Source organism: Passer montanus, unplaced genomic scaffold, assembly GCF_014805655.1.
Source record: "Passer montanus isolate IOZ18808 unplaced genomic scaffold, ASM1480565v1 scaffold10, whole genome shotgun sequence".
NCBI classification, from domain to species: domain Eukaryota; kingdom Metazoa; phylum Chordata; class Aves; order Passeriformes; family Passeridae; genus Passer; species Passer montanus.
This window is the reverse complement of record NW_024356505.1, coordinates 29,264,921-29,409,099: the sequence shown is the minus strand read 5'-3', so window position 1 is coordinate 29,409,099 and position 144,179 is coordinate 29,264,921. Positions and strand designations below refer to the sequence as shown.

The 144,179-nt window shown below is 44.9% G+C and overlaps 1 protein-coding gene across 9 annotated transcripts; it reads right to left on the bottom strand.

Annotated features, from left to right (window-relative positions):
- Positions 1-35,645: 35,645 nt before the first annotated feature.
- On the bottom strand, positions 35,646-95,559 carry JCAD (junctional cadherin 5 associated). 9 transcript variants are annotated; one of them, XM_039704420.1, is made up of 5 exons: positions 55,136-55,336; positions 51,498-51,859; positions 44,747-45,190; positions 41,535-44,668; positions 35,646-37,530 (listed from the first exon to the last, which is right to left on the bottom strand). In XM_039704420.1, the coding sequence occupies exons 2-5, from the start codon at positions 51,797-51,799 to the stop codon at positions 37,496-37,498; spliced, it is 3,915 nt and encodes a 1,304-aa protein (XP_039560354.1). In that variant the 5' UTR covers positions 51,800-51,859; positions 55,136-55,336; the 3' UTR covers positions 35,646-37,495. The 9 variants fall into 9 exon arrangements, with proteins under 9 accessions (XP_039560354.1, XP_039560347.1, XP_039560375.1 ...); XM_039704413.1 differs by having other exon boundaries at positions 41,535-45,190; positions 55,136-55,323; XM_039704379.1 differs by lacking the exon at positions 35,646-37,530 and adding an exon at positions 59,762-59,935 and having other exon boundaries at positions 41,425-45,190; positions 55,136-55,198.
- Positions 95,560-144,179: the final 48,620 nt, after the last annotated feature.

Here is a 144,179-nt window from a genome sequence, read left to right as displayed (position 1 = left end):
GACAAGTTTATCAAGCCCTGGAGTTACCACTGTCACCATTAGGGAGCCTTGCACTTGACTGGAGCTGAAGATTGCAGGAATAAAGTTATCTCTACCCTCACCTCAAGGTTAAACTGTGGTAAATGACATTGTATTTGTTATTAATGTCTTATTTTGAATTGTTATGGTAGGAAGATAGGGGGTTTCTTTTCTTTTCTTAATTGCAAAAACTGGTCAAGGAAAGAGCCTGGAGTCAGACCTTGTGGGGTCCCTTCCCACATCAGTACAAAGCCACTTCATCCTGGCAAGCCACTCAGCTACTCCATCCTTCCCACACTGAAACTTATACACTCCATCAGCACATCTCGGCTCCTTCCTGAGCTCCCCACTGGGATTAGCTTCTCACATGCTTGCTCTCTTTTACTCTCCCTTCCAGTATATACAATTATTTGAATTTTCTAACAACACACACATGTCATTATATATTTAAAAGAGGTAACATCAAAGAAACAGTTTATACTGAGGGCAGAAGGTGATGAGGTATTTCCTGGGGAAGTTCATGCTACGGTCTTAGAGATGGAAGATTTTGTTGTTTTGGGGAGATAAATCTTTGGTAACCTCAGTGTTTTATGTAAGTTCATGTAATGTGTGATGCTCTTTAACCAGTGTTTAGTATGCAGTATGAGTTATTTGGCTGGGATTTGTATGGCAACAGTGACAGGAGAGCAGAACCCAGGCTGTAAATTTATGGTACACAAAAGTTTCTCAAGTTCCCACTTGAAAAGACAGAGTTCTTCAGCACAGCACAGACACCATTTGATACACCTGCCCTGAGGCTGAATCCACCTTCAGCAGCTTTTGCTGTCAGGCCAAAGATTGCTTCCCTTTGAGTTTGTGCAATAATTTAGTAATAACTAAGTACCAGTTAAAATGCTAACACAGTACAAATATTGCTGTTACTGAGTTTGAGACACAATTATTAAATTCACAGCTATGGATAGCTGGAATTGGAAGAAGATGTTCTGTGACTTTTGAGAGGCTGTAGAAGTGGCAAAAGAGAAGGCAGGAAAGATAGGAGAGATCCTGGACTTCAGCAAAGGTCTGGAGAGAAAGGAGTCACTTTGTTTGTACAGACTGCCAAGAGCCAGGACCTGACCAAGAGACACAGGATTAATGAACAGGCAGAGAAAGGGAGGTCAGGCTCAAAGCATGGAAATTTTTATGGAGAAAAGAGAGAGGCAGGAGTAAGTAGAACCCAAACTGATGCAATACTGAAGAAAAGAGCTCTCAAGCATTGTCCTATAAATTGACAGTTTCCAGGTACTTCCTTTATTACAGGATGAAGTTCATTTGTGAGGAGGGGCATGCAGAGATGTGCAGCCTGAGGTGGAGTGAGAGCATTCTAGCATCACAGCAGGGAGAGCTTTGTAACCCTGCAAGAAATTTCATATAAAAGGGCCATACAATACTCCCTTTCTTATTATTGCAAACAATAGGAGAGCTGTCCTGTATGCTCCCAACTGGCACTGTGAGGGACACACAAGGAAACCATGAAACAAAATAAGCACTAGAAGGAACCAGATGGAGCTGCCTTGTTAGAGAGCAAAAAGAAGGAGCCCTAAGAATAACACAGAGAAAAAGCACAAGGAAGCAGAAAGCCAGGAGGAGTTGGAGGCCACATCCAAACTGGGATGCAGACAGCTTGGAGAGCAAGGCAGGCAGAGCACTGGTAGCTGCCCTGTAGCTTAATGACTTATCACCAGTGCATCTGGGATATTTCAATTAAACTTATTTTTTCTGTGGGGGACCAAGGAACTGCTGGTCTGGATCACACTCACAACCAAAACCTCCTATGGAATGACAGCTAGGGACACAGAGGAAGGAGCATCAGAGTGGCTGACATAAGAGAAAAGATGTTGCAAGAAAAGGTTTCCCCAGGAGTGAGGTGGCATTCTGCCCTATGGCCTCAAAGTTGAGATCCATTCCACTGCTTAGCTCTGGAATGTAAGTGGTCATTACTTGTTTTCAAAGCAATACTTATTGGCTAGAAAAAATATCTTTGAAAATCTATTTTTGAAAATATCTTTAGTAGAGCATTCCCTCTAATTCCAAAGTATAGAAGCTACCAAGTATTTCTTCTGTGTCAGGAATTCTCGCTTTCTCCCTGGCTTCTCATCTCAAAGTTTCATTGCTTTAGCTGAAGAAAAAGCTATTTCAGTTAGCTGTAAGAAACATTTGAGATGATCCCTGACTGAGCCATAACCCAGCCCTGTTTCCACAGAACTTCATGCTAACTTTACAAGTAATGCTTTCCTTTTATTATTTAATTTTTTTTCTAGTAAGAAACACTCTTACATTTTATGCTGAAATTAAATTTTCTTGGAGATACTTTTCTAATGCTCTGCATGGAGATTTTTGATTCTTCTAATACTAAGGAAGATTTTAATCTGTAGTTATTATTTTTGTTTCATTTGGCATCTACATTTGGGAAAGAGCCAAGGGAGGAAGTGACAAATCCTGTACTTTATTATAATTTTAGTTTTCAAACAAAGGATAATCGGTTAGAAAAATATCTTTGAAAATCTATTTTTGAAAATATCTTTAGTAGAGCATTCCCTCTAATTCCAAAGTATAGAAGCTACCAAGTATTTCTTCTGTGTCAGGAATTCTCGCTTTCTCCCTGGCTTCTCATCTCAAAGTTTCATTGCTTTAGCTGAAGAAAAAGCTATTTCAGTTAGCTGTAAGAAACATTTGAGATGATCCCTGACTGAGCCATAACCCAGCCCTGTTTCCACAGAACTTCATGCTAACTTTACAAGTAATGCTTTCCTTTTATTATTTAATTTTTTTTCTAGTAAGAAACACTCTTACATTTTATGCTGAAATTAAATTTTCTTGGAGATACTTTTCTAATGCTCTGCATGGAGATTTTTGATTCTTCTAATACTAAGGAAGATTTTAATCTGTAGTTATTATTTTTGTTTCATTTGGCATCTACATTTGGGAAAGAGCCAAGGGAGGAAGTGACAAATCCATCAACCTAAGACAGGAAACACTGATTTCAGGGCTGTGCCTATCTCGTTAGAAGTTCCTTTTCCCTTTGGCTATTTTATATTAACATCCTTTCATGGGATAGTTTCTCCATTCACATCATTAAGATGTACCATCACAATCTTTATTCATCAAAAACTGACTGGAATAAGTCTAATCTTGCCCGTTATATTCCTCACCATGTTTACCATGACCCAAGACAGCAGACCTTCATGGGACGTGGGGACATGACTGTGGGTTAAACACAACACAGTAATACAGCCTTACCAAAAGAATGAATCATTTGTCCAATTGCTATTCTGCTTATAAACTATTTTGCCTGGAAGACACTAAGTCATTCACAAATACCACCTTGTCTGTGTATGTTTCTAATATATTTCTGTAGGATCTTTCCTCCTTTGCCTGAGGCACGGTGGAAACCAGCAGCAGTCACTCACTACAGCACCTTCCCATGAAAAACCTGTGTATTTAGCATTAGAGAAAGGGAAGTTTTCAGTTTGCTTTCCTTAGTAACAACTGTCATTGTCTTGAGATCCTTGTTACAGAAGAAAATCAAGTGAAAATAACAGCATTAAGTTATTAAGTTGTGCCTAGAAAAACAGAGACTCTTTGCCCTGAACGGAGACTGACAACACCAATAAAAACATTGCAAAACAATATAAATACTAGCGTGATTAAAAAGTCTCCATCTAAAGCAAACAAGTTAGGGCACACAGGAGTGCCACATCTAATAGCTGCTCTGAGTTACGCAATATCTGACATGTCTTACTAGGAGCTCTCACCATGTCCCAGGCAAAAGGCACTTTAGTCCCTAGTTACTGGTCCCAAGAGGGCTTGGTGCCTCTGGGTGTGTCCTCTGAGTCTTCCTGCTGCTTTGCAACACTGGCAGGGGAACCACAAGGCTGTGGGTGATCAGCAGCAAAGTCTGGAACAAGGCTGTCAGAAAGAAAAGGAAGATTAGGATGAGAGCTGCCTTGAACTAGAGCCAGCAGTCCAGCCATGGTACTTACGCAGTAAATAACAGTGGTGATAACTCTGCTCACCTTTCAGCACTTGCCCCTTTTAAACAATTCTGTAATATCTTGTGCCCTTACTATTAACAACGTATCATTGTGGGTGTTGACATTTAACCTGTTTGTCAACAGATCCATTTACATCTCATTTTGCTGGCACCCCATGCAAGAGGCAGTAAGTGAAGAGCATTTCAGCACAAGTGATGAAAGATGTCATTGCTGGTGCCCTTTTATGCTGCCTGCACTGCCATGAAGTATAGCAACCATTAGTAACAGGGATTTGAGTGTAATGTCTACTTTCACCCAGCAAGGTCAAAAATTTATGGTTCTGACCTTTTCTCTCTCCTCTGATGGTGGAGTGGGCTTGGGTCATGTTCACAAGAAATGACATAAAATCAAATGGAGTTGATGCAGATTCAATGTGAAGTGATGAGGAGAAAGGATTCCACCTTTCCCTGATAAAAATTACTTCAATACCTTTAATAATGAGGGCAATGAAGTTCCACAAGCTTTTCAAAAAAGGTTATAAGGGTGTTGAGTGTTTCAAAGGTGCGCACAAGACAAGGCAATTATTCCAAAGAGAGATCTACTTTTATTCTTATTCTCTAGTTTCTCACATGTGTTGCTCGAGGTCTCAAATATTTGTTTCAAGAAAAGCAAATGTTGTTATGGCATAAAGATCTGTGTTAATTAAACCAGCCTAACTCCTAAGTGCTGTGCTCTTAGCAGCCTATAAACCACTTTGATTTTGTTTGGGTTGGTCACTTCACACGCACAAGCTGATCTGTCCTATCCATGCTGACAAGGCTTGGACATTCAATGTACTCCTCATACTTTCCCCTCATTCTTATTTTTAAGGCCAACCAGAGCTGAACTATCCAGTTGAGTCACTTCTCAGCACCAGGGTCCTGTGACGTGCGCAGCTGCTGAACAGTCTCCAGCGCTCTCCTCTCACCCTGTCAGCAGCAGCTCAGCATGCAAGGAGCAGGAGTGCTGCTCACACCAGTGATGGGGGGCAACTGCCCAGCCTCGGGGAGGAAAGGGTATTTTAGGGACTGTTGGCTCCTCTCTCGCTAAGCATGGTGGACAAGAGTCACAGAGTTCAGCCAAGATCAGCCCTTCTAGTGCTTATGACTGGGGATTAGCTCGGCCCGCTGCAGACACAGCGGCTCAGTGAGAAACCAATTTCCAAATAACAAGTTGCCCTGCGGTCTCATTATCTGGAATGGGATTTTTCTTTTTTTTGCCCCCCTCTTCGGTGAGTTTTTTTCGTTGTTTTGTTTTTTGGTTTTTTTTCTGCAAAGAAGTTCAATGCCTGTCCAACTGCCTCAAACACACTTTATATGAGAGAGCTGCAGATTTCCTGAAAACTTTTTGTGCTGGTGGCTTTTTGGCTTTCTATCTGTAGATGCTCCCCCTGGCTGCAGTACCACAAGCTGAAGCAAAAATAGCCTTCCTTGAAGAGAATGTTTCCCAAACTTTCTGCTAAGGATTCATAACTTCATCAATTCCCTAAGTTTTAGATCTGAGTTTGGTACTTCTACCAGAAAATATAATGTCTATTTGGGTACAACCTATCTATTTTAATGGGCATACAAGCTGTCCCCACTGCCAGACAATCCAGCAAGCCCTGTTGTTTAACAGTGTCTTTGGAAATACCAAGTCATACGTAAGCTATGAAATAGTTTGTTATTGTTATATAAATATTTCTAACACATTTGAGCACTAAGCAATTAATACAAACACATTTTGTCTCCTGTTAACTGAATCCCTTGGTATTCCATGTTCCCTCTGCAGTTCTTGTAGTCTGACACGAGATACAATTTGTACCAGCCCGCGCAGGGCAAGGAAGCAAGAAATAAGTTAAATGTTGCATACATTTTCTTGCTGCCTGTTACTTCTACACAGAACTTTCTCCCTGCTGTGCAATTTCATTTCCAAATTTCCTCCCCAATACCACAGGATGCTGCAAGTGCTAACTAAAAGAAATGCAGGGTTAAACACAAAGAGAGGAAACAAATAGGCGTTAGCAAGGATAACAAGACAAATAGGAATAGCTGTTACAACAAGGGTTCTAATCCCAGCAAGACCACTAGGAAACAATATCGTATCCAGTAATGTTCCTTGTCAAATCTAATGGATTATATGTACCTCGGCTTCTCCTTATATAGATACTTCAAATTCACTTTGTAAAACCACGAGACAGATACACTAAACACCTACCACTGGCCATCCTTGTTGCAGCTCGTGACCTGCCTTGCATTCCGCTCTGAGCCTCTGTGTCCATACTCAGCCCTTCCTCTCTGGCCAGGCATGCAGAGGCATGGAAACCCTCCTAACTATGGGGCACATTCAGCTCTGCAGGTACATCCCCAGGACTGGCTCAGCAGCATGTTGTTTTTGTTGCTAAAGGTGGCCAACATTTTTCCAGGCAGTCTAACACCTCCGTGAAAACTGCATTTTTAGTGCCACTCAGTTTTCAGAGTGTTGGCTTTATACAGAACAAGTGGACTCCTAGAAACCATAAGAAACCAGAATCTTTTAAGTTTTGCAATTCTTAAATTTCCACTAGTTTGAGCTCCATGCTTCTCTTCCTTAGGGTCTCCCCCCAGCCTGCTGAGCCCCCCAGGCTTAGGGGACACTGACTCTGAGACACCATGTGAGGCTTAGTCTGGCATGGGAGCTGCACCCTGGCTTTGGAATGGGCCTGTGAGCTGATGCTGTGAAATTGAAGCTGCCACTTACCCCAATGCCTGGTTTTCATTGAAAGTAAGGATCAATTTTAGTTAGGTTTTTGGTGAATTTATTTTCCATGTAAAAAAATTAGTTTTTACATCATTATGTAGTTCTTTATTTGATTGCTGAATATCAGCATTGCAAACCTCACCACTACAGGAGCTGCAGGGCATTACCACTCATTTCAGAATGTGACACATTGCTCAGAAATACAATATTTAAAGCATGGGTTACCCCACTGAATATTTTATGCTTGGGGTTTTTTTTTCTTTTTTCTTAGCAATTAGAAAGTGCCCTTTGTTTGTGTTTCAACAGAATTATTGTGGTAGGACACGCTACCAAAAAAGGCAAGAAAAGAGCTTTCATGCCAGTCAAGGGTTCTCTTTTTAATTTTCTAGCAATGACAGAGTCACAAAATAGGACCATTTTGGAGGCAGGCAGTCTGGACTTTGGTTAATCAGGAATGAAAAAAAAAAAATCTACAAGTGATAACTTGCTTTTGTAACAAAGATTACCTCAAAGCCAGGAAACATTACGCAGTAAAGCTCTCCTTGTTTACATTTCAGAACAGTTGCTAAAATATTGCTTCTCTGTAGTTGAAAATAACCAGTGCATGTCTTCCTCTCCTGCTGTCCCCAGGATGGCTTCAACAACAGATCAGCTTCCCTGGCTGAGATCTGAGCTGCCATGCACGTTTGTCAGCGCTTTGTGCCCCTTTTGCTGTTGGTCTGGAAAGGTGGAAGAGCTGGGGGAAACCAGCTCCATCCCACTCTGCCAGCCACCACCAACAGAGCCCCCAGAGCAGACTATTTTCTCATCATTGCATGACTAATACAACCACAGGCACTTGAAGTGCATGGGAATTTTTCCAGCCAGTGTTCAGAGAAACCTTTCTTCTAGGGAGGGTCTTATGATATATGAAAATATTTTTTCCCTTTCAGTGAAGGGTTGGCTGGCACCATTGGTGCAACATGATGGGCCCCAAATCTGGCATCAGTGGAAAATTACTCTTCTTGAAACCTTCATATACCTTGAATTTCCCACCAAACAGGCTACATTGATGGCAGTCACAGTCCATGCATTTCTGCATTTTCTCAGGCATGCCCTCTAGTTAAGCTTAGCCAAAAATGGCAGAACTGATCATTTCAGGGCTGCTGCACAAGAACTCACAAGACAGACAGAAGCCTTGCTAGGCTGTGCAATACATCAATACATGCCACAGCACAATACCAGCAGCATGTGGTGGCAGCTTACAAGGTTGGAAAGAGCCATTTTAACTCTTGCACATGCTGACATTGCATTTTCAGGTCTTTCTCTGGTTAGCCAGGAGCCTGCAAGTCCCTGAGCAGGGTTAACCAGCTCCCTGCTGGGACCCTCATTAGGAACAGCTGAGGCATTGCTGTTTCTTCTGTGCCTCTTTTTACATCTGTTTCTATGTTTCTGAGAAGTCTTGCCAAGAACCCCCCAATTTATTTAGCTCTCACATCTGATTTGACTTGAAGCTTCTCAGCCCCTCACTCTTGGGTCTGGCCAGATCACTGGAGCAGAAGTCACAAGATTTCTTATAAAGAAAACAGCAGTAAAAAAAAGCTGATTAGACAAAACTGCTGAAAATCGTCAAGAATTAATTTACAGACTATATGTGATAGCTTCCTGGAATGGCATCCTTCCAGCTCCAGTGTTCCTATCACTCCAGTCAATGATGGGACAGATTAGGCACTGAATTCCTGACAGCTGATACATTGGAGCATTTATATTTATGAGAAATGTTGCAATTTGGTAGGCTTTGACCATTCCTTTGAACTTTGGAAGTTCATATTGCCTGGCAAGTTTGCACCTCAGTGAACAGCTTGGTGTCTACATGACCCCAGCAATGATACCTTTTATTTATAAATGTGACCCATGCGTGCCTCAACTACACGAGATTGATAAAATCCTATCCCAACCACTAAAACTGAACAGCAAATTAATTACTAACATAGTCTCAAAAGAGTTCTAAATAAAGGACACTGTGGTTGTCTTCAAGGGTGATATTTTAGGTATGAAACTCAGTTCATGTTGGAGATCCTCTGCTCTGAGGGGCCAGACAGGCTGCTGGCACACAGCCTTGCCAGCCCAGTGGGAATTCAGTTCTGCAAAAACCTCTGAATGATGCTACTAGCACCAGCCCACGGCTGATGTCTGCGAGCAGGGAGCACCACTGGCTAGTCTGTAAGACAAATATGTCAGTGAGCCTTACAGAAACACTGCTAAGTCTCCACAGGATAGAGTGGCAGTGTGTGGCTACAAACCCAGCTACTGGTTGGTAAAGACATGGGCCAAAATCAGGCTTTATGATTTCAAATAAGGGGGATTTGTATTTAAGCTATGAGGCCTAATTCCTGCAGACTTACTTTCTAACTAGCTCCACAATGTCCGGTCCAAGTTAAGGAAAAAAAGTATTTGATGAGTGAGGAAAAAACTGTCTTGTGTCTGACTCTCCAAGCTTTGAAGAATAACTTATGAAAGTTACAGTCAGTAACTGTTCAGATTGTAAACTGAACCTTTGCTTCAGTTTGTAAGTGGATCCCCGGTATTAAAATACAGATTTAGGACCAAACTTGCAAGAGAGGAGATTGTTTTGTTTGACTTGTTTCCTACAGAGGTCAAAGACAGGCAGTTATTTTTTTACCAATCTAAAAATGTCTCAAGTGATGGTTAAAATAGGAAAATACCCCAGGAGCGCTGACCTCTCTGCATAGGTGCAAACCTGTAATTGGGCTGGATTCCTACCGGAGCTCTGTGCGCTGCGGGCAGGTCAGCAGGGGGCAGGCGGGACACAAGGGCAGAGCGGGGCAGGAGAGGCTCCTCAGAGCCCCGCTCGGAGCCCATCTCTGCCCGCGGCTCTTCAAAGCCGGGACAGCCGCGGCTGGCACCTAAACCTGGGCCTCGTGCACCGATTTATTTTAGAAAGTCCAGGGCACAGTTACTGGGCAGCCTAAATATAGCTCTGCCAAAATGGAAAAACAATCTGGGCTCAGTCGAGCGCAATCAACACGCGTCCCCGGGACGGGCTGTCCAGCGCGGCGGCAGAGGGGGGACAGAGCCAGCCGGGTGTCCCCGGGGAACACAGCGACAGGTACATGCAGGAGTCTGCACAGCAAGCTGGCTTCGACCAGAGTAACGCCGTGAAGAAAAAAAAAAATTCTGTAGAGAAAGCAAGTGGTAATTACATGTTTTTAGAGCTCCCATTCTCCAAAAACTCTGAAACAAGATGTGGAGGAAATATGGTTTTTACTTGTGTAAGCAGTTCTTCGCCAAATGTCTTCTCTTTCCTCCCCCTTCACTACTTCTCGACAAATCCCTTTCTTTACTCGCACACAAACACGGCTGTTGCCATAGAAGTCTTCTTGACTGGGTTAAAAAGCGATTCAAGAGGATCACCCGGTGGCTGAACGGGCTTATGCTGGGAGCCAGGCAGCAGAAAGCAGGCTCTCTGCTGGCTGGGGCTGGGGGAGAGCCCCAGCTCTCCTCTCACAGCTTGCCAATCGTGGTCTCTGCTTTTGCTCAGAAAGTGAAGCTGAACAGGAAATTATTGTGCTGCGTGACACAGAGAAGTGCACTATGGAGCATTAGGAGGATTATGTTCATAAAATCTTATTTTACCACTTTAATAGTTAAAGCCTTTGGACTTGTTTTCTTAACATCATTTTCATTTTCTGCAGTTATTGATGTTTTAATGCTCTCCTCCTCCAAAGGAGAGGATCCCCTCCTCTTGCACTAATGCATAACCTCCATGCCTCCACAGCAGCCCCGGGCTGAGGGAAGGGAAGGCAAGTCCTGACACAGGCCAAGCATGTGGGAGAACCATCCCCTTGTGCCTCTTCCCTCCTGAGTCCATGGCAGAGCAGAGCAGGGGCACATGAGAGGCTTTGTGGGCCACAAAGAGCAGGTGGGGAGGCTTATAAAGTAAGGGGCTAAGTGAGCCCTTCCTCCAGTGGGTGCAAATGTGCTCTCACCTCCTTCATCTTTCAGAAATGGTCTGTAGCAAAGTGCTGGTGTTATAAGAGGCCGTGTGACACTGAGAGTGCAGTTTAAACCAGTTCATCCATTTCCAAGAGTAAGGCTAAAATAAAATACACACTGCTCAGCCCATTGTAAACATTAACAGCTTCCCTTGTAGGCTCTCTGATGAGCCTCCTCCAGCTACCCCTGTGCTACAGCAGTGGTTTGGCACTGCCATTAGACATATATGCCCTTCCAAGAACACTCCCCAAGTTAAGGGTTGTGGGATTCACATTCTCTGAACCTGAGAGAAGCAGTGAGAGAAGCAGAGAAAAGAATGGTCAAAGCAATTCTTCTCTCATTTTCTGCTCCTGTGTTTTGCCAAAGTAGAACACAATATGGAGATTGTTTACTCAAAGTGATGATGCTTTGTTTCCTTGGCTTATCAGGGCCAAGTGTGTGTCCAGACTGTCAGTCAGCAGACAGTCACAAGATTTTGTGGAGTTGACCAGTTGAGTGCTTGTTCAGTTTCAGTTTAGATGCAGTGTAATATGCAATATAGTATAATTAATTAGCCTTCTGATATTAATGGAGTCAGATGCATCACTCTTCCCAGACAAAGGCTAGCCTGCTTTTACAATAAAGGGTAACTCTTGCCTCAAGGAATTTAAACTTCTCACATGCTATATAGAGACAGAAGCTGCCCAGATCTTGAGGTGCCCCAGCAGTGAGCTTGCCCCACTGCTCTTTGCTGCTGTGTGGCACTGGCCCAGACATGTGCCACCAGAAGCCATGTTCCTGCTGCTGCAGGCACTGAGCAGCTGTGGGCTGCCTCATGGACACCCTGGGCCAGGAATAATAAAATTCAATAAAATTCAAATGTCCCTTTGCCAACAGAGCAGCAAGGGATAGGATTCAACATCCTGCCTTTAGCTGGAAGTAAAGGACAGAGAAATCAGTGGGGTCTGCCCAAAGGAGAAGGGAAGGATGATGAAGAGGAAGGAGCCGTGTCTGTTGGGGTGGATGGGATATCTGGAGAAGGCAGAGGACAGCCATATCCTCACCAGCTCTACTGGATACTGACAACTGGCTGCTGAGCTCCAGCTGTGGGGTCTGGGGTCTGAGTTCTGACCCTGCCCTGGCCACAGGACCCAAGGTCCTGGATTATCTTATGAGGAACAGGATGAAACTCACGTCTTGATTAGCTGTTGGCTAATTAAGCCACTGTACCCTGGGTGGGACAGAGGTCCTATAGGAGATGGAGCATCTGGCTGTGAAGGACGTGACACAAGGCAGCCCAGGAGAGTTGCACAGGGGTGGGTACTGGCCTCTCCTAGCCCAGGGGCTTAATTCGGTAGCTTCAATATTTAGTTGACATTATTTTTGTGTTATTTTAAAACACACCCTGAAGTTCAACACAAGCCACTGCCACAGGCCTGAAGCTGAAAGGCAAGACAGGGCTCATGGTGTATCCTGTGTGCATGTGGATCTAATTATCGAGGGGGCATTAACAAAATTATCTCTGCCAAGGTTTATAGAACTCCCAAGACATCATCTGAGAGAACTGTCTGACATTTTTAGAGTGTTAATGATATGGATTTTTCATATTTTTTTAGAGCTAAACATGTGGAATGCATACAATATATTTCTCCATCCTAATTAGCATTTTCATTGGCTTAACTGTGCCTGGCCCTAATAGTCCTAAGAGGCCCACTTGATTCCACACACCAGAAGGGCCCCACGGAAAACAGATACACAAAGACAATGCAATTATGCGGGATTTTAAGCAGCTTCCACTTAACCAGTGAGTGGTGTAACACTAATCTAAAAGCTTCAAGCAGCCTTTGAAGTAAAATTTTACTGCTGAGGGAGAGAGATAGAGAAGGAGAGAGAAGAAAAAGCCCAGAACAGACTGTGAAGTCTGGAGTTGCATAAAAACTGCTGATCAAACACTTTGATTAGTTGAGTGCCATGATTTGAACTGAAGGAGAGCTGAACCTCAGTTTGAAAGTTGTTTCCTTCCCAGATGCAAACTCAAAAGATCACCTATCTGCTTGGTATTTAATTTGCAATATTGACATGCCAAGCTGCTCCCACACACAGTAAATCAAGGCGCAAGGAGTTGAAGATAACTGCCAGCCCATACAGACAGTGACCTGCTTCATTTATTACCCAATGAAGTGTGTCCATTTTGCAAATAGAAATGACATTTTCCTTGCTTGGTGGCACTAAGTATCTTATTACAACAGGACTGTCAGGGTCAGAGACCTACTGATAGCTCAGGATAGAAGTGCCCAGTGCCTCATGGCTCTAATTCAGGGAAAGCCAGACTGATGCAGACATGGACACATATCTCTTTAAAGAACAGAACATACTGCAGTGCTGCCAGAAATTCTTAGATGCTATTTATCTCTGCAACAATGTGTCTGAAAGGGAAAAGAGTTTTGACACGCTGCCCATGCTAAAAGTGAAATGCTTTGCTGTCTTCTGGAAGCAAGCAGGGTAATCCTGGGGAGGTGCACCTTCCCAAGCTTGCTGAGATGCAGCAGAGCTGTCAAACCCAGCCTTTGCCTCTGTTAAGAAAGGCCAGAAGCTCAAGAGATGAAAAGCAGGAGATACCTGTTCCATCACCCACAGCAGCACTTCCCCAGGAGCAGCTGTTGAACAGCTAATCAAAAAAAGCAAGCACAGACTGGTCTAACACTTGAAACATGGTGTTGCCTTCATGTGTCACTGTCATCCATCCTTGCATACTCCAATGCCTGCAATCTTATTTTCATGTGGAGGGCTGGAAAAACTATTGCGTGTGAAGCTGAGCAGGGCATCATGTGATGAGGTAGCCCTGTAGTGTGGCACTGCCTTTCTCAGACCAGAAGCTTTGCACTGGATTTCAAAACACTCAGGACTGAGATTTTTGGGCTCTGTCTGAACTCTTGATCTGCTTGCAGTTTTGTTTTGTTTTGCTTAATTTAGATGTGGCAGTTAAGTTCTCTAAGTAACTGTGTGTACTGTGTGTGCAAAGTTAGTTGGTTTTACTTTTGCACATCTTTGCATGCTGCCGCCATAATTTTACAGAGACTGTAGTTATTCTGTGCAGAATAAGCTGGTTTTGATTGATACAATAATGCAGTGTAGGGGTGGACAATTTGGCCACCACATCTATGGAGAAGTGGATCTCCACAGCACAGGATGCACAGACATGGGATGGCAAGAGATGTGGCACAGGCAGGCACTGGTGATCCCACAGCTATAAATATCCCTCCCTTCAATAAAATTCAAGTAGAGTTAGTTCAATGAAGTGTGGAACTAGACAAACCTTGTTTTAGAGTAAAATAAGGAAAAGACAGTACCAAACATATGTAAAAGGCATTACATATAGTAAATTCCAGAGCACATGGAGCTGCAGACCAGTGCAGAAAGAGAAAGGTGTGGAAAAAGCAAGTTAGAAAACTTATGAAAACTACTCCAAGTGGATTCTAGATCAAGAAAGGACACACCAACCTGAACATCAGCCTGAACATCAGGATCCTCCTTACAAAACACTCTGGAAGCCCCTGACTCGCTGCAATGCCCCAGCCCTACCAGACTGAGACCACCCAACTCAGGGTATGGAGGAGCAACCTGACACCAGGAAAATGGGGAAAAATCAGGTGTGTGTGATAGAATTTTAACAGCACTGTTATTCTTTCTTTCTCTGTAACAATTAAATCTAGACTAGAAGTGATTTTCCAATTACTCTTAGGTTTCCGATAGTACATGGTGAGCTTCTCCTTCACCTGAAAATAAGATTTTTAACATAAGAATTTCTGGAATTAATTAAATGTGGTAACATTAAAATGACAGAGAGGCCATGGATAGGAAAGGGTCTGCTGACCTCTGACCTTCTGTGGGTTTGCTCTGGCTGTCACAATTCCCATGACTGAGATGTGGTATGGGGTGGCTTCTGGAGGTCAAACGAGGCATGGCTGGGAGCTGCACAGCACAGCATGTTCCCGGGTGAGAGAGAGCTATTTCAGCAGGGAGGGGCAAGCTTTCATCCACTATGAGGAATTCACTGCCTTTCCTAGGAAAGGGAATATGAATTTCCTCAGATCCCACTGAGGAAAAAAAAATCCTGGGACAGATGAACTGCAACATGCATTATTAGTGGTAAAATACAGAAAATCAGGCCAGAAAATGCTACAGTCAAATTGATTTGGAAGGACTAAGCTGGTTTCATGAGAGAGAGTCTAGGAGAGGATGGTATGTGTCTAATTTGTAACTTAACCCAGGCTGCAGTGATATGGAGACACTAGCTGTCAAACCCTTCATGGATGAATAGAAAACATTTAACATGGTTTAACAGGGCTTTTTGAATCAAGTGATCTTGAAGTTTGTTTTTCACAAGCTTTGCTGATAGTGTTTTCTTTATGGACCTTCTCCTGTGAAATTGTTGCCAAAACTCAGCAGGATGCAATTTCTTCTTCATGTACTCTGAGAATGTTCCCACTGCAGTTCTGTGGGGCTAATCTAGCAGGTATCTAGTCTTTAACAGTCTTTAATCAAGTCCCTATTTTTTCCCCTATAAAAGAGAAAAGGGGTATTTGCAGTTTCTGAGTTAAGGCACTTAGGAAATAGCAAGTGCAAAAACCCAGAGGCTTGGGAAATCTGGGGGCCAGTGTTTGATGCATTATCATGCAAACTGTATTGCATACAGCACTGACTCCAGGTTCTGTAATCACAGCTTTTATGAACTCCAGGAGTTGCAGTGTGCTTCGAAAACCTAGTTTATGGATAGACGTACCTGGATTCCGGATCGAAGTTAGCCTAACCAGCTCAGTGGAATTAAACATATGGATATCATCCAGCTTCAATAGAAGCACAAGTCTGTGCTTCAAATGTGCAAACATTTTTGAAGGCCATTGCCAGTTTTCCAATATCATATTTTTTAGTCTAATGCTCAGACCTATTCCACCTGCTTTACAGCTACACAGAAACTCCGGTCTTTGCTCCAAAAACTTTATTTTCTGTACATATGGATCTCATGCAAGCAAGTCTGATGCTAGAATTAATAGTCTACTAATCATGTTAGCTTTTACTTTTCAGCATATGCTGATACCATATTTCTTCAACCAAGTTATCTATAGCATGATGGATAATTTTGTCTGCTTCTAGTTTTCAAGTAATAACTGGGAACATTTTAGATTTAGCCAAAATAACCTGACATTATTCTATGGTTTTGTTCTTGGCATTGCTTTTGTGGTTCAAAAACATTCCCAGTGCCCAGCTTTCAAACTCTTAATACAGATTGGTTTGGGTATACCCAAACTTTCCAATCTCCATCATTATGTGTCAGCCTCACTCAAGGGATAGGATGGTTTCCCATTACTTGCTGCAGAGCCTGGACCTTCTGTGCTGCCAACCCAGCACCAGGGTTGCTTTCACAGTGTCCAACCTGTTGCCTTGTACAGGGGAAGGACAAAGAAAGCGGGAATATCCCTCACTGAGTCTTTCTGGGAAGCAGACTAACTGTAGGACCCACTGCACTGCTGAAGTGCCCTCCCAAAGCAGCTGTGTGGAGGAGGACAGGCACAGTGGCTCTCCTGTGCTGGCAGACAGAGGAGCTGGCACGTGCAGCATCTTGTGGCACTGTTGTGGTCCTTGCACGAGTTGGGCTGTGTGCTGTCAAAGGAAAGTGCTGTGGAATGTTTTGTGGTGGTATGTTCCCCCTCCCATCCTGGCAAGATAAGTCACAGAGCAGGGGGAGTTCATTAAGTTCCATGTTTGTTGATCCAAGCAAGACAGAATGAACTAAGACTGATTTTATTTGGCTGGAAAGGGCTGAACAGCAGCTAATATTAAACACCACTCATGTGAAGCAGGGACATTGGTACTGAAAGAATTATAATTTAATGTGAACAGTAATAAAGTGTTCATGAATAATACATTTTTAAATTATTACCTAGATATTGGCTGGCTGGAGCTCCAACCTTAGCCCATATTTCTCTGGCAGTATTTAACCTTGTCACTAATTTAGGGAATTAGAGGCACTTGAAATCCTAGCTGGAGGGGAAACATGGGTAGACTTCAAATACAACCTTTGTCCCATTCACTCACTGTTTTCCTTTTGCTCATATAAAGGAGAGTAACAGAAAAAAATGAAGTCTGTGAATGAAGTCCATAAAATTAAGTCTACGCTGAGTCTATGTGCTCTCCACACTTTGAGATGGGCTTCCACCAGCCCAGGCCATTCTGTGCCCATAGGAGTTCATCAGAAGGAGCTGTTTTCCTGTGGTGCTGCAAGTACCTACAGCAGCACTTCTGCACTTCATTGTGTCCAATGCAGCAGATAGCAAATTCAGCCCATCTCCTTTTAATTGTGAGAGTTTTGATTGGAATTCACATAGGAAACATCCCGCTAGCCAGAATTTTCCAGGCAATGGATGGAGGAGGCAGAAAACACTGTAACACATAGGCATATAAAGGGACACACTTCCCTTTTCCCATTGAAAGCACAAGTAGCTGTATCCATTTCCAACACCCCTAGCACTTTGCAGGTACCTTCTGCACAGCTGCTTCTTGCAGCACTGCACTTCTAACAAGTGCTTTAGTAACACTGTGCAGCTGCAGATATTTCTGAATAAAGTGGAGGTGTGGATTTGAAGTGTCAGTGTAGCTGCTAGTGGCAACTTCTTCCTCTTGCCTTGGAGCAAATTTCTCTTTATGGTTAGGGAACTTTTCACTTACCATAGGCTGTGAATGGGATCTTGCTGTGGAAAACATGATGTGATGTACACGCATCTCCCCACAGTCACTTGTTTGTATAGCTGTACCTTTAGAAATAAGAGCTGCAACCTGAGTAGAGTTTGAAAAGAGTCCTGCTGTTGCCCAAACAATGTTTTCAAAGCACTTTCAAACAGTGTGTCATGAGGGATTTGTAATTTGTTTTGCCATATAAACCGCTGTGGCACCCATTTCAGCCTGGGTCTGAAGCAGAGTTTGTGGTTAAAAACACTGTGCAGCTGTAATACAACAACAAAGCAGTTCCTCTGACTAATGCTGGCCACAGTCCTAGGGTCTTTTCTCTTGCTTTCTCAGCCACACCCTTCCCTGAAATCTCCTTCTGGGTTATGCAGCTGACCGCAAGTCCATGGGGTTAGTCTATAACGGCAAAATGATTTTCCAGACCAGAACATTTACAGTTTGATATCTAGATAAAGAGTGACTAATTTTTGACTCATGAGTAATGCCTGACCTTACTGATGTGCCCCCAGCTGGTTTTCAGAAATTGAACTATCAGGGGAAATGCTCATCCTCAAATTCCCAAGCGCCATAGATGTCATGTGGCTGTCACCAGAATGACAAATGTGCACCCACACATCCCTCCCCTACTGCACCCCAAAATGCAGGGGCCCTTCAGAAGCTGAAACATCTGCAGCCTTTCTCCTGAGCTTGGGTACACACACAGGTGACAGCTGTCACCTTTATTGCAGCAGCTGTACACACAGCTCCTGTACAGCCACCCCTCCCCTGCCAAAAAATGCTGTGCAGGACTATGCCTCAATTCAGGATTGAGGTAGGATTAAGCAGAACAGACATTTTGTGCAAGATGTATTCTGTTTTCATCACAATATTTTGAAAGTAACGGAATGCATGAGAATACATATTTGCTGCAACCCAATAAATTCCCTCTTTTTTTGTTTTAATAAGAAAACCACAAAGTCTGCACTAAATATTCCCCAAACTGAAGCTCCTGTACGTGCCAGGCAGAAACAGGCACAGAAACAAAGGCAATACAAAAGTTGGATCATTAATATTGTGCAGAAGCCCAGTTTCAGATGAATATGTTGGAAATGTTCATACTTTCAATATCTTTTCCTCCTTATGTAGGAAACCATGTAACTTCAGGAAAGAAGGTGGAACAACACATGGTAAAACATGGAAAAACTGCAGTAGTTCTCCTCACTGCTCAGAGATCTCCCTTTAGCAAACTTGCAGTCCACCTTGCAGTCCACAAGAGTGCCTATGTGCTGCAGTAGTTCTACTAGACCAGCATCACTTCAAGTGATGAAAATCCACAGGAACAGGTGTCTCTTGGCCAAGCATTCCAGTAAGTGAAATTTATTGTTTTAATATTCCCTTCTCTCATTTCTCAACCAAGGAATCTTCCATCACTAAATCAAGATGACCCAGACTGGTGCAGAAAGACAGGACAGGACAAGTGCAGACTTTCAAAAATTAAAATAGAGTCAAAGAGGTCCTCTGCCATACTGAGTTTTACGATGGTACCAAGAGAGTTACCCTGGGAGGCCAACAGAAGGAGGTAGCAAGAAAAGCTTATTACTGGTATCAATATGTGAAGAGTAGGTGACTGAGACAATCTGATCCCTCCACCCCAGTGTCTTCATCATCACATTGGTCAAAGATGATGGCAGGAGGGTTTGAGGGTGAACATTTGCTTTGTGCTTTGCCGCTTTCTCTGTTCCCAGGGCCAGAAAGGATAAGAGCATCACCTACTATGTGTCAGTCCACTGGCAATTCCCTAGTGCTAAAGAGAAAACTGGGCTTGGCAACACCCTGTGTCTTATGGATGGCCCAAACTTCCTCCCCAAGGGAGAGGATAGAAATAGCACCTTCATCCTTCCCACATCACCTGGCCATGTGGGAGTCACTAGATCTGCCCCTCCCTGTAAGTGGCCCAACCAGCTCCTACAGGATACCTGGAAGTGTTTTATTCCTGGTAATGCTGAAGGAGAGTAGCATCTTATGGTATGTAGTGCACAGAAAAAGGGTAAAAAAATGAACCAGAGGGTTTACAATGTAATTAAAGGGTTTAATTCTTTACATACACTGTAAAACTGAAAATCCAAGCTAGGTGCATTTGAAAACAAAGTAAACCAGATATATGCAAGCTGTTTCACACTAGACTAGGGGTATATTTATGTAGAAGACTGAACAAATAAATTAATGGATTTTTTTCTTATAATGCTAATACTCCCAAGAACACTGGAGATCCCAGCAAAGTCATCTGGAAGGGGATATAATGCAGTGCAGATGTGAAAGTGCTTGAAGGGAAAGAGGGAGCATCCAAGCCTTTCCCAAGACTCTCCTAACACCCTTGTGACAGTGATCTGCCTCAGTGTTGTTGTTGGCATGGCTCACTCAGCAGCCGCCACATCCCAGCTTCCTAATTGAAGCTACAGGCCCAATTCATTAAAAGAAGATTTACTGGTGTTAAGAGGGTTTTGTCATAGATTTTGTTTTCATAAATGGGGCTCTCTAGTGCATGTGATTTACAGAGGAAAGAAAAATCTGAATTATGGGGAGAATTGCATGTGAGCAAGGTTCTTGGAGTGAGAATAGTTTAGTACAGAAATGTGACACAGATCTGGAAGATAAAGAATTCAATCTCCCCTCTTACCTGCTGACATCCCAGGAGATGTCTCAGCAAGACAAAACCACACTGGGTTTGTTGTGGTGCTCTGCACACTACTCTGCTCATTCTGCTCTCCAGTGTGCTCCAGCAGCTCCAGGGGAGCTGGCAGGGAACAAGGGAGTGCCAGCTCCCACTGCTCACTGCCTCCCCAGTGTAGCTCTCCTGTCTCTGAGAACCACTCAGCTAAATGCTGAGGCCCTGTAGACATCTTCTACACTTGGAGTGACTTTCCAGCCAGACTGGCAAGTACAGCCCAGCAAGATTAGCCAGGGGAGCTGCAGCTCTAGTGCGTGTGGCTGTGGGATCCACAGTGCAAGAGATGTGTGTGACATCTGGGTACGACATAATAAATGATAATAGCAATTATAAATAATGGGATAATAAATAATAACAGCAATCAGGGACCTGGTCAGTGGGAGCAGCCAAGTCTTGAGCATGTCTCATCCTAAATGGGTGTCTAAAACAACAGGCTCTCCAATAAACCTCCTCTTTTCATTGCCTACCAAGGGAGCCAGGGTGCTGATTGGACCCAACTGAGGTGAAGTCCCTCCATGGCTCCTGATTCAAGCCTAATTGCAACCCTGCTGCTGCCCATGAGGCACAATGCAAACAGCACAGCTATGGACAGTGCTGTCCGTGTTGGCAGAAGCAATGCAACGACTCGATCCAGGTGAGGAAATCCTGAGGACAGACCAAAACTTTTTCAGTACACTTGCTTCTTCCCTCTCCCTTAAAAACAGTTTATGCCTATTGGCTTTTATATCTAGAGTGCAAAACAATTGAGTAAAAATTCCTGTCATTTCACTGAACCCTTTATATTTGTTATTAAAAGACAAGTAAATTATTTTATCCAAAAAAAAAGGTGGAAGTTTCTAATTTTTATGAGTTTTTTCTCTCAAAATTCATAAAAGGCTATAATGTGATTAACAAAGCTGTCTAATACAGCTTAGTATCAGACGTGTTGGAGCTGGTCAAAATTCATGACAGCCAGGAGTTAACAGACCTATAGACGTGAACAAGGGAAACTGTTATTTGTTTTGATTATGATGTGATGTTATAAGTATTTTGCTCTTGCAGATCTGATATGCTGCAGTGACCTACTTGTGACACACAGCTTCCCCAGAGGGTGTCCTGTATACAACCAAGCAATTTCCCTGGCCAGATCTTGTATGTACAAATGATTTTCTGGAAACATTCTTTCACATCTTTACTTAGGGATATCATATAGGCCAAAAAAGTTTGCTGGCTTTTTAATAAAAAGGAAGTGTGAAGTGAAGCATTTACTGCCTTTAAGTTGTTCATACTTGTCCAGGAATCAGGAGCTGTTTTCCAGAGGCCCTGCAGGTGTCCGAGTGCACATGGAATTTGATTCAATTGTTTATACCAAGGAGTAGATTTTTGAGGAACAATTGGAAACATTCACAGAAAAGGGAAATTTTTGACTTGTGCAGTGGGAGTGATCTTGCATAAAACCTGAAGTTAAATTTTACTTGCCCAGTGGGAGAGCAAGGTGCAAAACCACCCTTATGAGTCATGAATTCATTCAGCTAATTTCGTGGCTAAATAGTGCGTATTAGATATAGGTTGTTCTTAAATTGCTTTTGACCAGGGAGTTATCCACTAAGTAATTTTGATTAAGCAAAAGTGTTGTAAATAATCATAACTTGCTTGTAGTCAATTCACAAAGAAAAAAAAGTTAAACCATCCAAATATTATCTTTATTCCAAAAAGTTTATTCTGTTCTAATCACATGGCAACATTCAGGTATATCTAGTTAAACCCCACTGACAAACCATCATCAATAGAACACCAGGAAAATCAGCCTTGATGCTTCAAATCTGTGTTTTTCGTTTGCAAAGAAGAACCATGTAGTAGAGGGGGAAGAACCTGAATTTCAAATGCAAGCTGACTGGCAACAAGCAATTACCTTGGACAAACTCCATAGCAGTCATTCCAGGGATCTGATGACTGAAAACTGTAGTTTTAGGTCAATCATATTTCATAACCCAGTTTCAAGGCTGGGCTTTTTCTGTGTGGAACAGTAAAACCAGGAAGAGATTAAGAAGCCTGCCTAATAATTAGCATTCCAGCCTGTCAGAGTCATATTATGGCACGTAAAACTTCGATTAGATGAACAATACAAAGGTTGCCAAGATAAGGATTCAAAAGCCAGGCAATACCAGAAATAAGGTCATTATGCTCAGTTTCAGAACTGAATGATACAGCCATGTTATCCTTCTGGGAGAGTCATCACTCTCCTCCACAGAAAACACATGGTCTGTGTAATTAGCATGTCCATGAATGAAGATCCCATCTGTACTCACCAATATAAATCATGACAGCCGGAGCTTGCCAGAAAATTGATTTTTCTGTTTGACGTGTGTCTTTCCTGATTTTTCAGGATTTTTAATCCTGGCACCTCATCTGCCCAAAGTACAGCTACCACTGGCTTTCGGTGGTACCATCCACCTCTTCAAAGGCTGCTTGAATGAAGTGCCGTGCATCACCTGGGACAGAGGGACGAGGACAGTCCATCTTTTTGGGACACTACTGTCCTTTCTATCCTTGTCCTTCCTGGATGCAATATGTGCTTGCCTTCTGTTTGTGCTGAGAGAAGATGGACTCTGTAAGGTTCTAAAATCAGTCTAAATGTACCTTGAAAATTGCTCTTTTCTCTTGAAAAGGCTGTTCTTTTTCTCCATGCTGCACTATAGTCAGTTCTTTTGCCACATTGCAAGCCTTTTCCTAAGAATGGAAGAAGTGTCAGTCATCCCATCACCCATACAAGAAAGACCATTCAAGAATTTCAGGGCATGAAAAAACCAGCATTTTTTGATCCTTAACTTGGATTTGAAAGTAACTTAGGTTGGATATCATGGCAAATCTCCTGCTGAAACATTTTTAAAAGATTGTCAAAATCACAAACAGAAAGACTGGGGATTTATCAAAGAGAAAACTCTTAAACCCAAATAATGAGTAGACTTGCTAGATCTCTCCAAAATAGCACCTTATGTAAAACCCAAAAGCATTTTTCCACATAGGGTTCAAAGCTAATAAGCTAAGGACTGGCGTATTTCACAGACATAGGAGGACTGCAGAGAATGCTCTACATCTTCCTCTAGACATTCACTGAGATTAGACTGACACCAAGAGTTGTACTGAACTAAATCCACAGCCAAAAAGTGATAGAGTCTCTTGCTTAATGTGAGTAGCAAGTCTCTTCAGACTGAATTGCTAGATTTCTGTTCTACACTAACAATCTCCAGGACTGATTCACAAACCATAACTGATAATTTATTAAATTAAGGTGAAAACAAATACTCATATACATCACCTTCTTTCTTCCTACAGATAGCTTCTTCAGAATGTTACTGTTCATTTGCAGAAAGCCCTGTTTGGAAGAGAAAGGAAAAGCATTACTTTGACACTATCTGTATGAGCATTGTCTCTCTTTACCTATTTTTCTGAGGGCTAAAATGTGGGAACTGAAACAGGACCTCCAAAAAGTTCCTAATACCTAATGCTTGAATATTTTTTTTGGGTTTTTTGGCTTTATGCTCATGTCTATTGTTTTGAATTTAGTTTTCACTGATACATGTTTTCCCCTAAAGCCTCTTGTACTGCAGGAAAAAGAGCCCCTCAAAGCTGTGTTTGTGTAGATTTTAAAAACTGGCTACATGCTAAGCAATACACACAGCTGCAGTAAAGGGCACTAGGCTTTTGATCTTAAAAAGAAAAAAAAAATCTGAGTTTGAAGAACACTCATTTTATGCAAATAAATCTGTGCAGAAAAACAGTGTAAGAAAAATCCATGCCCTTTAGAGACCCGAGAAAGCAGCTGGCATGGCTCTGCAGGAAGCAGCCTGCAGGTGCTGGGAACTGGCCAGAGGGTCAGACTTGCAGCTGCTGGACTCAGACCTGGCCTTTAGTACAGTGGAGCAGGAAGATGTGCCTCAGGAAGCAGTAGTAGTCCCCGAAGAGGATTCACCCCTTCCTGGCTCCAGGCAAAAGGGGGCTGCTTGGCTCTTTCCATCACATGCAGATTTCTATCAAACTGGATTTTGTGTTTTTATTGTAAAAAAAAAAAAAACAAACAAAAAAAACACCAAAAACAAAACAAACAAAAAAACCCCCACACACCAAAAAACCCCCCAAAAACCCAAAAAAACCCAAATCTTAATTTGAGAAATATTTATTTGAAGGTTGTGTCTGGCAGACATTTCCTTCTAGGGCAGCCTGTGCTTTGGTTTTGGTCAGTCCAGCAAAAAATGTCAGACAAATGCTTCTGGAGACCTGCAGAGGAGAGACTGATGCATTAGTCATTTGAAACAATAGTAGCTTCTTTTTGCAGAACTTGCACCTTTTTCTGTTTCTTTGTTTTTTGGGGTTTTCTTCCCTGCTGTCATGACTGTGGATTTTGTCCCTCTTCAATGCCTTTCATATGAATATCCTACCTTATCAAAGGAAGTATTAGAAGCTGAGGGGAGAAGGGGAAACAAAAGAAGTGCAGTTGCCATGTTTCTTCCCATCCAGGTAGATCTGGATTACTTGCCCTTCATCTCCTTAGTTTGTAACTCCAAAGGGAACAGCATAGGTATAAAAATGTATGCCATGCCGTGTGACTTGCTGTGTGAATTCCAAGGGCTGTGTAACAAGGGCTGACACAGTGCAGACAATGTGATGGCACTGCCTGCCTTTTGTGTCACTACAGAAAAGGAGGTGGAGCAAGGCATTTGCACATCTCCCAGGAAAGAGAGGATGGGTAGACAGCTGGAAAAACAAACATTTTAAGAAAAACAGATGACAAACAACAGAGAACACAGTCATGAATATGTAGTGCTAGTGCAACATTTTCCTATCTTCAGATCTCAAAAAGCTTCACCACTTTATAAGATGGGAAGCACACAAAACCCATTGCCATGTCCACCAAATGTGTTTACATCAGAATCAAGGGTGAAAAATTACCTCCATGCTACTGCACTCTTGAAACATTCCTTTTTCTTTCTCCCAGCTCATGCTGTGACATGTTTCAATATAAATGTTCCTGTCCTCATAACTAAGGTTCACTGAGTTCAAAGGTTGGAGAAAATCTAAGTTAGACTTGGAATTGAGATGGATTTCAGGAAAAAATGGCATTGATTTGACAACAGCTCTTTCAAACTTCGACACAAAATGTGTAAGTGATGGGTGAGGTTAATAAGCAGATTAACAATTAATTATTCTATTCAGTGGGTGATCCCAGTCATCCTAGAACACAGCTCCCCATGAAAGAAATGCCAAGACACGGCTTTCCTCATCCAGCATGAAGCTAACATGCCTAATCCCTTCCCAGTTATTCTTCAGCCATCTCCACCCAATCAACAATGAAGAACAAAGCCAACCTCCATAGACTTTTTAGCCTTCAAGCTATTTTCCATACAAGTGTGAAATGTTAAATTTGCTGGGTCTGAAACCACAGGATTGGGATAGGGCAAGTCAGTTGTAGTATCAAAGTTAAATGGGATTATGAGTTACAAGTTTGTGACTGGAATATAGGATGGTTGGCACGAAAAGAGCTGTGGAGCTCTGGCTGCTAGGGTTTGGCAAGTGGGAAGAAACTGTGCTTAAAGCAATTTTGAAAACAGTGTCTTATTGCTCTTATTGCTTCCATTAAAACCACCACTGGAATAAACCCCATGCCTTTTGAAATATTCATTAAAAATAAAAGATTCTCCCTTGCCAAAAGAGTTCAGCAGCCTGAAGAATCTAAGTCCAACCTCATAATTTGGGTTTGTACCAGACAGAGAAGATTGTGGCTGCCATGCATTGACTTTTATTCCTTCTTATTAAGATTTCAGGGAATGTCTCTCTCTTTCCTTCTAAAAGAATCCTATTTTGTATTTAAAAAATTTAAATTCAGTAGGACTAGGAGAAAGTGTGTCTGAATAGACTATTAGTTGGTGTAGACTGAAGACTGATTACTGGCATTCCAGTTTAAAAAGAGGAAAGAATTAAAAACAGAGGGTTTTGGCCAGAGTGCAAGGGGTAAATGAGATCAAGCCAGGTATGACACCAAGGGCAGGGAAGGATGGCTGTGGGAGGGATGGCAAGTAGGATGCTCTTAAGGGGTTTACTGAAGAGTCAAATGTTGGTGATGTTGTTTTGGCCAGAATGACAGCAGAGGTGTTTTGTTCAGAACCAAGAGCACATGTCAGTGAAGCAGACACAGAAGTTTTCAAAGGTCACTGGTAGCTGGCGAATGTGGTGACACTGCTGAGTAATTTCGTTCATGTTGTGATCACTTCCTAATCCTGAGAAATCCTCTTACAGCGAAGTTGCATTCCCCCTGCCTTTGGGGAATCTGCTGAAGCAGAACTCACGTATCTCAGGGATGCTGAAAGGATAATCTGGTTGATGGCAGTAGATGGACTGGCCACCTAGAAGCACAACAGCAGGTGCTGTAAGGGTGCCTCTGCAGATCTGACCGGAGCTGCTGCAGTCGGGTACATCATCCCAGACAGGCTTATCCTAAGGAGAATTAAAATGGAAGTGGTTCAGCACAGGCATAATTGGTACCTGATGTAATTCTTGGAGTGATTTTGTGCAAGGCCAGGAGACAGACTTCAGTGATACTTTGTGGGTCCCTTACAACTCAGGGGATTCTATGACACATGCCTCACAGGTAAATCCAAGGAAGTGTGAGCTCGGTTGAAAGGTTTTCTGAATTTTTTGTCCCCATCCAGGTCTGCCAAACTATGCTTCTAACAGTATGTCACAGCTAGACCAACAAGCCGAAACACCTTACATACCTGGCCTCCCTATCCTCACCTCCCACCAGCTTTTTCTGCCCCTTGCTCAGGCTCCAGTTCAACAGGACTTGGACTCATCAAGTCCTACCTATCCCACCTGCCTGCCACCCTATCTCTGAATGCTGCCGCTGAACTTCCCTGCCTCAGCCTGTGTTCCTGCCAGCCGCCGCGCAGCCCGTGCCCGCTCGCTGAGGGTGTCCGGCCGGGCGCGGCCTCTCCCCGCGGCCATTTGCCGGCCCGCAGGTGGCGCTGCTGCGCCGGGCCCGCGGCCGGGCTGAGGCGGGCGCGCGCCGGTCGCCTTTTGCCTCGGACGAGAGCACCGATGTGAGCAAAACAAAAGCGAAATAAGTTTTAATGACGAAGAGCCTTTGGAGGAAAAGAAACACACACGTAGCCAGGCGCGGTGGCAGCCTTCCCCCCCACAGGAGCGGCCTCCCGGACGGCGCCGCCGGGTGTGGGAAGCACGGGCTTTTCCCCCGGGTTGTGGCTCAGGGTCGGGACACACCTGAGGAGGGGTCGGGGCAGCGGCGCATGACACGGGTGACACGAAGTTAGCACAGACACACATCATAGCCGTGACTTTTGTCTCTGCTAACGTGAGGAGGATGAAAGGTCCCTGAGGAGGACGTGGAGGAGATCTGCTGCTGCCTTCTCAGCACCGTGGCACCCGGCTGTCGGAGGGACAGTGCTCAGGGCGAAGGGGACACGCAAGCCAACAGCCGGGCTCGGGTGGGTTTGGGGCTGTGAGAGACCTGAGCTCAGCTGCAGCCATTCCAAGCAAGGAGCTCTCTGAAAGCAGCCTGATTTTTTACTATCTGCACATAATTGAGGTGCTTTTACCCCCACCCCAGCTCTATCTCTTTACATCACCACCCCACAGCTACTATGAACTTCTTCAGTTATTTATACCGTTCAAATTTACTGGCACTGCCTAAAAAAATCCTCAGGGCAGAGTTTTAGGAAATTGGTCAGAAATCTCAGAAACTGAGTCATTTGGGATGGGTTGAACTTTGCTTTTTTTTTCTCCAGCTGCCTGCTGTGTGTTTGTCAGATAGGGATTGAACTGAGGAAGGGTCTCGGAGTTCAAACGCCTTCCCTGCTGCAGCGAGGTGGAGCATGGCACAGGATGCAGCTTATCACAGATAGCAGCTGTGTGTATCAGGGGTCTCTGCTTCCCTCTCCCTTGCTGTGTGCTCGGCTCCCTGCCTCTCCCGTGCACGCTGTGTGAGAGGCTGGGGTAGGGGATGGATTTCAGACCCATTAACAACTTTCCAGACAGCTAAAGTCAGTGTCATGGGGCACATCCTGCTGATTCAGCAGCAGAGGGCAGTTCCTATCTCAGGGGAAAGGAGAATAAAAAAGAAATAAATCTGCTTTGCCTTATGAACCATGAGTTGCGCCTTTCAACTCTGTCTGGGTGAAATGTGGACTTAGATTACAAAACTATACTGCTTCACTTGCATAGCTAAAACAGTGTAATTTCTAAGCCGTTAACAAAACTGTGCAGATAAAAATGCAGTCCCAAGCATTTACCAACCACTGAAATTCATCTGGAATAGACACTCCATAGAGCCGTGTCCACACCAGGATTTGGTGGTTTGAAAGGTTGAGGGTTGGGGGGAATATTCAGGTACTCAGATCAAAACCATTAATAACTGCTTAAGGGGGTTTGCAAAGATAATTTCTGAAGGTTTGAAATCAATCCAGCATTGTTTTGTTATTCCCATTCCTCCCAAATACTCTTTCTAAATCTTAGCAATAACATTATCCCAGGATTATTAAAACACTAACGACATAGCCAATAATATTTTGATAATAAAACTGCAGTAATAGGCACAATGTTCTCAGTGAACATCCTCTTATTGCATGGGTTGACAAAATTCCTGAATTTTGTTTTTGAATTCTCTAGGAGAATAAAGGATGATTTTTACATAATAAATGTTTCTGTTTAAAATCTGTTCCAGGAACCTGGTGGCCTCTGTTTGACTGTGCTGAATCACCTCCCTGTTGTGCCTGTGACCCTTAGGGGCAGGGAAAAGGGCTCTGTATTTTTGGCACGGTGCTGATATCCTTCAGGGAACCGTTGGCTGAAGTGTCAGAATTGTATGAGCGCTGCATAGGTTAAGGAGGAGGTTGCAGGAACACGGAGGTGTGTCTGCACTGAAAGGGGAAAGGAGCTGGAGAGTAATGCAGAAGGCAAAAGGTTTGTGCATACATTTCAACCCCAGGCACTCAGGAGGAGGCTGAGAAGGGAAGGAAATAAGAAAAGCAGCATATCATGAACTGAAGAGAGCAGTGACATTTTACAGCAGCCGAAGATTCCCTTCACAGTGTTTGTACTCCTTTCATGTGGTGTTATCAGAGCTCTTTGGAAGAGTTTATTATCGTGTTCCCTCAGACAGCAAGCAGACAGCCATCCTGTGACCCACATCCTGAGTTTTACAGCCCTCCTTGTCCTGTGCCATCTGGGGTATTTATAGTGTGACCCACCACTGGGAGAGCAGAGGACTTCCTTTATACTCTAAACATTACGCTTCAATAATAACGAGAAAATGGGACAAATTACAAGCTTTCCTGCCCAAAAAATGTCATAACCCCCTGCCACTTCAAATGTCATGAGCTGGCCGGGTCACCACGCTCACGGCTCTGTGGGTTTCAGGGTACTGGTGTTGTTGTGACTATGCTGAAAGGCTGAAGGCTGTACCTGGGCAGTACATGGAAGGAAAATCTAAATACTCCGCAGACTAAATCACGTAGGGAAGGGTTAAGAGGAGAAGTTGAAGACCCCTGGTTAGGGCAACATCTGCCCACCCCTTCCTAAGGACTGGCTGTCAATGGCAAAGTGAGCTACAGCTGGCCTGTAAATACACTGCTCCAGAGCATAGTATAGCACCCCAAAGAGATTTTAGGGTTTTTGCCTTTTTTTTCCCCCCAGGAGTTTGCCTTTGTCTTAATTATTGTTACAATAAGTGATCTGCTTTTAAGGAATAAAAGGAAGGAGTTGGCTTCCTTCCTTTCTGCATCCTAATTATTGTTACAATAAGTGATCTGCTTTTAAGGAATAAAAGGAAGGAGTTTCTTTCTTTCTGCATCGTCTCCTGAGGTATCACACTTCTGCAGGCTGGTGCTAGCACCTCACTGCATAAATGGTGCAAAGGGATTCCCCAGGGGGCTGTTTTTCTTTCCCTCAAGAAAGGGACGATTTTGAGAGATAAAATAGCTTTAACTGAATGTGGTAGCATACCATTGTTGCCCAGAAAGGTCAAACAAAGGGGCTGTGAGAGGTCAGTGGGAGAGATAAAGAAGATGAGGTGTGTGTAGAGTAAGATAAGAGCTGAGGGTCTTATGTGATTATCAAGGGTCAGGCATGTGTGGGCTGGAGTGGCAAAGGGTGAGTGAGCTTGTGGCTCTCCAATTAGTGTGGGAGAGGGGGTGAAGGGAAGCTGTGCATCTGGGAGGGTTTTTGATTGACTTAGCAAGGAAACTTGTGAGTGAGAGCTGAGCAGACTCTGCTCACCCTTAGCCATGACTACACTTTCCCACTGATGTGCTTTGCAGGCCAGGGTGGGCCTGAGCACCGACAGATTTGCTTGGCAGGAGCACAGACTGTGTTGGCCAGCCCCAGTCCCTGTCTGGTGGCAGTGAGCAGAATGTGCCCCCTGAAGCATGCCATGAGAGTGCTGGCCAGGTGACATCCAAGAGCAAAAGTGAGAGATGGCTCCCTGCTGGATGGGATGGCATCAGCCTTGATACAGCAGAGAGGGTGGGTGGTAGCACGTGTAGAAAGGTCTCTGCTCTTATGCTTTCATCTTTCCTGTGGGGCTGGGTATGGGTTTCCCAACATATGGCCAGCCCCTTTCTTTGAAATGTTGGGTCTTAATGGAACAGGATATTTTGGACCCTGAGGACTTCTGCTTTTTCTAGCTAATAGCAAATGCACCCATTCTGTTGGGTATGGTATGTCGGCAAAAAGTAATGAAAAACATGCTTGGGTTGATTCAGGGATCAAAACTAAGGTAAAGAGTAGAAACAAAACCCCCAATATATCAGCAATGGAAAAGAACTGCAAGCATTTTCCTACCAGCAGAAAAAATGTAGGAAAATTGGTTTCTAGACTCAAATTGGGTGGAAAGTGCGATTATGCTGGACTAGAGATTTTTGTATATAAGCAGGTGGGGAAGGAGAGGGTATAGTGAGATCATGTTGGCTGGATGATGAAGAGGAGAGCAAAACTGCCACAATGATTTCTTCAGCCTCCCTAGATCTGTTGAGTCTTTTGTTCTACAGGTTTGTTGGTGACACATGAGAGTTACTGGGATGAATCCACTGCTTCTACACAGCAGTACATGTGAGTGTGACAGCAAGGTCTAACCTGCCCATGAGCCAGCGACAAAAGACAGAGCTGCACTTTCTAGCCATGAGCAACGTACAGTTTTGCCTGGAGGCGGGGGGGAAATTGTATTAACTTGATAACTTAGCTCTCTTGAAGTCCTATCAGCACAGATAGAGAACATGCCATTCTTTACTGCAACACAGCCAAAGTAAACTATCCCAGTGCCATATCAACTTTTGCAAAGGGAGGGGAAAATACTGACATGGAGTGGAAAATGCTCTGGCGGCTGTAGGTTTGGCCGGAGCACATGGCTGGTTGCCAGGCAGTAAAGGAGGAGCCCGCCCCTGCACAGAGGCAGAACACACCCTACAGGTAGCAAACAAACAGAACACAACCTGGAAATGAATGTCTGTGCTGAGACAGTGTGGATATGGAAAGAAATTCTTTAAAATAATAAAATAAAATATCTGTACCTCATTCTGTAGAGACCAGGTTTGGAAGTAGCAGACCCCTGGAGAATACTGCAGCCTTTTAACACTTCACCAATACATTTATCTTTCTTGAAGGCAGTGCAAGCATCAGAGCATGTGCTCCATTTTGCCTCATGATAACAACATTAACAACATCACTGAGTAGTGTACTCGTGCAAAATCTTTATTTGGAAAATGTTTTGTCTTGAATAAAAGCACTCCTCTGGTTTACTTTTATGCCCAGAAACAGTATTTGCATTGTGCAGGAAAAAAATACAAAAAAAATTCTTAAAACACATTCACTTTCTGATATCATATAAATAGTATTATAATTGCTTACATCTATTTCCTCTATTTTTATCCCACTAAATTTGCCTGTGGACTAGTGAGAGAAGAAAACCAAGGCAATGACATAGTATTAGTTTTGGAGAAAGGCCACAGTGTCTTAAAGTCAGTGTGGAGAATTATCTGTATTGTATAAGGACAAAGACACATGGATACTGATTCACTGTCTAGCACACATATCTCCTTGTTTTCCTTCCAGGTCAGGAATGGCTTTCAGAATGGTTCTGATTATTTTCTCTGCTGATCCAGAGCTCTAAGGAAAGCTGAGATTGTGGCTGTTAAGGGTAGAAAGTTCCTCCTTCATTTTATAATATGTATGTTATTGTGGTTTCTCTTGGCTGGGAAATTTCATTTCTATTTCTAATCTCAGCCATGTGTCGGTCAATTCTGATTTAAGTTCCCTTCACCCTCTCCCTGCTGTGTAGCTCTGCATGCCATATTGCAAGCATATTTTTCAGCATGGGTGGGTGGTAGCACTGTGGTTTGGGCTTTGCTATTGATATCGGGATTTCCCTTTTTCTTTGTTTGAATTTTTTTTTTCTTTGAAAACAGAATTGATGGTAAACAGGTTTCATTTAGTCCACGGGGGAGGGACAGTGAACATTTTCATGCAAATTTGAATAAGAAATCACAATTTTCCAATTTTTCTAATTAATTCAGTGATATATTCATCATCTCATGAAATCTTCAGCTTGAACCTTTATTTGGATTATGTAGAAGAATAGAAGTCTACATTTTGTAGACTCCATTTGTAATTAAAACCCACTCCAGTAAATTAGGACTCCAGTACTGTGGCTTATTGCCAGTGGAGGGAAATTAGGGGCTTGTTTGATCCGCAACCAAGAAAATACCAATGTCTTCCAAAAGGACAGCTTCACACAAAACATTCAAAAGTCTAACAAGCTGTCAGTTCTCTCCATTGCTTTTAGCACTGTTTTGTCTATCTTCTTGGAGCTGAAGGTTCCTGCCAAGTAAAGATTCATTTCTCACACATATTTGCCTATCAGATTTTGAAGCTGGACAAAAGCACTCACTTAGCAATTTCAAGAACTTTTATAATTTAAAATGCAAGAACATTTGATTTCTGCATTTCTCCCAATCACTCCACTGTTTATTTTTTTTCCTTTGAAAAGAGGCAGTGAAGAGCATATCAACATTTTAACCCAAAGAGAAGGTCAAGCACTATACAACTAATTTTCAGCTGGCTGTCCATGTGGCAAAGGCAATAGGATAGTGACTCTAGATATTTATATTGATTTGTGATACTAAACCGAAATATTTTGCAAAATTCCAATATTTATCCTTAAATAAGCTTTGATAGGACTGATTATTTTCTAAGGGTGAGAGGGTAATTCTGTGACTTTACCAATGTAAGCATTGTTGTCCTTCCTGTCTTCCCGGAGTCATTGGATGTTTCAGTACAAAGACTTGCTCCCCTCATCAGGAGATGAGTCAAGGAAACTTGATGGTTTTGATACATGATGGTGATTTCAATAAAGACAAACCTGTGGTATGAAACACAACAGCCCTTCTTATGCCTGCGGAAGGCTTCTTGAGTTAATATCTGATGAGTGATGCTTGCTCAGGTGCACTGTATCACTGGGCATTTCTGTCACCAGAGGTCTCAAGTCATTCAGAGGCATTTCCCTCCTTTGACTTCCCATCTCTCTTTTAGCTGTGGTGGTGGTGGCATTTCAAACACTGAAGAGCTCTGCTCAGACCGCACTTTGTCTACTTCCAGACGACTCTAAGCACGGAGGTTGGTGTGGGGCCCGCCAACAGCGATTCTTCAGGGAAACCAGCTTCCCGCCGGCGCTCGGGATGCGCAGGAGGGAGCGCGCTGCCCTCCCCGGATGGGCGGCCCCCGGGCAGAGCCCGCCCGGCCCCTGCTCCCCATCCCGTCCCGATCCCAGTCCCGCTCCCCATCCCAGTCCCGCTCCCCATCCCAGTCCCGCTCCCGGCCCGGCTCCCCATCCCAGTCCCGCTCCCCATCCCAGTCCCGCTCCCGGTCCGGCTCCCCATCCCAGTCCCGCTCCCCATCCCAGTCCCGCTCCCGGTCCGGCTCCCCATCCCGCTCCCCTGCCTCTGCCGCACCGGGAGAGGCCCCGTCCTGTCCCGTCCGCGGGGCTCGGGCCGTTCGGCAGCCCCGGAGTTCAGGGGTGGCTTCTCTTCCTCATATAGGATAGACTAGGAGCCTGGAATGTCGTGTTCGTTTTTATCTCCCTGCCACCAGCCGCTGTTACGGGTACCGGCCCCTCAGGATGTGACTGTCCGTTCTGGAATTCAACAGGGTAAAGGGAAGGAGATACCAGATCCTCTTTAGCCATCCAGGTCCCGAGTGTTCCCATTAAACATTTTTTTAAAATGTATGGACCAGTCAGGTTTGGGGTATTTTTTTGCATCAGTTTCTGAGAATGCTCATGAAACCAGAATCTTCCCCCAACCTCAGCTTCCTCAGCTATAGCAGCAGCATGAGCTGGATACACAGCACATTGTAAAAACATAATTTTCTTCCCCCTAGAAAAAAGGCAGAGTTCCTCTCTTTTCACTGTGCTTGCACTGCATGAAGCACTGGAAGCAGCCTGCTGCATCCTCCACCTCTGAGCCCACTCAGCCCTGAGCTCCTGCTGTTGCCACTACCAGTGACAGCTGTTGCCAAGACAGTTTTATGTACCCATTGAGACAGGCACTGGCAATCCCCATTTACTGGTTTTTAACCATGTCTAGCATAAAAGGAGCTCTCTGTTGACTTCAAACAAACAATAAGCTTCTGGAAAGGTGGTTCAGCTATGGTACAATACAGTCCATTCCAATAGCTGATCCATGGCATTGACACTATAGAAACACTGAGGCAAAATTGTTCAGAAAACTGTACCCTATGGATTTCTCACTTGTCTGTATCATAGTATCAAATGAAACCACTAATGTTGTTGGAGGAATACACCATTTCTAACAGAGTACTCACTGGTCAGTCACATACTACTGCAAAACAAAGCTTACCCACTTTTTAGGTTTTAATTTTTTGGTTTTGGCCAATAAAACTTTCTCTGCAATACTGTTGCCTTTTTTTTTAATGTGCTTTAGAAAAGTAATTACTTGAAATGACTGATGAAACAGACATATTAGAGAATCAATAAACCTATTCCTATCAGAAGGAAATGAAATGCTCAGAAAACTTCTGTTCCATGTAGACATAAACAGAAGGTAGTAGGAATGCTTATATGGGACAATTTACAGTTCTTCTGCAATCAAGATTAAATTAAAACTTTCAATTAATTGCTACACATCTCAGCTTGACTGGTTAGTGGGAAGATGAGAGTTGATGAAATTCTTTCAGAACTCTTTTTTATGGGCAGGATTCAGGTGGGGAGGCACCAGGGGAAAAACATGTTTTGTAGCTATTTACAAGTCCCTGGACGTCCTAGATGGTGATGAAGAGAGGTGATTATAGTAAGAGTGGTAGGAAGAGCTTGTCAACAACTATTGCTACACAGAATGTGCAAGAGTTAATAAAATAAATTATACACCACATTTTCTTTTCAAGCAAGCTTTAAATAGTCCATATGTAACAGAATCATGTGTTACAGACAAGAAACTCTTGCTGCCAAAACATAGGATGAGTGTTTTTCCCGATCGTTCTTTCCAAATTACAGACTTAGGAAAAAATATTTCAAGAAATTACAAGATTTTAAAAAATAAAATTATGCTAAAACTCAGAAAAGGCCAATAGAGTAGACTGGTGAAGTACATGAACAAGTAATCAGAAAAATATTAGTACACAGGTACTTACAAAAAACATACAGGAATGGACATAAAGGCTTTTAAGACAGATACTTAGCAGGCTAATTCAGGATCAAAGGGCAGAATGCATAGGCTTTATTATAAATTCTGTAATTCATGCATTTGTGTGTGCAGATAAAATATATTTAAAGCCATGTATTTAAATGCCATCAAAAAAACACCGAACTTCTCCCCAGCAACACCTGGTGACAGGGAAGAAGAACCCAGTTTTGCTTACTTTTGTGCACTGGCCTAATCCAAACTCATAATCTGTAAAAGGGAACAAAGTATAAGCAAGCAAGCAGGTATTTTATTAGAGCCACTCGGCAACACTGGGACAAAGACCCAAACCCACTTTTTGGTAATCAGCGTCCCTGGAATGGAATGGCAGCAGCACCGGCCCGAGAGTTCTCAGTGTGCTTCAGAAAGTGGCTCCAAGAAGAACGATCCAAGGGTTGAGTGGGAAAAATTAGAAATTAACCCTGTGGTAAATAGATAGATGGATAGATAGATAGATAGATAGATAGATAGATAGATGGCTTTTTTTCAGAGCAAAATAAGGTAGCACTACTGAGTAAGTGGCAATATGGTGTGTGCATTAAGATATACAAGTGAAATCTGCTTGGGGCACCTTCACTCAGAGGAATAAGTCTTCTTAAAATATAATTATAATTATAATAATAATAATAATACTTCTTTATACTTGCCACTTGTTAGCAATTGTTTACATCGTAGAAAAATAGATAGTATTCTGTAACAAGAAATATAGTTACTTTGTTAAAATGGGCTATTTTAAACCAGCTACTATTCTTTCATATAAAGAATTTAGCTACTATTCTTTCATATAAAGAAACAGCAAAACAAAAACAGGTAATACTGAGTGCAAAACAGCCAGTGGTATACTTTGCATTGGTTTGAAACATAGTTGCCAGCTACTATAATTACATGTTCTGTACACTGTACTACAAAAGTCTTCCATCTTTTGGAAGCTTTTGGGTTTTGTTTTTCTTCTTTATAGGTGGCAAGTAAGTATTTAATCCAAGTAAATTCAAACTCTGGAAGTCAGAGAGAATTTCACAATCAGTCTTTGCTACCATTCTTTCACATTCCTTCCCCCACACAGTGCAGCATCACTTTCTACTTATGGCCAAAAATCCCTTAAGTTAAACAAAGTTTAGAATGTAGATACTTAGAAGTTTAGCTTATAGATTCACATTCTTTCAAAAATAATTTCACAAATTTCCCACGTTTACATTTACACCAATGTAACACCTCACTTGATGCATTTCATTATCCTTGCTAAAGACTGAAATAAAATTCAGATGAAACCTCTTTGCCAATGGTAGGTATTGTCTTAAACACTACAAAGCCAGATGGTTCCAATGTAGAAGTCATTTTTCTCTGGTCTCCACAACAGTTTCAGACATGAATAGCTAATTCCTAGTGGCAGTGGTAAAGGCATTTTCAGTACACCATGAACATCACAAATGGAGACAATTCCAAATGTTAAAGAACAAAAACCAAACAAAAAGCACCCAGAAAAAAATCGGTGAAACATTCTTAGTAGAGCAGAAATTTCTCTATTCTCCTCTTCATTAATCTCACACCTTTTCAACTTTGGTGGGGTCATAGGTATCTGAAAAAAAAACCAAAGAAAACACTATTAATAATGTATTGTGAAATCTATTGAATATTTCCAGCTGTGGAAATGACACATATTTTCCCTAGTTTTTATTTTAAAAAAGAGAAGCTGATAAAGCTTGCCGCATGAAAGACACATATTGCATTCCTGACCCAAATTCTGTGTTTTTACCAGTATAATTCAGGAACAACTCTGATCAAATGCACGAAGATAGAATTTGGGAAGGCCTTGGGTAGGTAGGAACAAGCACACTGAATGCTAAGTGATTACTTCCAGTTTTCAGGTGTTTTGACAGGAAGAAAAAGACATAAGATTTGCTCCCCCTTGTACTGAACACTAAGGACCAGTAAATGCTTTAAGCATCCTAGCAGGGTGTGTAAGGCTGGCTGAAGGAGCGATTATGCCAGGCAGTCATCAGGGTCTTTTAATTTGATTGCATATCCTTCATTTCAGATTAATTCAACAGAAAACAGGAAAGCACAGCTGCATTGCATCACTATGGTTAGTCTGTCTTGCTTCAGTCTGCAAAACTGCAGCTCATGTTTCAGCCTTATTCACTAAAGCACTGGAATGGCTTGCTAACACTCTTCTTCACTTCCAGCCTCTCTCCTGCCAGTTCACAGGACATACCACAGGTTGGTTTTGCTTTTCCCAAGTCCCTGACAACACTCTTCTTTCAGATTTCTTAACTGGATTTATCCCACTGCTGGCCATGAAGTGAGCAGACATGAGCCTTTTTCTTCACCCTTGTCACTCTGGAACAGGATGGCAACAAAAAGGCTTTTCCCTGTGAGGTCTGCCTGCCCAGTGCCATCATGCAGACACCTGACTTGCCCTTGATGTGCATGGTCATGGCATGTAGGAGCCAGGGCTACCTAGGGAGGAGTCTGCAGGCGCAGAGGGGCTCAGACAAACCGGCAGTGCAGCCGTGCTGCCGCGTGCTGCTTCTGCTCTTACACAACCTGAGTATCTGTGCTAACCTTAAATGTCCCTCCCGTAGGCTGTACTCCCACTGCGCTCACATTTAAACAGCTGAGCATGAAAATATTCCACACATAAATATCACACTTTGGAGTAAAACATTCATCCTCAGGACTTTCGCGTTGATGTGAGTGAATGTCTTCATTCAAACATAAAAAGCATAAAAATCCTCCTGGGAAATTTTTGCTCCTATGTGCAAGTGTCCATCTGCTATATCCACACTCACGTCAAGGGGGAACTGGCTAAGAAAGGACTTCTGGATTGGCCCCAGTGGGTGGATTTGTGTTGCAGAATCTTTTATCACTTCTCTTGCCCACCCTCCTTGAGCTGCTAGTCCAGCCAAGAAAGGAGTCTGTGCCAGCAACACCTATGATTTCTGCTAAGCCTTTTCTGGTATTTCCAAACAGACACAACATGAATGCAAAAAATCAACAGGAATAAAGTTTTTGAGGGCTAGTGTGCTCTAGGGTAATGCTGCATCTTTTTAAGCTTAATGCACTGATAGTGTATGAAGATGCCTCTAAAGCAGTAAGATTTTTTTGATTGTAAATATTTTGCCATCTAAACTGTTAGAACATAAAATTCTGAAGTTTCTGTGACAGATTGACCTAAGAATAAAAATGGATTTGCATTTCAGAAACCTGATTTTCCTAAGGCCAGACACATTCACATTAACAGAATTCCCCACAAAATTTCAGGTGCTCACTATTTCAGGGAGTGGCAAAACAGGGGCGGGGAGGAAGGGAGAAAACCAAGCCACAAAACACAGAGCCTCTGCATGGCTCAGTATATTCCCTGAAAGCTTACCCATGCCCTCAGCACCCAAACCAAGGACACAAAAGTGCCAGACACAAAAGGCCAGGTCACCCTTTTGAGGGGGACAGACACTGGAGTTCTAGCACTGATACAGAAATGCTTATTCAACATTTGGTTAAGCTTATTTAAAATGCTCTCTACAGAAACAAAGCCAGATTAGCAGACTCATGTCTTCAAACAGCAAAGGAGAAAAGACATCCAATGCATTTGGGAACACTTAGAGATGTTCTCCTAATGGCAGTATTTGCATAGTAAGATGAGCTTCTTGCACTCAATTTTGGCAGGGCTCTTACTCTGAGATGACTGTTCGTCTGCCAAACTACATTATACATGTGAAAGCCTGTTTCTGCTAAGGGCTGCAGCCTCTGTGACAGGCCCAGTCTGCAATTATAATACTAACATCACCCTACCTTGCTCCAAATAGAGTGGCCATTTAGAATGGAATATTTGCTCTTTGAAAGCAACAAATACAATGGTTTTCCACACAAGGGTTAATTCTCATTTGGGCTTTCAATGGTACCAACCAGCTATTGCGAAAATTGGGGCGAGATTTGAAAGAGGCCTTCTTACAAACATGAATCTACAGTCCCTCTCTAAGGTGAAGCTTCTGGGGCCAGCAACAAATCAGGGTGTCTTTGGATGGGAAGAGGCCAGAAGCCACCTGCCCACCCCATGTGTGTCACCCTGGACATGCACAGCAGGAAGGGACATTCATGCCATCCAAACATGGGGAGGGCTGTTATGGCTGTGAGGGAGCTGCTGCAGTGGGAAAACACTGCAGAATATAAGCCTGGCATTGTCAGCAAGAGGGATAAATTTAGACCTAATTTACTGCAGAATAACTCTCCAATAAAACACACACAATCTGTTTTGATACATCCCTGAAGTCATGTCACCACAACAGCTATTTTCTTCACTCCAGCAGAAACCCCAAGGGAGGAAAGCATATGAAATGCATGTGGGGCAGACTAGACCTGATGGGTACAAGAAAGCTGAATCAGTCTGTTTGAAAAATCTGGTCTAGAGAAATACAGTTCAGAGCAGAAAGAGACAAAGATGTGGGATACAGAAAAAGACATGGAGAAAAAGGCTTCAAGGCTGCAGGAGTCAATACTTAGAACTCATAAAAGCATTTCTTTTCAGTTGGAATTGCAGAAATCCAGTTTAAAGTATAATTTAATTTATACTTTAAATTAATTATTATACTCATTTAATTTCAGTCCCTCTGTACTGCAAAACTGTGAATAGATTTTTATCAATAAGGTTAAATGAAAAACCTGTGCAGATTTCAAGGCAAAGTGTCAACTGTAACAGAAAGGATGGAAAAACGAAGGAGGAGATTAATATTAATTTAACAGCTTTCACACTGTATGTTTGCTCACTCCAATTTATTTAATGGACTAGACAGGTGGCCTGGGAGATTTATCTCTTTACACAGGTCTAATAGCAACAACTGATTTTCAGTTGTTAAAAAAATGCTAAATGAAAACTGTTTCAGAGAGAGAACTGCTCATGTTACTTTGGGGATGCATATGGACTACATAAGTTTATATGTTTTAGAGAGATCAGAAACACCAAAAAATGTTTAAAAAAAAAAAAGGTGTTCACTGAAAAAGTCAACTTTCCATTTGTCCTGGGGTTAATAGTTATTCTCAACATCTGATCTGGAAAATATTCATGAGAGAGAGAGAGAATTTCCAGGCCCCAACATGCAGCCATTTCCCAGAGGCTTCATAGAAGAACATCAGATTTTTATTTTTAGTTTCTTCTGAACTATGATATAGTATGTGTCTACTTAAGTATTAGAGAGGGGAAAAAAATTGGCATTCAAGAAACAGCTATGATTAAATCACCACATGTTCCCAAACATGGGCATTAGAGTGACTGTCTTTGAACTCCACTGTTTTAGCCTGGCCATTCCCTGAAACAATTAGACAGAGATAAGACCTTAGGGAGCACTCCAGGCCTCTGTGAATGAATTTCTGTATCACAAGTGAGTTTTACAGTAACAATTCCTAAAATGGGACCAGAGAACACTCATCTTTTCCACACGGAGAGCAAAGTGGGTGGCTCCCAGATGAGGATAGTACCACCTACAGCCTGTTACTATTTGAGCAGCATTACGTGGGCATAAGCAAACTGATCATGCCCATTACATAAGAAACGAGTACCCATCTGGATCTCCCATAACAGAGTCTTACCTAACGAAAAATCTCTGTCGATCTTCTTCTTGTCCATTCCACCCAAACATCCATTTTCACTGAGAGAGATAACACGCTTGGAAACAGCCCCTGAGCTTGCCAGTTTGCTTCCTCTCTCCTCTGATACCTTCGACAGCTTCTCCTCATCCACCTCCTCTGCCGAGTCTGCGCTCTTAATGCTCAGACGTCTCATGCGCGACACAGAGTCAACTTCTTTCATTCGCACCAAGCGGTCCATGGCAGTCCGGCTGGGTGGAGACGCCAGCTTGCCTTGGAGTGTCTCTATCACTTTTGAGGTGCTCCTCACTCTCTTTTCTGAATGCTGATAAGCAGCTGACTTGCAAACCAAGTTTTGGTCCTCACCTTGGCTGGGGCTCACAGGTTGTTCAAGAACTTGCTCAGTTAGCAGGGGTTTAGCGCTGGCCTCCTGGTGAGTGGCCTGGCATTCAACAGGGTATAAAGATCTCCCTCCTGCTCTGACAAAGAGAGCACTCTCTGTCCAGCCACACTTTCGTCTGCCTTCGTAAGAATCTTCCTTTTTTCCTTCTTTTTTACTTACTGTGCTCCCTACCGGTGATGACTCAAAGTCCTGAGCACCGTTTGAAGGGCTAGTGCCCAGGTGGGGCCCAACGTGGTCATCTGGAAGGAGAGACTCCACTGCTATATCTATACCTAAAATTCTTGCAGCTCTTGCCTGCAATGACTCATTCACAGGGATTTCCACTGCATTTGCATCCGAAGAGTGATCAGAGTTGTTAGCACCAGGTTCTGGGGCCACATCAAGTCCCACTGACCTTAAGTCTGGCTCAGAGCACCTTTGGTTCCTCTTTGTTAGTGACAAGCGTACTGCTGACCCTCTCTCTAATACCCTATCATTTGTGGGAGTTGCACCTTTGCTCAGTTTAACAAAGTCTAGGTAATTTTGGTCTTCACTCATCTCCTGCAAGACAGGGTTATTGAAAGGATTACTGTGACATGTACTACTTGGGCTACTGGACAAAACTCTTCTGACAGGGCCCTCATGAACTGGCTGTTTGCTTGTTCTGCTCTTGGCTTCCCCCATCCCCATTTCTGTTATCAGACTTCCATCTGCTGGCCTCACTCCTTCGCTGCTCCCTCCTGGCTTTGAAGACCTTTGAAAGCCAGCACATCTTAGCTCACCCCCATGCTCTGTCCCCATGCTCCAACTTTCAGACTTACTTTTAACCCTTCCTGACCTAATTACAGGCACCTCTGGCACAACCATTTCTGATTTCCCACCATGTTTTGGCTCCTGGTTTGACTTCTCATTTCTGGACTCCCTCCTCTGCATAAAGGCACCTGCCTGCAGAGGAGCTGCAGCACTTTCCAAATCTTCTTCACTGCTTGTGCTCTCCTCCTGCCCTTGCAGCTCCTTGTTAAAACTTTCTAGCTCACTTATTGCATCCCAGGGACGGCGACTTACAGGTTTCAACAGGAACTGCCCAAACGGTTCTGTACTGTTGCAGGGAGCACCTGGTTCTCCCTTAACTACATCTCCCTTGGAAAGAAGGCCATTTTCCCTCTCTTGGACAGGCACAGGCTGGCTCTGGTGGGCTTTAGGGGAGGGAGACTGAAGGACTGAGGTGGCAGTTCTAGAAAATGCACTGTTGCTAGACTGGCTGAGGTGAGTCTGGCCCTTCATACTGTAACTGTTCTGCCTGCAGCCTCTCTCATCAAGAGGTGACACTGGCTGTTTTGCCCCCACTGTGGATGTTGTACATCCTGGGAGTTTTGGAGATAGCGGTTTGCTGCTATCAGGCTTCCCAGGCTTTGTACCATGGAAGAATTCTGGGCTCTCAGGTTCTTCAGAGAAACTTGTCTGTGTCTGCTGGTCTTTGTACTGATCACCTGGCCAGGAGCCAGAATATTTGAGCTCTCTGTGTTTTGTAGGCTGAATAAATCTGAGGTCATTCATTTGTTTGAACTCTTCTGGTCTCCACAGCTCTTGTTTTTGTAACTCATTTTTATTGGTCATGCTTCCTGTAAGCGCTTGTAACTCCAAGTCTGTTGAAGACATACTTAAGAGACTTTGTTCTTGCAAAGCCCCATTGTTATCAAACCTATTCTTATCAGGGCTCTGAGTTATGTTGTTGTTCCTATCTGTATCTGGCAGATTGGATTCTGATTTAACTGGGATGGAGACCAAACAAAATATAGTTTCATTCATTTTTTTCTTTGAACTCTTTTTGCTCTGCATCCCAGTTCCAGGTTCAAACTTTTTCACTTTTGTAACAGTCTCACAGGTGCTGTCCATATGTGAATTTCTTACAGAAAGTTTGCCTTTCGTGTACTCTGTGCTGGCTTCGTTACGGGGGCTGTGATTAGTTGCTCTACAATTGTCTCTTTGGTCCAGCAAGGCACAGTTTTCCTGATCTCGGATGGATGGTGCCAACCATCTGTTGCTATGGGTGGAGCTGTCGGAAGCTCTTTCTCCCTTTGCAGAACTGGACAATTTTGATGCATCCACAAAGGCACTGTTGTACTGTACTTCAAGATTTCTCTCTTGCAAAGCACCAGAACTGGGACTACATGCATTTTCAGTGTGGTTAGAGTTGCCCTGCAGACCTTCCAGTGGTGCAATTTTAATGTGTCGTATCCGAGGATCATCAAAGGGAATATACTGAACGGAACGCAGATGGTCAGCAGGGCGCCTTGCATGGCTTTGCTTCCCATGAGGAAAATGGTTGTCTTTGCAAGGGTCACCCCCCACTTCAAAAGTATTCATTGCTGGTCGTTGGGAGGGGACAACCCGCTCTGCAGGACCCTGTGGATCGCTGCTGGCGCAGGTATTGGTGTTAGGCACTTCACTGGGGGAATGTGGGGTCACGTGTTGGTGAGGTGGGGATTTGTAAGAAGGAGGAGGTACATACATTGGGGGCTCCAAACCAGAGTCTGGAATGCCAGCATCTTGCCTTGACTCATTGACTTTGGCTAAGTAGGAGATGGGTTCCTCTTTCTGGTAGTGGTCCTGGAAACCCACGGTTTCTGCAGGTGCCCTAGTCTGCCGCTGCAGTTCATAGGATGGAGGCTTGAGAGGTCTCCCATACTTGGGCTTCACCAGGGGAAGGAAATTGCCTCCTGTTCCATGGTGCTTGGCTGGTTCCACACCCAGTCTGTTTGGGGGATAGGAGGGGGTTTTAGTGACACTGAGTGAGTTGTTACTGTTGGTCAGGGAGGGCATTTCCACGCACCTCATGCTCTCAGGTGAAAGGACCCTCGGCAATGACTGCGATTTCCCCCTGCTGTGGGTGCTGAGCACGTTGTCTCCCAGGGTCAGCGAATACAGCTCTTGGAGCAGCTTCTCCCTGTCACCCTCGGACATTTGCCTCCCTACCTTTTTTGGCTGGTTCCAGCTCTCTACTTCCAGACTTTGCCATTTGCAGTCACTGGGCACTTCACAGCTTTCCTGCAAGCCGCTTCTTCTGGCATACCCTGCACCTGTCCCCACCTTCAGCTGATTCTCCTTGGGGTGCCGGGGTGCCCCTGGGGCTGCAGCCAGGCCTTTCATCTCCACACTGGCCTTCTGGGAATAGCCCAGTAGCACACTGAAGTCCTGTCCTCGTCTCCTCCAGTAGGCGAGATCTTTATCAGTCTTGGGCTGGGAAGACCATGCTAAATGAGGCCTGTCATAAACCCTGGGGAAAAAAAAGCAGTGTCAGAGGCAATGTGCACAGGTGCCTGTTCTTTCTACCATGGGTAAGGCCATTAGGAGGTCAAATGATGAGTTATGCCAATGGGGTTTTGTGTAATCTATTTGCAACCAGATGACAATTTTAATGAGAGGATTTAAAAGTCAGTCAATTAACATGGGTAAAGGAAGGGAAAGAAGCTCTTCTGACATGTTGTTAGCTATGCAAAGATGTTAGAGAGACAAATGCACACAGTTACCTGCTGTGCAAACACGCACATCCCTGCTTGATGGACATTAGAAAATTCCCTGCCCACAGCAGGGGGCTTGGAACTAGATGATCTTGAAGGTCCCTTCCAACCCAGACCAGCTTCTGAACCTAAGATGCCATTCCAAAACCAGAAGTGACTGTCTTAAATTACTTCTGTATCCTGCTAAATCAAAATATATAGACGTCAAGAAGACTACTGTGGTATTCAAATTTAATAGGATTCCAGGAAGCAGAGGTAGGGAGAACAGGTAGGTGTCTATATCCTAAGATTTCATAAGATATAGTCTGTAAGAAACATGATTTGCATCCTGGTAAAAGTGCTGAAATTAAACATGTCAGTTCCTGAATTGATTCCTGTTCATCTTTCCAAGGGAAAAAATTTCTTCAGTGTGCTTTGGATTAAATGACACATGTCACAACAATGGTGATGTATCAACACAATTCTGAATAAGACAGAACCAATATTTAAAATGCAAAATACTTCGAAAGAAGTATAAAATTCTTAAATAAAAGAATCTATCAGTGAAATATGAAAGACATTAGACATTGCAGATTAGAAATTCAGAACACAGATTTACATGAACAGAATAGGTTCATTGTCTGTTCTGAACAGAGTGTAAACTGTTTTATACATTTCTGCAGAACAAAATTGGTACCCTTCTATATAAATAATTAATTTTCTACTTGAATTGCATTCTGCTATTCTTGTACCTAAGGTGTCCAACAATATAACTGCCTTTACACTATGTGGCTGCCACCAGCATAAGACTGGAAAGAAAAATCAAAATTGACAGAAATAGGACAAGTATCTAGATAAAACCCAAGAATTTCTTCCTCCTCCCTCCACCCCAAGGTATATAAACAGTGTCATCTGGCTCTTTTTTACTAAAAACATGATCTATTTAAATGATATATTTAAATAGGACTTTGTGAAGACATAATACAAGTCAAAATTCAGAATGAAAATTAAGCCATGCAGATCCACAGCAATTTTCTTTTATGTATATTACTTTCATCCTATGACTCTAAAAGTTTAAAAACCACACTGGGATAAAGAGCATCTTGTTCATATTAATTCAATTGGATTAAGACTGAACTTCTGAACAAAATGTTCTGCCTCTGAAGCATGAAATACAGTGTGAATGCTGAACCCCAAGAAGGAACAGACATCTCCATTAACCAATGAAATATAACAGGACACCTCCTATATCAGAAGCTGACTGTAGTGACAACCAACACTTCCATGTGGAAACATACAGCTGAACAAATGCTGTTTTCTACCTTTTCATCTCATCCCCATACTTCTGTGGCAGCATTTGTATCTGTGTTTACAAAATGAGGTGAGAAACAGGGTCCAGCAAGAGTGAGGAGAAAATGAACAGGTTGCTCTTTCTGATTGATTTTATTCATCATTGTAAAAGGGTCTACAGAAATTGCAGGAAGTACAGTTGCAGATTCCAAGATCAGAAGAGACCATTAGAATTATTTAGTTTGACATCTTGCTCAGCACAGATCATCACACTTCTCCGAGATGATTCCTACTTAAGTGGTAGCATCTCTTAGAAAAGAACCTAAAAATTCTGATTTTTAAATTTCCCGTGATGTTGCAAAGCTTAATTCACCATTTAAAAACCCCCACAAATTAACCCAAAATCCTTTTCAACAGAAAGAGAGAAAGCCCTCCATTTATTAAAAGCTGTATAAAAGATTAAATTTATTTTTAAAGGTTAATAACTAGGCTCCAGTAATGAACTTCAGAACATGATACAAACCACTGTGTAACATGTACTATGTCATTATTGCAACAAGACTGTAAAAAAGACATTTAAAAGGTGGCATTTAGAACATTTTAAACCTGATCCTTTCTAAGATCTACTCATAGGACAGACAGTATCTGTCTCTGTAAATCCTGGCTAAGGCACTAGAAGTGGTTACACAGCCAGCCTCTATCAGGGGCCCTGTAAACTTCTGAAGATGACACTGCACTGTGTGAAGAGGATGCTCCAAGCACCCTCCAGTGCAGCTCCATCCTGAGGTCTCCTCTGCTCTCAGGGATGGAGAGCAGCTCCTGCACCCCTGCATGCAGGCAGGCAGGAGGCAGTGGGGCAGCACAGCACAAACACACTGCTGGTGGCCACAGCTGCAGCAGAGTGCCTCGCTCCTGGACATGTGGCACTTCTGGGTCTTGCAGTCAATGAAGTGGTGAAGGGGAAACTTCCAAGAGCCACTCCAAGTTTGAAATGCTTCACTGCAGCCTCACCAAAGGTGAGGTGGTGCCTATCACCAAAGAGAAGACTTCACAGCCCCTCTATACAGCAGCTCATCTCAGACTGCCTCTATACAATTCTGTGTCTCTCCAGGATGTGCTGGTGCTGATGCACAAAGAAATGCACACCAGGACACAGCAGCTTCCACATGCCTGACAGCTGGGAGGAGGATGGAGCCAAGGATGGAGCAGTCTCATGGGACCAACAGTGGAGATATAAGTTCCAGGGGCAGAGTGGTCCCAAGGGATCAAGGAGGTGGGTTTTTAACATTATGAACTCTTTTCTAACAGGCCTCCTTCTAACGAGTATCACATTTGCTCTCATAAAGTGCTTTGAATTGATTCTATATAAAGTTAGTTTAATTAAAATGGTTTAAAACCCCCAAAACTATTTCTAGCTTTCTGTGAATTTTAGGCCTTTACAAGAAATGAGGCCATAAGTCCATGCTGCACTGGCTGTATGACCACATTCCACTGAGCTGTCTTGCTCAGAGCTGCCCTTTTCCCCTGGGGTGACGCTGGACCAGCAGGACCTCACATGATGCAGATAATGGGGCCAAAAGTGAAGCAGCATGGCACAGGCATCGAAGTCCAAACCCTGCAGAATTAGGCCACTGCAGGGCTATGTAGGGAATGTCTGTCCCTGTTGCTGGCTGCTAGCATGCAAGTGGAAGGTGTTGGGGCCTCAGTAGCTCATCCTGCAAGAGCTGTTGGCACAGACTTTGTGCCCCACAAACAGCACTGTTAAGAAAGTCAGCAAGGTGGAAAAGTTTTCAGAGCGCTGTTCTGGACACTGGCAGCTTCTGTTCTATTTTGAGATCCTATCCTCACATACACTCTTCTGAGACCCAGCATTGGAAAACACCAGTATACTTTTCTAATTGTTCCAGCAGGTGATCTCATTAATGATATCTATTTATCACTAAATTTGCTAGCTACTAACAGTTCCTCCCACACAAACAACTAAGCAAAGTGCCTCTTCTCTCTAATTAGAACAGAATCAGAAGGGAGTTCTCCTGTGAAGAGAACTCTCATCTATACCCATAGGATCAGCTTTCCCTTTTTTTTTTTGAACTTGTTTCCTCTTCCAAATCTTTACTGTTTGGCCTCTGAATGCTCAGTTAAGCAAGGACAGCCAGAAGAGCCCTCCCACCATCTGCTCCCTCACACCCTGCCTGAAGAACAATAGGATGGAGCCAAACACCACTTCCCCATTTCACTGGAGCATCACTCTCCCCTCACGAGCAGCAGGAGCAGTGGCTATGAAGACTCCACCCTCCTCAACAAGGTTTGATTAGCAGAACAACCTTAATAAGCAGAGACAACAGCATCATCCCCTACCATCACAAAACACCACAAGTCCTGCAAAGGCAGCCACGAGGCTGGCAACATCACCCACTTCCGTGGTGCATGGGAGATGATTAGTTCTACATCAGTGGTGTAAACAAGAGCATGGTGTAGATAATTCCCTGGACAAGGAGCCTAAGCCATGCTCAGAGTTGCTGTGGAACTGTTGCCATCCCTGAAGGAGAGACACAGCCTGCTCAGGCCCTCTCCTGCTCTGTGCTAACTGGGAAAGCAGCACCAAGAAATGGTGGCAGGAAGCCTGCGATGCCCAGGGAGTAACACTTCAAAGAGAAGAAGTAAATCTTCTCTTTGGGCCCAAACTGTCCCCAGGTCTCTGCAGTGTGCAGCACTTTCCCAGCCTGGGAACCAGAAGCTGATTTCCCAGAGCAGTCCAGAAACCAACAGCGATCTCAAAACGCCTGCTGGAGCTCAGCACAGCCCGCCTGCCAAGGCCTGAGCACGCCCAGCTGGGCCAGCACAGGTATCTTCTGTCCAGCTTTGGAGCAGCTCACACGACACGGCAGCCTTGTGACTTGGGAGTGGACCTGGAGGGGCTCAGGAGCTGACACAAGGCACTGCAGTGCTGTGGCTTCCCCAGATCCAGCCTGGAGAGCTCTCTCCTCCCTTCCCAGACCAGCCCAGCCATGGCTGTATCACGCTCCACACCAGAGGCACTCCACACTCACAGGCATGGCAAGGAAGGGATGATACAAAGGTTTTTCTAGCTGCTAGTCCCTTGTGAGAGCTCCCAGTATGCTCACTGGGAATCACAGTTTGCTGTAACAGTAACAGCAAGAAAATATTTCTATTTTATGGAAGTGTGACAAAGCCATTTCCAGGGTTGTGTTCCCTATGTTATGCGGAAAAGCCACTTTTAAAAACCAGGATTAATATTTAACTATGCTGTAGACTGGCAGGTCCCACCCCTTGCATTTAGAAAGAGATGTTTAAACTGTTAGAAAGCATTATTTGATATTTAGCCAAGGTCAGCAACTACAGATATCTCTTCCATATCCAAGATGTGGGGCAGATGTGCGAGCCCCTGCAGATGCACCCAGAGGAATGGGAAGCAGGGAGGCAGCAGCCCTCCCAAACCCCTGTGCATCCACACAGGCTCTGACAAACAGGATGCAGAAGCAGCAGTGCTGTGGTAGCTTCCAGCCTCACCCAGCCAGATCTTCTTCACAACAGTATTTCTCCACACTAAACTGAGCATCAGCTTCAGCACCACTGCACACTCTCTTCCTCTGCTTCAAAACCTTTTCCATTCTTTTTCAGTATCTTTCCTCACTTTTTTTGTTGTCCCGTTTTCTTCATCCAAAACACACCAGAAAGGATCCTCCCAACTACCCTTACATCTGTGTTCTGTCCTTCCTTCTCTAGAATGGATGGTTCCACCTGGAGACCTTCACCAGGACTTGCTGTCCTATGACTGCTTTAGAGGGCTCACATCTCTTCCTGCCCATTATCCTAACTGGCAACCAGCAGCCATTCCTGCTCCAGGCAAACAGACTTGCAAGGGGAAAAGATGTGAAGGGAAAGAGCAGACAAGCCCAGGAGTAAGGGACACATGGCTTTGCCACATGTTACTGAAGGTCTTTGTAAGAGGACAAGCTCCCAAGGTGACAGCGTTTTGCCCTGCTTTCAGTTTCAAGCCCACTCGGCAGGAGGAAGGGGCTTTTCCTTGTAAACCATCGTCATACTTGGGCTGGCTTCCAGTCCTGCTCGAGCCCCTTTCCTTTGTTCATCTGCAGCACTCAAATAGCTGCAGAACAATGGCCGAGTGTCGGTGTGTACACTGGGCTCTTCCTGCCCAGCCGGCCCCAGCCCCGCTGCGCACGTACCCGGTGTCCAGCAAGCCATGGCCGTGCAAGCACGTTTGCTGGAGCGACAAGAGCTTCCACTGGCTTGGAGTTGTTTATAAAAGAAGTGCACAGGCACCTTCTCATGTTTACTCCACAAGAGCAGCCTTTAGGGGAGCAAGCAAGTCTTCTATGAATGCAAATCACCCACCAAGAGCTGCATGTGGCCGAATCCACAGTAAAACCTGGGTGTGTAAGTGGCAGAAGTAGCTGGGTGCAGTTTTAAAACTGAAGAAAAGGATGACCTTTTTCCCTTTTTTTTCCCCCTGTGCTACAACTAAGCTTTCCTAAGTCCATCAGAAAGGCCTTTCTCATACAGACCACATTAGTAAAACATATTTTCCCACACTCAGGCACTTCCCATTATCCCAGTATTCCCAAAGGCCTTTCTCTAGCAGAAGGTGAATGGATGTGCCACTGGATGTGGACATCCAGTGAATAGAAATGGTTACTAGGATGGGAGCAGGAAAGGATCACAGGAAGGTGTTAAGGGTTAGAGTCATGATTAGTTACCTGTTGAGACCAAAAGAAAGAGAAAGCAAAGCCATGGCATGATGCTGAAACTTACCCCCCTTCTGAAGTATGAAAAGTGGACAAACCCTGAAGGTCATGGTGGTAACCAGGACCTGCTTGTCTCCCTTGGCTCCCATGGCTGCTTTCAGTGCTGCTTGAGCTGGTTTTCACCAGTGGTTTCTTGCTGTAGGCCCCAGCTCTGGATTCTGCTTCAATCCCATTCAGTGCTGCTCTCTGAGCAGATCTGTTCCCTGTGATTTCATGCCGGTATCCATCATATCTGTTCTCGTATGAAACAGGGGGATTTTTTGACAATTTGTATCCATGAGAAATCAGAAGGTCTTCAACACTGAACATGTTGTGCTGGTTTCACTCACAGCTGTGCCATCAGAAAGCTCCTTCCAGCTGGACCCATCACTACAAAACATAACCAAAAACAATCAGAAGTCCACTTTAGACAAGAAAAAATACCTCTGATCAGCTGGTAGGCTCAGGAAGCTAGAAGTCTCATCTTCTTTAAACAGTTTTTCACCCTCTTAATAAAATAGATGAAGTAAAGTGCATGCAGATGCTGATGAATCATGTACTGTCCTTCCCTAGACAATACACCTCCCTGCACTCAGCCAAGCAGCAGATGCTGTGCTGCTGCTGCTGACTCAGTCCCTTTCACTCAAGAATTCACTGGTGATTGCAGCTTTCAGGTTTCACTAATGAGACCTCAAAATAAAAACTTTGCACTGGAGGTAAGCCTACAACTTGAGCAGGCAATTCCTTAGACAATGATTTTTCTCCAGTCATGTAGAGGTGTGCTCTGTATTATGTTTTCAGTTGCTGCAGGAGGAGGGGGTGGATTACAGAGCAATAAGCCTCTCCCTACAGCTCTGCATATTCCAATTTAAAAAAATGTTCACATGAACAAGGACAAAATATGCATAAGAACAAAAACGAATTATGCAACCACATGAGAAACCCAGGTAATATCATGCAATACCTCAGCTAAACAGTCCTTTTTACAGATTACTTTCTTTTCTCCCTGCATTGGTCTGCTGCAATCCTCAGTTAGAATAACAAAATCTAAGATTTCAAGTATGCTGTTTTTACAGCACACTTCCATTGTGTAACATGACTGTAAACAACATGTGATGCCCGTGTATATTGTACCTCAAGGATCTGCAAGTCACAGGATGGTCAAGATTTTTCTTCCCCAGTGACAGCCCTCAATTCTGCACTGACTAGAGCAAAGATCCAGCAAACTGAATTAGTTGGCTGAAAACAGTCTCTATTGTCTATACCACTCTCACAGCTTATAATGGCAATTATAGAATACCCATTCTTCCAGAGTTTTAAAATGTGTGGACGGTAATGTTCTGTTCTGAAGGCTGTACAAAACAATGGACCCATCCTGATACATTCCTCCCTGTCTGAACTGTGTTAACAAAAGGAAGAAATTTTTAAAAGGTGGCTGAAAAGGTAAAACACACAAAACACACAGAAATAGATGTATGTAAAATATAACGACAAGATTATTTTCCCTGCATGAAGAGTTCATTTAACACATGTAGTGAATACTTGTGTCCTTGGTAGCAGCCAGTCCACCTGAGGATCATGAGCCCTGCACTGGCAGCTGCTTAAAAGGAGACTGTCTCTGCAAAAATCATAACACAAAAGTGCATTTTCTACACTGTCCCTAATGCTCTTCCTGGGCATGAAGAAAGGGAGAAGTCTGTTCACTACTGCTCACAAGGATTTACTCTAAATGGAGCAACTACTGAGATGGCTGTTGCATGTTTATTAGTAGTAAATCTCTCAGGCTACATATACACAGAAGTGGATGGGTTGGCGTGCTATATAAACCAGTTTCTGTGCTGCAGCACTCCAAGTGTTATGGCTACTTTTTGCCTATCCAGTGCCCCATCCATTTTCTGTCCCACCTTGACTCCTGGATGCTGTGCCAGCTGAGGAGCCAGTCTGGCCAGCTGCTCTGGGCCAGCCTGGCGTGCAGCTCCAGGCACCCAGGAACCCTCCAGCTACTGCTGCACTGCCCACAGTGGCCATGGCACTCGCCCAGGGAGAGCTCACAGTGTAGAAAAACAGGCACAGTTGTTATGCAGAGCCACAATTTAACCTGGAACACTGCAAAAGTGGCTTTCCACCCTGAGAGCCTCCTGAACACCTAAACCGGTTTGTCCCTAGAGCTTAATGAATCTCCTCCCTTTTCACACATGCAACACTACACACCCTTTAAAAACAGAGAAATAAAGCTCTGTGCTGAAGATATTAGCCCCTGCTAGAACAGAACTCCAAACTCCCAGTAAGAGCTCAGAGTAGATGAGCCAGCAGTAAGTACAAGCAGGCAGAAAGCAGGGAGGAGTGGGACCCTTCCCTCATGGAATGAAGAGAAGGCTTTGAGGGTTATTTTTGAATGCTGACCTAAAAAGCTGATTTTCCATCCACCCCCTGCCTGGACTGTACAAGGAGCCAGGTACGAGCCGAGCAGAGGGAACAGCTGGCTGCTAGAGCTGTTCAGCTTCTAACAGGAGGAAGATCCAATGTGACTACCATAAACAGCAGAAAGCCCATTGAAGCGCTCACAGGTGCAAGGAAGAAATGTGCTTTTCCTGCTGTTAGAGGGCTGGTTTGGAGAGGAGTTTAACCCCCTCTCTGCCACCCACTGCAGCCATCAGAGAGGCGAAGGCATGTGGGCGAGAAACCTCCAGCCCATGGGGTTTACTCTGATCCTGCTTTTGGCACCAGTGGTGAGGAGCAACAAGTGGAAGTGTGCCATGAGGAACTGGTATGACTGTCTCTTCCTGCTCTGCAAACTCACCATGTGTGGAAGGGGAAACCCCATGGTGTTATGTGTGGTGGGGAGGCCCATCTGGGAGAAGGATGCTATCACCATGCCCATCACAACACCACAATGGGAACAACCAAGCGGGAGAATCCTGCTCTGTGCTCATGGCACAGTAGCAGTGGTGGCAGGTGGCCCTAGCTGGGACATTGCCAGGACACAGCCTCAAAGGGCTGTGCAGAAGTCATGGGGAAGTAGCATCTCCTGCACTGGAGCTGATCAGGGACAGGGAAGCCAGAAGTCCTGCCTGATCAAAGCTTGCAGGACATCAACCATGTCAGCACCCATCATCTGCAAGGATGCTGGCCAGCTTTCTGAATCTGGCTAGAGTTCTGGGACACTCACCCCACCCTCCCTTAGATAAATAAACCTAAAAAAATAAAATCAAAGCAATTGGATTGGCAGGAGTAACAAAACCACTGCTGCAGCATTCTATGTAAATAATCTGTCAGTCTGGACCGCAGAGTAAAGGCTGTGCAGAGCTTCTAATTTGAGGGAAGATCAACAACGCTGCAAAACAGTTTGTTTTTCCAGCCCTCATTTGTTTTGTTTGCCAATGACATCAGTGCTTTCTGATAGGGTTTGCTTCCTGAGGATGCCTGCTATCTTGCCAGTGTTTCCGACTTGTCCCCGGCAGCCGGTACAACTCTGCAATACGTTGGAAATAGCGGCCAAGATTTTCTCTGGAAACTTCTCAGCAGCACTCTCAGATGCAAAGAAACAAGTGTGAATGGCGGAAATCAGCATCAGCCCCCATGTAGACAGACACAATGGAGACCCACAGCCTGGGCAAGCAGAACACAATGGGATCACCAGATGGAAACGTCATCAGAGCGCCTCACCTTGGGGTGCTCATTCCATGAGCACGGATCTCACCTCCGGCCTGAGGAAAGCCCAACGCACTCCTGAAAAACACCCTGAAGAAATTTGGTTCTAGTTTCCTCTGAGCTACTTCTGGAACTCAGTCTCCGTGGGGGAAACACATTGTTTTCTATTTATGATCTGCTTTTGTCTGTAGCTGTTTTCAGTGGCAGGGGTTCCCAAGCCTTGTTATTTCGGTGGGGTACCACCACCATCTGTATGATGACCAGCACCAGTGATGATGAATGCCAACACCTGCAGCAATGGCAGAAGCAGGTGTTACCTCTGTGCTCTGAAATGACTTGCATGGCATTGAATGCTCCCTTCAAGGTGCTCTGAGCAGCCCTTTGGCAGGCTGCTTCCTTTAGCCCAAGTTCCACAGAGTGTCCTGGCACAGCAGCCATGTATTGGGTGGAAGACCACAAGTGACAGAGGATTTGGTCCTGGCTGCCCTCTGTAACATCTCTCCTGCCCTCCACTACTTGAAATGTAGGGGAAAGTGGCAACCCTTCAACTGGCTGAATACAACCCCTGAAGTCCTTCTTGAGCATGATTTGCCCTCCCACCTCTGCAGAACTATTTATAACAATAATATAAATTATTTTGTACAACTTTCAAGAAAATAAAACATTGAAGGAACATGATTCATACTGCAAAATGAAGCATACAGCATTAAGAATTGCCAAAATCAAGGACACGCAATTTGCTGCAGTCTCTAATTACATGACTCGAGGCTATTGAATTCTGCAGGACTCTGGCCTCGATTGGTGTGCAGCCTAGGTGATGGCAGTTCTTCCTGGGCTGTCTCTACAGCAGCTATTCAAACACTGCTCTGAAGATACAGCTACTAACAGGCATCTGAATTACAAAGAGTATTATCTACATGGGTCACACATTAAACTAGCTTATCTTCACTCACGTCTGGGTGACATTATTCCCATTTCATATCAGACATGTGCCAGACAGAATATTTATGCAGACAGACTAAAGTGAAACAACCCTCTCCACTCTAGGCACCCAGTCTGAAGTGCTTACAACCTGATTTTTTGAAGGACTCAGCTTTAAAAGTGAATTAGGTGCATTCATAGCAACTGCTGCAAGAACCTAGTGCCTCTGCACATGAACCTAATGGGATGAGCCAAAAAAACTGGTTGCAGTAATTTTCATACTGTGCTTTCCTCCATCCTCTGTTCATCTAATTCAATACCAACATTTTTGTCCAGGAAGTCCCATATCCCCCCACCCCTGTTAACTCCTCACCACCATGTACCCCAGTGCCTTCATTTCCCCCTTCCACACTCTCCAATCCTTCTTGCTGTCTTCCCTGTCTCCTCCAGGATCCCTTCTCTGCCCTCCTGTCTCTTGGTCCCACCAAGAGCTGAGTGACTCTTCCCACACAGCCCACCACTGTGGCAGACAGCCCATCCTTCCTCCTGCACCCCTCACAGCTTCAGTTTGCATCCATCACCCCAATTTCTTCCTTCCCCTCCTGATGAACACCTACTGTCCTGCCTACACTTCCAGCAGAAGAACCTCTGTGCCTGCTCTCTGCTCCCAGATTTGAGACCCCATCTCACCTACACCTGGAAGAAGCAGGAGCTGTCATTACAGGGATGATCCCACTCCAGCAGCACAGCCCTGGGCCGGGTCTACACAGGAATGCTCTGCTGGCACATCCCTTGGAGCAGCGAGGGCACGAGCACAGGGCTGGGTCACCAGCAGGCAGCACCAGAGGATGGGGTGTGCTGATGGATGGGGAGAAAAGTCTTCAGAAAATGGAGTCACTCAAAACAGAGATGAGTCTCAAGAACACACACAGATGTCTCCAAGCCTTGCCACCACAGATCATGTTCTTGAACATGATGGCACCGCAGCTCTTAATAAAAAAGCTGAAAGATTTATTTTCTTTATTTTCTTTCCCCTTTCTAATGCAGGCAAAACAACATTCCTTCTCTCCTCCCCTCTAGTTTTTCTTGGAAATGGTTGAATTGATTTAACTGACAATATTAAAATAAACCTAGCCTGAGAGAGAGAGACACAACCTGAAAGTCTCAGATCAAGTGATAAAAGCCTGACAGACTAGAGCAATGGAAAACAGGTTCTTATGGTTGTCTCAATACTAGATGGTGCTACTTGCTCTGTCTAAATATAACCCTGAGCTATATCCCAGGAGAATATCTAAGGCTTTGGACATTTAAATTGCTCCTGTTTTCTCACTCTGGCTTTGCATGTGTGTATATAAAACAGCCTATCAAAAGCACATTAAACAAGGTTTTTACCTTGCTAATTTCATCTTTTTCAGGACAATAAAGTCAGATGGGACTGTAACCAGCAGGTTGCAGTGGTGCTGTACATGCAGTCACCCCAGAATGCCATGCCCCTGCCCTCTGCCACAGAAACAGCCAGCACCACATCCACTGACTTGCAGAGACACGCTCCATCGGGAAAGATAAAATCAATGTGTTTGAAGAGCCTTCAACAATAATTTTCACTATGATCAAATGTTAGCTATTTAATGCAAAGATACTCTAGAACACAGGAGAAAGAGATTGGAGAACATTAATGCAAGTTGGATGCATCCAACTCGTCAAATGTTAGCTATTTAATGCAAAGATACTCTAGAACACAGGAGAAAGATTGGAGAACATTAATGCAGTTGGATGCATCCAGCTCAGTGGGGCTTAATTAAGCATAGGCTAGGAGTAAGGAAGGAGTAGGGAACTAGTCAGGGCTGCCTCCTAGCCATGAGTAAACACCTTCTAGAAATTCTCAAAGGATGAATGAAGGGCAAACATATTATCTAACTTCAAACAAAAGGGGGAAGGAGACAGATCTGAGGTAACATAGACCAAACAGCCTTGCTTTGATATCAAATCAGACAAATTATTATTCAATTCCCTTGTAAATACTTAAAACAAGTGCTGCTTTATCGTGGAGCAGGAGGGAGCAAGTGTGCAATCCAAGAAGAATTTCCATCTCCCTGCTTGCCGCCTTGCACTGCAGCTGCATCCACTCCCACATGATAAAGCCATGAGAAAACAGAAAATAGAGACTTGTCAAGAACAAATTAAGCCTAATCTATTTAATTTTCTTCTTTGACAGAGCTGGGAGTGTAGTGACTGGAGAGGAAAAAACAGCACAAGTCACACGTTGGAATGAGGAAAGCCTTGATGAATGCATGTGATAGTCTTGTATGCAAATGAGGTGAATACAATTGAGGTATAATTTACTGTGGGCAGGCATACAAATGCTTCAAATCTGTACTCAAGCAACAGTAGCAAGTCCAATGGCAACCTGAAAAGACACATAAGGGCTGTGCCTGGGGTCTTGTTCTACTCATTATTTCCATTAATGACTTGTAAATTAGGAGGAAGATTACAATTACAAATCTCTAGGGAATGCTGTGAGCATTTTCAGGGATTAAAATTAGAATAAAATCTTAATAAATCAAAGAGCCAGTCTGAAATGAATGATTGAGATTCAATACAGGCAGGTGTAAAAAAACATGTTGAAGAGGAAGGATGTCATGCAAAACAAAAAGGAGCAGTACAGCAAGAGTCTCTGGTGCTGTAGTCACAAAGAGGGATGACATGATTTGACTCAATGATCTTAGAGACCTTTTCCAAGTTTAACAATTCTATGGTTTCAGGATAAGAGCAGTGCAGGGCTTGGCAGACTGGTGAATAAGCCTGGAGATATATCAAGAGAAGCATCACACACCAGGCTCTTTACTCCCCTCAGCCCTATATCCAGTTTGCGTTCTACCTCAAGCAAGATGCTCACAAGAAGGATAAAAAATTTAGCCAAGTGTGACCCCTAGAGAACAGGGTACAAGAAGTGGGCTTGTTTAGTTGGAAGAAAAGTGCGGAGGAATGAGGGTGAGAGAATGAGACATAATAACAAGTTTTAAATATGTCAGGCTGCTAAAAGGCTGCAATAATCTTGTCCTACTCCCTGCAGAAGTGGATAACCGAAGGGACTGACTTAGGAAGCAGCAAGGGTGATTTAGATTAGGTATTAAAAGGAACTGTCTAGCCATAATGATAGTTATTGACTGTTTATGCTGGCAGGCTGTCAATCAATACAGGTTTTCAAGAACAGTCTGAATGAACACCTAGCAGAAGTGGTGCAGATGAAGCAATCCTGCCTCAGACACAAGGGATTTGGGATGGAAACTAAACTCTGTAATATTCTTCCTCTACCTTTCCCCCAAAAAATGTCTTGTTGGCATGCTCCACGCATTTCCCAGAAAATCAAAACACTTTCCCACAAATCTCTCAGCGCTACAAATAGCCACCTCACCCCAAATACAACGTGACCTTCCCCTCTATCCCCAGCCACCTGCTACAACTCTCCTTGCACCCTCCTTTCCTGACATCTCTGCCTTGCAGGGAAGAGTGAGGGGGCTGCTAAGGGGGAGCAGGTCTGGCACAGGGGTAGGAAAAGAAACTTTGCTTCTCCTCCAGGGATGGCAGGGACAGGGAGGCTGAGACACAAAACACACACCACGGATTGAAGGGTCCTGAGCAGAGAAGAGGCAGCAGATGAGCAGAGGAACCCAAATGGGGTCCTGCCCAAAGGACTCTGATCACACCATGGATACCCACCAGGCAAAGCTTCAATAAAGCTCCCATTGCAGCCAGTGCTGTACTGAAGGCTTCAAAGCTGCCAGTGCTACATGCATAATCATCTCTGCAGACTACATGAGAGGAAGACGTGCCAAAGTCTTTGCTGGAAGATAAGCCAACTTCATGTTGGTTCTGCATGTCTTCCCAGGCCAGTCCCTCCCATTCACCTCAAAGAAATTAAAAAGAAATATGTGAATTTTTGTGTTCAACTCTCATTACCTGCGGGCAGGAGAGTTCACATTTTTTCTCTAACACAGAGGTTCACAGACAGTGAAAATTACAGCTCACATCCTCTTTGCATTCTTTGAGCAAAAAGACCTCACTGAAATCCTGGAGGAACTGTGCCAGAGAACAAATTAATGATACAATGTGTCTCCAATAAAATTAGGAAGTGGGAAGGATGAGAGGAACAAGTCTTGAAGAGTTTATTTAACTCTCAGAAGGTAGTTATTCCTGTCTTGTATCTGCAGATACATCTGCAAACCCACCATGGCATGAGAGAGAGTGCACAGCATCTCCTGGGGCAGATCTCAACAAGTGACAGCTGCTCTTCAGGTGCTGCTGTTTGTTAGGAGGTTTCAGACTCTGCTTTCTCACATTCACCAAGAAGAAAATGGTACAGAGAGATTATTTTTTTAAGTAATGTGGGTGTTTGAGTATTGGGTTCACATAATGCTGAACTACATGTCCAACTATGCATGGATGGGAGTTGGTATCTTAAATAGGTTTGATTTTTAAATTTGCCATGGACCAATCCCAGCCTGACTGAGCACTGATAGGCTGAGGCTCTTCAGCATCCAAAGAGATGTAAACGCATAACAGGGAGAGAGGATATGTCCAAGCATGCACAGATACCACTGTTTGTATTAGCTGGTTTCCAAAATGTCAGCAGCTGGCTTTCACTGATGATAGACCAGCACATCAGTCCACTGAAATTGGCCCAGATTTTTTTCAGAGAAGGAGCAATTGTTAAAGAGCACTCACTGATGCTCTGTGCTCCAGATATAACAAGTCCTTACACCCATTGGCAGCATATGGTGTATTTCCTCAAATGACAGCTTTTGTCTGTCACAACAGGAGAGCTAAATAGTACATTTATTACACGAAGTGTAATTAGTCAACTCCTTGCCTCCCAAAAAGGAACTGCAGAAGAGGATGTTTTTCAGGACTCAGATGAATGTTTCCATGCTGTTTACAGTTTTGTATGGAGCAGTTCACACTCATAGAACAAAGCACAGGGAATCACATTTGTTGCTCACATCTTAAAATCAAGATATTATGTGGTAATCATCCCATCTAAAATACCTATGGGCAAAGTCCTAATAAGCTACTCCCACATCAGAACTTCATGAATAAGCATTAATTTTTGTATTTTTTAATAGAAAAGCTCTCCATCTGTATAAGACAAAAGAAAAAAAAAAGGAAAAAAGGATCTCAGTAATAACTGTATTAAATCTGTCAAAGCAAAAATTTTTAATAAGGGATCTATCACATGGCTGAACTTCTTTGAGGTGACAGTGACATGACTTATAGAGCCTGGGCTCTGTGATCAAAAGGATTACACACATTAGCATCCTACTAATCACAGCAGGACAGGCCGGCCCATCAGGCCAGGACTCACGGAGGAGGGATCCACAAACAAACACATTTCTCCTGCTCACAAACGTGGCTGGGAGCAGAAGCATTCCAAGGTTGGTGTGGTCTTCTCTTCTTTCAAAGAGATAAGGATTGTGTCTTCTGGAGTAAATAAATTCTCAGCACAGTCTTACACATCTGTTTGTTTACTCATTTTCGGACACCACCATCCTCTCCTGTGTGTTACACCCTTTATATTGCCCTTGTACGTATAACCAAATGCCCTCTCTTCCGGGCTGACCCTCTGCTTCTTCCTGTATTACAGACGCCTTTGATCTTTCTTTCTTGGATCTGTGTGTCCTGACTGGTAGTCTCAGCAGGATTTCCCCTGACCCCTCACTCTACCAGAAAATAAATGCCAAAGTAGCATTTTCATGCACTAGCATAGGAAAAAACTAGACAGATGCTTGAGAAGGCTACACACAATCAATGTGGTGCTGCTGAAGAACCGTGTGCGCTGGGCAGGGCTGCCACCAGTAAGGTAAGCCCAGACTGGTAATGGGTGACCCACTTCCTGAGCACAGATAAGCCTCCTGGACCAACAAGGTGAGCAGTCATCATCACAAGGGGAAGATAGACCACCCTGAAATTTCAGAAACAGCTGTTCATTTTTCTCCCCTTCATCATGCTCTTAGTGACTTGCAGGGTGCTATGAACATTTTTAAAAAGCAGAACCCAGCCTTTAACTTTTTTTTTTCCTTCTTTTTCAACTATCTCAGATTTTTTCCCTTGCCTCATCATTTGAGACAGTCCAAGTTATGGCTGACAAATTCCATTAATATCCTAACTTTAATATTCTTGGGCAAAGAGGCTCCTGCGGCTTTTCATTCCCTGCAGACACTGCCAGCACCAGAAGAGCTGAGGGTTATTTCTAGGTAGATGTGAAAAGATGCCATCAGTTCACACAGAGACCTTAACAATCACATCAGTGCTGCTGAAAGGCTGACCAATCCCTTCCTTCACCGCTGGAACTGGTGAGTAAGTTTCCCCAGCAAGCCCAAGCCCACTTGCCCTTGCAACAAAGCACAATAACAAGATTGCAGAAAGCAAGATAACCCTTCCACTCAAGGATTAGAAAACAACATCTGTTAAAAAACAAATAAACTGGTGTAATGGCTTCAGCAAGAGACCCAAAGGATTTTAGAGATGTAGCTTGTAGCTTGGTCAACACATTGTGAACGGCAAATTACAAGAGAACAATTGTTTCATACCAAGCTCTCCCACCCCTGAACTCCCTCAAGGTTAATTAGGATGGCCTCTGGCCAAATTAATTAGAGGAGAAGATTTGGGCAGGACTTTGCTATGTACTCATAACTAGTTCCAAGGTGACCAAGAAGTTCAGAAATGCCTCACCTTCCAAGCAGAGCTTGCTTGGCAAAAAACAAGCTCACATGTGCCATGTCATTCTTCTGACAATCAGGAGAAACACTTAAAAGTCGTGTTCCCCTAACTAACAGCTAACGTAGGAGAACTTTCTGCATCCTTCCCACTGAACAATATGCCCTTGTTTATTTTCTGTGTGCTTTTTAGGTCATAAGAGGCCAGTGAAGTTATGCATCTAAAGAACAATATAGTACTGTAATATGCCAGTTGATACACAGAGCCTGGCAGACCCTGAAAGATCCGTCTTTTGCAGGGGCTGGCAAATACAGGTTGCAGCATGGAGAAATACTTAACATCACCATAGGAAGGGAGGACGCAGAAGGGCCCAGCCTTTGAAATGACAGACTAAATTGGTATTTTAGTTGGTATTCTAATGTGCCCTGATGGCACAGCTTAGAGATGATCCTGCCTTGAGGGGCACAGCCATACCCAGCTTCTCTACCCCACGGCAGCAGTCTGCCTCAGCTTCCTCCTGCTCCTGCTGCCCAAAGCATCCTTGGAAAAGGGGATAGCTGGCAGGACCACACTTTTTACTCCAAGTGGTACCATCGTGAGCGGTAGAACTGCACAGCATAGCAGGGTAGGGCAGATCTAGCCTCTGTGATTACAAACCAAGTGCTGGCACAAATTAAGGCTCTGCAAGTGACTGCATCTCTGATCTGTAGAGCCCTTCTCTGTCATTAATCTGATACTGTTTAGCTTGAAGCCGGAAGGTTGCTATTTTCCATGTGTCTGTTACCCACAAAAAGCAACAGCCATTCTGGGCAGAATCGGAACTTCTGAAGTAACAATGAGAAACTGCTTCAGCTCACGCAAAGAAGTGCAGCTGAATACTTTTCAGCAGGACACAATTCTCATTGTCACTAGCCAAGATTTAATGTCTTGACTCTGTGAATCAGACTGACTACTTAGAACAGTTACATCGTGTGTTCACTTAAAGACATGGGACGGAGTAACTTAACGTGTAGAGCCCACGCCAATAAAAAGCCATTATTCTCAACTCTTGACCAAAAAACAAAAAGAAAAGAAAAAAAAAGAAATAAAAAAGAACCCAAACAACCACCCATCATTTATAGATGCAAGAGTCCTTTGGCATAGATCCAGTGGCAGACTAAGGCCATGATTTGCAATTCTGAGGCAATTATGAAATGACATAACAGCACAGATCTCCTTCTGACAGAACAGCTGGGGTTTTGTCTCCTTTGCAACAGGACACAGTGTAAAACAACCACCAGAAAGTAAAATAACCCAAAGAGCCATTTAACTCCTGTGCAAATATCGGAGTACAGACAAACACCAAGAGCGGCGGCGCTCGGAGTTTCAGACGCTGGTGCCACATCCCCCCGGGTCGCGGAGAGCCGGCACGGAGCGCGCTCAGGGCGCAGGGGAGCACAGCGCCCGGCGGCCAGCGAAGGGCAGCGGCTCAGCGAGCGGCACCGACCAACTTCCCCGGGACCGGGGCGCAGGGCGAGCTCCCGGGGGATGCCGGCGGGGAGAGATGAACGAGCAGGTGCAAAGGATGGGAACCCGAGCGATGTGCCCCCCGCTGCCGCGAACCGCCGTGCGCTCCGGGACACCTCCGAGCGCCGCCGTGCTTCCCCTCCCGCCTCCTCCAGCCGCCCCGGCCCGGCCCGCCGCACTCACCGCTCCGAGCAGGTTGAGGGCCCGCCCGCGGCGGCTCCGCGGGCGCTGCGTGGGGCGGTGTGTTCGCTCCGGAAAGTTGAACGGGCCGCCCCTGCCCTCCCTCTCTCTACAGATGATCGTAACTCACGGCTCAGCTGAGATGAGCGATGTCAGCTTTCTCAGCACGGGGAAAATGTGGAGAAGGGAAGAGGGTCTGTCGAGGATGGAGAGGGACACCGGCTGACCTTTCCGAAACTTGCTGTTCCTGCTGGCGCCTGGCCATGCCCCCAAAGGGCTTGTCTTCTACATGGTTTTCAAACGTTTTTAAAGCATTGTTAGTTGCCTGCTTCCCCACCTTTCACCTCCCCATCATCTATTCAGCCTCTAGAAACAGGTGAATAATTTGCAAATCTCTTTTGGTTTAATGACACTCTCAAAAAAAAATATGTATGTTTGTGAATCATTTACTTTAGTAATTGGTTGGGCCCATCAACTGCTTGCCCTGTCTTAATTGACTTTTACCCCAGGCTATCAAAGCAATTTTTACGCATGTTCATAAATTGAGTCCTACTCAATATGTGCTCTAGTTAATAGTGAGAAAACAAGGGCACTAAAGTTACATGATGAGTCCAAGGTCACGGCAGAAGTCTGCAGGAGAGCCCAGAACTGAATACAGGTTTCCCGGTGCCCCGGTTTCCCAGGGCTCTGGGAGTAATTGTCATTGACCTGCTTTTCCGTGGACATCTCCTTTTGTCTTCCAGCAGCTGCTGACACATGATGCAGCCACCAAAGACAATGCCACCAGCAGCAGGGGGACCTTCAGCAAGACCCCTTGCACCCTGTGCCTGCAGGGTACCTGTGAAGTTCTTTGTGCCTTTGCTGGTTGGGAAACCCCTGTATTTTCCTGTGGTGAAGTCTTGTAGCTGACACGGTAGTCTGTCAGTAGAAGGTTTAAGTTTTGTCACAGAGCAGCTTCATGTGGGTGTAACAATAGCAAGGGTTTCCATCAATAGCAAGGAAGCTGTGCTGCTACAACTTGAAGTTTATTATTTAAATATCTTGACTCTGACAGGCAAATTGGGAGCTCTGGGTTTTTTAAATAGGTGTCTCCTCTGTGTTGTCAGAAAAAAAATTCCAGAATTATTTTCTCGTCTGTATGGCTGCAGCTCTGAGCTGTTTGCTCTCCTTGGTTGTAGAATCCAGTCCTGTTTAAATCCCTTCTTCCCAAGACAAAAGCCTTTGCTCTGGCTAGGTAGTCATGATGAGCCACTTGGAGCAGGTCCTTGTTCCTGGAGCTCACAACTCTCTGTTGGGAATGCTGCTTTGGCCCTGGATTTAGGGAATGGGAAGAGGTGGGGAGGGGGGGAAGAGGCTGGACCATTCCATTGGACCATTTGAAATGGGACCATTGACTGAAAAATGTCAGAGTGAAGGGACATCTTTTGTCTTCATGATGTCACGGTCTGTAGAGATCATGATAAAAGCACAGAGGACAGCACATCTCAGACCTGCCTCTCTGCACCTGGGGCTAATTTTTGCTACATCCCTTATGAAAACATTTTGTGGGCTGCAAAGGGAGGTGCAGTCCTTGGAAGGAGACACTCCTGCAGATTTGTCTCGAGTCCTGCAGTCACTGAAGATTTCCCCCAAGTAAAGTCAAAGGACCTTGAAGTTAGAAATAACAGGGGAAAAGATCCTAAAAAAAGAAAACCATGCCCATGCTGCTAGGTCTTCTGTAACAGAGAAAAAAACTGAAAAGGTGAGCTGAACATAGTTCCACAGTCAGGCACCAGAAAGCAAACATGATTTTTGGGACAATAGGGGATGCCTTGGGCTGGATTCACAATTAACAACAAATGATGGCTGGCAGCCCCAGTTAATGTCCAAGGGGGATTGCCCAGAGGGGTGGTGTAACATGTTAGTCTGTGATTTGGGAAGTCTGAGGGCTGAGCTTCAGTGCAGCTGTCAGGGACTCCCTTTGCTCCTGCAGCACCTTGCCCTCTGCCTGTTGGAGAACAAGTTCTTTGGGCAGATGTTGCTTCTTGTTGTGCCTTTGCCCGGTGCTCAGATCAGCAGGGCTGTGGTCTCTGGTTGCTACTGCAGTGCAGACTGTGACTGCTAGAAGGGCAAAGATGAAGGAAAGCAGAGGAGGAGGAAAGCAATTCTGCCTTTTGATGGTCAGTGTACACAACTGATGGAGCATTTTTCCCTGCAAAGCCCACAGCCCTGCAGCTGCCTGAGCAGATCTCCTCTCCTGGCTCTTTCCAGAGAAGTGGACCATAGTCAGACATTCTTGAGTTTAGAGCTTCATCCTTAAAAGGCTAAAAGAACTAAATGTGGCTGAGAGAGAAGCATACAAATGGAGTTTGAAGAAGAGAAAAGAGCACTAAAGCCACTCACTGTCCTGGCATGTAGGACTCCAGAGATGGTTAAAAATCAGTGTGATGGGGCAGGGTGACTCAATGGGGCCACAGAGGAGAGAACCATTATTGTCCCACTGCAAGGAGAAGGGCAAAGGAACCATGGATCAAAAGCTGTGTGTGCAAAGTTGGGTATCTGGACAGGAGCACAGTGGGGCTGCATGAACCCAGCAAGCAGCAGAGCATCCCTGTGTCACAGCAGGCAGGCTCAGATCAGGATCCTGTGGGACATGGTAGAGCAGGTCTGCGTGCCTGGGCAAGCAGGGAACCAGGACTTGGCTCCTCAGGAGATGAAGAGCAGCGCCTGCAAGTCTGGCCTGCAAGTGGCCATTATGGACAGAAATTGTGGAAAACAGAAACACACAAACATGAGCAAGACAGGCCAGATGGGGGAAATACAGATGAATTAATTTAGAGGGAAGGGAAAAGGAAAAACACAGAGACATGCTGCACACCAGCCAACTCTTCAGCAACAGCACTGCAGCATGTCATCACTGGGCCAAGTGAATGGGAAGTTGTGCTCTGCTCACTGCAAGTTATTGCTGCTTTATGCCTTTATAATTCTCCCTGGCCTCAAAACCTCCCTGACTGGGAGGTTTTATGTTTATGTTTTATGTCCCATCAGCAGTGTTGCTGCTCAGGATCAGAACTTTCCTGCCATTCCTACAGAACTTGTCGTGGGCTTGGAGTCTCATTTCTGGAGGTGATCATTCATCAGTGCTTTTTACAGTGAAATCAAGCATACTTTTTCATAATTTGGTGAGGTTTGAAGTGATTAGGTACATTAATTTCTCCCCAAAAGACTGTAACAGGTTTTGTCTTAGATCCAGTTGCTGGGAAAATATTTAGTAACACATGCTGAAATCACCACATACCTGAAGTTTACCATAACTAACTAGTCACAGATGTGCTATTAAATCCCTGGTTATTTTTTCCTCTTGTCCATCCTATATGGCATGTTACAGCCATAAGATATTAAACGTAGAACAGCTGCTAGTCAAAACCAAAATAGTTATTACCTTTTCGCAAGAAAAAATTCACATTGCCCATCTCAGCAGTAATCACTTGTTTATACAATTGGCGCCTCTTTTTAGCTTGGAACAGAGGAACTTCAGATATTTTATTGCTTCATCAAGGAAAACACTAAGCATTGCTGTGGAAAAGGGAGGTTTTCGTTTGCCAGTTCTCTAGTGCTTCTTTAGCTATACTTGGACTTGGTATTCAGGGGTCCTTTACTTGAACTGCTTTATTGCTTCCTAGGCATCCCAAAAGAGCAGAAGGGGTGGGTGTGTATTGAATGAGGGAAATAGTTCATTCTGCAAAGATGATTTAGTTCACAGCAATTGCTGTCTGTGCAAGGTGTTGGGCCATAGGCTGCTGGGGAACAGAAATAGTGCACTGATAGAGAGTATTTTCCTTCAAGTGTAAGGACTAAGCTATCAGGTCTGTCAGATGTACCTTGAAGTCCTAAAGTATGACACATGAAAGTGTGCTGGAGGGAGGGAAAAAATGGGGGCAAAAAGCTAAAAATAATAGACTAGTTAACACAGAGGAAGCGTACACCCATATCTTGTGAGTTCCTGAACATTGTGAAGACTGACGAAAAGGCTGAGGGGTGTGGCACACAAATTACCCTGCAGATTTAGCTGGTTTACATTTGGGAAAATTAGGTAGTGCTTCCAAAACTTTTGAAGTGCTAAATATTGTTAAAACAATCCTTACAGCTCTTTCATTCAAGGACTTGGCTCAGGGTACTCGGAAAATAACTAATGAGTTTCTCATCATAACACCCAGGAGAAATGGGAAGTTATCACAGTAATTGCCCCTGTCACCCAGCTGGGGAACAGAACAGTTAAGCCTTGTTTTTCAGGGGTGTTTCTTGACCAAAATATTTGTACAGTCATTCAGCTGAAAAGCTCTTGAGAAGGATTAGAAGCTCCAGCTGGCCTCTCAGCAAGGTGTTGAGAGGAGGAAGAGTCATCCCCCAAAGGTAGGGGAGGATAAAAGGAGAAAAGTTATGAAGTAGCAAGGCATGTTGGTGTTGGATCTATCCTATTTTTCTTAGTTTAAAATTTGCATTATTTCTACTTCAGAGAAGACTAATTCCTACATTCACTTAATAATGTACTATAGATTTGACAGTATGTATCCATTATGTACCAGGGCACAGAGTGGTACAGTGCAGATGTTATGGCAGCTCCATCCATCTCCATGAAGCTACACATGGAGCTGTGACTGCCACATTGGCATTCCTGCAAGAGATGTGAGCCTCACTTGATAAGGAGAGAAGGCCCACAGACACTGGGAAGTGAGACATGTGCAGCTGGGAAAAGGTCTTTTTCCAAGTACAGGTTTTAGCTTGATTTCTGTAAGAGGAAGAAATTAGTAGGAGCTGTGGATCTCATTAACATCATTGTGCAGACTAGAGCGTGAGGAAAACAGACTTCAAATAAGCTGAAAGAAGAGCAGCCTTTGGTCAGAACTCATGAGTTACCAGGATGTGTTGATGATGTCTGTGGAAATGCCCACCTCACATTAAGCTGTGAGTGCTCAGCAGCCACTGGGTCATGCCTGATGTCTGGTGTAAGTCTAGTCAAACAGTGGGTTCCACCCTGTCCTCCCATCAAACATCTGGCTACAGCTCAGCACCATCCTGCTGTGACTCCAGATTCACTGTGTCATGTTCAGATACTGACCTGTTGGGGTTGCAGCGAAGACAGAAAATAAACTGAGATTACCCACAGGCTTTAGCTAAAATTCTTTGCCTTTTTCATTAAATAAATTTCAAATTTACTTGGGGGAAAAAGAAAAGAATCAACTTCATCTTCAAAACAGCTGCAATGATATTCTTACTAATACAGATAATTTAACTTGCAAACACATAATGTGTGCTGAGCAGGTCCTTATTTGGGAGAATAGACTCTGAAATAGTGGAGAACCTAGGGGAGGAGAAGCACAAGGGCCAGAATGATAAAGGTATGTGAAGTAATGTAGAAACCAGAGAGGTCTTTTGGGAATGTCTCCTCCCTTTCCTGAACATATATGTATTAACAATAAGCTGGAATAAAATAATTCTTATTATTTTACAGATAAAATAATTCTTATTTAGTTACACTGATATGTCTAGGCTATGAAAACACTGCTATTAAGAGGCAACTGAAGCCCTGGGGTTTATTAAAACAAAAGAAAATATATACTGATGGCAGAAGAACCTATAGCTACAGCAGTAAATATCAAGTAATAGAGTCTGGAAAGTTTTTAGTCTTCAAAACTTTGGTCAGACTGTAATTATTGGGAAGATAAAGGAAAGCTGCCTTGGAGTAGGTTACTCCCTTCTCCCAAGCCCAGTCACTGCCATACAGAGAGGCTCAGAGGTGCTGAGGCACCTGAGCTGGCAAGGGCATGCAGCAGGAGGGGCAGCTGGATCAGTGGCCATGGGCTGTGGGTCTGCCATTGCCATGAGAGTCCTCCTGCTTGCCCGCAGGAGGATGGAGGTAAATGCTGTGAGTGGCTTCCTTCCCCCAGCACTTGCCATGCTTTGGGTACCAGTCATGTGGAGCCTCTGCAGCGAGCCCTTCCCTGGGGAGTGCAGAGTCCCCCGGGGAGAGGAGAGCATCCTTGAAACTGTGTTTTAGTACACAATAAAAACTCTCTTTTTATAAATTATTTATGTCATGGTTTCCATTAGGTCCATAAGGACTGAATTAATAACTATTTGACCAATTTCAGCTTTTAGCTGTGGTAAAATAAGTTTTCAAATCTTAAGTTTCAAAAGGCAGCACTGCCCTTCCTGAAATACTGCCTCCCTCCAGTGGATCTACACGAGCTGGTTTTATGAGATCAAGGGGAGAAAGTTATTTACAGTAGGTTGTTTGGGTTTTTTAAATAAAAGAATTTTTGCACAGTAGCAAGGGCAGAGAGTGAAGAAAGGCTTGTTTGTAATGGGAGCACAGAAAAAGTTCAACAAGAGTTTGCAAGACCCCTTCATGTCAGTGCATTCCCACAGAGAGCCTCACCCAAAGAGCTGAAATTACAGTCTTCCTTGGTTAAAGAAAAAAAAAAATAGGAGAATGGCTTGTAATTTTTGAACCAGGAAAGCTGTGTTTATCTTCCAAGACACAGCCCCTTGAAGACGTGACTGTCATGCAGGGTTAAGGAGCAGGCAGAAAGCCCACAGACAGACAGACGGACGGACGGGCCTTGGCCGCTCAACACCCACTCCAGGCATCTCCCTCCTGGGCCGAGGGGATGCTGCTGCTATCTATCTGATACAGAGCAGCGTCGCGCCTGCCCGTATCCAAACACATCTTGACACTGGAGATTGCCCAGATCCCAGGGCTCTGGAGGGAGGCCAGGACGTGCTCCTGCCCGAGCAGCTCACCGCCACGGGAGCGGAGCGGCGGCGCGGGAATCCTTATCAGGGAGCAGCGACGTGCCACGGCCCTCTCGGGTGGGCTGCGGGGTCAAAGGATTATGACTCAAATCCATTCTTCACAGGAAAATCTTTTCCAAATGCCTGGCTACGCTATGAAATCACACAGGGAGTGTCCTGTTATCTGTGGGGGTGGAACAGAGCCACCTCTGCTTCATGCGGAAAACCAGGAAAAGAAAAATACAGCTGTGCAGAGCATCCCTGCTGTACAGTCAGCCTTCCAAGCTGCTTCCCTTCCTTTCTACCTGTTCGTAGACAGGTTTGACACAGTGAGTGGGGAGATGTTTCATCCCCACAGCAATAAACTTGCCCTGTGCAGGGTATATTTTAGTCTTGAATTTAACTCCTACTTGCATTCTTATTCTTTTACATGCACTTCTGCAGATACTGCTGTCACCCCCATTTCTTACCTACTCTCCATTGGAATTGCTTTTTGAAGAGATAGGAAAGGAGATACTTTTTTGGAAAAGTACTGGTACCAAGAACTTATCTGAGCAGCATTATGGAAACACAGTTTTCCTTGACAACCTTTTAAGTTACAGCAACTGTGCAAAGGATTGCAGGACCAGAATGTTAGCGTGTACCAGGCTTCATTTGGATTTTAAAGTCATTGAAATCTAATAGTTATGTTGTTGAAGAGAGAAAATGGAACTAAGCACCAGAATAATAGAAGATTATTTTTAGCAAAGCCTCATTCAGATTAATCAAAAGGCATCCATGTGCATTTTACTAGGTGGGTTTGTTCTGAGGTCACCTTAGGCACAATTCATGCAGCCCCCAATTCACTACAGGACTTCCAGACTCATCTGTGGAAATTACACCTCTACCTCACCATATTTTCTCTACTTCAGATGAGAAACAGACACCATTGAAGCCTTATTTATCACATCCTTTCCATCCCTGGATCAAGCTTCACCCCTGCCATTTGGGCATATTGCAGCACAGTGATACAGAAGCATCATGCAGGCATCCCTTAGAGGAGACAGGCTGTTTAAAGACCAGGGTGCTATGGGATGTTTACACCACACACACTCTTTAATTGCATTGCCACTGTGCCCAAACCCAGTCACCCCCTTAGGCAAGTCCCTGCTGTGGGGGTCCCACATTCCCCTGTCTGGATGTGAGACCTCATAAGTTCTGCCTTCACCTGACAAAGATCTGAACCTGGAAGGAGATCCTTTGTTCAAGCTCTGGAGTGCTCTGGGAGAAAAGCAGCCAGCAGCCTCTGAATAAGCGGCTGTTTGAAAGGAGATTAAACCCTCCCCTGCATGTGAACTTACAGCCAGGCAGCCTACATCAGAGAAGTCAAGCTGCATCCACTCCAAGGGGAAAGTTAAAATAGAACTGAATCTTCTTACTTCAGCTCCATCTTTTGTTGTGCCCTGCAGGCAGCATTCACCTGAACGTGTACCCTCCAAAGTCAAAGTATACTTGCCTAAAATGAAAAATGGCACACACAGCTCTATCTTTTTTATTCCCATCAGCCTCTGTTGTCCTTCTATTGAGCATGAACTTATTGGTCATGAGCAGCACCACTAACCACATAGTAACCATGTTACTTACATGTTTCAGAAGGGAAGCTGAAGAGTGAGTTGCAGTTGTTGGGTCCTTACAAGTGGCCACTGCATATTTGAAAATAGAGACAAACAAATCCCTGCAGAACTAACAATACCTTTAAGACGCTGTTCTCTATCTGCCAGGGTCCACCTTCCCCTCTAACAGAGTCACATGTATGGATAGTGGGACCTGCACACGCATTTCAACACCAAGTCAGTGGTTCCAGCCTGGATGGATTTCTGGACTGCACTGGGCTGAAGGTTTTGCAGTGAAGGAAGTTCTGCTGAGGGGTGTTTCCTTGTACAAGTGAAGGAAACAGCTTGGGGCAATGACACCATAACCCAGTCCAGCTGTTTCTGCAGCCATCATTTGTTCGCATTCTAGGATGCATTGAAATAGCACTTGGAGCATTTCTGTTGCTGCTTATCCTCTGGCTGGGCTGTTGTTAATGCAACACTCACTCAATGAAGTGTTTGGGATGAAGTCCAAAAAAGCACTTAGGTGCCTAAATCCAAGACAGTGATTCACAGCTGCCTAAGGACTTAGGTTCCCCCTTTGTATACCCCTTCCCTGAACCTCTTTAAAAATCTGGACTTCTGCAGAAGGTTGACTCTAGGTGTTGAATCTTGACTGGGCTTGGCCACCAGAGCCTGTCTGCTGTGTCTGTGCTGTCCAGCCCTGCAGATGAGGTGGCTGTGTTTGGGATACTCAGACACTCTGTGGATGTGCCAGAGCTCAAATTCAGCAGCCACAGCTGCTCTTGCTCAAACTGTGGCTAGTGTTGGTTTTTCAAGCTGTTATAGCCACCATGGGGCTCTTTGCAGCCAGAGGATCATGAAGAGAACAGCACAAAGGTGATTTTATACTGATGAGGGAGGAGGCAGCCACTAGCCTGGCTTGAGTATGTTTCCCTCATGTAACACTCTCCTCCTCCCACTCTCTAGCTCCACAGCAGAGGTGATGAAGATACCTTTCACAGAAAATAGTGATTTCTCCTCCACTGTTCTTGCTACTGGTAGCCTGATAGGGAATGGTGGAGTCAGGTCTGGCATCTGCTGCTTGTGGAAACTGGATGGGTCATGGGTTCCAGGGCTCAAATTCACTCATACTGTCACCTATCAATATAAATCTATACAAGAAAAGCTTAAAGGCATTCCTAATAAGGTACAAAATTCCTCCAATAACCAACTCCTCTATTACATTGCAGAGTATATCTGTCCATTTGCCTCTTTTCTCAAGAAGCTCAAAATAGTTGCGTAAAACTGGTTATCAAACTGCAGTGACTTACAGGGAGAGAGAAAGAGAATGGTTTGCTCTTCTACTACAGCTTATTCACCTTGCTCTTGGAAAAGCCATTTACTTCCAAGAAAGCTCTGAGTAGATGAGAAAGTGAGGCACAGCTCCCAGTGCTGGGAACTGGTTGTTTGGGGTGGCAGCATCCCTTGCTGCACTATGTTTGGGTGCTCTGACATCTTGACTACATTCACATGCCTTGCCATGAGACCATTACGCTTTGCCAAGTTTCTCCTCTTGTCTGATAAAGCAGTTAAGGCTCTGTGTGACAGACACTTGCACTTTTCAAATATAAATCTCAGGTAGAGCTCCACATGCACAGGCTGTTTTCCTCATTAAGCCCTTCAGTTACTGCTCTTTACCTAAATCCAAGCTGGGCTGTAAAAGGCTTAATCGATGCAACACATTCACTCCTGATGATGTTAGGGAGCCACTGTACCCATCTAACAGATGAGCTGATCTGCTAGCCAGTAAATTTGGGTTGACAAGAAAAGTTTATCATGTTAAACCAGATGCCATCAGCACCCTTCAGTTCTGCAAAAATGCTCTAGTTCTTCAAAAAGCTATTACTGAGATGTGTAAGGAAAACATGAGATCTGAGCCACTTCCTGCTCCAGCCTTCTGCAGTTGGCACCTCTTCCCACAACCAGGAGAAGAGCCCAGTGTGGAAGCATGTTTCTGAAAAGATTTCAAGGATGAGATTTGGTGTCTTCTCTGCCTACATGTGTCCTCAGCAGGAAAACCGCAGAGCAGCAGAAGAGGGAAGATGAGAGCTACTGTGGGACAGAAAATGAATCTCCTGTAGATCTGTCCATCCATGTGTGTCTGTCTGGGCCCCATCCTCTGGCCCTGCTGTGATCCATATTTCAAAGGGGCCATGATTCCTTCTCACGTTACTGCTGCTGGCAGAACAGCAGAGCTGGCAAGCGAGCTTTCAGGAATGTCTTCATCCTTCACGATCCATATGAAATAGGTCCAAGTAGTAATATTTTTGGAGAGCCAGATACAGATTTTGCAAAGGTTGGGAGCAGCAAAGCACACTATTAATAAAACAGTCACACTGCTCTTGGTTTTGGTCCTATTGTGATAATTATAAGCAGAAGTTTTCTTTTGTCTGGTCAAAGATTCTGCTGCTTCAACTTCAGAGCTGTCAGAGAGAACTGAGCAAGAGGGCTTTGTTCAATGGATGGCATTATCTGCTTCAGCAAGTGCCATCATTCTGCTTTGGTAAGATCAGTGGAAGAATAAAGGGGAGTTTGTCTGAGGATCCACTCTCCCATCCACTATGAACACTACTGTAGCTCAGAGTAGCCTACCAATGGTGTCTTGGCTTACAGGAAAAACAGTTTTGGGGTTTTTTTTATATATATATAAGCATACCCATCCCTGTATACAATGATGACAATTAGAACTACTTTAATTTTTTTTTTAATTAATGCTGACTTATTTTAACAGGGCACCTTCAAGAGGGAGAAAAAAGGACATACTCTCAAAATGCTGGTAATTAGATACAAAGAAGAAACTGCTAATAATTGTCTTTTTTTTGTGCTCAGCCAAACATGAAAAAAGTGCTTTCTGGCAGCATGAACCTGCCCAGGAGTGGGGATTTTGTTCTGATAGTCAATAATTTTCCTTCACATTTTCAACTGCTAAGTCTCAACAGCTACCATTAAGAATCAAAGTCTTGATGCTCCAGAGGCCAAAGCACCCACCATTTCACCTCATTTGTAATTTAACAGGTTTTTCATTTACACTATGATGTCTCTTTTAAAGGAAATCCCAGTGGAATTAACCAGTGCTCAATATCAGGTGCAGGAGGAAAATGTGCAGTGGAGCATATTTATGCTAGAGACAGACTTTCGTGCCTGGGTACGCTGCAGTGGATATTGCTGAAAAGGGCAGCTTTTCTGCAAAGTTCTGTTATATCCCTTCAGCAGGAAACAATTATCTGTAATACCAATTTCCCGCAGAATTTTGCAAATCTTTCCCTACAGGGATTTCACCTTTCTTTGTTTCCCCTGCACAGCACAGAAAGTCTGACTGCAGTGATACAAAATCAGATCTGACTCATTTTTATTTTCAGCCTCTGGCAGCTGAAGGGAATAATCTCATTTTTGACTAGGAGGAGATGAGCAAACAGGGTAAGGGCTGGTGATCTGAATCCCCAGAGGACCTCCAGCAGGGCCTTCCCACTGTGTCCATTTTGTGGTGAGATGCCCAAAAGGAGGGGGGGAGAATGCAGTGGGGGGGTCCCTGCTCGAGGGACACTCGTGCCTTGGAAGGAGAAGGGGTCCAAATCCAGGCATGCCAGGGCCCCAAAACATCTGTGGGAAGGGGCACTATCATAACCAGTGTGTGCCTGGAGATGGCCCATGCAACACCTGCTGTCACCCCATGTTGTCTGAAGACCATGAAATCCCCATGGCAGAGCCCGTGGCTGCCTTGAACCACTTTTCTTTCAGCTGCAGCATAGAGGTGTAGAGAGGAGGATTACAGCCATGGTAACCAGGAGTCACATTTTCAGCAGTTTTCTGCATTTTTTTTTTGTCTTTGTCCCCTCTTCTAAAGCAAGATATCTCCCTGCACAGCTTCCTGACAGTGTGGGCACAGCCCTGCCTGTGCAAGCAGCCCTAGAACCAACCCACGGCACATGGGAGGAGTTTGCCTTTTTCTTCCACCCTGGAAAGAAGCTCTGAGCTCAGTGTGGGGGTGCTCAGATTCCATACTGGGCAGGACATGCCCAGGGAAAGAGGATGTGTGGGGTTCACTGGGGAGGTGGGCATACAGAGCGGGAACGCTCTCCTCAAGTAGTTCAGCTTGTTTAGAGCTACTGTATAGAAAGGTTTCCTTGCATAATCCACTTTGTGCCACCTCTGTGGACATTTTTAGAGGGACTTGGCTATGTGGTTAGGGATGCAGGTATGGTGAACAGGGACAGCCTGTTTTCCTGTCCCCCGAGTCTGTACCCCCAGCAGCAGTGGGACCTGGCCCAGTGACTGACAGGGACAAAGAGCAAGTTGGATTATTTAGCTGCATTTCCCACCAGGAGGAGGCTTGTGACATCGTGCTGTCAGTCCATCTGCACAGGCAGCATGTGGCTCTGCTCTAGCCAGAGGTGTTCCAAGGCCATGAAGTCCCCATGGGTTTGGGACACGCGAGGAGCTGGCTCTGTCCTGCACCAGCTGCCCCTTGGCCAGGCGAGCACAGGGGGGCTCAAGGCAGCAGCTGAGGCAGCACCAAAGCCAGACCCTGCAGGAAACCCATCTGACAGGCTCCCACAAGCCACTCCATCACTGTTTGTCCCTCTTCATCCCCAGCTGTTTATTAACTCCAGCTCAGCTGACCTGACATTCAGGTAAGCCAAATCTGATTTTCCGGCTGAGGGAGCCCTCAGATCTTCACCGTTTCCAAACAGATTTCATCAAGGAAACCAGCATGCCCAGCTTCCAGCTAGAGGAAACTCAGACCTTTGCAAAGCTCTGGCTGAGAAACAGGGAAGAGAAGGAGCACAGGAGCAGCCCTGGGTACAGCACATGGCTGAGGGCCTGACCTGGGATGTCACATCAGGTCCCGTGGGTGGCCCAGGGTGCAGCTCCTCCCCTGCATGGCAGGCACAGGGGGATGCTCACCCCTCTCCAAAATGCAGAGTGCACCAGTGATGGTGGTGTTGAGGTCCTGGGGCTGCTCTGGTCAACAGGTTCAGTAAGGAAGGAAAGGCAGGAGTGGCCCAGCCTTTGGGGGTACAAGAGAGATGGACAAACAAGGTGAAGAGACCCCTAAAATATGAAGAATACCCTTTGATATTTTTTGAGTTGTTATGCACTTGGTACTAAAGATGGACAAATGACATTCAAATTTCTTAAGTTATTTTGTTTTTTCAAAAACTGTAGACCTAAATTACATCTGTCTTTTTAAAATATACTGCAAAATACTTGTTCAAAAGCAACAAGTGACTTAAAGAAAAACAATGATGAAATTCTAGTTCTGGGAAGAAAATTTTTCAGTTACAAAAGTCTGAGTAGCTCTGCTCTCCACAGCAGATGCTTTCAGACCTGCTCAAAGAATGTGCATGTGCATATAGAGCTGTGATTTGCCATTCTTTGGGATGTCTTTGTTGTTGGCCTTGAAGCTGCAGGAGAGCTGCCTTGTTTCCACAGTAGAAGTGAGTACAGATAGGCTGCCATTGTCCAAGAAGTGTGAGTACTTCTGTGGAGGCACACAAACCCACAGCACAGAAATTTAAAGCCATTGAGCAATTCTGCAGAGCTGTTAACATAATCTGATATTCAGCCCTCATCATCCATTTTTATTCATGGTCTTTTTACTTGTTAGACCTCTCTAGCAATCTTTAATTAAAAAAATTCCTTTCCTTCCTGAGATCTCAGATGAATGGGGTAAAGAAGTCATTTGCATAATAATCAAGGTCTCCTTCAAGGAAAGGGTAGGATCTGGATAAATTAGCTACAACGTGGCAAGAGTGGGAATATCCATCAAAAGTTTGTCTTCTTAATTCCAGAGTCCAGGTGATCACAGCTTTCTGTAGAAGCTGGGAGAGCAACAGCCAAGTGAAAATGCCCCAGCTTGCTCTTCTTGCCCTCACTTGTGGAAGTCTGTAAAAGGGGTTGGTGGCACCAGATCTTGGCATCTTTGTAAAGGATTTCTATTTTTCAGTCTCAGGGTTCAGTTGTTATTTGAATTGGAACATTTCTCCTTCAGTTGTAGCATAGTTGTGATGTTCCGTGACGTGTGCGACATTTACAAAAATCAACATCAGTCCAGGCCCTTTGCTGACTCGGAACACTCCTGGCTATTTCCGAGTGCCAGGGGAGAAGCAGGGATCAGAGCCTTCCTCCACAGCACATCCTTGAGGAGGATGACATTACTGAATTGGGTTTTCTGCTGGGCGTGCTCTGACTGGCAGCCAGAGCCAACCCAGCCTACGACAGCTTTGTAATAGTGGAAGCTTATCTGCCAGCAGTGCCAATAAAAATAAATCACCTACTTGCCTTATGCTCCGAGTAGATGAAAACACAGTCATCAATGGTCTTGTGTACTTCTACACTAACTCAACACCCACAGCATTCCTTTTTTAAAATCAAATTGCAGGATTTGAGAAGGCTACTATGTGCTGGAGTACAGAGCCAAGGTTCAGTGGGTATGAATTATGAGGTTACAATACATTCATTGTTTGTTTAAATACTGTTTATTCAAATTAGGTTTGCATGTATGAGTGTAATGTTCTCATTGACTAGAGCAATGCACAATAGACCACCCACAATTTGGGAGGGTGCCACGAGTTTGTCCCTCTGTGGTCAGACATCACTTAGTTTTTCATCCCCATTCTGTCTATGTATCTTCAGCCTGGCCTTACTTGTTCCTTCTAGATGAGCTGGAAGCATATGTGGAGCACATAATTTTCTGTGGTGACCTCATATACAGTAAAAAGATGACTTTGAATTGAAAGTCCTCAAAACCTGTAGAGTTGAGACCTGTACCACTGATCCAAAATTCAGCTTTAGCATTTCCCACTCATTCAGTGTGGGAGTAAATCAAAATTTATTCCTCTGAAGTCAGAGATTTACATAACTTTAAGGCAGGGATGAGTGAGCATACCTCATCTGTCAAGGGGGAGCCACAAGCAGGTTAATTTTTTTATGATATACTGAGGTTTCAGCTACTTTGCTGTAGTTTTGTCATCATCCCTATTACCAGTCCTCCTACATTCATAACAAAGTAAGAGAGCAGGCAGCCAAATACGATGCACTCTGTGGAGGAATTGCTTCCTCTCATGTTGCATTGAGATAAAATTGCATAACTCAAAGCCACCAAGGGCACAACCCCTGGTTGTATTTCCATCTGGAGCATATGTCCTTGCCCCTTCCCCCAGCACTTGCAGGGGAGATGCTTGGACAGGTTGTTATTTATGTCGGCACAAACTGGTGGTGCCAGGCACGTCTCTGTGGCAGTGGAGGGAAGCATTAGCTGCAGCATCATTGTGAAGCATATGTATGTGATGAGATAACAGACATCTGGCAGTGAGCAGCTACTGGAGCTCTATAAATCCCTTGGCTTGTAGTTTTGTGCAGAAAATCTACCTCCAGCACAGTATATGACTGTGTGGGCTTGAGTAGTACCAAATTAAAGATTGTGCTGGTCCTTACAAAGCACAGAGCTGTGTGGTGCTGCTTTTGGATCCCCAGCTTGGCCCTTGTGCCCAGATGCCCCAGAGGACACTGTGGCCTGAAGAGAGAGACAGGGAACCCTCAGGTGTCTCAGGACTTGCTTGTAAATCTCTAGGGTTTGCTTTGCTGCTTCACATCCTAGGATTTTAGCTGGGCCAAGCAGCCCAGCATCTGCCCTTGGGCTGTGTATCCCAGCTGAGACCCTGCAGGTGATGTGTGCTGCCTGATGAGTCTCCCCCAGGAGAGCCCACAGCCACAGCCCAGACACTCCACACCACATCCCCATCACACATCACTCCAGCACCTCGCTGTCCAGGACGGGCCCACCACGTTTTGGGCATGAACAGATGTGAAAGCCACATTTCCCACTTCTGGGACTTGTGAAATGAGTGTTCAGGTCCCTGCTGCAGGTGCAGGCTGAGCATTGCATCCAAATGCTGTTTAGGATGTGCAGCCTAAACCCCTGTGTTATTAACTCAAGGTTAACATATAGCTATTCTTATTCCAAATCATGAGATTGCAAACACCATTAATATTCACCACCAGTGAGAAGCCTGAGAGAGGCAAACGTGCTGTGAAACATACAGCACATTCAATTCTGTGATGGGTCACTGCCAGCACAAGGTCCCTTGGGATGGGTGCCGGACGAAATCCAACTCTCTCTTGCACTGCCCTACAGCTAAACTGACTTCAGTTTGCATCCACATGGCTCTATGTGGTAAATTGGTGGGATATTTGATCTCCAGTACCAAGAATAGGAATGAAGTGTCTGATTCCAGTGCATGATATTCTGCAAATATCTATTTGAGTAGCTAGGTCTGAGTAAAAGAAAAGAAATCAAACAGAGGGATATGGAAAAATCTTTTTATGCCTATAAAAGGATCACTTCAAAACCACAGGATTTTGTATAGGAACCTTTTCCCTTAAATAGTAGAAACAGTCACTGGGTGCATTCCATGAGTGTAAAAAATGGGAGTTAGAAAAGAGCTGCTGTGTACAATAGCAGTTTCCTCTCCTTCCATCTCTTCCTTTCCTCCCCCCACCACACATGTACCTTGTCTTATCCCCTGAAACTGTGCTGGTAAAAAACATGAAAACAGTATACTTACTATATATATATATATATTTATACACATAGATACCAAACCCATACCCATATACATATATGTATGTGCTGTGTAGTTAAAGACAAACTGCATGGTAGCATTATTTTGCATTCTTCATGAAACACCTTTTCCACAAAGAAGAGCAAAACTTGGCAGTAAATCTTGCTGGCTATCTACAACACCAGCTCAGGCTCCTCCTGCAGCCTCCTCCTGCCACCAGCAGCCAGAGCCAGGACCATGAAACCCAGAGCTCTTTGGCCTTGGGCCAAATCCTGCCAGGCAAAACCCTGCTGACATCATGGGGATTAGAAGGGTGGCTAATCAGGACAGTGGGATTTGTGTCAGTCTTTCACTCAGGATGCAATGCTGGGTCCCCCTGTGGTCACTGGGGGTGGTCTGGGGCTGTGAAGGCCCTTGGTGTCCTCGGGGGTGAGCAGCTGTGGGGTGGCACTGGGCTTGGGGGTATCCTGTGTGTGCTGCCATGGGAAGGAGCAGGAATGTGGGAATGGCTCTCCCAGGGCACAAGACTCCAGCACCACTTGGAACAAGGGTTCTTCCCCCGCCCTTTCCATCTTGGGAGTCCCAGGCTAGCAGAGGACAGGAGGGGAGAGAAGATTTCTGTGACTGTGGGATTCATTGGCCACTTTGTCTCAGAGTGGGTTGGGGAAAGGAGTCAAAATATTTCCATCTCCAAACTGGAGACAGGCTCAGTAGAGACTGAAACCTTTTTGGAGGGATTTGTGAAAAAACAGGGTGGTGTCTTTAGTACTCTATAAGAAGAGTCTTGTGTTCACATTAATGTGATGAAAATTTCATGCAAAGGGTCCCCAGGGACTCAGGCTGGCTCCAGTCCATCATCCCATCCCATGCCTAGGTGAATCCTTACAGATGTCTGTATAACCTGTTCTGAAAAACCTTTAATAACAGAACCTCCACAGTCTCCTGAGACTAAGTATTTCAGTGTTTTACTACTCTTACTATTAAAAACATTCCTTAAATCTGTATTAAGTCTTTCTTAACTCCCTCCCAGCCAGAACCAGTACACACCCTGACTGAAATTTTAGTATGTGGCTGATATATGCAGCAGGGACAGAGACCAGTTTATTAATTTTCTTGTTGATCAGCCCTTTATGTGCTTGAAAACATTTTTTTCTCTCTTTAGATTTCTGTTTTTCAATCAAACCCAGTTTCTTTTGCCCACCTTCCTGCACATACCCATATCCACCCTTTTTGAGGAATACCCTCTCCTTCCATAAGAAAACTCCTTAGGTGAAGGCTCACACTAGCAAGGGGAGCTGAACTGAGGGAAGAGAGATGTCTTACAGGCTGTGTTTCTATCTGTGTAGTTTACAGTGATGTTTGGGGTTTTGTTTGCAAGAGTGTGACATTACAGGTACCCATTAGGGCAGCCCCTGACCCATCACAACCCGTGGGCCTTTGGGGCTGAGCAGCAGCCCACACACAGTGCCAGCCTGTCTCGGGGACCCTGGGGAAAACTGAGCACTCATCCCCCCAAACTGCATCTTTGGGGTTCTCAATCCCTATCTCCAATTGTCATTTCAGCAACCTACAGTCAGCAGGCATAGCTGCAGCAAGCACCTTACTCATTTTCACATTGCCTAAACTGAAATGAAAATGTTGGTTAGTTCTGTTGTTAGTTCTGGGATGAAGGGAGACCCCCACAGTCCCATTCTAGGCACTCCCTTAGTCAGCAGGAAAGTACTGACACCTTTCACATACAACTTTTTAGTGGCTTCACCCTTCCCACAAGAGTTTCACTCGAAATTCTCATTTCTGCTCCTTTCTGCTGCTTGCTTGTGAAAGGGCTGACGCTGTCATGGTTGCTAGAAACCAGGAGGGAAGTGTGCTGTGGTGAGAGTGCACACCCTTACTCCCTCTCCATGTACTGATCTAGAAAACACCTCCTGAACATTTTTTAATGTGACCTGGCAGCAGACCAGGGTAAATGGCATGTTCTTTTTCCAGTGCTTTGGCCCAAAGTGTGTTTCACAGGCTTAAAAGAATAGTCAGTCAATTAAATGTGATAAACGAGACCATTTGTCACCAGCATTTTTGCTTTTCTTTAAAGTATAAAACGAGATAATGAGCAGGGCTTGAAGAAATCCTTTGTGGAGTTGCAAGCCAAGGTCACATGGTATACAGAACGGATTTTCTGCCTCTCCCATCATGAGAATGCGATCTGACAATACTCCCCCTCATGACACAGAAATCAGAGACAATGTTAAGAGAGGGGGGAAAAAATCACTAATGGTTGAAAAAACAGTGACATGTTGCTATGAAGATAGGAAAAGAAATGCACTTATTTCAGGCCAAATTTACCTCCACTGCAAACTTCCTACTGGTCAATAGGAACACTGGCACAGAGGCAGCTGCACAGTACCTTCATCTTGCAGCACAGCCCCAAGCAGAAGCAGTACCAACACATCACCTCCTCAGAAGACAGAAGGGGATGTACCCAGGGCTGGCACAGCTTGGTGGAGCAGATGGATCACCCACAGCCCCAGCAGAGGGGAAGGGACAGAGCTGAGCTGGGCTGTGGGAACTGTGGGGTCCTGCAGAGTGTGAGTGAGTCCCAGGGCCTTGGGGCTCCAGGTGTGGGAGGGCATTCCTCCTGTAATGCCCACAGGTACATGCAGCACACCGGGACACCCCACTCAGTGACAACCACGTAGGCAATGCCACACAGCTCTGTGTGGCACACAGCCCACAGGAGTGGTGACTCTCTGGCAGTGTCTGCATTAGTGCAGGTTCGTATTCGTGGCTGGAGGCTAGAGCTGGATGTGAATCCAGAGCTGGAGTGTCTCCAGCTCTCTTTTGAAAAATAACACCTTTCTTCCTGGCAAGTTACCAGAATGCTTCCTTCTGCATGCTGTTCTTTTCTATCATGTGTGTCTAGGAATTTGGAAACATTTACTCCAAAGTGTGAAACCTCCCTGCACCTGTGGGGCAGGAACATATTGACTGTATTGACAGCATTTCACACTGCCCTGTATGCCACCAGGTCAGTGTTACCTCTGCATCCTTTTCCCATCTCCCCTCCATATGCACCCACTTGTGTAAGAAATTATTCTTTTGTTGTTTTTTCTTTTTCTTAAGCTGTTTTCTCAATTGATTGTAAATTTGTACTGAATATATTGAGGCAGAAGTGCCAGTAAGTATGGTTATGCACAAACAGAAATGGATATTTGAGGAGCTGAGAACCACTGACAGTTGGTCTCTACAACCTATGTTTTATTTATGTCTGCACTGTGCTGTGTTGGCAGCATTTGATTTAGCTCTGGGATGAAACCCCTGAGTTTTTGCAAACATGGACAGCCTCACACATGCCTCTGACATTAAATAAGTGATATACACAGTGCAAGGAAACATATATTTTAAGAAAACTACCCAGATGCACCAGCAACGGGAGGTGTTGAAGTATCTCAAAAGACTAAGAATTAAAATCTTGTTAGAGAAAATGCAGGCCAGGAGGTGCCAGTCAGGCACCAAACAAGTAAATGCCAAACACACAGCTGAGTCACTGATTCAGCACCAGGGCTGGACTCAAGTCCATGAGTTTTCATCTGATAAGGGATGTGTGCCTGGCCTTTGGCAGGGGGCTGTGTGGATGGGTGCCCCCCTCAGCACCCCAGTGACCCAGCCAGCTTCACCCAGCTGGAGCTTTCCTACATCGTAGTGGCTGCCACAGCTGGGCTCAGTGATCTTTGGGGGTCCTTTCCAACTCAGGATATTCTATGATTCTGTGATTCACATGAGTGAGGTCTGTGCCTGAGGGGATTTTTCAGATGAGTTCCAAGAGACATGAGTGGATCCTGTGCTGTATTAAACTGCTGGTAAGAGCAGTTTGTCTGTCTCTATCCCCACTAGAAGCAGGCTCAGCCCCAGCTCATGTGTTGCCCTGGCTGTAGCTTGCTGAAAGGGTGGGATAATCCTGCTGAAGCCCTTGGTGGGCTGCCCGTTTCCTCTCCTTCCAACTCGCTTGCTTCCAAAACAAATTCCTGTTGCAAAAATTCAAGTCCTTTCAACTCCACATTCCTGCATATAACACAATCCCTTTGAAAAGGAGGTGAACTGGTAAAACTCAGTGAACTTGAAAGGAAAAATATCCCAAATAATTGTTGGAAATGATTGGAAACAAGTATCTCATGGAACAACATGTTTCCGATAGCAGCAGATAGCCACGGTCTGTTTGCAAAAGCACAGAGACTTACCATGGGCAGGCAGTGGAGCTGTGGTGTGCCAGCACCATTCCCCTTCTGCCAGCCAAAGCTCCGGGAATGGCTGCCTGCAAGAAGAGGTGGTGTGTGAAGGTGCTGCCACCATCCATTCCACAAACAATGAGAGAAATCCCCCCTGCAATCTCCAGCTGTGGCCCAAGGAACAAACCCTCAACCCCTTCTGCAGCAGAGACTTTTTGGCATCCCTTTAATTTGTTTGGGTTTAAAGAGGAGGACATGGAGAAGGAGGGGGAGGGTCTGACTCACACAAGTTCAAATTTACTGCTTCAGGAAGATAGTTTCTTTGCAGTCTTTCCACATTCTTCTTCCTGTTATCGCTACAGAAGGTTGAGCATCTTTAAAACTGCATAAGCTTCCCTTAGGGAGGCTTGTTTTCAGATCCCTTCTCAGCCCAATTTGGAGCAGGGACATCAAAGGCAAGGCAAATATGGTCCCCTGTTAACTTGGATCCATTTGGAGCTGATCTGGGCAGTTCCAGCTTGCCACGATGTTCACAGACTTTCGAAATATTTACTTATCTGACCGACAAGAGAGTTATTTAATAAGTTATGATGTCTGCAGTTTTGTGTAAACAATTTACAGTGCTGTGATTGATGCTGGATGCTGTTTGGAGAGAGGCAAGATGGACTGTGTATATTGGGCTTCAGTTTGGAGAGTTCAGGCTCAGGACTGGGCAGTATTCTACCTAATAAATAACAGTAGTTAAACATTGGGACTCTTGCTGCTTCAGTGCTCACAAAGCCACACAAACAGGCTGAATTAAATCAGAGCAGACATTGGCCATGCAAACATCTGAGACCTTTGCAGGGATGCCTGCTACAGTGGTCACATTCCTGGTTCTACTTTTGCCCCATGCCTAGGTTGTCCCCAGCCCTCCAGCACTCACTGGGCAGAAGGAAACAGCTGGTTTTGTGGCTAGGACAGCCAGAACAGATGCAAAGCATCACACTTCAACTGCTTCTCCAGATCTAGGAGGGTGAAAGTTGGGAAGTGAGTATCACCATGCCCAGAAGGCAGCTCCAGTCCTTGCAAGAGTACAGTGAAATAAGCGGGCTTGCTTCTTTTGGCAGAGCTTCAGGTCATGCTACCTGGTTGGTTTCCTCCGTCTTGCATTTTTCAGGGTCTCCCAGGGGCTTCCAGGACAAGGTGAGATTCCTGATGCAGTCCTTTGGGTCACATTTCCAAAGTCCCTTTTCTGGGTGAATGCCTTCCATTGCAGGCGTGTATGATCATGAGAAAATTGGTGAAAGGGGCATTCCCATCTCCAGTGGAGAGACACAGGAGTGTCATTGCTGTGAGCTGGTGTGTGTGCAGCTCAGCTGGTCAGACACAGCTATGGGCAAGCAAGAGCCCTCATGAGACACCACAGCACAAGAGAGAGGGCACGGGCTGACGTCAAACTGAGAGGAACTCAGAAGCTTTCATTCAGTTCAAACTAGAAACAAGTTGTTTCAGTTCTGAACCATCAAATGTTTCGTTTCTGGAATTAAGCAACCTGGCATGTCTGGTCCTGACCAGTTTCAGGACCATGCAGTTCCCTAAAATTTTCTGTAATTTGACTTTCTGCTCTGATTGTGGACAAAGGCATGATTCTCAGAAGATCCCCTGAAGTGGAACTGCCAGGCCCAGTGGCTATGCAAGAGCTGAAGGGCAAAAGTTTGGAAGGAGAGGGAAAAAACCCCTTCTAGCTACCAAGTAGCTGTTCATATTGACTGGTTCAGGCAAAAAAAAATAAATTAAAAACCTCTTTATTCTGGAAATCCTATTTCAGACACATTCATTGTCAAAGGTCGACTCCAGGTGTTGTGAGGAAATAATGGCAGGAAACTAAAAGGAGGAAATTAACCCTAAAACTGACACAAGATGTCTGGGTGGTTGAGAGCTGGATAAAGGCTCTATGTACCCATGGAGAGAAAAATGTGCTTCCTCTGAACAGAGACAAGTAGCAAAGTATTGATTTGAAATTATTGAACTGTGGTACTTCATCCCTCTTGCTGATCATGGCCTTGCCTAATGGATGGAAAAGTACAAGGAGGTCTTTCCCATTCAGACTGGGAAAAGGAAAGGATGTCTGAGGCACACGTTCCACATATTGCATTCACCATGGGAAGAAAGTAAGGCTCAATACCCTTCTGATGTTCAAAACTGTTTCTGCAATCATCTTCAGCTGAGAAAAGGCTGATTGATCTCCCAGCTTCACCTCTGGTGTTAGCGCTAAAAAGGCTGTATCTTTTTATTCAGTCTGTGGAAATCTGCACTCAGAACAAGAAGGATCTCAAGCAAAATGCAGCCTGCCTCTTCCTCCCAAGGGACCATCCAATGACATACTGCACTTAGCAAAACAAGTGAAGGTTTTGGGGGACCTAAGTGGCAGCAGGCTGATGGCAGCACTCTTTGTCTCCTTGGAGATATGTCTTGATGTAATTAATGATAAAGAACCGGGGCAAAAATAAAAATGATTCAGAGAAGCTTTGGTATTTCTCCCCAGTTCAGCTCTATGATTAAACCCACACAGAGCCTCAAATGAGGAGATGAGCCTCAATTATAGCTAAGGAGCAGCATAATGAATTATCTTCTTTGCACTTACTTTAGCTGGTGAGTAACTCAATTTCCACCCATATCCATGTTGACTATGAAGATTTAGCCAATAACTGATTCATCAAGATGCTAGAAGAATATAGAATTAGAAATGCAGAAGAAGGGCTGTAGCTCTTCTCCACTTCAGCATTGCTAATCTAGTGCAAAAATTTTAACAGATAACTTTAATGCTTCTGTGTAAATCCACCTTTAACAAAAGTTAAATGCAAATAATTATTTTTTTAAATGGCTTGCTAAATGAAGAGTTTGAATCCTCTCTTTTACATGTAATAACATTTTTTTTATTTGGGATACTGAGTCCTTCTTAGATTTGCAGACTCCAGCCAAATAGTGGAGAGTATGTTGTGTGGTCTATGTATTTTTAGGGTCTTTTGCTCAGAAATTCCCAGAACTGCAGGTTATGAAGTTATAATTTAAATACTATTGAAAAATACCAGCAGCCTCAGCTTCCTCATGCTCCCCAGCAGTTGAGGGTTGCATAGGGTTGGCGTTGCTGTGTTTCCAGCCTCAACCATGGTGTGTGGGTACCAGTAGGAAAAGATGGCTCTCAGTTTTTCTGCATCCAGGAAAGGAGCCTGTTCTTGGAAGTTACAGGATTTTTGGGTTCCTGGGGCAAAATCAATATGACTTCTGAAACTCTGCTCTGCCACTCTGTGAGCAGCTGGAAAAATTTGATGGCTGGGTCCATGAGTCCTGTGGAGCAGGAACTGGCTTTCAGAGCTGCAGGATCTTCAGCCCTGCTAGAAGGAGGTGCTGGCCCACAGCACTGTGCTCAGGCAGAAAACCAGTTTAATTAAAAAATTTTAAATAGTGTTTGGGGTTAATTTTCTACAACAATTTACAAAGAACTCAAGGGATGCTATTGTTTAAATAAATATTTAAGCAAGATCCCTCTGAATTCAAACACAGTGAACTGCATGGGAAAAGCAGCAGCATTTGACACATGCAAGAGGCCAATACAATCCATTATGAGCAAAGGTGTCAGGGGTAAATAACATCATTTTGATGGATTCTGTTTCTCTGAGGGAAGTTATTGACAAGGGAATTTCTGCCTCATGCCAGCGTGTAGCAGGAGTTCAAACCCTGGCAGTGGATGCACAGAGGAAGAAAGCCACTCTGCAAGCCCCAGTGTTGTTTTGCCTGATGAGGTGGCTGGGGATGGAAGTGCAAGGTTTAACTCCCCAGGCTGCTGCTACCAACATGCAGCAGCAGGAGCATGTGCCCAAGGAGAAGGGGAAAAGCTGGCTATGGCTGGCTGTGTGTGACCCCTCCCATGTGCTGGCCAGTCTCTGATGGACACACAGACACAGCCATGGTGGCAGAAGGCTGCACATTGCAATGTGGGTTTGCTTTACAGCTCTTTTTGATTTGTTTGAGGGATGGCAACTTGGGTGAGAGTTTATTGTGCTCAGTGGCTACAGAGCTGGAGCCACCTTCTGTGGTGGGATACCAGGAGATGCTGTCTGCTCTCCAGGAAGACAATGCCAAGGGCATAAGCACCCATCTGGAAAGTTCACTGCTGAGGGGCAAAAACATCTAAATAAAAGTGAAAAGATGCTAAAAGGCCATAAGGAGTTAAAAGCTCTCAGTGAGTTTGAGGTTGTTAAGAACCTTTGTGTGTCATAAGTCTCAGACACGGACTTGGATTAAGGGATTCACAAGGCTCTTATAAATGAATTGATACAAAAAGGATGTGGAGGAATCACAACATTTGTCTTACTATGGGAAACCTGAATTTCTGTCTGGGTAGGGGTTTCCCAAATATCATAAGTGCAAAAGGCTGAAATGCTCATCTTCCTCACCTGTGCTAGCCTCCTTCTTCTGAGAAAGGTAAGGCGTCTTTGCCTTATCAGAAATGAGTATTTCTTTCCTGATGACTGTGTGTTCACTCCCCTTCTGCATCTGAGTCAAAAGCAATAGAGCACATAATAAATCACTTTTCCAAAGTGTCCCTGAAATTGGAGGATTCTGTAAAGGTCACACAGCCCAAGTGACACGTGTTTCATGGATGCATTTGAAGACTTGGCAGATCCTCTGCATTGAGCAGGACTTGATTTATATGGGAGAACACTGTTTGGATTACCAAGATGGTCACTACAAGAGTACTCAGAAAGGGCTATGCCTTGATAGGAGACAAAATCTGTACATCCATTTGTAAGCAGATTTTTTGATGTTTCACCCTAACACATATCACTGCACAGCAGTGCATATTTATATTTGAAATGCAGTTGCAGGAAAGTAGCAACCTTCTCACAGGTCTTGTATCAATTTGATTCTCAAAAGCCACAGGATCTGAAGACCTCAATCTTACTCTACAATTACATTCAGAAAGCCAAGATTCTGGCATGGACCAGGACAGAAGACTTGGCTCACACAATCTGTAGAAACATCAGGGTATGCAAAGTAGGTAAAAACTAATAATTTTGGGAAAAAAATAGCGTTAATTTCTGAGACAAAACAATTCATGATTCATAACTAATTGGAAACAAATGAGTAATAGTATTACACAAAAGACCCATTTTGTTCATTGAGAACCACAGAATTAATTGCATGTACTTTAGTTTCCAGCAGAGGCAAAGTCCCAAGGCACAGTGTTGTGATTGTTGAACTAGTCATGTTGTACATACTGCTTTAATTCAGACCAAAACTGTAGGAAGAGCATGGGATTCTCTGAGTGCAGTCTGAGCCCCAAGTAGGTCAAACAATTCATCAAGCAGTGAAGGTTTTGGGTGAGCACTCATGAGGTGACCTGACTCTTGCCCTGGGCTGTGTGCAGTGCAAGGAGCTGGCTGGACCAGCTGGGGTGGCAGATGAGAAGGCAGCAGCACTTTTAAATCTGTGCACAAACCTTATGCACAGACTTGCCTGCTCCATTCATGGTGCTGCTCCCTACTTGCAATCCTCTCATCAAAGCTATAAGAGCAACATCCTCCTGGATTTATTTACTTTGTGACAGCTTCCACAAGGACATTCCCAATAAGTATCTCTGGTCCTTCAACTGTCAGTCTCTACTCCACTCCATACTTATTCAGCATTAAACTTTAGGGATGTCCATTTTCTACCTTGACCCTTGGAGCAGAACCCCGTAAGTATCCACCAGTCCTTTTCCTTTTCTGTTTCAGTTCTCCTGCAAATCCCTGCTTAAAACTCCTGGCTGTGACATCCTTGACTAAGGCAAGGCTGCTAGTGTGCAGCAAGCACTGCCTGCAGCACTGGCCAACAGTGTCTCACAGCTTCTTAGGGCTCCTTCCCCCATCCACAGCTGGCTGTGGGCAGCTCTGATCTCACACTGTTCTCACAGCTCCTGACCTTCTGTTCTTTGTTTCTGCAGAGTCTCACAGAGCTGGGTCCTGATGTGTGCATGGGGCTCCCAGGAGCTGATGAAGATGACAAAACTTCACTGCCTGTCTCTGTGGAAGGAGGGGCTGTCCAGGTTGCTCCATAGTCTATAGTCATAAAAGAAGTGAAGGAAACCACCTTTCCCTGCCACTCCAGCAGGAGTGGAAATAAGCAGGCTGCAGCTCCCTACCTTTGGATGTGGAAATCACGTCACAATGAGCACTGAGATTTTGCCATCTGTCTCCAGTGTTGCATATGCATTGCATGCAAAAATAGGCTGTAAGAATACTGCTATGACTGAAAAATCCATGAGGCAAGAGATGCCAGAATTAGGCCTCCTTTGTGCTATGTGTTATGGTACAATTGTTAATTAGATGAACACACAATAATTTGCCAGAGGTCTCCGCTTTATCCCATAGTATTGGATGAACTTTTTTCACTGGAGATATTCTATAGAATTTTGGGGTTTTTTTTCCTTAGAGTTCAGTGCAGTCCAAGGCTTTATTTTCTTCCCAAGTTCTCCTCAATAAAAATGACTGATTTTCCCAAAACTTGGAACTACAATGACAGATTTCCCTGTAGTACCTGGGTTCTTCTAGTACTTCTGTCAAGGGTGGTGGTTCCTCAGCCATTTGAATAAAATGGAAACAGAGACAGGCATGTAAGGAACAGCTTGACTGCACCAGGCACTATTTTATCAGGATCTTGGTCACTCAGCTGTCCCCAGAGGATGACCAACAGACTGTGCAGGAGTGCTCATCATCAGGATGCTGGACAGTCTGGAGGCAGAGCTCCCACCAACTCCCATCCCAGCAGTGGACATCAGGAGCAGGGTCTTATGGCACATGCAGACAGTGGGGCACCCCACAGCCACTGGCTGCAGACCGGGGAGAGCCTCAGCAAGACCTGGCACAGAAGACACTGCAGGGAGAGTGGGACTGAAGCCAGTTCTGAGGTAGCACTCATATTCTCAAAAAGGGACCAAGGATGCGGCAGCTGAGGGTTCATATCAAGCTCTGGGGTGCCTGGACTCTCCCTATGGCTCACACCTTGACACACACCTTCCTGACCTGCTCCCAATCCCCTTACTCCTCATTTATGCCATGTACTCCTCAAACCATTCCCATGCAACCCTCCAGCTCGAGCATCCAAGTACCAGGTTTTTGCTTACCCAGCATTGCCTGGGTCCCTGTCTGCCACCAGATTGTGACAGGAAAGAATCAAAGTGTTGTTCCCTGCCTGCCTTTCCACTGACCATCAACTCTGCCCTGAGCAGCATTACACAAAGAGCCCATCTTCATTCTGCTCCTCGAGCTGGGATGACTCTTGGATTGCAGAGAGAGGACCTGGGTCCCTGTTGTGCTGTGGGGAAGAACAAGGATCTGCAGGAACTTGGTAGCACTGACTGTTCGCACAGGAGCATTGGGGTCAGCACTGGGAGCTGCTGGGCTGAGCTCACTCATGTGGGAAGGAATCTCAGCAGATTTTGACTGCTCAGCCTTAGCACATCCCTGAGAAGTTGCTATTTTCTCCCTTCAAAGGCTATCACTAAGCCAAATTGGAGGAGATTTACAAAGTTTAAAAAAAAAATCACATTCCTAACAGAAAGCTGCCAAATTTCAGATCTCAACTCCAGAGCACAGAGGGATAAGAACTATCCAAAAAAAGGATCACCAGATTCCCCCCTCCTGTTTCTTCCTTTCTTTCTTCTCCAGTTGGACAACAATTCCTTTTTTCCCTATGCTCATTCTTGGAATGGACAAAACTGGCTGGACAGTTTTGGCTGAAATTTTCCAGAAAAGAACTTATCCCAAGGCAGACAATCAAGTTGGAAGAGCTCAGCCTAAACTTTTCAAGTCTGACAAAGTTACAAGCAACAGCAAAGGCGGTCCTGTAGCAGGGCAGAGATGAGTAACCTTTATCACAAGAGCTGCACACAATCCCACCTCTGACGCACTCTGAATTATAATAGCTGATGATGCTGCTCCATTCAGGTGCATCTGATCACGATTCAGATATGTCACCAGGAAAAAAGCTTTAAGTCAGTCATCCCACTGAGCCTTCCCACACCCCTTCCTACTCGACCAGCTCTTTCCATCTAACAACTGATCACACAGGAAAACACAGCTCCCTCGCCCCCAGTATTTGCGAGCTGTGTATGTGAGCTTCAGCTTCTCAGATAGAGGCAGCTGATGCTAAAATGGGATTGCTCTCTGAACTAATGTATTCAAAATTAATAAAAGAAATAAAACAACACGCTCCTCTGGCATGTTCCCATGCATATTTTCCATAAAAGTTAATTTTTCCACAAGAACAACTTGTGAGTTTGAGGGGGTTTTGCACTGAATCTTGATACAGAGCTTAGAATTCTTGGCACTGCTTAGGACGTTAAAATGACATCAGCTCCACTTTCTATATTGGAATTTTATAGTTCCTGCCTGACCGCATTTCTTTGTTTTGCACATGTTCTCTCTCCTCTGAGCTGCCTCTCTGCTGCGGTGTGCTCGGAGAATCAGGAAAAGCTGCGTGTTTGTATTCCTTGTAGCCCTGCTTGTCCCTCCCTGAGCCGGGCACCCAAGTGATAAAGCTGCATTTCTCCCCCAGGACAAAGCAGCACTATTGGCTCAAGGGATGAGGGCACCTTTTCCAGTCAAAAGCTTCCCCACAGCGTGGCAGCTCTGTGCTGAGAGGACCTGGCGTGTCCCCTCTTTCCTCTGGCTGAGCAGGAGTGGGGAGCATGCTGCCATGGGGAGTGACATGGCAGAGTGGGACAGTGGGGACCGGGGAGTCAGTGACTGCACACAGGACAATGTGAAACCAGCCTGTCTTGCTCAGGGAAGGGAAAAAGAGCGGAAAGCAGAGGAAAGTGAGCATCTCTGTCTGCAAAACAAGGCTTTCTCCAGTACTGGGAAGCTAGCACCTGGAGCAGCACTTGTTCGTGCTACCTCGATGGAAGGAGAGAGTAAGTACCCCACAATGCAATCATACTGTCCCGTGCCTTGGGGCAGGGAGGGGCAGCATTATTTTAAATTAAGCAAAAAATGTGAGTAAAGGTGTTTCCATATTCCCCCCAGCCGTGCCATCCTCTGCGTCTGGACATCGAGGTGCAGGAGCACTGATGTGGTACTCAGGATTCCCAGTGCAAAACAGCACAGGGCTGGGAGAGTTAACAGACCCTGGCACTGGGAGAACAGTTCCACGGGCATTAGCACAGATATCACGCTTGTTTCCTGGATTTCAAATAAAATAAGGATTCAAGGAAAGATGATGCTTTTCTACATCCCCTGTGACTTGGAAAGCAGTAGGAGCAAAGCAAGGCAGTTAATTATCTGGCACGCCGCATCCAAACATTCCTGAAAGCACTGAACGGTTCCGCCGTTCCTGTAAGAGTCACGCTGGAGCAGCATTAGCATGTTCTCTGTAAACAGACTCGGTGCCATCCTCCAGCACAGCCTCAGCCTCCCAAACGGGATCACAGCAGCTGGACTAACCCAGGAGGGACTAGACCTGGCAGTTAGCAAAATGCCAGCTCTGCTGTAGTCTGGCTGGATGGCAGCAGTACCCAGGCTTGCTATTTCCTACATGCTCAGCGTCTCTGATGTGTGATGGAGAATCACTGCTCCTTGCTTCTCTGTGCAAGATTTATCATTTCATCCTTTCACTGTCGTGTGGAAATAGCCAGAAGACCAGACTAACATTTCAAGATTGTGAAGCCATTTGCCAAACACTTCTTGCTCTATAACAGCAGATTTTTACAACTGCTTTTGCAACAGCCTTTTTGCAATCATGTTTATAAGCTCCTTTACAAGCACATGCAACCGTATACAGAATGCAGAAAATCTTTACCTTGCTTGCCCAGAGGAGAGAGCCTGGCTTCCTCTCATGGATCAAAAGTAGGATGAAAAACAAACCCGAGAAAGACCTGTGAACAGACTCATCTGCTGAGAGTTGTTTAAATCCCAAGCCTGCTCCTGCTCGCAGCTCTAAGTTTGTGCTCTGAATAGAGGCTGTGTTATTTTAACCACAGGATTTCTAGTCATGGGGGAGGAGAGATGGATTAGGTACGTTTGCAATCTAATGCTTCACATTTACCTCAACTGAAATGAACTACTTTTAGCCTGATGTAAATAAGTACAGCTAAGATATAGATTTCAAGAGCCCACTAACCAATTATGCTTAAACTAACATGCTAAATAACTGTGGAAAATTCCAGAGGAATAAGATAACATACTTTTGTGTTCTTTCCTAAATAAAAGGCATGTGTGGAATTTCATGCTAGATACTATGACAAGTGAGGGGCAGCAGATGAACTCCACAAACTAACCTATGCAAGGTGTTGTACCTCATAAAACAATATTCCTAACACCTGTTAGCATGGATTTCTGCAGGCATCCCAGAAATTTACATTTTCATGGCTTGTAAAAAGTACAGATATGAGGGATTTGATTCTAATATTTCAAAAGAGCAAGTAAAGCTCTCTAAGTTAATAATGCATGATTTTAAAAGGTCATGGGGTCTGCAGTTCTGCGGGAGCACAAACATTAACCCACTGAACCAGTGCCACCTCCAACAGGGATGTAAGCTGGATACCCTCCTGCAGCTAATGGATTGCTACAGAGTGTTAAATGCAGGTTAAATATTGTGCCTAGGACAATAGTTTGTGGTTTTGTTGTTTAACCCAGCTCAAACTCTGCCTTTCTTTCCTGGTTTAAGGTACTTCAGTGTCACAGCTAATGCGACTGTAGCCCAGGCTTCCACAGCCACTACCCAGGCTCACCTCAGAGCTGATGGAAGAGATATTTCCTCACTTTCTGAGATGTATAGTTTGTAAATAAAACACATTCTTAAACTTTGGGACGAACTGAGAAAAGCAATTTGAATGCAAAGCACTGGAGGCTAGTGGACAAATTCCAATTTGTCTTTGACAGCAGAGGCTTCAGGAACACAAGTTTAATTCCATTTTGGATAAAACCTGGCTCTATAAATAACCTTATCTTACACTTACATAACGCTCTTCATCCCGGGTGCTTTGCAGATGTAATCATCCTTTCTGAAAAACGCGGGCAGACCTCCCAGACTGGCCCGGGGGATCGGGAGGATCGGGGCCCGTGCTGTGCAGGAGGAAGGCAGCAGTGCAGCCAGCAGCAGCCTGGCTGGCTCCTGTCCCAGCAGCCCAGCTCGTGGGTGCTGGTTGGAATCACAGGGACTCAGCTTGTTGGGTCACCCAGAAAGAGCTGAGAGGGCTTTCTGTGCAGGTCTGGTGTCTGTAACAGCCAGCACAGGCTCAGAGCCTGTCACCCAGCTCACCCAGTTCCCCAAGGGACTGAGGCATCTCCAGGGATGCCAGCCTGCTTATCAGAGCTCACACTGAGCTCTCTGAGCTTCTCCTGCTGCATGGCTCACCCTGGCTCTCCTGAGCTTGGGGTTTTGTGGGCAAATTGGTAACCTGTTGTGGTTTAGCCCCAGCCAACAGCTGAGTACTAAGCTCTCACTCCCTGCCCCCAGCCTCCCCAGTAGGATGGAGAGAAGAATCAGATCTCCTGCTGCATGGCTCACCCTGGCTCTCCTGAGCTTGGGGTTTTGTGGGTAAATTGGTAACATATTGTGGTTTAGCCCCAACCAACAACTGAGTACTAAGCTCTCACTCCCTCCCCCTTGCCTCCCCCAGTGGGATGGGGAGAAGAATCAGCAAAGGGCAAAATCTGTGAGTTAAGGCCAGTCTAATAACTGAAATAAATTTTTCTTTTAAAAATAGCAATATTAGGAAAAATGCCCAGTACAATTGTTCACCACCTGCTGGTGATTGACCCTGTCAGCCAGCTCTCTGCAGTTTATGTACTGAGCATGGCATCCTGTGGTCTGGAACATACTGACCCAAACTTTGGCCAGTTTGGGTCAGCTGTCCTAGCCATGGTTCCCCCAGCTTCTTGTGCATGAGAAACTGAGAAGTCCTTCACTTAGTGCAAGCACTGCTCAACAACTACCAACTACTAACATCAGTATGTTACCATTATTCATTATTACATTATTCTCATGCTAAATCCAAAACTTGGCACTGTACCCTCCATTAGGAAGAAAACTAACTCTATCCCAGCTGAAACCAGAACAGATGCCAAGCATCTGTGCCACAGGCAGAGATGTGCACCCGAGCTAGACACAAAATGTCCCCAAACCTCCCACCAGCTTACCTCTGGATCAGGAACCAACTTCTCCTTCCACCACTCGAGCAGCTCACTCTACCCAAGGTGGCTTTCCTTGGCTGTAATTGTCAGAACATCAATTCCACTGATGTTTTCCAGCTACAGGCTCACCCTTGTTTCCACAAGGAAGGCAGGCATGAGAAATGCTCACAGGGCAGGGAGGTAGCTCCAGAGGGAAGAGCCCAGGTCTCTGTAGATACTGGTATGTCAGGGACCAGACCACTGCACCACAATGCTGCAGTCTGCCAGAGAGGACTTCTCCTGTGGTCCCAGTTGCACCTGGATGGGGGATTTTGTGTGTACAAAGAAAGTTTCTGTGCTGCAGATGGGTATATTTTTAATTTTCATTTAGCTGGTTCAATAGGAAACAGCAGGAGGAAGAGAGGCCAGCAGACTTTGCTCTGCAGGTTGACCTGAAAAGAGTCCATTTTTCCAGAGAAACTGAAAACATGAAACTGAGAGGAAGAAAAGCAAAAATAATTTTGAATTAAGTGAAAGCTTTTGATCCTAACACATGGTTTGGTATTTCTAGCTTATCTCTTAGGTCAGCCTGTGCTCAATTTACAAAGAAACAGCACTTTAAAAACAAACATAGAGGAAATTTAGAGTTTCATTTCTGAGATGTCAAGGCATGACATTTCAGCATTCCACATAACTCCTATTTCTTTGGGGTGTGGACAAAAGTTCTAACAGAGGGATGGGTTTAGTGTTTCTTTTGTTCTCCTGGACAAGTCAACAAGCTGAACACAAATTCACACCAGTTCCTTCAAGTTCACATTATTTCACCAAAAAAGACCCCCAATATTTCTCACCACCAGTTCCTTCAAGTTCACATTATTTCACAAAAAAAAACCCCAATATTTTAGTCTGCAACCTTTGCCAGAGTTAGACTCTGACCCAGCACCCAGCATTTGGAAGTCAAACACCTGCTTACTGATGACGTTTTATATTTTGCCCCTGAGCCTTTGAGGCAGCTCAGACCTGCTCCCTGCCTGATGTATCCTGCTGCAGTACAGACCACAAACGCTCTGCCTCCAAAGCAAAGGCAGCTCTGCAGATCCCTCTCTCTTCACTATGGCTCCAAGCTGGAATGGCTGTTTCCCAAGCATAGACAGCAACAAGTCATTCCTGGCCTGTGAGAGGAGTGTTCCCTTTCAGCAGCCTCATGCAATCCCTATAATCACACTGGCTGAGGTCTGGGAGCTGCCCTGCTCACCTGCCTCCCATTAAAGCCTACAGAATAAAACACATCCCTGTTTAGGGATTCAATTTTGCACTTCCGTCAACATTTGTATGAATTGGGCAACAAAGGAAAGGAAATGTGAAGCACAATAAACTGTACCATGAAGTACAATTTTGCAGCATGAAGAACTCCTACACTGGCCACTCCTTCTGAGATAATGGGATGAGGACTTTGTAATGGACATCATCGACAGGCAATTACATGTTAAAGGAACTTGAGTAGTTGTTCATTTATTTTGCAAGTTTTCTCCCTTCTTTATATAATGAACTGAAAACTGGAAGTAAAAAGTTTCTATTTCTTTTGAATTGGGGAATTTCGTCTAGAAGCGATATTGCCAATCCACACTGTTAAAAGATCTTCTGTTAGGATTCACACAAAACTTTGTGTTTGATCTAGAAAATGTAAGCTTTTGGGGAAAGGAGCCCACTGGGAATGGTAACAGACCACATTTTCACACTTCTGCTCTATGGTTTTGACATCTGGTACTTCTGTTGTAAAAGAAAGCAAATGTTTTCTTTAGTCAAAGTGCTCCACGGACTGAGGCCCTGAACCAGCATCTCACCATATCAAGCACAATAAGAAACAAAACTCTGATAGGTGTCGAAACTGAAAAAAAAAGAAAAAACAGGGGAAATAAGTGAATTTAAGTTCGTGCATCTGAATTATTTTCTTTCCAGATTGCAGTGCTTCCTTCTGTTCTGTTCTATTTCTAAAATTACACCAATCATGACCATCAGTGAACATAAACCACCAAAATAACATGACAAGCTAAAGTCACACAAATTTACAGCTAATTGCAGGTTAATCCAGTCAATTCCACCAAAGAGCTTCCCCTTAAATGAATTGTGTTCACACCTGTTACAAGCCCAAAGGAAAAAGGGTGGGTTCCAGGCCCTGTTGACTGGCACTGGAGGGCTCTGGCAGCCATTTACCCTATGTGGGCATTGCTTCCCCTTTCCAAACCCAGCAGGTCTTTCCCTACCATGAGGAAGTCACTCCCAACCCATCAAGAAGGGTCTCCCAGTCAATGGCATGCAGACTCTGACCCTCACTCGGGGTGATGTGGGAGACAGCTCATTGCCCACAGCCCCGGGCACCCACGGGGAGGTGGCAGGTCCAGGGTACCTGGGGGGATGCCCCCCAGCCTGGCCCCAGGAGGTTCAGGTGTGCTGAGGAAGGGCAGGGACGTGCTGGTGTGGGCTGAGCCCCACAGCCAGGCCCTGCAGGCTTTGCCATGGCTCTGGCACGATGAACAACTTCAAATCCATCTCCTTCTGGAATGAACACCTGTGGAGGAAGGTTTAAGTTTCACAGCCTAGCCCTGCTTCAACAATCAACTTCATTTCACAAGGCAGAAACCTCTGAAACTTTGTGTTAGTATGGGAGTATTGGACAAACCCTAAAGTATGTCATAAACTACCTGCAATGGTGCAGGCTCTGCTCACCCTGCAGTGCTGGGTCACAGGGAACCGCAGACCTCTGCAAAGGAGCAAAGGATTAAATAACTCCAAGACAGACCTGTGGCAGTCATATTTTCTGGAAAAATCCCCTTGCCCAAGATTTCTCTCCTGGGAAGCTGAGAAGCCTCAGAGAAAAAGGAAAACAATATTATCTCATTTGCTTCTCCTGTGTTTTGCTGCTTTGGAATGTGGTTGGAGATTGTTTATCCAACAGGGGATTGTTTCATTGGATTCTGCTGTGAATTGCTTTGACTTATTGGCCAGTTGGGGCCAAGCTGTGTCAGACGCTGTAGAGAGAGTCATGAGATTATTAGTAACTTTCTAGCCTTCTGTCTGTATCCTTTCTGTATTCTTTAGTATAGTTTAGTATAGTATTCTTTAGCATAATATAGTATCTTAAAATAATAAATTAGCCTTCTAAGAACATGGAGTCAGATGCATCATTCCTTCCTTCATCTGGGAACCCTGCAAATACAAGGCAGACCTGCCACTGGCCATGGACCCATCAGTGACAATGGTAGTGCCTCTGGGATAACATTGTTTAAGAACAGGAAAAACTGCCTGGAGTAACAGAGAGAGAATTGAGAGAATGTGTGAGAGGAACAGCTCTGCAGACACCAAGGGCAGTGAAGAAGGAGGGGCAGGAGGTGCTGCAGGCACTGGAGCAGATTCTCTTCAGCCTGTGGTGCAGACCATGGTGAGGCAGCTGTGTCCTACAGCTCCACACTGGGGCCCAGCTGGACAGCCCCACACTCTGCTCCAGCTGCAGGATGAAGTCCCTGGTTTAGCTGGTGCATTCAATGAGAGGGAATTATAATGAGCATTCAATGAGACAAAAACCAGAGGTCAGAGCTCCTTGTTCAAATGGAGGTGTCTGGGCACGTTCTGGAGAAAACAGAGAAAATGTAGGCTGAAAGGAAGGGAACATAGGGTTTCAGAGGTCCTGAAAATAGAGGCTAATGAGGAAAACAGCAGAGCTCTCTCCTACACTTAAGAAAATACTGGTATTCAGAGAAAGGTGTGATGGTTCTTGTTAGTTACCTAACAGTGGTTTTCTTGTTCCTCTCACACCCTGATTGCAGGAGCCCAGGGACCTCTGCCAGGCCCCAGTACCAGGGACTGCAAAATGAGCCATGTTAATTGGAAGATGCCATCCCACAGCCAATGTCTGGTGGTCATTTTGGTTTTTCACTCTATGCCATGAAAGCAAATTGCAAAACCAGCCACTTGGAGGGAGTGGGTTTGGCCCGATGGCTGCTCCTCTGGGAAAAGGAGTAATTGCTTTTCAGGAAAACAAGAGTGGGTCTGACAGAAATTGCAGTCCTGTGCCATGGCCTCAGTGGCTCCTTGGCTATTTCCATGTGACAGCTCTTGATGATTTCAGCAAGGCAGGGTGTGTTCATGTGGCAGGGAGGTAAAAAGTCTCTTTTTAGTGTATCCAGAACTGCAGCCTTGCCTTCAGCTACTTACCTGCAATTACTTCTGTCACAACTAGCCAAATGTCTGTCCAGGATGCAGTGTGAAAGCCTGTCTGAAGGAAATGCTGAGCCACAGATATTTCAGAATAAAAAGGCAGAAAGTGTGGCACCATCCCAGTGTGTGGCATTCACACTCTCTGAAAAATCCCTTCACCCAGGATTTTTCTCCTAGCAAGCTGAGAAGCCTCAGAAAAAGGAAAACAATTTTATCTCATTTGCTTCTCCTGTGTTGTGCTCATGTGTGGAATGTGTTTGGAGATTGTCTACCCAAAGGTGAGTGTCTTATTGGTTTCTGGTGTGAGTTGTTTTGGCTCTTTTCTCCTAGCAAGCTGAGAAGCCTTAGAAAAAGGAAAACAATTTTATCTCATTTGCTTCTCCTGTGTTGTGCTCATGTGTGGAATGTGTTTGGAGATTGTTTACCCAAAGGTGATTGTCTTATTGGTTTCTGGTGTGAGTGGTTTTGACTTGATGGCCAATCCATGCCAAGCTGTGTCGGGACTCTGGAAAGAGTCACGAGTTTTCATTAATATCTCTTTAGTGTTCAGTAAGTATCACTTCTGTATTCTTTATTATAGTATAGTATTCTTTAATATAATAGAGTATCATAAAATAACAAATTAGCCTTCTGAGAACATGGGGTCAGATTCATCATTCCTCCCTGCCAAGAGGGTCTCTGCAATACCAGTGCTCAAGCTTTGTGTTTGTTTTCCACAAGAGAAGTTACGTGATATTACAAGAGGTGAGGTAAGATGCTCCACCGACCTGCTCACAGGCATTCTCCAAGCCTCCATCTCACCTAGCAGCCCCAAGCAATTTGCTCAAAAATTATGAAATGTGCATGGAAGTTCTAAAATTCTACCAAGCCCCGAAGCCCTTTGCACTGTCCAAGGTGGTCGGGTGATGTGGGGCTGTCTCTACCTTGTTACAGCCACATCAGCCCTGACAACATTTCCTCTTAGAGAGAATCATAGAACCATAGATTGGGTAGGGTTGGAAGGGGCCTTAAAAATCATCTAGTCCCAAAGCCCTTGCAGTGGGCAGTGACACCCATCACTAACCCAGGTTGCTCAGAGCTCCATCCAACCTGGTCACAGAGCTCATGGTAGGAAACATCAAAAAGCCACAAAGGATCTGCACAATCTGCTTTGAGCTGCCTTTTTTTTTCTGTTGTTCTAAAGCAAGACAGCTAAGCCACAGCTAAGTCTTGTCCTTCCCAAACAAGTAAGAGGCCTGAATAATGTACTTTGTTTCAGACATGAGGATTTGATCCCAGATGTATCAGACTCCCTGCATCACTTTTGGCAAATCACCTTTGATGGATTTTCATACACTCGGCACTAAAGCCAAGTCGTTTTAGTAACTATATGAGGCAAGATCCCCAAAAGATCTCATTTCCCCTTGTCCAGAGTTCTTTGGATAAATTAGCCCATTATTTTACTTACTAATGGAAGCTCAGCTCTTCTGAAAACCTGCCTGTACTTGGCAGCCCCAAGTTCTTAAGAAATTTTATCCCCACACCTCTCTGTCTCCATTCCCATCTGCATACTGAAATAAACCATCTTTCCTTGCAGCCCTTGGTCTGGCTTTTCTGTTCCAACCACAAAGACAGGTGGTGAGACCTCCTTCGTGTAAGGTGTCCTAACCTGTCTTTCATGGCAGGACACAAACCTCTGGCACACATCTGCCTGCCCCTGTTACACAACTACACACTGTTGACAACATGAATTGAACTTAAAAAAAGTAAACTGCTCAGAGGAAGGACACTGGAAAGGGAAATAAAACATGTTAGATTCCTCTTTGATGCACTTCAATCAGTTTTCTCTTGTAAGATCCTCAGTGTTTGGGACCTATTTTTGCTGTGTACACTTGGAGGATTAGAAGGCACATTTTTTGCAAAAGGCAGGGTAAATCTTCTTTGGGTTTTTAATAATGAAGGTGAATAAGGATGAGCATGCTTTCTCTAGGGTAAGCATCAGAAGGAGCAAAACACCAGGAATTCCCAGGAAGTAGAGAAAAACTGCACTTAAGGTCACAGTAAATGGAACTTTCCAATTTTATGGCCATGGCAAGCCTTGTTTTTTTCCTTTTATTTTTGTTTTCTAAAACTCATGTTGACATTGGATTTCTCAGGTGCTGGAACTGCTCCTTTGAGCTATGGAAACTTACAACCTAAGGTACAAAGTTCATTGTACTCAAATTATGCACTGCCCCTAGCAGACCAAAGCTCATTCCCTCCTGTTTGCATTCTAGCAAGTCAAGCCTCACACTGCGGATGCGCACTGAATGGCCATGCACAAGTGTTTAGAGGCAAAGGAGGAAAATAAGGCAAAGAACTTTTTGGCAAAGTTCTGATAATCAGACTCAGGTGTGCACTAAGACCAAAAAGCTCATAGTAACTATTCCCAACAAAAGTTACAAGAAAGCAAGGTAAAATTAAGGAGAATAATGGCAGATGAGTTCCCAGCTCCATCCTTCAGAGACACAACTTGCAGGCCTCACAGAGTGCTATTTTTGAAATCTTGGGGGCATTGTAGAAAGTTGTAAGTGCCAGCAGCTTCTTCTAAAGCCAGGGCATTTGGCACTTTATGTGCCAAACCCTGCTCTGAGGCTGTGCTGTGCTGTACTGGCACAGCCTGCCGCGGAGCTCATCACAAGGCAGCTGCTGATGGAATCAGGGTCAGCCCTGTGTCATGGTCTGCTCGGCTTTCACCTGCCTGCTGCAAGCCAGAAAACTCACAGAAGGCCACCAGTCTTAATCTGAGCACTCATACTTCATACTGGTATGAAGTATGGAGAAAGCACCCCAAAAAGATTGACAACTGCATCCATGTTCCATGGATAACAGAGCAGCACTCCTGTGCTTGCCCCCTCACTGCCACTGCAATCCCAGTTTGCAGTGCCAAATTACCATGCCAGACATACTCAGGGAGGACCCTGCACAAGGACAGTGATGCAGTGACATTTCCCATCACATGGAAGTGTCTATGAAGACAGAAATGTGAACATTTACCTGAGCAACACCAAGGTGCAAATTTCTTAGTTTTGTGTGTTGCACCTTTGTGTGGATGCTCTTGAAGCTGGGTTTTTTAAACTGTAAAGTAACAATACATGTGGATTTCATTCCTTACCATCCCCTTTGCAGTGCATTTTTGCTCTCTACAAAAAAGCCCTGTCAGGCTCTCCTGGGCTGTATGCAGGGAGTAGCCTGGATACAAAGTCTTTTGCTTTTAGCAAATCTCTTCAAATCAGTTTAGGACAGGAGCAGTTTGAAGCTTTTACCCTCTGAGCACTACTTGGCAGCTCAAATGAGATGAATTAGGCCAGGCTCCAGAAGATGTGACGTTGTCACAGCAGGGTCAGCAGCAGCCCTAGCCAGCATCCTGATCCCTGCTTGCAGATGGGGCGAAAAACCACTACACCCTGTCCTCAGCCACAAGAGGAGATGAGTGAGATATCACAGGCACTTTCTTCTCAGAGCACCACAGGCTCTCTGGGCACAAAGCCAGGCTGCTGTTCCCCACTGCTGCTTGGTGTGTCCCCTGCCCAGATGTCAGTGAGCCCTAGTCCAAGGATGTCCAAGGAGAGGAAGGCAAGGTAGTGTGCTGCCAAAATTCAGGCCCACAAAACATTTTCCATTATTGTTCAGATTTGTCTCCTTGGTGTCATTATTTTTTATTTTTCTTTTCCATTTTGTTTGTCTTCCTTTGAAGGAGATATGGTTGAATTTGTTATGAATTCTCAGAAGCAAAGCAGCTAACCATTGATGATTCCCATGAATCTGTGTGTGCTGGTATTCCAGAATGACCCATAAATGGGGCTTTTTTAAGGATTCATATTTGAGGCAGACCAGAAAAACAAACTTCCACTATGGGAAAACTTGTAAATTTGAAAAAGCTTAGGAAAGCTCTGTTGTGTGGAAGCAGAGATGCCTGCCTGGCTTGCTTGCAGAAGTCTAGCTTCCCTAGGAAGGTTGCTTGGAGGAAAGTGGGAAGGAGACCCTTAAGCCAAACCAGATCCCGTTGTCAGCCCTGCAGGTGTGTGGGCTGGCGTTCTAGAGCCCTTTGGTGCAGAGAGGCTTTGTAGCAAGAACCCCCATGACAGTGTTTTAACCCCCCTGGCTGCTGCAATCTGTCAAAATCGACACATTCCTGGAGAACATTCCCATTTTGGCCAACTGGTATCTTCCAATGGAAGCAAACATTCAGCTGGAAAATATCCACCTGGACCTAGGCCCCAGCCTGTGCTGCACCATCACACTGTTTATGCACTGCAGGCTGACATGGTTTTCACAAGTGAATTAATCCAAGAGGAGCCTCCACTCTGAATCAGAACCAGCTTTGGAGTATTAAGACAGCAAAACTCTGTGCATTTTTTAGCCAACCCAGGCAGTGCCATAAATGTGACCACAGCCAGTCCACACCAGCTCCTGTGGTGATGATGGGAACTCATTGATAACTCCAAGTCCCAGGGAAACCAAGCTGCCTGAAAGGAAACCTGCTCCTTCTCCTCCCATTTAGACTCAACTAAAGAAAAAATTGCACTAATTAGACACTAACAGTCCCAATTTATATTTTACTGCCCCTTCATGCCTCTTAAGGAAAAGAACATAGTGTTGCCTGAATCAATCTGAAGATAAAATAATTTCTATACTTAGGAAACCAAAGATTAGAGCTCCTTTTTAGTTTCATTTCCTAAGTATCCACAGATATGAGATTAATCATAGCACTGCTTTACAATATGTCACCCAAACTTGAGTTTCAGGCTTTTTAACTGAAATACTTTGTTTGCTCCATTTTACAGTTAAAGGAACAGAAACCTGGCAGGTTTTAAATTGCTGTCTTTAAGACACAGTGTATGTCATTGTCACATTGATGGCTCAAAGAGCAGCTCTTGACCTGTGCCTGATTCACCTGACTCTGCTGCCTCAGAAGGGCACATCAGAATGATGAGGGTGATATGGCTGGTGCTGGTGGTCCTGCTCAAAACCACTGGCAAATCCAAGTTCATAGAATTTAGCATCAAACTACAGAGAGTCCCTGCCACAGCCAGGATCCAAGCACTGTCCTTTCGGTGACCCTGCTCCTTTCACAGCTTCTCTTCTCCATCTGCGGCAGTCTTGTGCTGTCATGGTGTGTTGTCCTTCTCCTTCACTGCTCTCCCACCACCGGTCCCTTGAGGCTCTGATAAAATTCGGGAGGGGCTGCTAAATGTTCAGGAGGCTAACTAGATCAAAGTGTGAATCTTAAAAATGAAGGACATTCCTCCCCCTGCAAAAATGTGCCTCCCATCTATCCAAGTGACAGCTCCCTGATGCTCGGGGGATTCCGTGTTTGCACCTCATGTAAGAGGCTCTGGCTTTCCTCTAATACTCCAGCCCCTGGAATAATCTGATTATGTGAAAATGCCTTATGTGAAAGTTTATTTAAGGAAAATATTAGTAGCTCTCTTGTTCGAGGATAAAAGCTCAAACATATGAAACTAAGGGGATCAAAATCCAGGAGGCAAATTAAAGAGCTGTTGGATGATTTTTCTCAGCTCCTCCCCTCAGCTTGCCACTGCTTGTGAGCTGCTCTCTCACTTGTGAGACCTTTGTCTGCCTGTTAGGAGGCTCTCTAAACCCCAGGCCATGTGCACTTCTGTGAACCACAATTAACACCATGTTATCAGTCACAAACCAGCACCAGGCCAGGCCGGCATCTGCTGCAGGGCTGGCAGTGCTGGGAGGGGCAGGCACAGGCTGAGCCCAGGGCAGGGGCTGCACCAGGAGTGGAAATGTGCAGTGAGAGCAGTGCCTTGCCCTTGGCAGGAGCCCGCTTGGTGAGGGCAGTGGGCACAGTGCAGGTGTGTGAGGAAGCACAAGTTACCCAGGAGGGACAGAGGGGCTACACTCACCCCAGTACCCTGTGGAGCTGTCTTCTGAAAGTCAGTCCTGCCTTAGACAAAGCCAAAGTCCCATCCTCTGACCAGGAGCATGCATGCTGCATCCTCTTTTATCCCATTTCAGTCAGACCAAACCAAACTTTTTGTTTAAATCTTTAGTTACTCCTGACCATTTTCTCCTGCACGCTCAGCTGATGGTCACTGCAGAGAAGAGCTGGCAGTAGATGTGGTGTGAGCAGATGTTGCCATTTGTGTGCTGCTCACCTTTGGAGCAGTGTGGTGCTCACAATGCACTGGTGGCATGGGGTGTTCCTCATCAGGCTCACTGCTGGGTCTCGGTGTTCAGTGGTGCCTGCTGGGCTCCAGCCTCCTGGTGTGAAGGCAAGGCCACCCCGTGAGCTGCTGCCCATGCTGGGAGCCTGTGCTGCAGGCAGGGAGGGGCTCAGGAAGGTGTCACACCACCAGCCCCCACTCAGGCTGCACTGGAGAGGGGGCTTTGCTGCATCACTCTCAGCTTCTACAGCTTCAGCACCCCCAGCAAGGCTGGTCTCACCAAACAGCAAGAAGTATCTCACTGCAGAGAAGATAAAAACCCTTAATCATTTCCTTGAACAGATGATTTTTTGCATGAGGTTTCCTAGTCTGAAGCTCAGCCATCTGCTCTGGTCCTGCAGGGGCAGGATTAGCTGACCCTCAGGGCATGCTGCAAGGCAATTTGCTTCCAGGGCTTTTCCTGGGGCCGTAGGGAGGGCCAAAGCAGCTGCAGGCTGCAGCATGCCCAGCTAGGGGAATGCAGCACTAATAAACAACACTAATTAGTGGCTGTGGTAGTGCTTAAAGCTGTGGATGGAGACATCTGCCCTGGGATGCAGCACCGTCATTGTGCCAAACAGCTGAAATCCAGCCACGGCCTCCTGGCCCCGAGCACCTCCCGCTGCTCACGGAGCTCCCTGCAGGGAGGAAGGGCTGGGGAAATGCCCTGAGAGCCAGAACTGGGAAGCGAGATGTCCTTTTTCAACCTCCACTCATTACCCAGCTTTTCCCTTCCCAGACCTGTGCTGAGCTTGCAGCAGTGAGGAGCAGATGAGAGCAGAGCACACGCCTGGTTCGCGGTCACGGTGAGGCTGTGCCTGTGCCCTGCCTGAGCTGGGCCACCCAGCCAGAGCAGGAAAGCTGCTCTCACTCTCTCCTGTACACCTGGAACATTATCCATGTAAATTCCTCCACTCTCCCATCTCCTGGAGAAGTCCATTAGCAGTGACATTAAGAAACAAAAAGCTCCAGAAATTGGACCCAAGAAGTTTAGCCAGTTTAGAAGCAGCTGTGGCCAGACCCATTGCCAGAGGAAGAGGGCCAAAAACCAAGTGGTCCCACTGGTCACACCTGATGAACAAAAAGGTGTCAGGCACTGCAGGAGCATCCCTGCCTGTGGATCCCCAGCTCCTTGGGGAGTGAGGACAGACACCCTGGCTGATGTCTGCTTCTGCAGCTGTACTGCAGGGTTCCTGTTTGTTTTGGTGGTTATCATCCTGCATTGATGAACAGAACTGCTTCCTTCAATATTTTATTTATTGATCTTTCAGAATAACATTCATAGTTTTGAAAAATAAAATTCCTCTTATAAAGGTCAGCTTTTTAAACCACCCACATATTTCAACATTAGAAAATATCCATATAATGAAAATTTTGTGTTTGAAAGCTTATAACCACCACAAGTTTGGTGAAAGAAGAGCAGCTAGGTATTTTTGGCCTGGCACTTGCTGTCATGGGAGTGTCTTGTAATTCTGTGTGTCAGATTTGCAGAGTGACAGTACCTTTACAAGCAAGGTGCTCCTGCCAGAATGGTGAAGGGACTTATCTCCAATGAACACAGTTTCTACTTGTTCATGTTGCAGGACTGACAGCAAAACAAAGCAAGAAATATTTTCTTTTCCCTTTCTTTCTCGTTCTAATTTAAACAGGGGGAAGCCGTCTTAAAAAGACTTCACTTCAATGTGAGATGGGAAATTGCTTAAATGACTACTCTGAGGAAAAGGAACAAAATAACAGAGAAAGGACACCAGGGGAAAATGGTGCAGAAAGCAAGCAACATTTTCTTTTTGCTGTTGGTGTAATGGGCAAATTACACATGTGTGCTGTTTGTAGGGCTGCTGGAGATAGCTCCACGCAGCCAGGCTGGTAATCTCACCCTGTGGAGAGGTGGTTTTGGAAGGAGGCCTGGTGCCACAGAGGCATGATCACTGCTCCTCCATGACACTTGAAGGGGCTGCAGCAACCCCAGAAATGCAGGACATACTAACAGGATCTTCCTAATGTGCTCTATAGGACTCCTTCCCACCCTGAGGAGACTGTGTCTATGAGGTGACAGGCACTCCCCTACAATCATGTGGGCTTGTGCATAGTTTCTCAAGAGCTGCAGGACAGCAGTGGGAGTGGGCTGCAGCTGCCTTCAGGGCTCCTCCATGTGGGCTTGTGCATAGTTTCTCAAGAGCTGCAGGACAGCAGTGGGCTGCAGCTGCCCTCAGGGCTCCTTTCTCCAGAGGTGCCAGGGCTCTGCTGGTGCCTGAATCCTTCTGGCAGCAGCGGGAGTGAGCAGCAGCTGATGGTGCCACCCTGGCTGCTCCTTGGTGGCCTTTGCTGGGGTGTGAGGAGGTCGGTTCAGCTGGCTGTCACCTCGGTTAACCTGGGCCAGGGAGGGCTGGGAGGCACCTGGGCCCCATGTGCCAATCCTGGCCCAGGAATCCAATCCTGCAGGACCAGGAGCCATTTCCCCCTGGTGCATGTCCTGGTTTGGGTGGACACCAGATGGTGCCAAAGGCTGGAGGGGTTGAGGGTGGCTCAGTCATGTGAAAGGTGCTGCCAGCCCCACACCCCCTGGCTCCTCGCTTTCCTCACCAGTGTGTCACCTTGCAGAGCCTTCTCTGCCTGCCCACACGCAGGAACCACAGAGAGACATGCAATGGCTCCCTGGCAGCATGGAATTCACCATTCAGCTGGGAGCTGGGAGTTTCACCAGGACAAGGACCGAAGTGACAAGGGCATGTTTTGGCAAGAGTGGTATTTAACAGCTGTCAAGTGCACTGTCTTGGAGTAGGAAAAGTTATTTATACAAAAACTGAAAACGATTCAGCACTAATACCTACATTTCACTTCACTCTCAGTGGAAGATGCAGGAAAAAACTCCGTGCTCTCAGCATTCTGTTTAAATGGGCAAGTTTCCCTAGGAAAAATCTCTGGCTGGCTAATAGCTAATACAGAAGTTACTCCACTTTTTCCCAGCTGTTCCCCAGCTCTTCTTTCTAGTTAGATATACAAGGGGAATCAAGGAATACCCAGCTACAAAATGATTGCTTAAACTTGTATTTCAGGATTACAGCCTTGTCTGAAAGAGATATTGCAAAAATTTTGGTTCTGGCAAAAAGATAAGTGGGGGCTCACTCATTGATACAGAGGATGGAAGTATTATTTCAATTAAATTAATTTTTTTTCCCCTTTATAAAACAATTCAGCTAATCAAATCTGAGAAATACAGGAAACCTCAGTATGAAAAATTACACAAATACACCTTTACAGTTAATCATCCTTGATTCCCTCCAGGGCAACAGGCTTCCCTGTAGTCTTGCCATCATTACACAAACTCAACAAAACCCACAATGCCCATGTCAGGGCCAGTGATGTGGAGTGCTGCAGAGATGGTGCACCAGGTGTCAGAGAACCTTGGACAAATGTCTCAGGCTGTACAAGTGGACAGAGAAGAGCAGTTCCACAAAAGCCCCCTCTGCTCCTGGCCTCAGGATGAACGTAAATGCTCACTGGAGAGGTGTTGCAGAACACACACCTGAGGATACACAGCAAATGCAAACAAAAGAGCCAGGGAAAGAGTGAAGGGGCTGCAAAAACAAAGTGGATCTTTAAATAAAATGAGTGGTTGGAGTAGGGGGTATCAAGGCTACCACAGCATAGGGGATCATGAAAGAAAAAAAAATGTATGTGGTGTTTTATGTTTGGGTAGTGGCATAGGGCATACACTGGTAAAGGAAAAGACCTGAAATTCATTTCACAATAGAAAACATGTCCTTGGAGGGCCTGCAAATCCTCCAGAGAGCAGGGCTTGCTCTGCTCACTGCCATGAGACACTCTACCAGCTCCCCTGGAGAAAATCCTTATCAAGTAGGTGATTTTCAATGTGACCTTCAACAGAAGTGTGTTAACCCTGGCCCAGAAGTGGTTTTCTTCAGTTTCTGGAAGTGCTGCAATGGGAAAGTCATTGAAGCAGTCATAAGCACTCAGAAAACCCCATCATGGACCTGGCATCTCCAGGCTGGACCAAGACTTGGAAAACATATTTTATTTCCAGATCTGAGAGTAAACTGAAGTGTGACATTGAAGAAGGCATTCCACCCATCTCTGCTTTACTTTCACCATATACAAAATGAGCATAATGAACATTTAACGTCTGTATTGTGCTTTCTGTTCTACTAATAAAAATAATAAATGAGTCCAGTATTAATTATCATTGTTACTATTAAATAGAAAATTAATTATACAGCAGGCCAGATCATTCAGTGCTTTATACCAAAGGTCCTGACTGTCTTTCCCATGTGCTACATGCTTGTGATGTTGCAGAAGTCCTGCTCTCCCTGTCAGTGTGGCCACAGGGCTCATGGACCTGCTGCCTCTGAGCTGGAAGCCACCACCCCAAGCTGGTCACGTCAGACAGGGGATCTCTCAAGGAATGTGCCACTGTTGGTCACTTTGGACAGAGGAAGATAAAAGCTGGTGTGTAGGGAACAGCCCTAATGAAGGGCCAACATCTAACAAGTTCTACCCAACCCACTGATTGCAGGGACAGAGCAGTAATGTGCTCTGGTGCCCTCCCTGCTGACAGGAGTTCTGCATCATCCCTTTAGCACAAAAATCCTTCCTCACAAATCAGCATGCATTGTCACCTACAAGCTACCTTAGATGCAGTTGTATTATTTTATGACGGACTTATGAGGACAATCACAAACTGAAGTAACACAACTGACCTGACTCTGCTCTCAGCTGGGATTCAGCCTGGGGCTACTGCATTACATGAGCTTGGGTTATCTGAAAAGAAAATGCCTTTGACAGCTGGGATGGATTTGAAAGGCCCTTCAATAGCTGCAGTTCAATAGAAATGTGAAAGAGAGTCCTGCACCTCCTTCACCTCTGTGGGCTCTGCCTTAGAGAGAGGCAGCCACGCTCCCTGCAAAGGAACATTGTGCATATTGATATCTGGGGCCGGCTCTCAACTCATTGACCCACCCTTTTCTGTCTGTGCTGCTCTTCACAGCCCTCACCAAACCATCTGCCCTGTCTCCATGTCTCAGGGCCTACAATGGCCACGTTCATGCTCTGCACCAGGTGCTGGAGCAAAGGTGGATCTTCTAAAATGAATTGTCTTGTAGTAGCAGCTTCACTCTCAATATTGTGCCCAGTTATTCCAGGAGGTGTAATGTCTTTATACAAACATACATTAAGCCTTAAGGTTTGTCTTTGAGAAAGACAAACACATAACAGACTTGTGCACAACAATGTAATTTACTTAGCAGTTATTATCCTTCTCAAGGACTGCTTTATATTTCAGCATCAATGCTAATTACACATGCAAGGAAATGGCTGGAAGAACAAAGGCTCAGACCCACCAGATCCATATTATGGGAATGCCTTTCCCCAGACTTGTGCTCAGCAGCTGTTTCATTGGTGGAGATTTTCTCAGCAAAGAAAGAAGCATCACTGGTTGGGAACCTTCATTGCCTTCAAGACTCTTCTCCAGTAGGTTGTTAGACTTCCCTTTAACTTTACCTCAAAAGATATGTTTTTAAAACAAAACAGCCCACTATCCCATGGATCAGTGATGAATAACATATGGAAAAAAATAGCAACAAATAATCGCAGACAATGATGGTTTTGTGTACCTCTTAAAGAAATTCTCTGCTATAGGAGAACTGTGTAAAAGCAAAAGCTAAGACAGCTGATGGAAAGTCAGTATGGATGAACTGGTAGTAAAACTAATGGGGGAAAAGTTCAACAGAAACACAGGAATGTCTGTCAAAACCAGGCCAGGAAGAAAAAAAATCAGCAGTTCTGTGGCAGTGATGTTGTCTTATATTAACATATATAATCCATTATTACTTTGGAAGCAAAGTGAATAAAAAACAGGTTGAAGTTTCTCCTTGCCCACATGAACACAAGTGTTAGGACACAAGACAGCAGGGCTGTGCCTGCTGTGTGCCATGGCAGTGCTGTGGGCCTGGAGCTGGGAGGGCTCTGCTCTCAGCTCTGTCCTCTGCTGCTGGCTGTGGGTCAGGCTCACCCTTTCCCCCAGGGGTGGATGTTAAACCCCAGCAGTCAACAGACCACAAGCTGCTAAAGCCAAATCACCCTCACCCCATCATGCAAATAAAGGGGATGCTCTGGTTCCCAACTGTTCATCCTCCATCTCTCACCTCCAGCCCAGGGAGCTAAAATGTGTGTCTGTACATCCCATTTTATCCATTTAAATGGGAAAACCTAACAGACACCAGAGATAGGTTTTCAAGAGTGAAGTTAAGGACTGAGGGGACAGTTCTACAAGGGACAGAGCTGGAGGGGACAGGACTGGCAGGGACAGGGCTGGCTTTCCAGGCTGGAAAAGCAGGTATCTCTCAGCTGGATCCGTGCTGTTTGCTCTGGAGTGCCTGGAGCTGCCTGGATAGATGGGGTGTCAGCAATCTCTCCAGGTGCTCATTCCAAATATGTGAACCATCCATTTACAGAGAATTTATTGTATTTTTTTTTCTCTGCACATTTCTCAGCTGCTTTGCAGAGGTGGCAATTCCAATCCCACACGTAGGCACTGGATGTTTGCCTGGAGGCTGGACTAAGGTGTAGGCAGGTACTCCTGGTTGGGAAAGAATACAACTTCTCTTCCTTCCCTTGGCTGCCACAGGAATGGCAAGCAGCAGAGAACTAGACACAGCCCCACAACAAGTAAGGATTTCTCTGAATTTTCAGAAGTAATAAATAGAAGTCCCAAGAGCTGATGAGGGGAAGGAAAATGAGACCCTCTTGTTTTGGTCTCAGTCAGTCTGCTTGCTTGGTTCTTGTTCACAGTGTCCTGGAGAAAGGCCTAGGAGAGAACAGGCATTTTTGGATGAGGTTGGAGTATGCATAAATGGTGCAGGCAAAGGGTGTCCAGGAAGAAGGCTCTCCAGAAAGAACACCTGGAACAGAGTAATGAGGGGAAATTACAGTCCAGGAGAGCAGGGCAGGACTGACACCCCAGTACTGCCCAGCAGCTCCAGTGCCTGTCCTGGGGGCAGGAGCAGTGGTCAGAAGCACCACTGGTGTCACTGCAGCTGCAGAGCCACCTGCCTCTGCCGTGGGACACGGAGGAAGCCAGAGATGCACCTGCTGTGCCAGCAGAAGATGGTGTTTCCCTGCAGAAACCACCTTTCCCAGGTACTAATCTCTGCTCAGGGCCCACCCAGCCATCCAAGAAGCTTTCCCTTAGTGAGACTATTCTCTCTGGGGGAGGACGAAACTCCCTTCTGGCCTTGGCTCAATAGCATCCCCCTTTTCATTTCCTGCCTTCAGTGCATCCCAGTGTTTTGGGTGAGGCAGGGGGTAGAGTAGCAAAGCTGCCTTGCAAGGGGTGAGGAGATGTGCCATCCCCTGGGAGCAGGTCATGCTTCTTTAGGTGTCAGCATCACTGCAAACATGGAGCTGCTAAACAGACCCTGGAGCTCTCCACAGAATGAAAACAACCCTGAAAGGACAGCAATGCCACACCCCTGGCATGGGCAGGGAGCTCACTCCCCTGCTGAGACTGCTGGGCTGGTGGGACGTGGTGGGATCTTGTGAATCATAGTAGCAGCCACTGCAGGAAGGGTTTGGGAAGCTGTGAAGCATTGAGGAAGTATGATGGGCATAACTGCTAGGAGTGATAGCTGTTCTTTGTAAAAAAAACATCTGAGGTTCTCAGAGTGTTTTTGGAATTTGTCAGAGATGAATTCAGAGGCTGGGATCACTGCCTGCTTGGGTGGTTCTCATCTGACTAAGCATAGATGTTATTTAAACTTATCCTTTAGGCTCCCTTTGAAGCCAACACAGAGAAAATAAGCACTTTAGGGGTGCAATTCTCCTTCTAAAGGAGAGGTCTAAAACAGGTGACAAAAATGTATCCTCAAAGTACCTGTTTCCCTCAACTGAGTATAAAGAGCCTGTCCTGACTTGCTCTGCTGGAGACATCCTCACTGCAGCTACCCAAAAAAGGCAAGGTGAACTCCACTGTAAATGAATATAAAGAGAATAAAAATATAATGAGAGAGCTCATCAATCTGGAACACAAAGGACAGCAAAATCTAGAGCTGAATGTCAGAGGATGGGAGTTGCAGATCAAAGGGAATATGTTTTAGGAATGACATTAACCAAGCATGGGAGAGGTTTAGCCTAGACTGGGATGGATTTTCAAACCTCAGAAATTTTCCTACAATGCATTTTTAAACAGAAATATTCTAGTTCAAAGGCAAATTAATTCAGGGAACCTCTGGTCTGAGCTGCCTGGGAAGTCAGAGTAAATGTTTATGTCTTCTGATTCTGTATTTGGCAAATCTAAATGGTAAACTGAAGACAGGTTTCACCAGCTTTAGTACATTTTAAAATTTGCAAGTTGCTGCAATACAGTGATGAGAACTGGATCTGATGGGCATTAGTAATGCTGAGCTCACCAGGGCTCCATTTGCTGTATCTGCCACTCCTTCACCAGGGCTGCTGGAAAGAAAAAAAACACTTCTTTGCTTGGCCTGTCCAAAGCTGCATCAGGAAAGCAATTATTTTGAAAGGGAAATGACTGAAATCATTCAGGGTTTTGCTCCACAGAACAAAAAAGGGACACAATTGAAACTGGAATGTTGTGGAAAAACTGGGGAAAGCTTATTTTCTTGACTGAGTCACCCCCACCTTTTTCCCATGTAGGTACTTACAGCAATGGCACAGAGCTGTACTTGGAAAAAAGGGCTGAAATCAACTTCAAAGAAAGTCAGGCAAGCATATTTTCCCAGGCCAAACACCATAAATCCATTGTTTGGGAAAGGCTGAAGTGAAAAAGGGGCTTGGGCCAGGGCAGCAGTGACGTGCAGGGTCCCACAGCTCTGGCCACGTTTGGCTGGTCCCTACCACGGCAGGGCTCTGTGCACTGCCCTGTGCTGCTGCCACAGCACACAGCTAAGCTCTCCTAGAGGCATTTAGAGAAACAAACTGCTGGCTCTGACATGACCTGTCTTCATCTCACTGTTTTCTTGCTTTAAAGAAGAAAAAGAGGAGAGTTTGTGGCAGCATGGGCATCCCTCTCTTTTAACCCTTCATTTTATCAAACTGTGTATGTTGTGATTTTCCTTTTCTTCTTAGATAAGGATGGAAGAAGCCTCTCCTTCCATGTGGAGAGGCTTTGAGAACTGGGGTTATTCAGCTGGGGAAGGCTGCAAGAAGATGTTACTGTGCTGTTTCAGTAGTTGAAGGGGGTCTATAAGAAAGATGGGGACCCACATTTAAGCAGGGTCTGTTGCAAGAGGATAAGGGGCAGTGCTTTTAAACATTGGAAAGGAGGAAATTTTTTATTAGGAGGTTGGTGAAACACTGGAACAAGCTGTCCAGAGGGGTGGTAGATTCCCTAACCCTGGAAACATTCAAGACCATGTTGGACAGGGTGGTGAGCAACCTGATAAACTTGAAGATGTCCCTGTTTAGAGGGGTTGGACTAGGTGACCTTTAAAGGTCCCTTCCTACCCAAACCATACTGTGATTCTGCCTTTTGAAATATTTTTTTTGTCTGCCTGAGAAACACATTTCACAAATTGTTTTTTTTTTAATATGCATGCACTTGTGTATCTAAATAGACAAACCTATGGCATGGTATCTCCTGCTTGAATACACTCTCTGGGGCAGGAGGGACTCCTCAGACCCTTTGGGAAGACTCCTGAGCTTCCCTGTATACAGGGAGATGCCACAGCAGTGTAGTAGGATGCACTGTTCACTTGATGGCCAGCTGGGAAACATGAGGCCACCACACCTGAATGTCACACAACCCTTCCTCGTGCACATGGTCACTTTTTGCTGCCCCACCCCTTCTGGCTGTCAGCGTTTCTCCTCCCAGGTCTCTCTGTGTGTCCCTCAGTGACACCCTCAAAATGGCACAGCTTCCCTGCAGACCTGCATTCTGTCCCTCGTGTCTAATCACTCTGCCTAATCCCCCACATGCAAATTCTTCAGTCACTGCAGATTGCATTGTTATTTTGAGTAACTGAAGCTGGATATTAAAAAGATCTGTTTAATCTTTAAGTCTCATCCCTTTTTCATATGTAAAGATCAAATCCCTTTTGAGAGGCCACACTAAATATTTAATGTTATATTACACTTGATCTTCACCAGAAGCCTCTCAGAAGGTATTTGTGAAATTCTAGGCTTAATTAATAGTTGCTCTTTTTAATTTTTTTTCTTTTTCTTTTACTTCCCCATAAGAAAGAGCAAGTCACTTCTTAAGAGGAAACAAATAAGGGGAAGCATCCTGGTGTATGAAGGATGGGAATACCCCCCAGGGCATCCTGGCCATGGGAGAGGTGCTGTTGCTCTTGTGAGCTCTGTGAGGTGCTGCCTGGAGCAACACTGGCACCCGCTGGGTGAGGGTCCCCAGCAGAGCCCCTGCCTGTGGGTGGCCATGGGATCCCAAAGAGGTCAGCAAGGAGACTAAGAAATGGACTGACAGGACACAGCAGGGTTCAGCCCCAGGCTGGAAGGCAGAGCTCACATGAGGACGTGTTGGGAATAGCGCTGTCCCAGGGATGGGACACAGCCTCTGCTGCCTGCTGGCACAGGGAGGCCTGTGCTAACCTCACCTCATTGCTCATCTTTCTGCTGCTTGGGCCTGCACTCCCCTGGAGAGAGGGAGCAGAATCCCCAGGCTGCTGCTCCTCCTGCTGCCAGGGTCAGCCTGGGAAGAGGGCGATGCCGTGGCTGGGAATCCGGGGAGAAGGGCTGTGCTGGGCAGCTGCAGCACACACTGCCTGCTCCCTCCACAGGGCACACACTGCTGGTGCCAAGGGCCTGCAAAGCATTGCCACGATTGACACCAAGGGTGGGGTGTTGGAAAAACACCTCAGAGCCCCTGTGCTGTCACACACATCAGTAAGAGCTCCACTGCCAGCCTGTGAGGGGCAGCTCCACCATCCAAAGGTGCAAGGAGAGATTAAATAGTAGTTCATGGCTATGTGCTTAGAGAACTGGACTCACTAAAGAAGTCCTGAGTTTGACCAGTCTATATAAAAAATAAGATATCAACACAGGGAGAATTTTATATTTGAATACTGTAAGTCTGGTCCCAGTTTTCTTGGTTTCTTCTTTCTTAGAGAAAGGAGGTGATTTTGCAGCAGGATGCTGTTTCTTCATGGACTGCAGCCCCAGAAAACGCAGAAGGATAGCATGGAAGATTTTGTTCTATGTTCTGTGCTGAGTGAACAAAAGCATAAAAATACGTTCTAACCCCTAATGAGAAACACAACAATCCTCATAGTCAATGAACCATAGAGGTTATAGATGAGAAAGATCCGTAAAATTAGGTCAGGTTGAGCATCCCTGTGTCAGTGCCAGAAAACCTTATAGCTTAAAGGGCTAAATTTAAAGCAGAACAGGCATACACATTTTAAAATGCATCGAGGCTATGCAAGGGGTCTAAGTCATGCCTGAGCATGCTGGTCCTAGCCATCCTGCTGAGGTCTTTCAGTGTCTTTTGTGACCATCAGCTCAGGAGACACCATTCATTTTACCTTGGCCAGTCACTTGCCCTTCTGATTTTTTCACTCAGGTCTGTGGAAGGGAGAATCACTTTCAGCATTGTGAGATGCTCCAGTCTTAATGTGACTACCTGAGTATTCAGATACCTGCTCTGCTGAACAAGGTGGTAGAGGCAAAACTAGAGCTTAATGTGAGGCAGGCTTGGGACATGACTTCTCAGATTCTTGGATGTTTTAATATTTAACTCATGGTAACAGTTGGCTGAACTAGAGAAGCTCATCTTTGGGGAAAAAAATGCTTCCAGGGGTTCTGTTCTCCATGGCCCTGGAACAGACAGGGATTTGAGGTTGTGGGCATAGGGAATAAAAAGGGAATTAATCCCTCACTGTTTCTCTCTGCTGTTTCAAGTGTTGCTGGAAGCAGGACTGGGAGTAAAACAAACATTTTCCACCTCACCAACCTCTTCACCTCAAACTCCAAGGTTTCACAGTTTCCAAGCCTATTAAATTCAGGAGAAAGTAGATTCCTTAATGCTCCTGCTCCTGTGACAGCCCAGTAGCCCTGCTGAAAGAGAGCAGAGAGAAGTTCAGCAGGGATCTGCTGGACCTGTGTGGTACCAAATTCAGGAGAGTGTTTTTGGGGCCCCACAGCAGCCTGCCTACAATCAACATCCCAGCAGGCTTTGGAGGAACAAATTCAGAAAGCCCGATAGCTCACAGATGTTCAGCCCTCCCAATCTCCTGATTCTGACAAGATTTAGGTAATTTTCAGATTTTGGGTTGTTTTTTTAGGAAATAAGATCCCAGATGCTCTGAGAAATGACAAAGGAAGGAAAGGTCTGGGTGTATTACCCCGGTGTTGCTGCACTGTTGCACCAGGCTCAGAGCCAGCAGCTTCCTTGCAGCTGTGTGGTAGAGAGAGAATCGATGCCTCCAGAGATGAACAGAGTAATTTGGGTCTGCTGCCTGCCTTTTCATGTGTACAGGGTATCTCTGTGTTCCTTGTGGGGCAAGGACACAGTGTTTAGCTGAGGAAATTTCTCTCCTAGCACTGAAAAGAACACGTGCACCATCCCTGAGGCATAAACCAGTTGTTTTTCGTGGCCCTGTGCTGTGAAATGATGAAGGATGGGCCAAGCCCACCCCATGGCTCACAAATTCCCTCCTGACCTTCCTCCTGCATCACTACCTGATCAGTGTATCTAGAGTACAGCTGTGAAAAGAAGTCACAGGATTTGGTTCACAGGACACTTTTTTGGAGGTTTCATTCTGCAGTCCTTTCCTTTTCTTCCACCTTCTATGACTCCATGTGCTGGAAAAGCTTCAGAACTGTCCCAGGATTATGCTATCCATGCACAGAGCTGGCAGATGCTTCTGGTGGTGGCAGTGCAGCCTTCCTCCTCTCCCAGTGCTTTTGAGGGACATGTTTGCCATCTGCTCCCTCCGAAGTGCAGGTCTCCACACATAGCACTGGTGCTAATGAGAAACATCAGGATCCCTCCTGCAGAAATTATAATTATCCCCTGCAACTGGGTGATGATTTTAGTACCTTCCCAGTGGGAAATGTGTCAGTGAAGAGCAGACCTAACAAGCAGTACAAAAAACATCAGCTGAGCCGATGTCCTCAGGCACTAATAGGGGAGAAATGCCAGATTTCTTCTTGTATAGGGAACTGTGGAGGAGCTGTGTAAAGACCACGTATGGTCCCTGGTCTTCCAGGGACAGCTTCAGAAAAGCATTCACCTGGAGAGTGCCTGTGCCTTGTCCTGCCTGGCTGTGGTGGGGCTCAGCACCCACCATGGGCACACGTGGGCTTACTCCAAAGGGCTCCCTTTGCTGCACCTCACCCACACGCAGTGCAAGGCAGAACAGAGAAGTGAGTGTGCCCTTGCAAGAGGCATCCCTGAGGATTAGTCTGTCCAGCACTGCACAAGAAGGAAAAACACTGTAACTCCATCAAATAAACAGAAGGAGCTGTTAGGCGCAAACTTGCCAATGATTGCCACTCTTACAGGAACAGAAATGTAAATGCCATACCAGTCTGGTACTCAAGGGTGAAAAAATGCAATTTTATTTCGTATGACAACACACAAAAAGCCAAAAGCAAAACAAACAGGCAAAAAGAAACATGATGGAATGTAAAAAACCTTGCTGGGCTGTTTCCTTCAGACTTTAAACACGTGCCTATCATGTGTATTTAGATACCTGCCCTGCATGTATTTGAGATATTCCCAGTGCTCACATGCTAGCAGCTCATTAGCTGGGAAGCCAAGCTGACGTGTGGCCAGGTGTGAGCTGTGATTTCCCAGGGCCATGTGGTGCCCAGATGCACAGGGCAGCCTGCTCTCCATCTCGGGGTGGTGACAGTCAGCACCAGCACTGCTGTCACCAAAAGGGCTCTGCTTACAGAGACTTGTGGCTTTGGGCAGCAGAGCTTGCTGTACAGGGTTTTTTGCTGGTGCTAGGGCTAGCAGATGCTGGGTGCAAGGTACAAGTGTCCTCCAGGCAGGAAAGGCCACAGGAAGGTCACTTTGCAGGAGCAAAGCCCAGGTCTGGGTCTCTCTCTGGTTGAAATCTGGCTTCATTCCCAGCCAAAAACCCCAGGGACAGAGTGACCACACGGACCTGCAGGAAGAAAAGGAAGGGGCAGGTCAGCCCAGCTGGTTTCCCCTGTCTGCAGCACTTGCCAAGCAGCTCAGTGGTGTCCTCTGCTCTGATGGTGTCTCTGCCCTGGTCCTGAAAAGCACCTGGCTGCCACAGCCAAGCACGGTCTTTGTGCTGTTAAAGGAGGAATGACTTCAGGATGCCTTGGTTAACAAAGCAAAACTAGCAGGAGGAGGCTTTTCCCATCTGGGAGGGAGCATGGGAGGAAGTGTGGTGGGTGACTCACACAATGCCAGCCCAACAATTGCAGGAACTTGCTGGAGGAAATGACTAAAATAGCCACGTGAGGCAGCCGTGGAGAGCAGGCTTCAGATAAATAACCAGAACATGAAAGATGAACTGCATGAGGTGAGGGAAAGCAAGCAGGGAGGGGAAGAGAGGAGGTCTCAGAAGAGCATGGTGGAGGAAATGGCTGCCATCATCAGTGGCAAAGGACCTTCCATGGTGATGGCTGGAAGATCAGCATCAGTGCCAAGGGTTGCAGAAGGACCCTGGACTGTCACAGATTCTCCAGAACAGGCATTGCATTTCATCCTTGGTTCCTCTTGATCTGGACTAGGTAACAATTAGATGTGCCAAAAAAAGAGCCAAGCAAAGGCTTTTTTTCTCCCTCTTTCACTGTTGGAAAAACATGGCCAGAGGCAAGTTACACCAGCCTGACTGCACCAGGAGGGAAGTGTTTCCCATGTAGCTGAGAAGGAAGGTGCAGCCCATCCCTCCCCCGGGCAGGAGGCAGAGCTGCTGCCCTGGCGCCAGGAGCCCGGAGAGCCCAGCTCTGTCACTGCACGTGCCCTGGCCCCAGCCTCAGGAGCACGAGTGGCTTTGTGCAAAGTACATAAACCTTTGCAGAGCTTAGGTTAAAATGGGAGCTCTGATAATCAATCTCCCTGCAAAACAAGTAAACAGAGGGATGACACCGCACCAGCCTTTGTTTTCAAAGAGTTCTCCCTGTTGGCTATTACTGAGATGAATTTATTTCTTCATCATAGATATTTCCTACACAAAATATATAGTTTAATAGCTTTGATCTCTCCACATGCAGTACTTGAAGCTGATTCCAAGTTTTATACAGTTAAATACTACCACATGCTTCAAGAACTCAGTTCAGCCTTCTCCATAAACTAGTGTAAATCAGAGTAAGAATGTGAACTGCTTCTTGCCAAAATAGAGGGTGTGCCTCTGGCCCACGCTAAATTCCTTTCTTCATCTCTGCTCTGCTCACAGTTAACCTGCAGTGCAGCAGCCTGGATTTATGTGACACCCATTACATCCCACACAGGAGCACTGCAGCCTTCCAGCAACTCCAAGAAATGCAGACCAAAGATTAACAGTTCAAATCACCAAGTCAAGAAAGTCTTTTTGATCCTGGTTAATCCCTTCAGCATCCTGGTTACATTTGTTTGTCAAAACACATGAAATCTTGGGGGAAAAGTAGGAAAGAGGGGGGAAATCATCTGCACGACATACAGGACAGTGAACCTCTGGAAACTCATCCAGTCCTTCTCCATCTCACTATCCACAAAGCCATTTTAAGTACAGTGGTATCATTCATTAACATGACAGCCCAGTTCAGTTCCAGACCATCAAACATCCTTGTCTTTGTGGGGAAATGCATCCTTCAGCATCTTCATGAGGGGACAAAGCCAAGGGCTGGCATGGGTAGCAGGGTGTCACTGCTTCTGAAGGCATCCAGCCTGGTAAAAATCAGATTAAAGCAGAGCCCAGTTTGGCCTTTGAGTACTTGAAGATTTGTTTCTGAAGGATGCATGCCAGGGCTAAAATAAATAGCACACTTCCAGGAGGGCAAAGAGGGAGAGTTAAAAATCCTGCTGAAAGAGAAACTCCTGGGTAGCCTGGGGTGACAGAAAGACATGCAAACGCATGGGCAGCCAGGGACTTAGACTGGGGCTTTACTGGGGATAAGAGCTTGTTCCAAAGTGGTTGATGCTTTCCATGGTACTGGGCTGCTGCAGAACAGGAGAGTACCATGCTATGATGTGCAGTGCAAAGCTGTGTGATTTTCCTCCATGCAAACATCCTCATAAAGCCTGGTTAGCATCAGGACCAGTGTACACGGAGCGTGGCTGATGCTGAAAATCAAGTGATCTTTGGAAAACTCTCTTTTTCCTTGGAGACTGCACTTTCCCAGGGCAAACACAAAACACAAACCCATTGGAATCAAGGTATCAGGACCTCCTGTGCTCACCAAAGGGCTGGTTTTCACATGGGTGTATTTTCCTCCTGCAGTGTCCGAGGGCTGTGGGGGATCTGAGCCCTGTGCTGTGGTCCCTTGATGTTGGTGGCAGCGTGGGGGCAGGGCTCGGCTTTCAGGGCTGATCACTGCCCTGCTGCACTCAGAAGGTGACCCAGTAAGATTTGCAGGCATTTCTCTAGACTTGTCCCAGTTTGGGTCTGGATACCCTCATTTTGGGATTTTTGCTGTTCTGTCCTGTGCAGAGGCTGGAGCACTGGAGGAGCTTGTCCTTTCCCTGGACCAATGACAAGAAAAGCAAGTACCTCAAGAGGAGAGGAGGACATGGATTGATTGATTTGATTTCAGTCTGTGCTGCTTGCACACACACTAAGGGCTCTTTGCAGCTGTCTGAAAAATCCACTTGATTAGAAAATACAGAAACAATTAAGCACTTACTGCTGTTTATTTTTGCAATAGGAACAATTGATCCTTCTTCCTTTGGACTTCCACCTCTAACCCTAATTCCTTGCTCTGCACACAGCCAAGCACAGTTCAGACAGGGGGAACAGTAAGAGAGATTAAGATTCTGGACTTCAGTTAGAAACATAAATCAGCTTTGAAATAGTCACATTTTTTGGCCTAACTAAAGGAAGTCATCTGTACAAAACAGGCTATGGCCACTTTCTTTGTTGTAGCTAGAAACATGCCAACTTCCTGGCTGCTGAAAAATACTTCTTTTTGTTGGTTTTTTTTTTTCATGACAGTGGGATCATGTAGCTGGCAGTGCTTAAAGAGTGTCTTAGATCAGGGGGAAGAAAGAGGCACTACAAAGGCCCTGCTGTGGCAGTGGCTGGCAGCATGGCCAGGCACAGAACCCCTTGGTGATGCATAAGAAAGGAGCTGAGTAGGGGATATAGCACAGGGTCCTGGCCTGTAAATGGAGCACACTGGAAGGAGAAAAAAATGCCCCATGATGTCCCTCTTCCTTTGGACCATTTATTTTCATTGCTTTATTCTGTATTTGCCTCACTGCAGATGACACATTTCCCAACACTGTGTTTCTGGTGGATTTGCTGGAGTTGGTGACTTCCAGCTTGTCCCTTGTTAGCTGGCAGGTAGGTCCTGGCATGTCCTGGGACAGGGACATAGGCTCATTTCCACAGCAGCAGAGCCAGCCCCTGTGCCAAGGCCTGCCTGGGAGTCTCAGTGCAAGTTCCAGCATGGAACCCCTGTGCCCTGGGGCTGCACAGCTGCTGGCACAGCCAGCCCAGCATCTCACCTCACTTGCCAGCAGAAAGTTACTATACTTCTGAGAATGGGTAAGGAAAGTAAACTATTTGCTCTTCTGGAAGATATATTAAACAGATGCAGCTTTCCCCCTTTGGCTTGTTGCTTCTTATCCCAAACCATGTCACTGATTTAGTTTATGCTACAGCCCTCTAAAAGAGTTGCATTGACTCAACTGAAGTGGACAGTGGGAATGACCATGATTTCTGCTGGAACAAAAGAATTCAGCACCAAGACTCCACCTCATGCATGACAAAGACCAAGAGGGACACCAGAACAGCCTTTGGGATAATTACTTTGTGTATGAGAGGCAGTAATATATTTTCTTCTTCCAGTGAAGTGAAGTTACAAAGTTATGATTTAAATACTTCAGCACTACAGCAATGGGAGGGGAAGTGCATTGAGGTATAAAATGTATTAAATGTCTCATGGCAAAGAATAGCTATGAAATGTGCAGGAATAACAGAACTTCAGTTTCACATCTGTTCTTAAATATGTAAAACAGCTAAAACTCCACAGGACACTTTCTACTGACAAATCTGGACAAGCTGAACTTTATATTAAAACTATTTTCTCTCTGTAACCAGCTACAGAAACTTCAAAGCAAAATGTACTGTTCTTCACTTGGGTGTCCCACTGTCCTTTTGATGCTCAGTGTCCCTCACGACACTGATGACAGATGAGAGGTTATTGCTCTGAAAGCTCTCTTCCCTAAAGAGGGAGCATCTGCAAACACAGTGGCTACACAGCTCAGTGGCTTTGAAGACAGGGAAATGCCATCTTTTCTTCCAAAGTCTGGAATACAACCACCTTCCCCCTGGCCATGTCAGCGTGGCTGCTGCCAGCTGAGGCTAAGGCTCTGTAATCAGAACTCAGAGAGGTGGGGATGCTGCTTTGTGCTGCCAGCTCTGGTGTCCCCTGCAGTGGGTTACCTCAGGCAGGACACCAGCCAGGACACCAGCACGCTTACAGCACTGCTCAGGTGCCTCTGCCCACCTTGCAGCAGCACGTGCTGCTCTCCAGGCATCTCTCTGGTAGCTGCACAGGCACAAGGGCTGCCCACAGCATCCTTCACAAACTGCTCAAACACACACAGACTCTTTGATTTCACAGCTTTTTGAGGGCTGCTATGTTGTTATTGAATTTCTGAATGGTAATGGAGCTCACTAAATGATAATGATAAATGGTAATGGAGCTCACTAAATGGAGTTCACTGAGCTCCAGAAAAATGTTGTAGGATTATGCGTGTGATCATGGTTTGTGCTGTATCATTAGGTAAGTGAAGGGATTGCACAGGGAGAAGATCAGGGAGGGCAGAACCAGGGTGATGTGAGTTACCAGGGGGAAGTTTGGTTCTGGTGGCATTTAGAGTGTGACACAGACCTGAAGAGAGATTGTTTCATGCAGTAAACACAGTATGACCTGGTTCCTGGTGCAGTTAAGTAAGGTGTCCACTCTGACCTTCCCTCCCCTCCCCAAAGCAAATCCCCAATCTTTACATCTACCTGGAGAAATACAGATAAATATACTGATATATATGTCTATGGATCCACATAAATATTCTGCTGGCCCAGTGAGGATCTCCAGGGACAAAAGCCTCCCAGAACAGGGTTGCAAGAAGCAGCATGTACCACCATGTCTCTACCCTTCCATCTCCAATATCCACCATGGAAAAGGACAGCAGTCGTGCAAGTGTCACTGCTCATCAACATCCCAGCACGGGAGAGACACAAAGAGCACCAGAATTCACTCTAATCATCTCCATCCATTGAGTGTGGTTGCAGAAAGTCAGATGTGATCAACCTCAGAGCACAAGCGATTGCTGCAGTGCTTCTCCTTTGTCACGTCAGAGGCAGAACAGAGGCTCTGTGGATCCAGTCTGTCCCTCTGGAGGCAGTGCCACAGAGCAGTCTGGCTCAGCATGGTGAGGCTCCTCCAGTGGCAGGCAGCTAAAGATTTAATTTGGTTTCTACCCTGTCAGTGTCCTCTGCAGCAGTTTCTGGTGACTCATTTAACAGGTGTTGTGCAGGGCATGCCTTGGCAATGGGATTACCCCACTGGGTCCTGTAGAAATCACTCACTGGTCATATGCAGATTAATAGAGAAGGACACCAGGTAATAACTTTTTGTTACATGCACAAAATGAAAGTGCTTTATGGATGCATCTCTTTTTCTAACCAAGCCTGTGGGTAGGATTTCCAAGTTCATGCACTAGAATGTGGAATTGAAATCTTTTCAGAAGAATCCCAAACTGGAAGTGGCATGGGCTTAAAGTCAGAGACCCTCAGTTCTGTCTGTTTAGGGGTTCAGTGTGCCCATACTTGCCTTTAGACGTTTATGCCAAATGCAACCTGCTCTGGGCTTGCAAACACGATCTGTGTGTGCAGGAATAAGCTGGAGATGAAGCCTGGCTCTCCACACTCACTGTAGACAGATCTCCCAGGGTGGGAGTGTAAACTGCTACATTTTTTCTCCTTTTTTTTGTCCTGTAGCATGGGTAATGTTTTCTTGGATAGAAGATCTTCTCAGCTAGCAGCGTCCAAACTCCAACTGTCACACCATGGTGGAAACTACAGAAGGATCCTGTCTCACTGAAAGAACCAAGAAGGAGAAAAGTATCCATGTGGAGCAGGAGGCAGGTTTTGGCATCCAGACCAGACAGGAGGATGGGGAGCAGGCTGGGGCCAAGGCGAGTTGCTGGGGTGATGTGGGCACATACTCAAAGAAAAGGAGCAGGGCTCATCCTTTCCACAAGTCGGCTGAGGGGCTCTGCAGACAAACAGGCAAAGGCCAGGCCAATATTTCTGAAAAGGCTGCACTGGTGTATTAATGCAGAGGGTGTTCTTCTGCTTGAGGAGGCAAACATAAAAGACAGACAAGCACTTTGGAAAAAACCCTGTCATTTCAGAGTACTCCTGCTCTCTGGAAGCGTGAGGACCAGCACGCTCGACAGCAACCACAGGGAACTCTTCCCCAAGCCTGTCCAAGGCTTGTCAAGAGCACAGTCAGCTCAGGCCAGGCTCTCAGTGGTGGGGCAGGTGGGCTGCCATGCCATGCTGTGCCATCCCATGCATGGGGCAGCTGGGAGAGGGTCCCCAGGGAGCAGCTCCACAGCCTGCACCACCTCTGATGGACGTACAGCGCTGCTCTCGCCTGCCATTAGCACATTTTAACATCATTAATCTTTCAGGGAAATTCTGCAGTATTCTAAAGCACACCCTGGGTAGCAAGTTAAATTTGTATGCTTAAACAGAGTCTTTTCACCTTTTCACTGTGAAGATGCAGCAACAGTACTGCTTGCTGGGGATTTGATGATGTCAGCACTGGGGACAGGATGAGGCAAATGGAAAATCTTCACCAGAGCCCTCCTCCTCTGCAAAATGAAGCTGAAATTTTCAAGCATTTACCACAAGGGTTTAAGCATGCAACTCTTGTGTCTCAGAGCAGTTAATGTGAGTCCATGGACATGCTAGACTGCTGGTGTTCTCCCATAGGGACTGAGGGAGGAGGAGGATTTAGAAATAAGGTGCTGGAGGTGAGTGGGAGGAAAAGGGAGGGAAGGAAGTAGGTACAGAGGTTATAATTACATGAAAACCTGCTGTTGAGGTAATTTTTTTTCTGGAGAATACTGCAGAACTCAACAGGGAAAAAACCACAACATGCTGTGAGCACTTCAGAGAATTAAGAGAAAATTGCATCCTTACTGTACAATGCTGTAATTACCCTGAGATCAGAGCAAGAAAGGCTTGCTTTCAGTGGTCATGTTAGGAAACATTTAAACAAACTGGACATATGCAGGCCCATGAGACTTCCTGGGATGTACCCATGAGTGCTGAGGGGCTAGCCAATGTCATTGCAAGGTCACTCTGTAACCTTGGCAATCACAAAAGATACCTGAAGACTGGAAGAAAGAAAATAGTCCTCCTCTTTCAGGAGAGCCAGAAATAAGATCTGGGAAACTGGCAAAGAAGACTAATAGTGCATGAGACAAAGCTTTGCCAGCAGGTCCCCTCTCATGCCTGGAGTGCTTTGTCCAGTTCAGGGTTCACCAGTACCAGAGGGACATGGACACACTGGAGAGACCAGTGAAGGATCATGAAGTTGATAACAGGACTGGAGCCATCTCTTATAGAGGGGGAAGTTGAGAGAGCTGGGACCAGTCAGGCTGAGAAGGCTCAGGGAGGATCTCACCCTGATGTATAAATATCTGAAGAAAGGATTTACAGGAGATGGAGGCAAGTTCTTTTCAGTGGTTCCCAATGATAGGACAAGAGCCAATGAGCAGAAGCTGAAATGCAAGAAATGTATTTAAACACAAGAAAAACATGCTCTACTGTGAGGGTGGAGAAGCACTGCAGCAGGCTGCCCAGAGAGGTAAATGGAAAAAACTTCCACATCCTTGGAGACATTCAACATCAACTGGACATGGCCCTGGGCAAGCTGTTCTAGCTGATCTGCTTTGAGCAGGAGTTGGACAAGATGATGTCCAGAGGTCCCCACCAGTCTTATCCAGCCTTGTCAGTCTGTGATTCCAATGTTACCTGGCTTCAATTTGTCATGACTTTTATCTCTTCATTCAGTAATTGATAGAACAGCTTTTTAAATGAATTACAGTTTTTGTTGGTAAGAAGCATGTGATAAACCAGACTTTGTCAGCTCTCAGCCCAAACAGAAAAGTGTGCAGCTCTTCACAGGGATTTAACACTGCAGCTACTACATGTAAACAACAAGTCTTGAAAGAATTACCCTGGAATAATGAGAAATTTGTAGGAAAATGTCACAGAACAAATAGGAACATTATTCTTACATGTTCATTCTTACAGGTTCATGCTTCCAGGACTGTGAACAAACAAACATTCTGACAGGTTCATGCTTACAGGACTGTGAACAAACCTTCTGGGAAGACTCTTTTTCAAATTCAGTTTCCTTACCTAAAAAGATTCAATTAAAGCAAACCCAGGACATGGAGAAATACATGGAGGGATGGGAAAGATTTCCCAGTTCACCTGGGATGTCAGCAAAGCCCTTTCTAGTCAATGGCCTCATGCTCCACCCTCAGGAGAGAAGTCCAAGCAGGTTGGTTCAGAGCTTGCAAGGAGTGCTTTGGTGCTCTGACATGTGATCCTGCAGAAGCAGCTATTTCATGCTAAAAATATGTATTTTTAACACAGCAGCTTGCAACCTCATGCTGAGAGAAAGAAGCTGAGCCAAGGGAGGGAGGGCTGATGCTGCAAGGTCTGTGGCAGGCAGAACAGATGCATAATTTCATGCTGAAAGAAATCACCTCCTTATACAAGCTGCCTCCTTTATCCCTCCCACCACTCTTGGTGGCATTTTTCTTTCTAGAAAGTGAGCCTACCACATAGAAAAAGTAGTTTATCATCTTTTAGGAGATGTTTTTGCTGGCAGAGCCAGACATCTTCTTTGCTTTTCATAGTTTCCCAAGCACTTGTGGTGGAACATTTCTAAACACCCTCAAGTGGAGCCCATCAGCTCAGGGATTGCATGGCTGGGAGCAGATGCTGGTGGGGAGAAGTGCTCAGCTTTGTCAGCCCTTGCAGCTCTGCTGGAGCAGGGCCATGTGCCCCAGAGCAGGACAAGCTGCACCCTGTGGTGCCACGTGGAGCTCCAAGAGCAGCGACGGGGAGGCTTGGCCGTGGTTCAGCTAAGCAGTAAATGTTTTTTGACAAGGAACAGCAGTGTGAAGTTTAGTCTTCTGTGCTGCACTGAAGTCATCCAAAATTATGATCTGCAGCACCACCCCACCCACTGAGTTGCTCCTCCTGGGAGCAGACCACCCAAACTCTCTCTCTCAGTGCCTTACAGGCTACTGCAAGGCCATGTCCATGTTGTCCCTACACACTTTTCAGTGATGCCTGTGGGATGGAGAGCCTTCCAACAGACCATTCACCATCACCCAAGACTGGTTATGTTTAAACTCCATGCAGATAAAAGGTTTTTTCTGTTAACGCTAGGGATAAACTCAAAATCTAAACAGGAGAGGGTGTTTTGCTGCCTTCTGATTGTCAGGACCTGCCCTTTTCTCAGTTATTGAATGTACAGGAGACAACATTTATCCAGAATGGGGACTCAGCACCAGAGAGGTATAAATGGTGCAGCTGTCCAGCACTGACTAAGCTGGCAGGTGAGAAAGTATGCAGAGAGCAGGAATTATTTATCTCAATAAAGAGCCTACCCAGGGCTTTTCCCAGCACAAGGGAGAGAGGAAAGTAAATTTCAGAGATAGGTGTGAGCAGGCCAGAAGAGGGGGGATGGCACACAGCCCAGGCCCTTACTTGTGTGATTTTAACATGATGAAGTGTGAATCAAAAGGCAGAGAAGCACAAGAGGTCACAAGGCAGTACCTGCCCTGGGCTATGGCTGGGCACCTGAGTTCCAGGGGAACTGCAGAGGGCTCACAGGGGGATGCTCTGCTCCCAGCTGCAGAGGAAGCCTTGGATGCACCTCACCATTTGGTGTGTCCCCACCTCCCTGGCAGGCTCCCAGAAAATGAGAGGTGGTATGCAGGGGTGTGGGGGCTTGCAGTGGCACTGCCAGCTGAGGCTGGGTGGCAAAGGGTGATGGGGGCAGCTGACTGCTGCCGTGGGCACTCACTTGGGCACACATCACACAGGGAACACGTGCAGCACCTGCTGGCAAGAGCACAGCACCTGTACATTGCACTTGGGGCAGAGCAGCAACAGCACAGGGAGAGAGCAAACCCCTGAGGATCCCAGAGATCTCCACCCAGGGGAAATGGGGCTCCAGCTTGTAATGCACTGGTGTTTCAGATGGGTGATGGGCAAATGGCCTGTGTTTATCCAATTTGAAGCTAACTGCTTACAAATATTAAGCTTCATGTTTGCACACCACAGTCTCACAAACTGTCCCAAGAATCACATCTCAAAAAGTGTCTCTCTGAAAGGTAGAGGGGGTTTTTCTTGTGAACTTTACCACTCAAGAAGCAACCATTTCCATGACAGAAAAAGTTCTCCTGTTTTGAATTGAAGTGGATGATGACAAAGTTGACTCAGTGGCACCTGTTTTGTAATCCAGGTGCTTCTAGCAAGCTGGTTCTTACCCAAAGTCCATCAGCAGTGCCTGCTCTCAGGCTTGGTGCAGTACAGTCACTCACATGCTGACAGCAGCCATCTGCCTGCCTTTGCTCTGTGGCTGTAAAATACAAGTGAAAGTTCTTCAAGCTGTGTAAATGCCTTAAAAGGGAGAAAACAGAATTAACACACTTTTCATGCTATGTAGAAAACATCTTCTCCCTCCAGTGTTATATCAAGAGAAAACGTGCTGTGCATTGTATCTCTGACAGGGCTGAGCAGCCTGCAAACACTCCCATGGACTTTGCAGATGAGATAGGCAAAGGAGGGAATTGGGCCCTTTCCATGTTAACAGATTTATTAACTTCCCTCAGCTGGAATTTTCATTTCCAGGAAAAAATAGAGCACTTTGCCCAAGGTTTCAGGATTGGAGCAAAACCCAGGTGTGAAGGGTTTCCTCTCTCCCTTTTTGGAGGTGATTTTCACTGCCAACAGAAAGCAGAGGAGTCATCACTCCCATCCCTGGGGACTTCAGATGATCTGGGGAATGCAACTTCCCAGGAAATCCCTGAGAAGGGGCAGTGGGGGAGGATGCTGAGAAGGTCTCTGTGAACCACACATCTACTCTAAAACTTCCCTGATTAGAGCTGCAGCTCGTTCAAGCACCGAAGCATAATCATTCCCAAAACCATGTTGGATGAAGACAGAGCTTTTCATCTCACCTCTTCTGGAGCTGGAGAAGTGGAAGCTGCAAGGTCGGTGCTGTTGCTCAAGGACTCTTTCACACAGGGGGGTTTCCAAGGAGGGCAGCGCTGCCTCACGGCGGCCGTGCGGGCACGGGCGCGGAGCGGGAGCACAGCCCACGCCCGCCTTCCTCGGATTGAACACAGAGCGAACACGACTTATTAGAAACTGGCCTGGTATTCACTGCCAGGAGCTCAAAAAAAGCAGAAGAAAACCAAGTTTGTAGCTTGCTGTGTTCATTAGGGGGCGGAGGAGCAGGGAATGTGGGCTGGGTCCCTGCTCTTGCAGGGCCAGCGCTGCGCGGCTGTGCGGGAGCGACTGCGGCAGCGGGACAGCGCAGCTGAAAGGTGTGCGAAACTCAGCTGAAAGGGGTGCGAAACTCAGCTAAAAGGAGTGCGAAATCAGCTGAAAGGTGTGCAAAACTCAGCAAAAAGGTGTGCGAAACTCAGCAAAAAGGTGTGTGAAACAGCTGAAAGGTGTGTGGAACTCAGCTGAAAGGTGTACGAAACTCAGCTGAAAGGTGTGCGAACCTCAGCTAGAAGGTGTGTGGAACTCAGATGAAGATGTGCAAAACTCAGCAAAAAGGTATGCAAAACTCAGGTGAAAGGTGTGCAAAACTCAGCAAAAAGGTGTGCAAAACTCAGCTACAAGGTGTGAGAAACTCAGCAAAAAGGTGTGCAAAACAGCTGAAAGGTGTGCAAAACTCAGCAAAAAGGTGTGCGAAACTCAGCAAAAAGGTGTGCGAAACAGCTGAAAGGTGTGCAAAACTCAGCTGAAAGGGTGTGAAACTCAACTGAAAGGTGTGCGAACCTCAGCTAGAAGGTGTGTGGAACTCAGATGAAGGTGTGTGGAACTCAGCAAAAAGGCGTGCAAAACTCAGCTAAAGGTGTGCAAAACTCAGTTGAAAAGATATGCAAAACCCAGCTGAAAGGTGTGCAAAACTCAGCTGGAAGGTGTGCAAAGCTCATCTGAAGGGTGAAAGGTGTGCAAAACTCAGCAAAAAGGTGTGCAAAACTCAGCTACAAGGTGTGAGAAACTCAGCAAAAAGGTGTGCAAACCTCATCTAGAAGGTGTGTGAAATTCAGCAAAAGGGTGTGCAGAACTCATCTGAAGGGGTGTGCAAAGCTGCTGTCTTCAAGCAGCTCCAGCCAGAAGTGGCTCATGGAGGTGCAGCACAAGTTTCTCTCCAGAGACACGGGGAAAAGTCTCCTGTGGTTTTTTTGTCTTAGCCTGTGCTGAGCCACCAGAGAACATGTGCATTTTGCTGTTGGCAGGTTTCACTCGAGGGTGAAGTGATATAGCCACAGTCACTCTCTGGTAGTGCTAGAATTGCATGGTGTTAGACCACAGCAGATTTATTTTTTAGTGATTAAGGGAAAATTTCCCTACTCTACCTCCACTGATTAACTATGAAAAAAAAATTGTATGTAGATGTGTATAAAATTATGCCTCATAAATGTGAAAGAGGAACAAGAAAACTGTCATGAGCAACTGAAAAATCCAGCTTTGAACAAGGTTGGGATTTTGAGCATCTTCTCAATTCCCGCCAATGGATAAAATCAATTCAATTTCTCTTAATTTTTATAGGAATCAGATCAAACCTAGCACTTCTTAAAAGTAGCTTTATTTAGATTAGTGCATTAAGTAAATGCATATAAAAATAGCCTAATACAACAGTAATTATTACACCATTCAAAACTAAATACAATCTTTATGCCTGGCAGTCAAAATGTGTGTGATAAAGATTTAGCAAAAGATGTTTTTTTTATCCTATTGTGCTACTTCTTAGTCTGGTTTTAGAGATATTTATATGGAAAGTTTAGAGTGTAGCACATGATCTATACTCTGGGTTTTTTTACTTATTTCAGCAACAAACAGTAATGGCAGTGTTAAAGAAGGCTATAATAACTTATTTAATTAAAAATATCACCATTATTTAAACATTTGGAATAGCCATCCTATGCTTTTATCACAGCAACAACGGAGTTATTTGTTGGATCAGTTGGATCAAGTTTCCAGACAACTTCCCGTTCTTCCAGATACACACTGGCTCATTTACAGGAACAAAGACAGAACTGGAACAGACAACTGGCTCACCAGACCTACTGGCCATTCATCACAGCGTGATGCTTCAGCAGAGGACATGCTCCGTTTCCTCTTCCCTGCATAAACTAGTCTGTAATTGATTTTTTTAGTGAATTTTCAAAGTTGCTGAAAAGATTTGGGACTCAGCATTGGAGCCCTTTGAAAACTCGAGTTCATTTACATACAGATGCTTCTCTGTATCAGAATGTGGTGCTCTGGTCTGTGTTGGCATGCATTTCACATAAGAGTGTAGCAACAGGAATCAAGATCCCCTCCCATAATTATTCTTTGTGTCTTTCTTCATAATTAAGAACAATCAAGATGCTCAGCTGGGGACTACTGTGGAAAGGCATTAAGCTACAGATACTTCCACAAACACTGTCTAGGGCTTTAGCCCTCCTAGAAGAGAAGTCTCACCTTCGGGCAGGTATATAAAACTTCCCTGTTGGGATGTTTTTTATTTTGAAATAAGCCTCTAGCAATTAAAAAAAAATAGATTAAATTGAATTATTTTGATGAGGCTGAGATAAAAATATCAGTTACCTCCTACTTCCCTTCTGAACTGTGTTGCAAGCTCAAATTGTTTCTCATATTGTTATTTCAAACTTATTATCACCTGACTGGGTGTCCTTCCTGTAAGAGACAGATTTTCAAGATAAGATAACCAACAGAACCCCAGAGAAAGTGATTGTTATAAATGCTTAGGACTGATAGAGGGAGGAGAACAGTTTCATAAAAGTCTACATTGTGCTAATAAACATGCCAAGACAAAGTATGATCACAGACAACATTATGTCCAACCATTAGGATTTATTTCCTTCTTCCAAAAAGACAAAAATAGTACATGGTCTGATCTCTGATCTTGGAACACTACCTCCAACTGCTTCAAAAATCTATTCAGCTCTCAAGACATGTAACAAAGAGAGAATATTTTTCCTTGAATGTGTGTGGTGAAGAACCTAAAAAAAGTATGGTTTTGACTGTAATTTTGTCACAACATATATTTGAGCAACGTTGTAAGGTATTTCACATTTCTCCCTGGTATGAGAAGAAACTGACAGTTAATTTAATGGAGAGGAATCATTTGGGAAAGAGTTGTTCTCCCCAAAATAGGAAGGTGCCTCAGCTTCTAGCTGTAGAGCAGAATTAGCAGTAATGCTGCTGTTTATGTAGGTGATGAGCACAGAGGATCAGAGGGACAAACCTGGAAGTGACAACATGAGGTGTTTGCAAAGGCACAAGCCAGGGAACAGGTCTGGTCCAAAAAGTGCATGACACCATCCAAACATACCAAACAAAAGCAGTCCCAGGGCCCTCCATGGGAGCACTCACATAGGGAAAGAGGGAGAAGCTTTGTTCTTCATTTTCAATTACCAGAGGCTCTCCTAGAAGGAACAGACATCAGGAGAGAGCTGGTAGACTCCCATAAAAAGGCATGTCATTTTCCTGCATGATGTGCAATGGGGTGTGCAGCAAAATGTTTTAATGTGTTACAAAAATTATGTTCCCAAAGCTTGTTCAGTTTTGACTGAACAAGCAAAACCCAAACTGACTGCTGAACAAGTTTTTGAAGCACAGACATTAAAAGGCACAGGGCTGAAAGAAAAGTCCTGAGCTAACCAAGTTAACTGTCAATTTCCTCTGATTTTTAAGTACCTCGTGTACATGTACATCAGCTACTGTAAGCAACTCACACTGGAACAGCAAGACTGAGTATTTCTAAAGGCCTTCTCCTTGGCACAGAGACAGACTTTAATTGCAGAGCTTGGGTAAAGAGTAAATGAGCTGTTTAATGTGAAAAATTAAACCTCCTCATATATAGACAGTGTCCAGCTCTGCTAGTTAGACAGCAAGTATTTGACAGCAAGCTGTTCACAGATTACTTCCATCAGCAGAACAATTTAAGTTATATCAGAATAGGGTTTTTGCTGTCATGCTTCCCATTCCCAGACATCTTTGTAAAGTCTGCGAACAGAGATGCCAACATATCCCATTCTGACCTACATAGCAAACAATTGGACTTGTGTTCCTACTGTGTTATCACCAAAATGAATCATTGTCATGTCTCCTCAAAGGCCTGGCAAGATGGGGACTTTTCTGCTGGGAAGTGTCAGCTGAATCCTGCACCTACTGCTCTCATGACACCAACTGCATACTTTGTGTTTATCGCAGAAAAGAAAAACATCCAGCAGAAAAAGGCTCAACTTTGAATTTTACTCTTTGCCAGGAAAAACATGGGAACAAGTGAAGCACAGCTCTGAAAGCTCTAGCTTATTAAACTCCAAGGACAACAAAAACCACAAAAAAAATTTAATCAATCTTTTTGAAAAACAAAATAAAGATGTTAGATAAAAACACATGCAAACCCATACATTGCACAAGTCTGAGGAATAGAAATGGCCATGCTATAGCATCATTGTTCACTATTTCTGCATCTGAGAAAAAAATTCAGGGATATGTCCTGCTGTTACTAGACTGAGGAGGAAAAAGTCTTGCTAGGAATGGGCTATGGAGATGGCAAACCATTCTTTGCATTCTCAGGCTTCAGAAGCCCCTAGGTCAGCTTGGCAATTAAAGGCTGCTATTGGCTTACAAAGATTAACCCCAGGGGAAGTCATCCCTACCAGGAGTGAGCAGCTGGCAGTTGTTAATATTCATGGTCTTCTGCTGCAATGGTGGGTAGGATCTAAAAAAGTGTAGGAGATTTGAACTAGGTGTCTTTGAATCAAGCCTGCATTAATCTATGTGATCTGAAGCTTCTCTCTTACCAGCATTTGGAGCATAAAATTCTATCACTTATGCCTAACTGCCACATACTTGTAACCCTATACATGTGGGATAAAATTAAATCAAGACAAACAGAGATAGCTGTATTCCCCCTTTATAAATTATAAGGATAAAAAGCAAGTTTTTTGCCAGGACAGGGTTCAGGAACTTTAGATATCTAGCTAGAAAAAAATTCTTCTCTTCCTATTAAGAGATATCTCACAGAGTTTGTCAGATATCCAAAATGTTATTTCTGCTCTCCTCATTAGAAACCGTGTCTTGTAAGTGACAGAGACATACTCTTAAAAGACCACCATTTACTTAAACAAATTATTAATCATAAAGTGATTCTGGAAGGCAAGAAGTGCTCCATCTCCAACCGTGACTTGACAGCATTTGGTTTGACAATTTTCCTGTTTGGAAAATCCCCAAAGTTAAAAATATTTGTTGGGTGAGTTGAAGCTGGCTGACAATGAGACTGGCTTTTTCAGGGGTTTGCTTTCTTACTTCTTTGGTGAGCTCTGTAGACTGGGGGATTTAGAGACCAACACTTCAAAACCATTGCTCTTTGAAATGAATCCTCATTTCAGTAATCTCTGCCTGCATCTGAGGAAGGAAAGGACCAGATACGTTATTCTTTTCTTTATCTTATGAAAGACTTCAACAGCACAGTGGAACAGTAACTTACTGAACAAATAGAGGGCATGTTTTTCTTTATTATTTATCTAATAGAAGAAATATAAAATTAATTGCTGCAACACAATTCAAAGATTGAAAATATTGTCTGCGGTAAAAAGGACTGAAATCATAACAGCCTAGTCATAACAGGCAGAAGTGTTTAAGTCTGTTGCTAACTGTAAGCATTTGCATTCTTAGGATAATTGAAAATGATAATATTCCAGATTCATAACCCTACTGCAATGCAAACCCTCGTAAACATGGGGTTTCGAGCAGAACTGTAATCACTGTAATTTGTCTTTAATGTCTCAACAAAACAGATCATGGTCATTTCAAATGAGACCTTACTTTGCAAGCTCAGACATCATGCAATTACAGCAAACCCTCTTTTGATGGGTGTCCAAAGATAATTTTCAAAAGGAAGAGCTATGAATCCCCTAAAGATTCACAGAACAATTCTATACATTTTCATTTTGGAATAAAAAAATCTCTGAATCTTATTTCAGTTTGGAGTTGGTAATGCTTCTTTTTATCTAGTGCAATGGCTAAGTACTGAGCCTCCCATGTATTGGATCCTGTAGTTTCCATTCAGTATGCTCTCTGAAATCCCATCCCTCTATAAAAGTAGTGCACCACTGGACTACAGAAAATTAAGGCAGGAAAACTGGTTCAAAGAGACGAGGCAATGGTACTTGTTATTGTCAGTCTGTTATATGTTATTGTCCCCTATGCAATTACTTTTGATAATTAATCTAATAGTAAGTACCATTTATCTGATTGCCTGAACTACAAAGCCTCTATGTATTCTCCCAGTTCTTTCATTCTGAAAATCTCTAGAAATCACTCCTAGAGAAGGGCTTCAGAAAACCAAACTTCAGATAGAAATATTCAGAAAGAATGTAAGTACTACAGCTCTTTACCCCAACAATCCAACTTCTAACATGTTTACTTTTTCTCTGCAGGAAAGCAATGTCTTTCCTCTGTCCAACACGAGAAAAAGAAATACAGAACTATGGAAATTGTTGCATCTCATGGAGTCAGCACCACAAATGAGAGGTTATGTCTTAGTAATTTCTGGGGCTTTTACCTCCCCTGTTGGGCTGTGAGCATAATACCTCCAAGACATATTCTGGGAGTTGTTCCATACAAAATTCCTGTACAGGGCTGCACTGTTTACATTGACTACAAATCTGTATGCACAAGAAAGCTCAGCATGGGAACAAAAACTTATCTCTGAAGTCATTCTGTGAAACAAATCAAACATCGTTTTCCCCATAACAAGGGAAAACAGAATGAATCCTGAAGGGTAGAGCGCCTCCCTGCAAAAAAATTTGCAGGGAGCTTCTGCTTTCTAATTTAACAGACTGTGTTAAACAAGTCTCTTTACTGAGGAGACTTCCCAAAAATACATGTTCAATAAAGATGAGACCCATCAAGTCCAGCTAATTGATCCCTCTACGTGCCATGGGAAATGCAGTATGGAGATTCAGTCTACACAAGAAATGAAGCAGTAAAAAAAATTACACTGCAATGTGAGAATCACCTTTTGAAAACTACCTGTTTCTTGCATACAGCTGTATTCACTATTTCTTCACAAAATACTAGGGGAAGTAGAATATTATTTTTTTAAAGCCTAAATACAATGAAAAGACAATGGGAAGAGTGAAAAGAAGCAGGGAGGTCCTGCAAAAGAAAACAAACCAATCCTCTGCTTAAAGAAAGTATGAGAAACAGGTCTGCAAAAGCAGTGGATCAAGACTTTCAACTAAGAGGATTTATGGAGAAGGAGATTTTATCTCCAGGCACAGGTTAGCCTCAAATAAATCCTAACCCTTGTTTTAAACAAACTGACCCCAAGTTACCCATGATGTTTACAAGAATTTAGTACTAGAAGAGAACCTTGGTGGTAATATTGTGATAAGCAAGGGAAAGCATTTGGAAGAGAACTTTCCAGTGAACAACATGACGTTACTTTGAAAAGGTTCCTAATTGTTGATTCATGATATCTCCAAAGCAGCCCAGGCTGAAAATTCTTAAACTTTCTTCAATTGAACATGGCATGGAGTTTTCACTAGTTTGTTTGCAAAATTATTTACATAGAGGTTCTTTGTCTACCTTTTCTTTCTGCAAAGGTACAAAATTTTGTTAAGCAAAAACATAGCCGGTACCTCTGGAGAGTGTAAAAAAATTTGAACTTGCAGATTTGTTTTTATGAGGGAAGGTTTTCTGTTCTAAGAACACAATTCCTCAAAGAGCAGTACAAGCATGGAGCAGAGTGAGGTTGTGGCTGAGAGCCTGACTGCTCTAGACTTAGAAGTGACACAGCACCACAGACATGTCAGACACAAGTGGGACAAGTTCTGCTGGGCAGCAGCATCCTGTACCACACTACTGCACTTGTGGAAGCAAACAGCTCCCAAGGTGCTTCTGCACCTGCATCACCATCTCTGCATGGCACCATATTTTCTGGGGCTTTTCTGCCAGTGCAATACACCAGTCTGCTACTCAAGGCCTCTTATTTTCCTGCAGAGCCTTTTAGGAATTAAGTTTTACTCAGGATTTAGTGTCATGAGGACTTTGTAAGCTGGATATGCAGTGGCCATATCAAAGCAATCAGTTTGAACAATGAAGAGGACAACCATAACCCCCAGTTATGCCATGCTTGTGGACATGGATTGAGAGAAAAGTATACAGGATGACAGGAACAAAGGGACCTCAAGGATAATAAAATATTATGAACAGGTACCTACCTAAAATGTACAGATATAAATGTACAGATGTGTGGCAGCCTGGGGAACAAGCAGGAGGAGCTAGAGCTCCTTATGGTGTTACTACTACTTGTGCTGTGGGACTAACAGCTGTGGTAGGAGGGCTTGCATGTGATGAATGGATACAAGTTCCTCAGAAAGAAGGGAAGACTTGGGGCTTTCTGTATGAAAGAGCAGCTTGAATACTTGTAGTAGACAGCCTTTTGATTGACAGCATGTTCGAGGGTCAGAAAAAAAAGCCACTAAGAGTGACAGTGATGGAGCAGCATATTTCAACCCAGCCCACCACAGTAGTGGAGACAGTCAAGCACTGGAACAGGCTGTGTGGTCTTCATCCTTGGAGATTTTCAAGGCCTGACTAGATAAAAAGTCCTGGTCTGATCTCACAGCTGATACCACTTAAGGCAACTAGATTAGGTTCAGAGTTCTCTCCCAGCCTGAAATATACCGTGATTCCAAGTCTAAAGACCAGAACCCGAGACAGGAAATGTAGCAAGAGGTCTGTTTTGTGACTGTGTCTTCACAAGCATGGCACTAGGATGCTCACCCAGAAATCAGCTGTAGGCCAAGGCTGCAGATTCCCTGGAAGCTACAGAGGAATGAGGAACAGTGGCAATTGCAGCAGAACCTATTCCTGCATCACTAGTGAGCATCAAACATATAGGGAAATAAAAATAAATATCCCTGGAAACAAACATTAACTTTGAAGTTAATATCCCAAAGCGTATTTTCTCAGGACAAGGAACTTCTGAAAGTTTTCAGTTTCCCTCACCATTTAAGAGCAAGGAAATACGAGACTTGCACTAAAAAATATTTCCAGTGAGGGAAAGGGGCAGAGGGGCAAAACTGTCTTCAATTCACTGGTGTTCCTTACCTGTGACCTCCCAAACAGCCCCACCATATAGTACAGATCAGCACCAAGTTTGAGAAGTAACTAAAACTTACTGCCTTGCTCTTGCAGAGATATTGTTTAGATGTTTCTGGAGCATATGAATGAGCTCTCAAATCTAGATCATAATCGTAATCCTTTCTTGACATACATCCAGCTCTTGTTTTCAGTGACAGAACCGTATTGATGGTTTCTAAATATCTTCAGTGTAAGACTGCTGCCCTCAGGAAATGATAATCATACCATCTCTCTTGATTTCATAAATACACCCCCTCAAGTCTTGGTCCTCTTCCCACAGGTGGCTTCCATTTCACTCAGCTCCTCCCCAGATATAACTCCTGCTTCAGGGAAGCTCATGGTCAGCCCTCCACCTCCTCCAGCCTCTTCTAGGAAAGCTGCCTGCTGAGCTTATTTACCTCTCAATGAGAGCTGATCCTTGCAGCCTTGAGGCTTCAGCTCCCTGCTCACCAGCTCCCTCGACTAGTAGATATCTGAAAAAATAACCTGTGCATTCCACTGCTACAACTCTGCTTTTGGCTTCTTTCTCATCTTTTCAGAAACTGGCCTGCAGCCATGACAAGGATTCAGAACCATTCCCAAAAGGGACAGGCAGTCTAAACAGAAAAGTGATGCTGAAAGGCGCTGCATGTGCAGTAACCATGCTCTGCTCTGCCTTTTAAGGAATACTAAGTGGCTTGAACATCTATAACCATTTACAAATGAAGTCTGTGTTTCAGCATGGCTCAACCATATAACCAAAATACAAAATTCACTGTTATTTGTCTACAATTGTCCTGTACGTATGTGTCAAAATTCCTATAAAATTTTTCCTATCTATGTCAGTGGATCCCTGTGAATATAAGGCAATTAGGTACACACTGCCACAGTTCTGCTGCTTGCTTCTGTCCCTGGTAACTCATATTCTTATTACTACACAATTACCCATTTGGTTAATCTAAAAAAAAGAAAATTCCAAAGTACTTGAGTACTGCCCTATCTTCAAAAAGCTACATAGTCTATTCCTGGGTAAACTGCAGACAATGTACCTCTAGGTTCTGTAAAGATAAGGGAGCAGCAGGCTCCTTACAGAACCTCTGTCAAGCTTGCTATCAAAGCTTTTGTGTTTGCATCAATAGCAAGTTACAATAAACTTCATACTAGCATCCAAAAAGAAGTTCTAATACCAGGATTTAGGTAGAAAACTAAGTTTCACAATCAAGGCTCAATCTTGAAGAAGTTAATTTCAGCAACAAAGGTAATGACTATCTGAGTCATTACTTAAGAAAACATTTATGAATCAGAAATGGATTCATAAGTATTCATAAATGAATTCATAAGTATTATTTTAAACTCTGAATAAACTATTATGGAACTGACCTGAAGAACCAAC

Excerpts from the sequence above, each read along its gene's own strand:
- JCAD (XM_039704405.1), bottom strand. The coding sequence starts at position 51,799 with ATGTTCAGTGTTGAAGACCTTCTGATTTCTCATGGATACAAATTGTCA. Across the intron at positions 45,191-51,497 it reads TTTCATACTTCAGAAGGGGG|GGTTTATGACAGGCCTCATT; the intron begins GTAAGTTTCAGC and ends TTTTTTCCCCAG.